This window comes from Armigeres subalbatus, chromosome 2, assembly GCF_024139115.2.
Source record: "Armigeres subalbatus isolate Guangzhou_Male chromosome 2, GZ_Asu_2, whole genome shotgun sequence".
Classification (NCBI taxonomy): Eukaryota; Metazoa; Arthropoda; class Insecta; order Diptera; family Culicidae; genus Armigeres; species Armigeres subalbatus.
In genome coordinates, this window is record NC_085140.1 from 183,281,551 (window position 1) to 183,425,729 (window position 144,179).

The 144,179-nt window shown below is 40.2% G+C and overlaps 6 protein-coding genes across 6 annotated transcripts; 4 read left to right on the plus strand and 2 right to left on the minus strand.

Moving 5' to 3' along the window:
• Positions 1 to 18,321: 18,321 nt before the first annotated feature.
• On the minus strand, positions 18,322 to 48,279 carry LOC134215591 (carboxypeptidase B-like). The gene is made up of 4 exons (XM_062694746.1): positions 48,190 to 48,279; positions 47,920 to 48,129; positions 19,157 to 19,435; positions 18,322 to 19,093 (listed from the first exon to the last, which is right to left on the minus strand). Exons 1-4 carry the CDS (start codon positions 48,261 to 48,263, stop codon positions 18,367 to 18,369), a joined length of 1,290 nt encoding a protein of 429 aa, XP_062550730.1. The 5' UTR covers positions 48,264 to 48,279; the 3' UTR covers positions 18,322 to 18,366.
• A 125-nt stretch (positions 48,280 to 48,404) lies between these two features.
• Positions 48,405 to 50,022, minus strand: LOC134215592 (carboxypeptidase B-like). The gene is made up of 3 exons (XM_062694747.1): positions 49,892 to 50,022; positions 49,090 to 49,831; positions 48,405 to 48,957 (listed from the first exon to the last, which is right to left on the minus strand). The coding sequence occupies exons 1-3, from the start codon at positions 49,969 to 49,971 to the stop codon at positions 48,460 to 48,462; spliced, it is 1,320 nt and encodes a 439-aa protein (XP_062550731.1). The 5' UTR covers positions 49,972 to 50,022; the 3' UTR covers positions 48,405 to 48,459.
• Positions 50,023 to 68,041: 18,019 nt separating this feature from the next.
• On the plus strand, positions 68,042 to 81,063 carry LOC134209422 (uncharacterized). Its single transcript, XM_062685411.1, has 8 exons — positions 68,042 to 68,165; positions 68,227 to 68,965; positions 69,022 to 69,489; positions 79,474 to 79,640; positions 79,697 to 79,894; positions 79,955 to 80,230; positions 80,286 to 80,526; positions 80,586 to 81,063. Exons 1-8 carry the CDS (start codon positions 68,065 to 68,067, stop codon positions 81,033 to 81,035), a joined length of 2,640 nt encoding a protein of 879 aa, XP_062541395.1. The 5' UTR covers positions 68,042 to 68,064; the 3' UTR covers positions 81,036 to 81,063.
• Positions 81,064 to 89,369: 8,306 nt separating this feature from the next.
• On the plus strand, positions 89,370 to 90,944 carry LOC134215594 (carboxypeptidase B-like). The gene is made up of 5 exons (XM_062694748.1): positions 89,370 to 89,496; positions 89,565 to 89,762; positions 89,826 to 90,101; positions 90,157 to 90,397; positions 90,461 to 90,944. Exons 1-5 carry the CDS (start codon positions 89,423 to 89,425, stop codon positions 90,908 to 90,910), a joined length of 1,239 nt encoding a protein of 412 aa, XP_062550732.1. The 5' UTR covers positions 89,370 to 89,422; the 3' UTR covers positions 90,911 to 90,944.
• Positions 90,945 to 118,883: 27,939 nt separating this feature from the next.
• Positions 118,884 to 120,583, plus strand: LOC134215595 (carboxypeptidase B1-like). The gene is made up of 2 exons (XM_062694749.1): positions 118,884 to 119,029; positions 119,131 to 120,583. The coding sequence occupies exons 1-2, from the start codon at positions 118,950 to 118,952 to the stop codon at positions 120,305 to 120,307; spliced, it is 1,257 nt and encodes a 418-aa protein (XP_062550733.1). The 5' UTR covers positions 118,884 to 118,949; the 3' UTR covers positions 120,308 to 120,583.
• A 14,302-nt stretch (positions 120,584 to 134,885) lies between these two features.
• On the plus strand, positions 134,886 to 136,358 carry LOC134211356 (carboxypeptidase B1-like). Its single transcript, XM_062688142.1, has 3 exons — positions 134,886 to 135,042; positions 135,109 to 135,324; positions 135,382 to 136,358. The coding sequence occupies exons 1-3, from the start codon at positions 134,972 to 134,974 to the stop codon at positions 136,331 to 136,333; spliced, it is 1,239 nt and encodes a 412-aa protein (XP_062544126.1). The 5' UTR covers positions 134,886 to 134,971; the 3' UTR covers positions 136,334 to 136,358.
• Positions 136,359 to 144,179: the final 7,821 nt, after the last annotated feature.

Genomic DNA, 144,179 nt, shown 5'->3' on the forward strand with positions numbered 1-144,179 from the left:
CGTCTGGTCTCCCTTAATGTGGGCTGTGCACGTTGATGATGCTATAGTTGAAGAATCGGCCGTTTATCCTCAGCTTGCACATCCTTGCGTTGATTGGCTGCCACCCAGTTACGCGTTGGTGCATCTTTCCCAGCACTATGAAGCCGGTTCCTAGCTCGTTGGTGGTGCCACAGCTTTGGTAGAAGGTAGACGCTCGATACCCGCTTTTGCACACTTTCTGTCCTGTCAAGCAGATTTCCTGCAGCGCTACGACGTCGAAGTGGTGGGGATGTAATTCATCGTAGATTATCCTGTCGTAACCGGTGAAGCCTAGCGACTTTCAGTTCCATGTTCCAAGCTGCCAATCGTGATCCTTTATTCGTCGCCTAGGTCGTTGCCGATTACATCGAGTCGTATTATCTTCTATGTCGTTCGTAATGGTTGTTTTTAAAGGCGACTTATTGGACATGAGCAAACCTACGGTCTCGTCGGAGGGCCGTCGTGTCAGGACTGTTCAGCGTCCCACCTAACACCAGGACTTGGGCTTGTGCGCTTTGAGTGGCACACGGTCGCTTTGGCGGAGCCTACTTGCGGATACATGCAGCTTTTTTATAGAAGTTTAACAGGGCCCACTGCCAGAACCCACGACATCCTAGGCAGGCATCACAACTCGCAGATGGCCTGGGGAGGGATAGTCAAGCCCTTGGACATAATCCCTGCTGCCCGCAAAGGACAAGTACCAAGTTTAAAACAGGCTGATATATCTCTGGTTAAGCATGCAGATCTTAACGCCTTACTTCCGGGTTTTTTTCTTGGATGACCATGAAAATTTGAAATAATGCATTCTATTCTACGTACCATAAAGGGCATGTGTAACTTTTCAAACATGCCGAAAAATCTCTAGTTACGCGTGAAGTTGTTTAGGCCTTTTCATGGGTTCCACGACGCATTCCTTTCTATGTACCACAAAGAGCATTTACCATTTTTGAAACAGGCAGGTCATCCACTTTTTAAACAAGCTGAAAGATTTCTGGTTACGCGTGTTGTTCTTAAGGCCTATCCCAGGGTTTTCTTGGATGACCGTGAACCTATGCAATGGACGCATTCTATTCTTCGAAACACAAAGGGGTTGTACCACTTTTTAAACAAGTCGAAAGATCTCTGGTTACGCGTGTTGATCTTAAGGCCTATTCCAGGGTTTTCTTGGATGACCATGAACCTATGCGATGGACGCATTCTATTCTTCATACCACAAAGAGGTTGTACCACTTTTGAAACAAGGCGAAAGATTTCTGGTTACGCTGTAGATCTTAAGGCCTGTTCTAGGGTTTTCTTGGATGGACATGGACCTATGCAATGGTTGCATTTTATCCAATGTACAGGGGTTAGACAAAAAGGTTGAGATAGGTAAAATTATTTCTAAATTCAAATCAACATCGCGTAGAATAATCCGATTTTGATAAAACTAGGACCATCAGAAGCGAACACTCTTCTAGTATACTGTCCCCTTACAAAACCTGAGATTGGTCCTTGGTCACCGGAGATGTTCCGGGTTTTCCGAGGGTATGTTCAAAATTCATTTTTTTCCACTGCTTGTCATTTTATGTGACGTTCACTTTTATACTGTTTTATGCTCTCTCCAAAAACTAGAACTAATATGCCGACCAATGGTGACTGTATATCGAGAATCCATCAAAACTACGCAGAGATATGACCATTTCCGTAAAAACGGTTCCGGGAACATGATGAAATAATAACAGATCGAAATAATGCAAATATGACAATAAATATGAGTATCTGACTTCATGGCTTTGCGAGACAATCATTTCAGAAACATTTACAGAATGATAGAGTCCACCATCCTGTCACCCTTATAGCAGGTTCCAAGGACCTTCCAGGAGGTGCCGTTTTTGGCACCATCTGGAATTATGCATATGTGGGTGTCAAAATTCATGTTTTCCAAAGACAATGATGATCTTTATTAAAAATACATTATGAAAACTGTAAAACTCTCTGGTCAATTTGTAACTGGTTCCGGGTGTTCTGCGAAAGTGACATTTGTTCAGGGTGTATGGCCCATCCCGTACCGTTTTCACGAAAAAAGCCATATCTCTGCTTATACCTAATGGATTTTCGATCTGCAGCCAGCATTGGTCAGCATATTAGTTCTAGTTTCTGGGGAAAGCATAAAACATGATGCGAGTAAACGTCACATAAAATGACAAGCAGAAGAAAAAATGCATTTTTGACATACCCTCGGAAAACCCGGAACATCTCCGGTGGCCAATGGCCAATCTGAAGTTTTGCATAAGGACAGTATACTAGAAGAGTTTCCGCGTCCGATGGTCCCGGTTTCATCAAAATCGGACTATTCTACGCAAAGTTATGCTGATTTGAACTTCGACAAAATTTTGCCTATCTTAACCTTTTTGTCTAACCCCTGTACCACAGGAGGAAATACTTTAAATACTTGAAAATGATGATGAACGTCTTACTGTGCGTCATCAAGGATCTGCACCACTTATGACTTCTTGATTTCTTGGCGTACCAAGAACATCTTAAGGCCTCAGCACTCAAACAATTGGACGACCATGATAACGAAAACAATTTGGACGACCCTAATACCGAAATTGGTAAAAGACATATCTTAAGACTAAAAGTGAGTTAAATATCAAACTTTGCTTACCTAAAAGATTGCAAACTCTTTTTACGCTCCAAATTCGAAATAACGCTCCCTCTTTTTACGCTCTGATTCAATTTACGCTCCCCCGTTTTGACATTGTGTTCTGAATTGCGCGGCCGGTAATAAACACGCTCGTCCGACTGAACTCAAATTTGGGTCAAAATCGTAAAAACTGCTCAAGACAACATTGAGTTAAGGTTCCCCCAAACACACGCGATGCGACAGTCGCGACGCGATTCTAGCGCTTGGCGACAGCGATTCTGTCGCCGTTGGTATGGAAGCGTAAATAGAACATTGCCTGCAGCGACCCAACGGTAGAATCGCGGCGACTAGTTGTCGCCGTCGCGGCGATAAAATCACTTAGGTCTGGGGGAGCCTTTAAGGCCACCGAACTCAATTTTGAGTAACGGAGGAAGATATTTTATTTTGAGTTGCTTCAACTCAAATTCACAAAATCTGATATATAGGATTTTGAGTTTGTCAAATCGAGAAAATCAATCTTGTTCAGTTAAAAGATAATTACATCGGATACAGAGTAAATACATTTATTATCAAATATGAAATAAAATAAATACAATAGTGAACATGGATCTAATCATGGACCTCTGCCCAAACCTCCTTCATATCTGCTGTTATAGCTGGATGTCGTAATAGCGGTCACTGATGCTGACTTTTGCCAAAGTGTACAAGAGCGACGGCAAAATCCCGGAACTGTTCCATCCATTTTTCAGGCGATCTATGAATGTCCTGAAAATATGAATGAAATTTCTAATTTAATTATGATCTATAGCGTATAGATCTTATTGACATTTTACATCTCCCACTGGGACATTCCTGCCTTTCTGCTTATTGTTTATTAAGCACTTCCACAGCGAGGTTTCTATGCCAAGAATAGAGCATGAGCATGAGCATGAGCATGATTGACCGCCCACGGTTGCTACTCCGTTATTGCCAGGTCAGCTGTAATTAAACAGAGAACCAACAGATGAAGTTTGGGACTAACATCATCTTCAATGTGTAAGAACTGGTGACCCAAAAATAAGCAATACCAGCGCCGGCCGTGTCCGAATGCAGGTCAATTGAGGAATGGGTAGGAGAATGTTGACATGATTCTCGCTTTGATAGAAGCCGACGAGTCATCTGCACTTCCACGAGAAATCACTGGGATGTTGGATATATGGGGTAGGGAGTGTGGCAGGGTTCGTTTTGGTAAACGGTATGCCGTGTATAGCGTGTAGTTTGATCGATAAAAACAAAGCTAGTAATTTTAATTTAAGGCCGCACACAGCAGAACAAAATTTCGGTGACCGGCTGATCGTTCTGCTTACCGCACAAAGCAGAACAAAGTTTCGATGACCGGCCGATCGTTCTGCTTCCTGAAGAAAACATGTCTGGACGCGATCTAAACTTTAACTTTCTAATTAATTTACTCACCCGCACTACGCAGAACAAAATTTCGGTGACCGGCCGATCTTTCTGCTTACCGCACAAAGCAGAACACAATTTTGATGACCGGCTGATCGTTCTGCTTAATGAAGAAAACAAGGACGCGATATACGATCGTTCTACGTCCTACAAAACACGTACAAACCTTATTAATGTATCCACTCCTTTTACAAGAACCGGACATTTAGATAATCGCGCGATCATTTTATGTCCAATACAAAGCACAAAAAACTGATTGTTTCATTTTCTTATAATTTTTCTCACCAGCACTGCAGAATCGGACATTTCGCTTGTTCTGCGTCCAACACGAAAAAGCTTGCACTTGCACTTGTATAGAATTCTTCAAAAACTAATCCAAGATCCAAGAAAAATGCTCAGCACTTAAAGGATATTTCAAGAACTTTTTTTCACCTCGGATTTAGCGATCGAACACTTGTATAAAAAAAAACTTTTCCCTTATGCAAGTATCAAAAATTTGACGCGTGGGAGAAAAAACGTCCGAATCGAATCAAGGCACACTTCAAACTCATTTGTCAGTTTTTTATGTGGAAACTCAAATTTTAGTTAATACACTGCTTCCTCCTGCGTATATCCTTGTGCAATTTATAATGTTCCCCAAAATAAGAGGACAATAATATGAAAACATATATCAATCTAAACTATAGGAGAATAATCATTCTAATGAATGATAATGATAATGAATTTAGAAAATATAATCTGAACAATAATATTATTAATATTATTACTTTCAAACCATACATCTTTAATAATTTACATGAGTAGTCAGCCACCATCCAGACGTAAAAATTGTTATGCATGCGGTTCCACTCTACAGTACTTGTTGGGCACTCCATTTCTTAACCTGTCTAAGGAAGAGCGTGTCAAATTCACTGTTTTTCATTTCTTATATTTGAAAGCTGTAAATTGAAAAGTTTGATTTATATAGAAACTTTCCACCATTTCCAACATTCCTGATAATATAAACCATTGTTTAACACCATAAATACCTTTCACTATCACATTTAAGACAAAAATATCAGAACCAGTGGCGCCGGGGGTGGGTAGGACAAGTATGACATGTCCTACGCACTAAATTTCCTGGGTGGGACAGTCAATGCATTGTCTTACCCATGATTCTGTTAATATATCATCCTCGAAATCATCATTGTTGTTATTTTAGTTTCAATACTGTCAAATAGGTCTGATACGTAGATTTACAAACATATTATCAAATATTAGGCAGCTTAACGTATTATTAGTGCAAACGGATTATTAGAAGTTTACAGAAAAGAAAGTTTCGTTGGAACCTGAAGGATTTAATAAAACCTAAGAAATCACAAACATCCTGAAGCCCGCATGAAATCTGGTAAACAAGAGGCTTTGAGCTCCCCGAAATGAGAAAAGTACGTTACGCAAAAAATGGTAAATTTCTCAGCTTTTTTTCCAGGCCTTTAAAAAAAACGCGAAAAAACCTTGTTGAAAATCCGCATAATAAAACGCGTAAAAATAGTCCCGTATGAAACGATGTGAAAAGTGACCCCAATGTATGTGCTAGTACGTAAAATACGTCTTCCTGTACATTATCTACATTCACTATCGTTTTGATTAAAAGAGCAACTATAAACTACGTAATATTCAATCATGGTAATTGGAAAATCAATATGTTCGGAAAATCGATGAAAATTTCACAATTTGTGGATTTGAGGATTCTGTCCGGAAGGTCCAGAAGTCCACATTTTTTCATATTCAGATTTAATTATGTGTAAAGCGAGCCTCGATTTCTCAACACTAGAACTCGGATTTCCCTCCATTTGTCCTACCCACGACTTGGAACGTGGATGCGCCTCTGATCAGAACAGATAGAATAATAGTAATACTATACAATACAAACTTATAAGCGACAGTCCAACAATCATTGACCAACTCCGCTCGCAGAGCAAGATAAATGTACTATTGCTCTTGGTAACCACTGTTACGACAGGGTGACTTTTTATTTTCGAACTGACACTCTCAAGTTCCATTCGCGTAAGAGACAGAGTCAAAAAAGAATATGATGAGTTTAATCAATGTAACATGATCAGAGGAATTAATGAAATGATCATCTTTATTTCAGCGTTCATGCAACGAATTAATTAAAATATAATATTGGGGTCGCATAATACTGCAGCAATAAATATGTTATAAATAGATAATATGTAGGTATTATTCTCATGTTATAAATACACTTTTCTCACACTTGCGACCATTCATTATCACGTTGTATCAGCCATGAAATAAAATTTCATTTTATTTCATCATGCCTTATTTCTATGAAACCATAGTGTGACCTTTCTGATCACACCAATATGAGGGAGGTTAGTTTTCAATTGAAAAATAATAATAAAAAAAAGTTGAAAACTCTCTTGGTCATACGTTTTCTAATTCATATTCACCAGGTTAAAGTTGTTCCAAACTTTCTTACCCTCCTAATATACCAATAGAGTAGAATCAGTCTATTTCCCGTGAATGTCTCTCTGACACAGCATTCTTCAAGAGCGACATGCGACAGGCTACGGATTCGTTGGAAGTCTTTTACAGCTCCGGGCAGCTAAAGCCTGTCCACGTTAAATTTCGGACACCCATCATCCAAAGCGATTTTTTAAAATTTTCACAAACCACTGAGAAGATCAATTTACATGATAGCTCAATCTCTCCGCTTTATGTGATTCGTTCAGCGTGTTTTTATTCTTGTCCAAAGTGATAAAATTGCTACAAATCAATTGGACATTGTCACAGTGTCCAAAATTTAACGTGGACAGGCTTTATACTAAGATGATACATGGGAAACGATTCCCCATGGGCCAGTACATGGGTTGTTGTATAATTGTACGTCCGGCACCGCCCTGGATGCAATTCGCTTCGGAAATCCGTTTCAAAGCTTCGGTCTTGCTGGTTTGATGGCTTTCAGCCCCAATAATTTCGGCCAAAGTCTATTATTGAAAGTTGATTTTTTTTTTGACGCGATGGAAATTTTGTATCCTAACACAACCACGACTTACTTCGATCTGCCCGAGGTTTCTATGCCAAGAATAGAGGTAATAAACTATAGAGGAAGATTGTCGCTGTCGTCACTGGCGAAACATCTTTTGCTGGCGAAGATAGGGCACTATATGTCAACGAAGGAAAAATCAGTACGTTTTGACAGATAGGTACTCAATATGTTTGGAAACGATAACAAAGGGAACCGCAGTGACAATCGTCCTCTATAGTTTATTACCTCTATTATGCCAAGTTACCATTTTTGTATTCGTGAGGCTAAATAACACGATGGTACTTTTATGCCCAAGGAAGTCGAGAAAATCTCAAACCCGAAAATTTCCTAGACCGGACCGAGAATCGAACCCGGCCACATTCGGCATGGTCTTGCTTTGTGACCTCGTTATAGGCGAGCATCTTAGCGCACGGCTAGTGAAGGCCCCATTGTATAAATCTACAATCTTCAAAATAGTTGATAAAATATATATTTACCTTGTCTAAATAGTTGTGCTTCAGTTGCTTTGGATCTTTGTTTCAAGATGTTAATGCTGCAACGAGAAAGAGCCAAATATTCAAATTGGTTGAGACTTTAGGTTAATAAATCTTACGTGAAATTCTATCAGCGACCGTTGAAGTTCTTGAACTTTTCACTGTGAACTCATTTTCTAGTTCTGCTTCGATTTATTCAGAATGAGTCAAACCAACTCAAAATAATAATTCTCAGTTACTCAGCGTTTGACGTCTCAGAAGAAGTTATTATTTTGAGTTATGGAACGTACACACGGTCAAGCAGTTCGACCAACATTGACTCCACCTCCCGTTTATTCAAACATTCATCAACTTTTATCAACACCGACACGAACAATCAATTTATTCGACCAACAATATCACACACGAACGACCGAAGCACCAACTCGAGCACCAACCATCAAAAAATATATGGGGGTTTGTGCAACTTCACTACAAATGCTCAAACATGTTAGGCGAACCTTGACTCCACCCCCGACAACTCAAACCAAAATCAAACCGTTTTAATTTTTCCCAACCGAGCCGCCAACTGTCAAATGGTTGTTCGAACAACTTACACGTTCCAACAAAGCAGCAACCGAAGCGTTTTCTTGGGGGTGGAGTCAATGTTCGTCGAACTGCTTGACTGGTGTACGTAGCATTAAAGCGACTCAAAATTGAGTTCAGTCGGACAAGCGTGAAGTTAATCAGTTCGATGCGTGATTTCTCTTGTTTCGGACAGCACAATGATCGCACGATCGGCCGTAATATAATGTTCTGCATCGCGCGGCCGGTAATAAGAGTCCTGTTCGGTCGTGTTGCTGCTCAGTAAGCAGACAGTTCGCGCGACCCGATTTTTTTTGTTTTGTGCGATCAAAATGAAATTCAATCAGTGCCTTTTTTCGTGTTTCTGCTCAGTAAGCAGAGAGTTCACGCGTTCGAGTGAGTAAATTAATTTGTGCGCGATCGGACGTGTTTTAAGAAGGACGCTGAATATTCGCGAAATCAGAGTTTGTGGTTCTGCTTTTAGTGTTTGGTGAATAAGTATGCAAATGAACGTATTTTGTATATGTTTCAAAACATTTGAAAGATCTGGATTACTTTGTTCTTCTTTGGACGCTTCGTAAGTAAATTAATTAATATATTTCAATATTTTTTCAGCATGTACTATTATTGACAAACGCTCTATATTGTCGAATAGAGCTTCCTATTATTCACCTTACCCACTAACACAAGTTTTCCTTCCCGAGACATCTATGAAGGTAGTATGGGTTCCCTGCATTTTCACTGGTAGATGTTGAACTAACATTCCTTCCCTTCTTTCTGTGATTGTAAAGGCGTGGTCAGGTATACAACTGCTACTGTATAGGAAAAGGTACTTATCCCAAGTATCAATTTGCGACAATATACAGTAGATTGCTCAGTTGAGCATTGTATAGCCACCCACGATTTGTACAATCACATATGCTATGCTATGTTATGCTATGATTCAATTTACGCTCCCCCGTTTTGGGCGCAAAAAAAAGTTTTGCAGTACAAATTTTATTTGACAAGTGTAAGAATTTATTCAAGATTCAAGTGGGTAGTATTCTGGATTTTAATTGATAAGGGATTACCGTTCGAAAAAGTCCAAACGTGAAAAGATTCTTAGATAAAAAAAATGAATGATGGAAACTATACCAAGCATATCCAAGTTTTAGATAAGACCTCTCGCAAGAAAGTGGATAACACCATAAAACAATCAATTTCTAATTCCTTCGAACAGCTCCCCCAAGAATGATCATCGCCGTTATTTGTTTTGTGTTAAGGCAAACCAAAATCCAGAAAACAAAATGCAAATAGATATAAATTTTTATTAGCCTGTAATTGTTTTCTATCATGACGCCCGGCAACATCTTTTTTCCATTTCCCCCTAGGGAAAAATAGTCACAAAAACTTTTCCAAGCCATTTTTCACCTCCGCCTCCAGCGCTTCATCAACTGCCAGCGACAGTTTCCACTTCCATGATCTTTTATCTTCTCTATAGCCGTTCGCTGTTCGTTTTTTATTGCGTTTGCTGCCCCTTCTAGTCAAAACTTCGTCTGCGTCCTTTTTGGTCGTTTGGAGTCTTCTAGTCAGTTCAGTGTACAACAGTGTCAATGCCATGCTCGGGCCATACTAGTCCGACTGCCAAATGCCTCCTCGAACATTGTTGAACGATATTATAGGCTTAAAAACTTTCTCATTCAACCTCGCAGAGCCAATCGGAATGGCATTGACCACCCCGGCAGCGCATACCCATTTGAGAGTTCAACGCTGTTGAGGTGAGTGCCAACAGCAGCCAGGGAGGTGCTAGGAAACTTTTTCTGTGGCAAAGTAATAGACTCGATAATACTCAATATTGAATTTGACGATAAATTTCTATCAATTATTCAACCGCAGATCGGAAAAGTTTTTTCTTCCGTAATGTACACGGGCGGCAGAGGAAAGTAGAGGCGTATTTGATGGCAGTATGAACAGATTAAAGTATGACCGATGGAGAGCAAAATTTGTTCCCGCTATTCTAGACTCCGGAGGAAAAAAAATCATCCGAAGCTAGCGATTTGATCAGTTCAACGAGAAAAGTTTGTCATATTCTTCCATTAATATTTATAAGACAATCTACAGTTCTGTTATAAATGGTTACAAGTCTTGAAGACAAGTTCATACTTTTTCAATTACAATCACTATTGCCATTTCTAATTTTGAGTCACATTACTAAAAAAGTAGCGTACCGTAATTTACGGATTTGGCTCATATTGTGAAAAACATCGAAAAATCATCATCTTCTCATAAAGCAAAATGCTGATTAATATTTTACATCATATTCATTCTGTAGTAGATACATGAAGGTACCCACATTTGAATTCACTGGTTCTTATCAGCTCAGATTGATAAGGTGCTCCAACGAGCAATATACATTCAGGCGCAGTTATTATTTATGGCGATAAACTTTGCCGCTATGCAGCCGCTACTCGATACTGAATTGTATTCCCATTGCATGAACTCGAAAATTGAGCTTATAGATGTAGTGGGGTTTTAATGAGATTTATCATAATTATACACTTAACGGTGGTTTCTGTTGATGCGTCGTGCTTTAAATATCATGATAAAAACCACTTATCCTAAGTTTTCGCTTGAAATACTATTGAAAACAATGATTTTTCTTAATAAAATTGACTCTTAAAGCTGTAAATTTCCAATAATAATCAATGTTTTAATAATATTTTCTTTTGTGGATCTACTAATACCTCCACTATTGATACCGTTATCCTATAAGAAAGAAACAGGAAGTTTTCGTAGATTGATAATTAGAGGAGTTTACAATTAATACTTCTTCTTCTTCTTCTTCTTATTGACATTACATCCCCCACTGGGACAGGGCCGCCTCACAGCTTAGTATTCATTAAGCACTTCCACAGTTATTAATTGCGAGGTTTCTAAGCCAAGTTACCATTTTTGCATTCGTATATCATGAGGCTAACACGATGATACTTTTATGCCCAGAGAAGTCGAAACAATTTCCAATTTGAAAATTGTCTAGCCCGGCACCGGGAATCGAACCCAGCCACCCTCAGCATGGTCTTGCTTTCTAGCCGCGCGTCTTACCGCACGGCTAAGGAGGGCCCCAATTAATACTTAAATGGTCACTAATGTTTGGGTTCCTGAAAACATAATTTGTGCAATGGGACAAGAGTGCAAGATGGCCATAAAAATAATATCGAAGAATTCATTCAAAAACTGAATATTTTACAAGATATGGCACTGGTACATGCTAAAGGTGTTTACTATCAAATTGACAATGATAACTTATTTATTTATTTCAGGAAATCGTAACATAATTGTAGCCTTTTCAATTGCTACCACAAGTAATGCATATATACGATAATTAGACTTCGTGTTTTTAGTCTTTTCCCTCATCTAACTGATTTACACTGCCAAATGCTGCTTAAGGTCCCTTTTAAAGTTAAACATTGAAACGTTAGACTTTATATTTAGAGGCAACTGATTCCAATATACAAAGCCTCGAGCGAACAGCGATTGACTATAATAAGTAGTTCAATGGTGTGGAATGAGGTAATTTCTATTTCGATCACTTCGCATGGGCTTAGCTTAGAGAATAAATAGTTAGGCTTTTGCGGCAGCATAATTTGAAATAATGTAACGCATGATCCACAGACAAACAGACAAAACACATTGAACATCCACTCATCAAATTAATCGTCGTTTAAACATTAACGACATCTGTTGATTTCAGTTAGTTGGGCAAATCACGAACCAGATGGCGGTAGTGAGCAAACGTCAAAGTCGAGCAAATTCGATGCGCGCGCCGCTAGTGAGTGATTGGCCATCTAATGATTATTTGAATTGATCAATAAATCAGTAAACGATGGAGATTTTATGTCTGTTTGTCTGTACATGATCTATACTTGTAAAAATTCGAAAAATTACATCCGATGAGAACCTTATGAAGATGGGAAACTCTAGAGTATCTAGATAAATTAAAAACGTATCTGATGCAAGCATTCAGAGCACACCTAAAATTATCAATTGAGGAAATCAAAGCATTAGTATAAATGAAATCACCATGAATGATAACTTATGACATATTATAAATATTTTCACATGATATCGACGTAATTAATGGACGTTCACTTCCCACTTCCTCCATGTTCAGCGATTGAATCTGTGAGCCCTGTAAGATTACGGATTCTTAGAAAATTTATGTTGATGTAGGTGATATTAGCAGGTGCAAAAAGATCGTCACCGATCACAAGCCAGTTTCGGCGAATAAATTCCGTCTTAGCGGAAAACGGACAACTGTGCCCATATCCATACTAAATACTCCACTCGGAGGGAACTTATATGGGCTTCCTGTTGCATCAAGGAGATAAAAAAATGTGTTAACAACTCAATTGAATCCGTGCAGTCGAGTAGCTGACGTGGCTTCTGCAATCTTGAGAGAAAGTTTCTTGTGCTTGGTTCGGAAACCGTAAATCCCAACCGGCTAGTTCGGTGTCTTGGTTGGATGGATGTTTTATGTTGTTGCGATCCGTTAGCTCAAAAGCAAGGTTGCATACATCACAAGGACCAATCCCGTTGCATCGTTTTTCAAGCTCCAAAATGTGGTTTACCAATTCCTCCTTCTGCTGCGCATTGAAAACAGGCTCTTAACGATTAAAAAATCATCTCCAAGCGTCAGAAGTATCCTACTTGAGCTTTAGCTAAAGACTAAAGGTTGCTTTTACTTAACAGATGTTTTCCATGGAACTTAGTGTTCTTCAGCGGGTCGCTTTACCGAAATGGCACGGACCGCATTGCCGCTTCAATTCTGGCCAATGGCTGACCTTTTTTGAGACGAGACGCGCTGATATTTACTCACCATTCAGCTTCACGGTGAACGCTATGTTTTCGTTTTTGACAGCTTCACTCTCGAGAAAAATAACGAACACAGCGGTGGCAATTTTGCCCCAATATTAACAAGTTTCATAAGAGTTCGTGATTGAACGTGTTTCGTATCGGACACGGATTCTGGTGTTTTGTTCTGTTTTTGGCGGTTGGAAATCAAACAATTAGTTCGCGATTAAATGTGTTTCTTATCGGACACAGGGTGTTTAGTTCTGTTTTGTCCGGTCGTAAAATGAATTAATTAAATTGCAGTTAAACATGTTTCGTATCGGACGCGGATCTGGGTTTTCAGTTTTGTTTTGTTCGGTAAGAAAGTAAATTAATAAGTAGGGGAGACCCCCAGTTCTGATTTCCGATTTCCACACAGACTCTCGAAAAAATAAAGTATTTATCTTTACTGATGTATGACAGTCCTTAAATTATTGTTGTTATTGATACACATCGATTTTTTGGAGTGCTGTCAAAAATCGACTTTTAATATATTCGGGAGAAATTGATCCCTCTCCAAGAACTTGCTTTGATAAAATTAGAAAGGTGCCCTCAGATTTTTCAAATATTTTTCCTTCAAAATACGCGGAATTTTCGAATTGCTGTGCGTATACATGGACGATTTTTGTCATTGAATTCGACAGCACATGCATTTTTAAAATTTGGAGAGACTTGATCCGCTTTCTATGATATCTGCCAACTCTTCATCAAATCTGTCAGATCTACTAAAAATTAGAAGCCTCAGAACAGATTTATATATTTTTTTAAATTTTGTTCGCATATTGAGACAATAACTTCAAATCCAAATATCCTAAAACTTTGATGGAATGTTGACATTTTCATCAGTACAGATCATAAAGCATATTTATGGCTTTGTGCTGTGAAACACGAAAGCATTTGGTCTCTGTTATGAAAATTTGTTCAAATTTTGCGTGGTTAATAAAAAAAATCTTAAGAAAGGTCAAAACATACAAACCGCCCCACAGTGTTTTCTAACCCAGGAATTCGCGATCGAAAATTATTATTATTATTATCGTCTTTATTTAAGAGGTTTTCAGCCCTTGGCTGGCTCACCTCTGGTATCAGATATTTAGATATTTAATGGCTTTCGGACCGGAGGGGTTTCGATGCAATTTTGTAATATTAAATAAAAAAGGATATCTTCAGTGTTCCATCATGGATGGTGCGTATTCCGGAGGGTGTCCATTGTCGTTGCGGGGTCTATTGGGGTTCCAGGGTTAATTCGATTTGTGTTCCATTTTTTTGAGAGAGTAGTCCAATTTCGTTTCGGTTTATTTTCGAGGGGTTCAGGTCGTGTTCCGTGGTTTCTTGAGAATAGTCCAGTTTCGATGCGGGGGTCTTCATTCGTTGGGTTGTCGTGGTGTGATGCCAGGTTTTCTGTTATATTCTAGTGTAGAGGTAGGCGTCTTTGAGGAAGTTGATTGTGTTCCTCTCGTCCAGCGGGTTGTTTTGCAGGGCCGAGTAGGCATTGGAGATGTTGTTGTTGGTGCGGGCTGTGTGGTAGATCGGGCATGTGCCGAAGATGTGGTTGATGTTCAGAGTGCAATCACACTCCTCGCATCTGTTATGTAAGCTGGTGCCACCCAAGTTATGGGTGACGTTGGTGTGGCCCGTTCTCAGCCTGGAGAGCACCACTTGCTCGCGACGGTTGTCGCTGTCGTTGCCTGGTAGGGTCGAGTTCTTCAGCATGCGACAGAAGTTTCTTTGCCGTCGCCAGTCGTTTGCCCATGCTGTGGCGATTTCTGTTTTACCCACAGTTTGGCGTCCGCTGCCGGGACTTCTCTGCTCATAAAGCCGTCGGTTCTTCCGAGATTGGCCAGTGCGTCTGCATATTCGTTGCCGGGTATTCCTGCGTGGCCGGGTACCCAGAGGAGCGTGGTGTTGCGGTTGGCTACTGATTCGGCGATCGAAAATGGTTTGGCCTTGAAAAGTTGATTTTAGAGGCTCAGTGACTTCGGAGAAAAGTTTCAGTATGTTAGCTCCATATTTCGGGAAAAAAATTTTTTTTTGATTGATCCCCCTAAGAGTGAGATGAAAATTCTCTTTCCTTCAATTATGAAGATACATCATTGGTGTCTTCGAGAAAGTTGTAGAAAAAGTTTCTACGAAAAATTTTGCTATATAAACTTTATTTTTATTTACTATAGAAATCGAGATATGGGTCGTTATTTATGAACGACCACCAAAAATCAGGTTTTTCACGATACTTTCGTCAATATATTTTTTATATTTTTCAAATGTTCTACAAAGATGTCCGTCGCAATAAAAATAATTCAATAATGAGCATTTTGACATCAACTGCATACATTTAGATGCAAAATGGGGCAGAATTTTAATTTTGAGATTGAAAGTATAACTCAAGCACTAATGGTTGCATTGCAACATATATGTGACTGAGCTTGCCATAAGTGCCGTATGGATATACATATTTTTATTCTTGTTGTTGTTATATATAAAAATGAATTTAGACTGTATTCCGCATAACTAAGAAACGACTGGATAGATTTTCTTCATTCCTTCAGCAAATTTTCCAAACCACAATCCATACTCCAGTAGTTTTCCAGACACGGTTTGGGATTTTCCAAGCCACAATCAATTTTCCAACGGTCATCCAGACGCATTTTGTAGCAATGCTTTGGGATTTTTTTAAATCATCAAATATTTTAACACATTAGCACATTAACCACTTTTATTCAACTCACTTTTTGAAATCAGCATCAGGATCCTGGCTGGATCGCCAAAATGTGTGGCCCCAAATGGCCGGAGCGAAATGCAATGACAGCAGCTCTCCGTGGGCGCATGTGCACACCACGAAGATCTGACGAGAAGGGCCAGATGGTAACTTACTCAAACCCCACAGGCCGTGCGATCCTGCACCGTATTGCTTCGTTGAGAACTATCTTTATCAAGGGTTTGATAAGGAACTCACTCGATCGATTTGAAGATAAAACCAACCGAAGCCTGCGCCTTCAAAAACAATCAAAATTTTACGGTCTCGACGATGCAAAAAAAACCCAGATTAATCTAACTAGCAGTGATGATGCCTTTCTCGTGCATTATAAAATATATTGCAAGAATCACATTAGAAAGGTCAAAAAAGCTCTTTAGGAGAATAGATCACATTTTTTCGATCATTTTGCATGTTTTTGCATTAGTTAAAATGTATTGCCACCATCTCCAGAATTTTTTTTTTCGATTTTGAATTTTTTTTCCAATGGGGGACCCTTGGGAAAAAACAATGATTTTTCAATAATTCCAAAATGCAATGTCCGATCGAGCCAATTTTCAATAGCAAACAATGGGACCGCATTCCCCGTCGAATGCAACTTGTTGCGAGTAAATCGGATAATGCTAAGTTCCAAAAAGTGTGTCTACAAAATTTGTACACATACACACATACACACACACACACACATACATACACACACACACATACATACATACACACATACAGACATCACCTCAATTCGTCGAGCTGAGTCGATCGGTATATAAAAATCGGCCCTCCGGGCCTCCTATCAAAGTTTTGTTTTTGAAGCAATATTATAGCCTTTACGTACACTTAGTGTACGAGAAAGGCAAAAATATTTGATTTTATAAAATTCTAATATTTTATTTATTCGATACATGTGAAATGTAATATGTTTCTTAGTGGCATTTATCACTAACTATTAGTATAGAAAATGGTAGGGTAAGACGGTATATAATATTTCCATACGAATCTTATTTTTAGTTTTTCCCGATTTACTCAACCTTACCCATGATTTTGGAATAAGGAAATATTATATAAACCCGTCGGAAACGATAACGAACATATCTGCTGAAGAAATGAAGAAAATCTATCCATCCGATTTCGAGTTATGCGGATACGAACACAGACCATTTCATTTTCATTATATAGGTAGAAAAAGAAGATAGATTAACCACTGAGAATAGTTATTTTGTTGCCCAACTGAATGTTCCAGTGCAAGTTTTGCGGACAGTATGCTAGAGTCGCAGAATGTTAAGCAAACAAACATTAAAAGTTACATCAAAACTATAACTTTTTGTATTTTACTATTATTTTCATTATGTACTGTTATTTTGTACTATTATTATGTACTATTACATTATGTACTATTATTTTCATTATGTCATTATTTCATAATGTAATACAAAAAACATTAATGTAATACAAAAATAACATTATGTACACATTATGTAATTCAAAAATACTCCCACATTCACATAGTATGATGGTTTTACAAATATTAAAAGGTACCAACTGATTTTTACCCTTGGTTAGTTCTAGGGTAAGACGGTATAATGCGCCCCACCTGGCCAAAACGCCCCCCTTTGATTTCTAGAAAACTATAACTAATTAAGGGTCAAAATCAGTTGGTACCTATAAATATTTGTAAAACCATCATACTGTGTGAATGTGGAAGTATTTTTGTATTACATAATGAAAATAATAACAAAATACAAAAAGTTACAGTTTTGGTGTAACTTTTAATGTTTGTTTGCTCGACATTCTGGAGCGACGCTAGCATACTGTTCGCAAAACTTGCACTGGAACACTCAGTTGGGTAACAAAATAACTTTTGTCAGTGGTTATGCTGTTACTCTTAGGGACCGATCTAACGCTGTAAAGGGAGGGGGTCAGGTTACGATTCGTACAAATAAATTAAATCATTCATACAAAAAGTGTTAGGGGAGGGAGGGGGCTATCTATATCTCAGGTGTTTTTAAACCGATTTTTTAAGGTTTTTTAACGTTTGCGTGCGTTTTGACAGTTTTGCTATTGGAAAACTGTTAAAACGCACGCAAACGTGTCCATTCTACTCCGCTCTTTAGGCTTGGTAATATATGACATTATCATGATAGGAGATGATATTGACAAAAACACCAAAAAATATCAGATACAATAAGCGTAGCTACTAATCGAAAGTTTCCGCAAAAGTTTTGCAGAAAATAAGAGATCTCATATCATTATCACTGAGAAAAGAGGTTTACCTGACTGCTTTACCATTCAAGGCTCTAAGACACGATGTCCATTGGATCACATCTGTAAAAGCAGTACGTCAATGCCAGATTATATGTGACGCGGCACCAAACAGAAATAGTCAAAATATGATTCCATCACGATAGGATACGTCTTTGGGTGCCATCTCAATGCTAATGACGTTAACTCACCCATCGCAACAAGTTCACATATCCGAGGGGAGAGATTTTTATGGCATTTCATTCGTAAAATAAGCATAGACATATAAATATGAATTTTGCAATAACCAATGTATCTTACCATGCAAACCATTTTATTATGAATCCAATTCGGGCTCTGGCACTGAAAGTGATAGCTTACCAGCATACTTTCCAAAGGTTTTGTAGATTTCCATAGTCTCGACAGTTACCTTACCCAACTGTGACGCCGGTAGATCAAAACCTTCCACTCCACCTCCAGTAAGCTCAATCGTGTAAGCAAGCTTGGCACCATTGCTGTAAGCGTAATCGTCTGTAGCCCCAGAAGCCTTGTACAAAACTTCCGCCGAATTTCCAACTATCCATTCTTCACCTCCTTTCGCTATGATGGCTTGTTGCGCTTCTCTGCCCAAAGTATCATGCTCCTCCCAGTTACCACAACGTAAGAAGTCATATCCCCATGGCCACAGAATCATCTCACCGTGCGTATGCACTGCAATATAAATCACCATGGCTGATTTGTACTGCTCCATCAGTGACATCATGGCTTGAGTTTCCGATTCCGTGGCAGCTTGCATTCCAGCGAACGTGTTGGTACAGGCATTACTGGTGAAAGCCCACTTGAACGGGAAGTTACGATTCAAGTCAACTCCGGCACATAAGATGTTATTCTGAACACGGTTCTTCCTCCATAATCTGTTAACTTCGTGCGTATATACATACCCATCCGGATTCAGCACAGGAATGATTACGTAATCGGTATTTTCCAGCTGTTCCGTGTACAACTCTGGGTTGTTGACTAGTTGTTCAATCATGTACATGACCGACATAACGCCGGCCCATTCACTAAAGATGACATGCAATATTATAGTTTAATTTTAAATAGAAAGTTACGAAAAGAAAACTCACCGTGCATGAATTCCAGCATCCATGAACACAATCGGGCGCGTTTTAGTCACTTCGCCTAATGTTGATATCGTCAAAGCCTTGATCGGTCTTCCTTCAGGCGTTTTTCCAATTTCGAAAGTTTTTACGTTTGCATTGCTTTCCGCCAGTCCGTCAATATATGCGTAGATCTCATCCAATGTCCAATAGTGATCAAAATCTACGGTGGCTTGCGTAGCGTCGACGTTTCGTTTTGACCGTTTATAGAAATCATCATTATTACGACGTTCTTTATCCAAAATTCTAAAATCCGAAACAAACAACGCATTCAGTTTAAAGTTCCAACATATGTGCAGGAGCGTGTGCGGTCGATAACAATTTTTGGCGTCATACCACCGCCGCTTGTAATAAGTCGCCTGATTATAATAACATCCGAACTCCCCTGTGTCTATCATTTAAATTGTCAACAGTAATGCTGTCCAATGAGCAGCTCGAAGTAGCTCGAAGTTGTTCTCGTCCTGCTTGTTCTTTTTTGTCAACAAATGGGTATGAGCAGGACAGGGAGAAACTTCGAGCTACTTCAAGCTCTCATTGGACAGCACTAGTGTGTCGTTAAGATCATCGAATATCAAGATAATAAAATTATAGTTCTTTCGTTAAATCCGGCATGTTATATGATTCGTAGTATCACAGACCCTCGATTCTCATCAGGTCGAATTGTCTGCAGTGGAAGTTCCGGATGTTGGTGCTCCTCTGGTGGTGAAAGTTAACGACGAACGATCGAAGCAGCATCCTATTTCTCGAATCAGTGGCAATATGTTGGCAATATCCAGGATGAGGGCCGGATTTATCCGGAAGGGGGCCCCAAAATGTACAAAAAAGGTTGGTTTTGGAACATAAGATTTGTGGGGGCCCGGGGCCACTCCCCCTCCCCCGAGCCCCCCTAAATTCGGACCTGTCCAGGATACACAGACTCCACACGCAAAAAAAAGCGTTCATGAATTCCTGCACTAATAAGTTCCCTAGCAGCACAATTCACGTTGATTTGGTTGCAATAACTCATATATGACCAAATTCGGTCATATATGAGTATCATCAACTGATTTACAACATGTGTGTTGCTCGGGTTTACAGTGTATTTTGAGTTACGGTTTCAGGAACAACAGTCACGTTTTCTAGAATGTTCTGGGATACGTTCTGGGACCCATGACTTAAATCGCAGTGTATGTTTGCTGATTCACGAATTCGGGAACGCTTTATTTGCATGCAAGGGCTATTTAACTGGCATCGCTATTCGCCTTCACCTCAAAAAGAAGATCCTCACGTTGCGATGCGATAGCGGTAGTCTGACGGATCATTTCTTGACAGTCGAGCGTATCGTTCAGTAATATAAATCGACTTGTGTAAAGTGTGAGGATATTATGGGATATGGGTGCTATTAACATTCGAACCAAGTTTTCCTACAGTCGTGACGGCCCTCAAATTTTGAGAACTGACGCTTGCCTAATGAATAGATCAAACGAAAAAATGAAGCTGTTTTTTTCCGGCAGAGCGAAAGCAGAAGTAGTCGCTTTAGTGATAGTGACGTATATGCAAAGCACGAGAAGAAGACGAACAATTGTAAGTGTTACGGATATTGTCGCGAAGGACATAAAATCGTAGATAGCCTGGAGAAAAACAGTAAGAAGAAGGACTCTATGAAACTGACCATACTCTCCGATACACATTTGAGTAAACATGACAAATATGAGTGATTATGACAGAGTTCTCTGAAAGATGCGAACATTTGGCGAACAATCGGCAGCTGTTTAAGAATATCTTTCCGATGAAGAAGCCGATGTACATATCCGTGGCCAAGAAAGAAAAACCCATCATTGCTCGAGCGTACAGAGATGCTAAGCTGTCCGCCATTGTGGGTGAAGCTAGGCTGATGCCATACTGGGGCGAATAGAAGAGTTGAGAGAGAAGCGAAGCGTCCGCGTGCAAGCTACCTCAATGAGCGATGTATGGAAATCGCTTATACCTGGCATAGTGGAAGCCAGTGTTGTCCTACACTCAGGGCAAAAAATTCTGCTCTTTGATTTTACTCCATCTAAACGATTTTATAGTCTCAACTAAGTATGTTCAACTAATAGAAGGATATTTGGATTTTCTAAATGTCATGGCAAACTGTCAAAAAACTGCACTCCAGAGCCACAGGAGCGCGCGCACTGAAAATACACTGGAGTGTTTTCACTGGAGTGTATTTTCAGCGCGCGCGCTCCTGTGGCTCTGGAGTGCAGTTTTTTGACAGTTTGCCATGACATTTAGAAAATCCAAATACCCTTCTATTAGTTGAACATACTTAGTTGAGACTATAAAATCGTTTAGATGGAGTAAAATCAAAGAGCAGAATTTTTTGCCTTGAGTGTAGGACAACACTGGTGGAAGCGATGTGAAGAGGCGAGAAGCGGTAGCAGAAGAGGTGAAGCAGTTCTTAGAGTGCTTTGCCGCGCGAGATCGCAAAGGATTACTTCTGTATGTTTGTTGATTTGAGTTTGCCCTCGTTCGCTCTTGTGTAAAATGGCTGTGGGTGAAAAGTATTATGGCAGAGGCAAGCAACATTGTTTAGTTTCACTTGTCATAAGCCGAGTTTGTACAATCCCATTGAATTCCACCACTTAATTGTATCTTGACAGATACGTATTTCGACCTCAACAGTAAGGCCGTATTCAGTGTCTCGTACTTGACTCGACTCGACGAAGTCTCTTGACTCGAAGTATTATGGCAGAGGCAAGCAACATTGTTTATTTTGTTAATGAAAACATTAAAATATGTATGGTTAAAGCTATCTGATGTATTTCATAGTAGCAGTACTCATTAAAATTGAGAATATCCCGGCGCAGTCCATAAGTTTAGAAACATTTTGAAACAAAAAGCACATATTTCGCAAACGGATGTAACACTTGTTATTTTAATATCGTTCTCGTATTTAGGATAAGCTTCAAATGATAGATTTTTCACACATCTGTAATGCGCGTTTGAACCGGAAGAAATTGTTGTGTTCAATCGCTTTGATATTTGATTTTACATTGAAGTTGGTTTTTACGCGGGAGATACGTACCGTGTATCTTGAAATACCCGTAAAACTGCGTAAATCTAGATAACCGCGGAACAAACAACTTCAACGAAAATCGGGTTTGCGCAATTTTTGTTTATGGCCGCGTATTAAAACTTCGGGAACAATCCGATAGATAAGGAAATTGTTGTCCCAATTTTTTACCGGCCATTGGTGGAAAATGGTTTCCCTTTTTTCTGCGGATTTTTGGAATTTGCGTTTGTTTACGCCGTTTTTTAAAAAGGTTGGGAGCCGAGACAAAACGATTTTTGTGGATGCTGTTTTTATGAGGTACGTATCTCTCGAGTACAAATCAACATCAGTGTATAGTAATGTCGTAAGACAAACATCCATTACTTAACGCTTGAAGGGGCAGGATTGTTGTCGGCGAAGTGTGACGATCCATACATAATTTTCAGATGTTTCATACAAAAAGTGTGACGGAGGGGGGAGGGGTGTGTTTTAAAATTTCCCGTTACGTAATTAATGGATCTGATATAGGAGCAAACGTAAAATAGGAATAAAACATGGCCCAAAAAGTTTTACCATAGCTACGCCCTACGTCTGTTTGTATGTGGTGATAATCTATCGCTAACTTCATAAAATCGGTTTTCAATTGCGACATTCTATAAATCTCCCCAACACTCTTCTTCTTTGTGCTAAATGTGCTTGGAGAAGCAAAATATTCTCCATCTGACGAAATCCATGTTTTTACTCGGTTTTTACACTTGTAGGGTAAAGGATGTATTTTGGACCACCCGTAAAAGCGCTCTTATTTTGAACCACCACAGGGAATTTGCACTCAGTGGTTCAAAATATGAGCACTGGATCTGGTGGTCCAAAATACCTCCCTTACCCTATTTGTTGCGAGATCAACACTCTGAAAAACGCTTTCAGAATGTCATGGCTCGCTTTGATCGCCGCTTCACTTCGCTTTGCTTATCTAAAACCTCTTCGCTTCGCTTCTCTTCGCTCCCAGTATGTCATCAGCCTTACACTCAAGAACATTTTTTATAAATCGAAAGCGCGTGTGAGTTCCCTACCAGTTGTTGTGTTGTGACTATATCGAGCGCAGCTCGGACATTGTTGTCAATGGTGAGCGACTCAATAAACTGTACGTGCTTAATTTCTACATTGGGGGATGCAGTGCTTTGTTCTTGTGGTAAAGTTATATTTATTTACACCATCTCCACGTTAAACTGCACTTCCCGTTGACGGGAACGACGTACTACAACAGAGACACTTGCCTGACGCAAAAGATCTGGACAGGCTGCCTGGTTGCCAAGTATATCGAAGGCGAACATCCTTTAGAGGAAAGCTCGGCGTTGGTCTTATTAAGTAAATCTCGTAGGAACCCAATTTGAAAAGGGACTGTGTTATTTGGCATAAAGTCACTTGGCATAACGCCATTTGGCATAAGGTCATTTGGCACAAAGGCCATTTGACATAAGGACATTTGGCATAATTTAAAACTGCAATAAAATAGTGGGTCATTTGGCATAACGGACATTTGGCAGAATTTGGAACTTTAAAGGAGAAAAAGTTATTCGATATATTATTCTCATAAATGAATTAGAACGAGGATATGTTCTGATCAAGGATTTAACTTCTCATTTCATTATCATTTAGTATTTAGCCAAAAACTTATTCCAGAGGGGGATTTCTGTAATGTGTTGTATGATGGGCTTCTGGAGCTATGTTCCCTCTACCACTTGTCTAAAAATACATTGCTCTATGTTTCATATTTGCAGCGTGAAACGCTAGTTTCACTTAATATACTAAATGATAATAGCGTTGATTGTTTTTTCTTGTTAAAAATTTTCTTGTATCATGGCGACAATATTTATTCAATTTGATGTGTAGTATCGAGTGCTCCCTTCCAGATAATAACACTTATTATCATTTAGTATATTTAGCAATACTAGCATTACAAGCTGTAAATATTAAACATAAAGCAATGTACTCTTAGACAAAGTGGTAGAAGGAACATAGCGCCAGAAGTCCACCATAAAACACTTCTTGGAATTCCCCCTCTGGAATGAGTAACTGGCTGACTAAATGATAAGTTCAATCCATGGTTCTGATAAATTTAGACTGATGGTAGACATTTTACCAAAGGACGGACAAATGAAACAGCAGAACTACTTCCGAGGAAAAGATCACATCCATCAATCCAGGCAAACGGTTACTTCCAAAAAAGAAATCTTATGTCTCGTTGATTGATGCCAGACAAACATACTTTTAAAGAAGGTATCGAAACCAATATTGCCACAATCCAGGCAAACGTCTACTTTCAAAGAAGCAATCACATCAACCATTGCCTTATTCCAGGCCAACATCTATTTTGAAAAAAATGGATTAAATTCACCAGTGCTTTATTCCAGGAAAACGCCTACATTCAAAGGATGAATCACATCCACCATTGCCTTATTCTGAGCAAACTCCTACTTTTAAAGAAGAGATCATATCCACTATTGGCTTACACCGAGAAGGCGTCCACGTTTAAGAAGAAATTACATCCACCATTGCCATAATGTGGGGAAAGGCTTATAGGATTCGAAGGGGAAGGAATCGAAGGCTGGATCCAATACTGATGTGTTCTGGAACCCGTTAAAATGAAACAATTTCGAAGACGAGAGTGATGAACATGAGGCAATTACAAGTGATACAAATGGGTAAGAGGAACCAGATAGATTCTAACGATACTTTTGCGGAGGACAATTGTAATTACGATAGCTGAGCTGTCAGAACAATCCGAAATGATCAAACAGAAGAAGAACCAGACGATGTCGACATGTCGTCAACCCCGTGAAACAAGCACTAGTTCTTGAAGCCACCGTTTGTTGGTGTGGCGCAAGTGCTGTTCTTGAAGTTTAAAGCTCCGTTCATATTGCACCGATTACATTTCGCGCGGATATTTAATGATCGCAACATGATTTCGATCGTAAAAATTTAAATTTCAATAACTTATGTTATACCCAAGCAACCAGAAGTTCAGATTTTACTTAAATTTACTCTTAACCGAACTAATTGGTTCACTATGTTTCACATCAAGTTCCAAGCATCCTTAACGGAACTTTAAAGTTCACTTTTACGCTCCCACCATACAGAAAATTACTTAAAATGATAGCTGATTAAGCCAAAATAGCCCTTGTTATCCGAACTTCTGGTTGCTTGGGTATTGCTCTGTTTTCGTCATTTATCCAGCATTTTACGTGCTGTAATAGCCGCCACAATTTAATTATCATCGAAATCATCCGAAATTATCACCGAAAAAAGCCAATAAATTCATTTCGATAGCCGCCGCAACTTAACATGTCCTGGTAAGGTGCAATCTATTTGACAATTGTCTTGAGTCGTTTGACATCGCAGCGACAGCCCTGTCGTCGTAAAATATGAGCTACTTAGTCGCCTATTTTTAAGGGGGCGCTGATACAATGAGGTGGTTAATAGGGCGCATATTCGAAAACTACGGATGTCCGTGGGATTGGGGATTGAAAGTTCGATTCGTGGAACTGCAAATCTCTCAACTTCATCGGGAGCACACGGATGCTCGCGAATGTGTTGGAAGGAATCAATGGTGTGAAAGTTTAGTCCTTTATAATCATACCAGCTACTAGAGATGGCTCGACGAAGAGTGATTCGGGAGAAGAAGGACGCATCGCGGGCGGTCGCGCTGTAGCAAGAATCCCGGAAGAACGTGGAACGCTATAGACGGGAATGGAGACAACAGACCCACCCCTTCCACCTCAAGAAGGCCGCCTGGAAGAAGTCAAGTGCGAGGAGATGGTGCTGTTTCTAAAAACACACCAGTTTTATCAGAAGCTCACCATAGACCGCAAAGGCTCCATGTTGCGGCGAGTTGTGCAGGATTAAGTATGAGAGCATTTTGGCGTATGAAAGGTAGAAGCAACACTTCCAGGAAAAATTAAATGGCGCTGAGAGCACAAGCAGTGAGGGTCAATGCAGCAGAAGAAACGACTACATCAGTTAAGTGGACGATGGAAACCTACCAGCCCACATCTAAAGCACAATACAGCAGCTGGTAAGGATAATATCGGAACTAAACTCATCGAGATGAAAGATGTCCACTTATTTGCAGAGACTGATAGTCTGAATCTAGAATTAAGAACAGTTTCCCTAGGAGTAGAAGGAAGGGGTTAGAACAATCAAGCAATCATGATCTTAAATGCTGCCTATGAAGTGATATCCCAAATCATCTTTCGGCATCTGACACCAATAGTGAATGAGTTCGTAAGAAGTTATCAAGCCGGCTCTTCGAAAATATTGTTAATGGTTATAACCATTTAAATCACTAACATTAAACGTATTTTCGGTTTGTTATTCGGTGTGCAAAAGAACGGTGTGTAGAGGCGAAAAATGAACCACGAGCTCGCCCTAACCAACGGCGCACCCAGTATCCATAAGATAGCAAAAGCTGAAAGAATACGATGGGCAAGGGTTGTTGCAAGAATGCCGGACAGCAACCCTGGAAAGATGGCGAAGACCTTCAATACGACAGGCGGAAAGTGCAGCGAGCTAGATGGGCAAACCTGTTAAAAACAAAGCAACCGAGGATGAAGCTAACTATTGTGAATTTTAAGACTTATATGTACCTATGTTTCTTACCGCACCTCTCCGCAAAACCAAAATTTTAGATATTGATATACTGGAAACGAGGTATGAAGCGTACCTCATTGCCTTCTGCCAAGTCGATCGGGCTTACGTGCCCGGCTTACCACCATCGTCCGATTTGTGCAGTGTGAACATTGAATGGTTCTCCCAACAACTGATGTAATCTGTGGTTCTTTTTCCTTTTACACATACAGTATTCATTTTGCAACCCACCATTCCTGCCCATAAACGCATATTGGAAAAATTTCGAAGAATTCGACTAACAAAATTCTTTGTGCAATTTTTGGCGAATTTTTGGAAAATTATCTAGATTTTAATACTAATACGTTTCACAAGGGCCCCTTCTTAGCCTTAGCCATCGCGCTTCGGAGTTTTTGAAAAACATCGTTTTTTCTCCATTTTTCCAAAGTTCGTTGAAAAAAATTCAAAATCGATTTTTTGTTTTCAAAAACTGCTGTAATGCATTCAAATGAACGCAAATAAATGTGAATTGGTGGAAATAACTGAATCTATCTCCCTAATGTTCAATTTTGACCTCTCTTATTTGCTTTTCTTGTTACATTTTATAATACATGAAAAAGGCACCATAACCTCTAGGTGTGGTAGAAGTGCTGTAAGTGCAGTGAGAACTAGTAATTACGGTTCAATTGAAAATTCTGGAATCACTGTTCAACAAACTATTGTCGCCGCTATGACTGATTGCCGATGTCGATAGCATAGAATAGTGCGAGTGGTTGATTGCCGATGGTCAAAGCTCTAACGAATTTTCCTCTGAAATTATCAAGATATCTCACTTCCGCCTTTTATAATGATTCCTATTCGCATATAACACTAGATACGCACTGGGTTATATAATCCGGAAGTTTGTTTATGGATCCATTGTCCAATTGATAATGGTAGCATTAACAGCCGGGCTTATAGTAAGTGAAAGTGGCCTCGGACTGGCCATAAAATACTAGGCAGTCTGAAATGGGCCCCTGGATCTGCAGTAGAGTTAACACCTTCTAACTCCCGGATTAAATCTATCTGTAAAACAGACAGCTTTCTTCCATGACATCACTGCCAGCCAGTGGGGATTAGAATGGGCAACCACGCAGGAAGGCACCATAACCTCTAGGCACCATAACCTCTAGGTGGATAATTCTGGGTTTTCATAATTCATTATCGCAATCTGGGAAACTGCTACCGGAGGAGTGGAAGGAACGGGTCATTGCGTCGAAGACAAAGTACATGCAAGTGGGCGGAACCGAGCGTGACGAGGTGGTCGATGAATTCGTCTACCTTGGATCCTTGCTAACGGCTGGTAATAAAGTTAGTCGTTAAATGCGAAGGCGCATCATCTGTAGGCCTAGTACGGGCTCCAGAAGAAACTGCAGTCAAAAAAAATTACACCCTCATCAAATGTATCATGTACAAAACGCTCATAAGATCAGAAATCCTCTACGGACATGGAACTTGGACCATGCATGCTTGAGGAGGACTTGCAAGCACTCGGAGTATTTGAGAGACAGGTGCTTTGGACCATCTTTGGCGGTATGCAAGAGGACGATGTGTGGAGGCAATGGATGAACCACGAACTCGTCCAGCTCTACGGCAAACATCGGGTATCATCAGCATGGCATGTTTCAAGAATGCTGGATAGCAACCCTGCAAATATGATGTTCGCTTTCGATACTGCTGATACATGAAGGCGCAGCGAGCGAGGTAGAATACATTCGAGGATGGAGAGATGTGGCTTCAAAACGTGAATTGTTGCGTCAAATTGTTGATTCAGTGTTATCTGTTGAAGTGTTAAAGCTAAATTCAAGAATGAATATCGCGCAGAACAATCTTCAAATTCAATTTTAACCTTGGAATTGCTTTGAACATTATCCTATGAACGGTTTTCGGCAGTGAAGTAATCAATTACGAAAAGAATAGTTTTACAAAATATTTTGAGTTTTAGTGGAATGTCTTTATTTGTCAGTAGCAGACCCGACGAACTTCGTTTCGCCTAAAACCGTTCGTGTTATTTCGAAATTTCTGTTTCATTTGTATGGGAGCCCCCCTTTCCAGAAGAGGGAGGGGTTTCGAACCATCTTAAGAACCTTCCCCGGTCCCAAAAACCTCTGAATACAAATTCACGCCGATCGGTTCAGTAGTTTCCGAGTCTATAAGGTTCAGACAGACAGAAATTCATTTTTATGTATATAGAAGAAGATAAGATGAGTTCATCTTCTTCTTCATTGGCATTACACGGGACATTGCTGCCTTGCAGCTTGGTGTTCATTAAGCACTTTAACAGTTATTAACTGCGAAAGCCAAGCTACCATTTTTGCACCATTTTTGATGATACACGATGATAATTTTATTCCCAGGGAAGTCGAGACAATTTCCAACCCGAAAATTTCCTAGACCGGACCGGCAATACGAACCCAGCCACCCTCAGCATGAAGAAGAATTTGAAAATAAGCTTTCAATATTTTTGCTGCCCACTGCATTGATAAGGTTTCAAAAACTTTCAAATGAAGTGAATACACAGGATTCTGTTTTTACACGATTTTTTTTTCGCTCGTATTTTTGATTGTGTGACTTCAGTCACAGAATCCAGTGTAATTTATATTTAATACGTCTATTATTGACAATGGCGACTCTACCACAGGCGCTGTCAAGACAATCATTATATAGATAACATAAGGATCTCTTCTAACGGAGAGTCCTAAAAACGTTTAAGTTATAAAGGTAATGTGTACATTATGAACTGTTAGAAAGTTGAAAAATTCATCATCCTTACCCATTAAAGAGCGGGCAATTCAGTCAAACACCATTAAAAAACAGATTGATCCGCCTAGCGGCGATGATTGTCGTGCATCGTAAAATGTAATGAAAAAATCATCAGTTTTTATCCAAATAAGCTAAAATTTTCAGAGGGCACGGAAAATATGAGACAGAATCGATTGAGCATGGTGAAGCAAAATCAATTATAGAAACACTTCATACAGATATAGAAGAAGATAGATTTTTTGTATAGCTTAACTTGAACCTGTTACTAATACAGCTATACCTGTACATCGACCCTATTGATTTTAAAATATGTTTCTTTATTTCGGTTAAATGCTCCCCCGAACACACGCTACGCGGCTATCGCATTGATTCTATCACTGGATCGTTGCATTCTATAGGTTAAAATAACGCTTCGGTACCATCGCGACAAATAGTCGCCGCAGTCGTCCAGCGATAGTGACAGTGCGTTGTGTTTGGGGAAATTATAAGCACGTCAGGTAATCACTGATGATTGTAACTAACCAATGAAATAGCAATAGTGATAATAATTTTAAAGATTTCAAAATGATCTTAAGCGTGCAAACTCAAGTGCTGACCGAAATTTTCGTGCGGTTCGTGTGACCGTTACTCTCGGCAGCCGGTAAATCGAATAAAAAACAGTTCAAGTTATTCGTCGCTGGGGCCTTTTGTTTAGCCAGTCAGTTATCGAAATATATTTGTGCCGTGCGGTTCGCGTTGTTGTATTTCGTGATAGTTTTGAAGAAAAAACAAAAAACAACAGTTTCATCAGCAGAATATTGACTGTTTTTTATGTAATTTAACACGCAAGTGACGGTCGTTTCGGTCGTGTGGTGGGCTTTTTTTTTAGTGAATTGGGGCTTTAGTATATAAGAGTTTATAAGTGCACTTCGTTTTGCTGCGGAGTAAATGAATGCGAATATATGGATTTCGCAGAGTGGAAGTGATATATTCTGTGTATGGAAAAAAATGGGGAATTTGTTTTGTAAAATATGTCGGCAGTTGTGAGACGTCGCAACTCATTAAAATTAGTACACATGATAGTGCATCCATGCGTGCACTACTATTGACTATTCTAATTGTCGCGACTCGCGAGTGCTCAATTGCGCGTCTGGTTTGGCCCGATAATATGATCAATTGATCAGTAACGTCGGAAAGTGTTTTTTTTGCAATTCCTCATCATAATATTTGATTTACAGTTCGTCTTTGAGTGATAAAACGGCCTACTTTTCCATACTTACGAAATGGGTGCTTTAATGAACATTATGCAACTCAAATGGGTTGCATAATATTCATTATAACACTCATTTGGATGCTATAATGAAAAGCGAACATCAGAACAGTAGTTACATGACTACATTTTGCTGAATGAGCTTAGGTAAGTGTTCAAATAGTGTATTCTCAGCGTCGCGTAATAAATGAAATAGTTTGATGGACATGACATCAAAATTTCCAAAAGCAAGTACATCTATCACTTCACGGTTTATCGAATTTTGCAATGTGGTACGGTAACATAGAATCTCTGCAGCAACATAATTGATTGGCAAGAATGTTCATGTGTAGTAAATTCTGGAAGGAATTAAACATGTACAAGTCTCGCGCTTAGTTTCATAGGGGCATAGCTGTATTGATCGATTTCTCTTCATCGATGTTTTCTTTTTATTATTGTACCGAAATGCGCTAGTTTTCCGATAATTTAATGATTTGGTGTGATAAAGGATGATTATATCTTGCACCAGAATCAATAATCACGGTTGTAGCTTTTGAAACAATTGAGTTATTAACCAAATATATAATCGATTAATAGAAATCGATCAATACAGTTACGCCCCTATGAAACTAAGCGCGAGAAGTATAATTTTGGTACAGATTTTTCATATTAAAGTCCATTTTTCGTCATTGAAAAAAAGCGTGTGCAGCTCGTTGCAAAACTCGATTTTTTCAGCACTCGTAGTATTTATCCAACTCGGCAAGCCTCGTTAGATAAACGTACGACTCGTGCTGTAAAATCATCTTTTGCAACTTGTTGCATAAACTACTATTTTCGTCATTGCAAAAAATAGAGTGTGTAACTTATTGCAAAACTCGATTTTTTGCAACTTGTCGCACAAATTACTATTAGAACATCTATTTGTGAAGAATAATATGAATTATAATGAAGTTAGCAGCTAAAAATATGTAGAAGATAAGAAAAACGTTATCTAATTGTTGAACTGTAGAAAACGGAGGAGTGTTATTGCTCGGAACGCCAACAATACCCCTCCCCCCAGACCAATTTTCTGGCTACGCCACTGGTGCGAACACATCATTAAATATATTATTTGAGAACTAAGATTTAACTTTCTAACTGCAAGTTGATTGCAGCGCCGCATTCTAGATGGATTTTAATTCAGGCTTGATGGCTTCTTCCACAACACATGAAAACGTTGTACACCCAGTTTTTTTTGCGCGATTGGAGTTCATTAAGTTTCTCAACCGAGAAATTAATTAATTTTCTTTGATTTTTAGTAATTTTTTCGTGGGAATAACTCATTGCTTCATTATTGACGCTGAAGGTCTTAAACGACCAAAACCAAACCGTGTAAAAAACTGGGTGTATTCTGATAATCCTCCAACTTTCCAAGCAAAATTTTACATCTTTTCAAAGATATAAACACAGCAGATCTCAATTGGCGATTTGGCGTTGCAACAAAAAGAAGAAGCAGAATGTCGCGCATTCAAAAAATTAGCACGGGAAAAGATAGGAGGAAAATTTTCAAACCCTTCTCAAAAATTCTAGAAGTATGTAATTTAATTAAAAACGGTTATCTGCGCGATCTTGGAATTCTCTTGCACTGCGTAATAGACAAATAATTTCAAAATTTTGGTTTTGATTTTTCGTTTTATTCACAGTATTAAATATTTCCAACCTCGTACTGACAACCGTTTTTAGATAAATTACCTCTAGAAATGTGGAGGAGTCTTTTATTTTTTTCCATTTCCCGTGCTTATTTTCCGAATTCTGCTTCTTTTTTTTCTTGCAATGCCAAATCGCCAATCCGAACCGATACGTGAGAAGACCATCCGTTCGGGAGTTATATTGCCTCAAAGGAAAGCAAACTCATTTTTATATTTTTAGAACAGAAAAATAGCTTGTACATACAAGCTCTTAATACTTAAACTTTGCATCGCGTGAGTGACGAGCTGTGAACTGCAACATCGTTTTGCGCGAACTCGCTCTCTTTAAACCATTGTAGCTCACTTCCCGAAACAAATAGCACGAATGAGGGTGGAGAGCGCAGAAGTAGTGCTCACCGACTTCTTGACTTTTCAGACAAGAGAGGCATCATTCAATAACAGCAATAATTTACACAGTAACCGTAAAGAGTGGATAGCGTACACGCATCATTCTGGCAGTTTTGTTGGTGCTCTTGGTTCGAATCCAAGAGGCAGCCATGGGAGGGAAGGGGTGGGACATTTAAAACCGATGGGTTTACTATTTTTGTACACACAGTAGATAGTAACTATCATACTGAGATCTATATAGGCGACTCTGAGTTTTAATGAGCTAAAATAGACCAAAACAAATTTTTGCTTTAGGGAAAGCTTCTTAGTGGTCGACTAATCATGACTAAACAGGACGGCGGGGCGGTATGACTCAAGTATCCCAAAATAAAATATGGTTTCAGGGGTTGTTAGAATGCGATTTTAGATGAACAATATGATACTTGCAATGCATACTCAAGGCCCAAATGGGCGCCGGCAATGCGAAGTCGTACTCGAGGATGCACAACATGTTAGCTTTGGGGGAGTTGATAGTAACTATTAGCGCTCAATTGCGACTCATGGGGGCGCCGGCAGTGCGAAGCCGTACTCGCGGATGCACAACATGTTAGCTTTGGGGGAGTTGATAGTAACTATTAGCGCTCAATTGCGACTCATGGGGGCGCCGGCAGTGCGAAGCCGTACTCACGGATGCACAACATGTTAGCTTTGGGGGAGTTGATAGTAACTATCAGCGCTCAACTGCGACTCATGGGGGCGCCGGCAGTGCGAAGCCGTACTCGCGGATGCACAACATGTTAGCTTTGGGGGAGTTGATAGTAACTATTAGCGCTCAACTGCGACTCATGGGGGCGACGGCAGTGCGAAGCCGTACTCGCGGATGCACAACATGTTAGCTTTGGGGGAGTTGATAGTAACTATTAGCGCTCAACTGCGACTCATGGGGGCGCCGGCAGTGCGAAGCCGTACTCGCGGATGCACAACATGTTAGCTTTGGGGAGTTGATAGGAACTATCAGCGCTCAACTGCGACTCATGGGGGCGCCGGCAGTGCGAAGCCGTACTCGCGGATGCACAACATGTTAGCTTTGGGGGAGTTGATAGTAACTATCAGCGCTCAACTGCGACTCATGGGGGCGCCGACGGTGCGAAGCCGTACTCGCGGATGCACAACATGTTAGCTTTGGGGGAGTTGATAGTAACTATCAGCGCTCAACTGCGACTCATGGGGGCGCCGGCAGTGCGAAGCCGTACTCGCGGCTGCACAACATGTTAGCTTTGGGGAGTTGATAGTAACTATTAGCGCTCAACTGCGACTCATGGGGGCGCCGGCAGTGCGAAGCCGTACTCGCGGATGCACAACATGTTAGCTTTGGGGGAGTTAGTAGTAACTATTAGCGCTCAACTGCGACTCATGGGGCGCCGGCAGTGCGAAGCCGTACTCACGGATGCACAACATCGCGGATTTAAAACCGATGGGTTTACTATTTTTTGTACACACAGTAGATAGTAACTATCATACTGAGACCTATATAGGCGACTCTGAGTTTAAATGAGCTAAAATAGACCAAAACAAATTTTTGCTTTAGGGGAAAGCTTCTTAGTTGTCGACTAAGCGTGACTAAACAGGACGGCAGGGCTGCGCAGCGATCATCCTCATGAATTTATCATTATTGACGAATGCAGGTTGCACGAAGAAAAAGAATCCCATAAAAAATCTTCCCGACTTTCCCCCAGACTAAATCGGTTCTCGTCGGTAGCATCGACCGATCTTGGATCCGACGAATTTATAAATTGTTTCACCGAGCATTATGGGATTTTATCAGGGGTGCTAGCCGACGCTAGTGAGATTGAGCTTTTAAGTCGCGTTCGCGGCGCTGAGGCGCGATTTAAATCTTTACACACGATTTCAACGAAATTTTGTTCGAGCATCCACGTCTGTTCTCTGTGAAATAAGTTTATCAGAATCCGAATGAAAACACACATTAAGGTCCGTCTCATTTACCGAATTAAACTTGAAAGTGCCAGTTCGAAGATTTAATAAATACCCAGTGTTAAAAAAGGCTGATGCACCCCCCAAAACCATTAAAACATAAATCTATCAAAAGTAATCTTGCTCTGCAAGCTGGGTTATTCGATAATTATTGAACTGCCACTATGAGATATGAGACAGCACACCTACTTTTCAGTTGACGAAATCAATTCATCTATTTGATCTTGACACATAAACTCTTTGGTTACAAACTTGAGCTCACTATAATGAGGGCATCGGAACTAAGATAAATTAATCTACTTAGCCATTGTACGTGTCATTGACAGGTGTTTTATGGAACACTATTGGAACCTTTTTCCTTTACATTTGATCTGATCCAACTGGAAGTGGATATCGCATTCTGGATAAAATTTTGCTTTACACTAGACAATTGTGTGTTGACAGAATAATAGTTTTTGGAAGCATAATGGACTTAGCGTAAAAGTCAGGAGATTAAAAATAATAACTATCGAACTGCCAATGATCATGCACCGGAAAAGGTTTTAGCTGACGAGAAACCTAAACCTCGCAAATGTGTACCATTTGAATTTTGTCGATTATGAGTTAATCCTAAGAATCCTATAGGTAACCTAAGAATTAAATCAGTTTAGTAGTGATTCAAATTGGGCATTTAATTTTAATATGAATCTAAGACATGCATCTCCCAGCAGCTGCCCTAGATTAGTTGAAGTTCAGATTCAAAAGCTCAAAACTGCTTTGTTCTGCAAAAAACTGCACAGCTTTGTTCTATTGTCTGCAGATTGAATCACTAGATTCAAATATTTCTTTTATGTTTTGGCGATTGAAAACGTTATTTTTACTACGGAATTCGGCACTTTGCAATAACTCGGCATTTCTGATCAGCAAGATAATTATTTTATTTTTTAAACAAAATTCAAACATTATTTTGCTTTAGATTCCAACGAGAATAGTGTTCTAAAATGTGAAGAAAAAATAAATCACTGCTGATTTTTTTTTTTTTTTTTTTTTAACGTTGTAAAATTTTGTTTTTTTGAATATGTTTTTAAAACTAGTTACAAGGCAATTATTTACAATTCAATGCGAAGTTAAAACCTAATTTATTAACGTCTAACTGCATTATCACAATTTATGATAAAGGTGACATAACTTATAAATAGTTTAAGAATTTTCGTTTTGCTTCTATTTGTAATTCCTGCTAGCACTGGATGGATCAAATCTTCGAATGAAAAAATACGATTGTCAATGACCATTGTTAACATCCTTTGAAGGTGTGTCCACGCTGCCGTCACTCGTTGACACTCACTCAGCTTGTGTTTAATCGTCTCAACAGCTATATTGCAGTGTATGCAATTTTCGCTGTCGACTCGTCTGATGGTGTACCAAAGCTGCCTGTGCTCAATCTTTTCGTTGACGAGTAGGTACCAACTGCTGCGTTGGGCGGATGTCATCTTCTTGTTGCAAATATTCAACCACTCGCTTCCAATCCACAGTTGGGTGACGGAGCTCAACCCTTGGTCTATCGGTTTGGTCTATGTGAAAGCGATGGATTTGCTCGGATGAAGGGCTATGTCGGATTTGAGGTGGCAAGCCAGGATATAGTTGCAAGATTTTTTTCAAACAAGGAAGATCTGCAGGTGGAGCAGGAGGATTCGCTTGTGTAATGTAGGACCGATAAAAAGGGGTTGAGTCGATTTCCTGTATTTGGCGGTTAATTAGAAGAGCTGGAGATTTCAAAGCTATAAGCTGGAGCTTTATTCCTCCTTGATCTAGGGGTCTTGCTAGCTGTTGTATCGGTACACGCGCTGGATACCGCCTCCACAGAAAAGATCCCATGGTGGAGGTTATTTTTGCGGTGTGTACATTGTTTGGTGGTAATAATGAAGATAGATACCAGACTTTGGATGTTAGGAACGTATTTAAAAGTATTACCTTCTGGTGAATCGTAAGCGTGCGTGTCGAATGCAGCCAAATTTGTTGTGCTACTTTACCAACCAGCGTGTCCCAATTTAGAGCGATCATACGTCGAATCGAGTTGGTAAATTTCACTCCTAATACTTTAATTTCATTTTCCGTTCTAAGCCAGTCTACGTTTATCGGGTTCCCATTCACATATCCTACATCAATGGACGTTGTTTTACGTAGATTCAGGACCGCTCCTGAAATATGTCCGAATCGAATAAATAAGTCACGCATCGCATGAACTTTGTATTCAGATGTGGCAACAACAGTGATATCATCTGCATATGCGACGACTAAGGCTCTGTCTCAATTGGATAATTAAACTCAAATTAAACTTAAAAGTGACAGTTCAATAATTATCGAATAACCCTGCTGGATGAGCAGGATTACTTTTGACAGATATCGAATCATTCTTGATCGATGTCTTATTGGAATTGCTGGGTAGCACGCAGCCATTATTATGGCCGAGGATTTTTAAATTTTCGAACTGTCGGTTTTAAGTAAAATTAAATTTGATTCGGGAAATGAGACAGAGCCTAAGTCATTACCGCATACACGCTCTAAAGCGATCACCAACGGGTGTAGGTACAACACAAACAAATGCATCGATATCGGGTCGCCTTGACGTACCGATCGCTGGATTGGGAAAGATGTCGTCAGATGTCCGTTTATTAACAGGCGAGAGGCGGAGGTGGACGAAATCCGGGAAAGTAGGGCTATGAGTTGATGGTTGAAACCGAGAGCGCATGGTTTCATAGAGATATGAGTGCCTCACACGGTCGAACGCATGATCGAGATCGAAGCTCACCAATTTGCCTACCTGCTTAAGCGCTGTTAGCTGAGCAATCCTATCCTTCAACGCTAATGTGGCTTGGAAGATGTTTTGTTTGTGTTTGAACATTTCTGTGCATTGCTCAGTATTTGGTGTTCTTTCATCACATTCTCTAAGCGGTACTTCAGTATACGAGACAGCAGCTTGTAGTCGAAGTTGAGAAGGGAGATGGGCCGGTATGAGCCAACCGTGTTGCCAGCTCCTCTTTTCTTAACCAGCACAATTACACCCTCAACAAATTTGGCCGGAATGTTTGATGACAAAGCTTCATTCAACACCAGATTCAGCTCGCGATGGATAATGTCGAATGCACGTAAATAGAACTCCTTCGGTATACCATCGGGCCCTGATGATTTTTTGGATGCACTTGTTCTGATTGCGTTCCAAATGTCTGTTGTGGTGATTGCATTCATACATGCAACATTCGCCGCGTCATTCTCGGGGATAATCTGATCACACTGGAAATCATCATGTTGTTGAGCTCCTCTGCTTCCTTCGGAGTATAGTTCGGAAAAGTATCGGTGGATATGATCTTCTATGGCTCGAGAATCGTCGATGGTTTCGCCTCCTTCATCATCTAGCTGCAGTATCGTTGTGCGTTTTCTTCTCTGATCCCCGAGTTGAAAGATAGATAATGGTTCACCGGCAAGAATTGGCTCATTGATATGCAAGAAGGATTGGGTAAATCTTCGTTGCAATGCCAACATTTTCCCCTTGATGCGGTTTATTGTTGATAGCATGATCGGGTTTTGATAATAACGGTCGTAAGCTTGTCTCAGTTGGCAATAGAGAGTTTGGTGCGCGTGGTGGAATTCATCGAAAATTTGCTTCGAATGCCAGCGGAAGAATCTAACAATTTTCGGTTTACAAAACTGTATCCACCATTCCATCCAACTGCGGTAATTTCGTCGTTGACGAGTCCAAAATTGCCATCGTAACTGCAGTTCTGTTAGGGTTTCTTCGGTGAGCAGGTGCGGACGAAGTGACCAAAAGCCACGGCCAGGTTCTCTACCTAAATCCGGCAAGCAAATACGAGATGTGACAGCCATGTGATCGGTGAATGAACATACATGTTTATCGATGTTTCGCAGCTGTTCGCATAAACCACCAGATACGTAGATTCGATCTAGTCTTGACGAAGAATTGGCAGTGATGTACGTATGACCAGCATCTCTTGAGCGCAGTTTTAGCCAAACGTCATGTAGTCGTAGCTGTTGAATTGCGGTTTGAAGCGATGGACTCATATTGTGTCCCGTCGCATCGCTTTGTCGCAACACGCAATTGAAGTCTCCTGCCAGAATAACGTGCTCGGTACGGTGGCGAAGATAAAACGCTAGAGTATTATTAAAGAAATTCTCTCTTTGGACACGATAGGCTGTGCCGGATGGGGCATAAACGCAACAGAGTGTGGTATCGTGCACGCGCACTGCAACGAGGCGGCCATCCAGACTTTTTTCTACGTGTGAGTATTGGATGTGATCCTTGAGCGCTATGGCGGTTCCTCTCCGTGAGATGTCGACGTTGGCAATGACATTAAAACCCGGTAACAATAATTGCTCATTTTCGATCTCTTGGAAGAAAATAATGTCCAGCTCCAATGTCCGAATAAACGTTCGGAGCGCATTGAGCTTCGTCGTGTTCGTGATCGTGTTTACGTTTATCGTACCGATATTGTAACTGGTGAAGAGGATGGCTTATGGAAGGAGGTCTAGAGTGTTGTCTTCGTCACATCGCATTTTCTTCACCTGCTTATGTGATCGCTTGCTGGAGGTGGATGAGTCGGTTTCGTTGCCGTCGGCTTTTTTCTGCAGTGCCGATCTGCGGGTGATTCTAGTCCATGACTCGTTTTCGTTGCCCTCTTGAGATGCATCTACCAGCGCGGGGTAGTGATCTATTGCCACCGGAGGGCGGAGGGGGCATTGTACCGCTCGTCGATGGCACGGCATCTGCTTGAGTTGGTTGCGGCGAGATGCGATTTACAGCCGGTTTCTTTGCGGTGTGTGACTTCGTACGTGCCGACTGTGGGTTTTTTGCTACGTCTGCATAGGAGATGCTACTCGCCGCCAGTTTTTGTACCAGTAATTTTTTATTCTGTACACACGAGACGCCGTTATGTATAGACTCACTACAGTAGCGACACGTCTGTTGCTGCCCATAGTAAGCCACATGGGTTGTTTCTGAATCTATTGTGACATACGAGGCAATATATTTTTTCACGATCATTCGGGCAGTTCGTACACCGGTCGGCAATCCGGCGAAGTAATGTTTTTCATCCCATGTCTCTTCGCGCATGGAAGAACCTCTCCGTATCCGCTGAGAAATTTAACGATCTTGCCATTCGTTACATCTTCAGAGAGGTTGAAGAGCTTAACTTCCACCGCCCCGTCTTCCATCGCCAAATGCAACTTGTATGGCTTGCCATCTACTGTCATCTCGTGTTTTTTGTCATTCTCCTCGACAATACGTTGTGCCGTTTCTAGGCTTGAGGTTTTAACGAAAGCAATTCCGAGGCTACGGCTGTACTGAATCCGCAATACCTCCTCTCGCTTCAGTCCCAACGTTGCACCAACGAATTGGTGAACCTCCTCGGACAATGGCTTCTTCGGCACATTCGCATAGTCAATGCGGAATGTGTTTTCGCGTCGTTTTATCGCGGACATTTGCACGCGAAGGCGGCAGAACTAAAAACGACTCGAAACTATTTAAAGGGCTTCACTCGCGAAAAAATCACTTCCGAAAATAAAGAAGGAAAACGAATATACGCCAGCGATTGGCTCCCGCGGTTGCAAAAAGCACGAATGCGTCTAATCTGCTCGGGAGTTGAGCGCGAACTGCTGATCAATTAGATAATTAGTTTGCAATCTTATTTTTTCTACTTGCAAAAAAAAAAGATTTTCAAATAGAAATATTCATTAGGAATTAAAGGTCCACTATCACAATGCCAAATGTTATCAAATTATTTCAGACACCTATCAAACTGTTTAGATATCGACATAGGTATAGGCAGACTTGACAAATTTGTTATTATTATTAATTTGGTATTTGTTATTGTGACAAAGACAGTGTTGATAACTTTTGCGTTATACCGAAACATGTGTATCTAAATTGAACGAATCAGCTATAGAGATAATTGCAATGAAGTTTTGAAACATATTTTAGATGGTGCGCTTTTTCTTTTAACAACAGCTTAAAATCGAGCCTAAAATAAAAATACTGTTTATTTTTTATTCGAATTAAATCTGCCCTCGGGCGATATTGTCGCATGCGTCACTGTGTTCCGTGCTTAAAGCCACCGCTTGACAGCTAGCACCAAGTTTTCGGCTTCAATTACATTGTATGCAGATGACAGCCGTTTCAGGGGGCTGCATGTCGTCGATCAAAAGGCAACCGGAATCCATCGGGATGGCATCAGGACTTCGATTTGGACTACACAGGTTTCGCGTTGAGTCCAACTAACTTTGTTTATAATTTGCCAACTTCATTAGCCGAATTAAAGAAAAGGCCTAATAGGAATCTGCAATTCGTGGGAAGATTGATTCTCTTAATGAAGCTTCCCTAATGTCGTGTTCCGATAACGTACAAAAGATCACCAATGAAAAGAACCTCTCTGTGGTCTGAAGCAAGCATCAAGAGCCTGGAATGCAAGATTCTACTCATTCGTTGAGATTGTGGCTTACAACATAACATTTTGTATTTATTTTTGTAATACCTGCAGGTATACATGAATGAGTATCATAGTTCTCCATCGCAAATGGTGCCATCTAACTTCAAGCAAAGATTTTAAAGTACAAGATAGCCCACTCTTCATTATCCCATACAATCCGCTAGCGAACAACTTTTCTGTAGTGCAGCGCCAACTGATGATTAGAAGTCTAACTATTTTAGTAAAAACGATCAAAGTAACCTTGAATTTTCACTGTCCTATTTTGAAGAACAACAACAAACATGTTGATTGTTGACAGAACTCGTCAGAATATTATTTGTGAAAGGTTCTGACTCATGGAAGTATTTCGGTCACGAGCTAATAAATAGAGAAACTGGAACAGATGCCAGGACCTCAGGCGCAATTTGATTGCTTTGGACCCCTTGCAACGATTTCGGCAAGTGCTACCCGAGGAGGATTCCCAGACAAAGATCGGCTCTGAAAACCCCGGAAGGACTAATGGGGAGGCGTCCTTAGAACTAAAGGTCACATGCTTTTCTATTTGTTGAAAAGTACGAATACATTAATATTTAATAAATACTTAATCTTTTTCTGTGTTTGTACTTAGGTTTGTACCGCTTACAGTACTGTATTGTAATAATCCCATTTTTAATTTTTTGGTCCGTTGTGTGTTCACCAGAAGCAAGTGAGAGCTGACCTTCGAGAAGTTGCTGCATGAGCTGACCAAATCTTCATAGCATATTCCGTATGAATTTATGTTCATGAAGGTTATGTAGTACATAATTTTGGTGAAGGGCTGCTGGATGATAATGGAGGCATCTTTTTTGATAGAAAAAGGGGCTAGAGTATACGCTATAGCTCAACGTTTTTGAAAAATAAAGTGTTAAAACTAAGAACAACAACGATCACGACCCAACAAAGTAAATATGAAAAACTTTAGGTTTTTGGGCCCCATACACGCTCCGACATGATGTTGTACAACTTTGACACCCCCAGGAAATTCAGTTCGGTCGGAGTAGAGTCAGACCGTCTAGTCTGTGGGCAAGTTGTATGACTATTGAACAGTACAGCTTGCCCACAGACGGTCCAACTTTACTCGAAACGAACCAAATTTGCTAGGGCGGGGTCAAAGTTGTACAACATGTACAGCTATTTAAGGTTTTCGGGAAGGTAGCCACCAGAACCACTAATTTTTCATAAGTTTTGAATTGTTATATGGGCTGTGCGTAAAAACGAGTATTTCCATCAGAATTTTTATCCCAAATAAAAAACGGCAAAAAAAAAAATTTAGCTCTTTCCAATAAATTGAAAAGATAATGACGTTTAGCATTTAATTTTGTTTTGATAATTTCGGAAGCAACGATGAACTTCGCAACGGTGCGCCTCAAAGCGTCGAATTGAAGGCAACGATGCGCCGCCACGCGTTGCTTTGATGAAATAGTTCGACCGCCATCCGTCGTAGCGCTGGAGTCGTGTTCGCCTGTTTTGAGCAAGAGTGGACTATATTGTTAATATATAATATTTGCTTCAAGGCTCCGTTTTTCGATTTTTCTCCATGCATTTTTTTTTCAAATGGACTTCCAGCACCGTCCAAACGTTGAGCGATTTAGTTGAAAATTTGTACAGATCCCTGATATCAAATAGATCGGAATTAGTGGAAAAATTGTTTTTTAGCCACCCTAATGCTACGTTTTGACAGGGCAAGTGAATTGAACAACTCAGTTGAATTCAATTGACTTGCCAAAGATTGAACATGTTCAAATTTTCCTTTCGTTCAAGTGAATTGAATTAAGGTGTTTACACGTTCAGTTCGCGTTCGATTCAAGCGACTTGCTCAATTCACTTGCCTTGTCTAAACGTAGCACAATGTTGAGCGTTGTCAAGCTGAAGAGTTTGAGATGACAGACGTAGGCGAAGTATAAAATATTCTTGGAATGAGGATTCATTGCGATATGTGGAAAAACAAAATCTTCGGATAAGCCAAAGGAATTTTATGGATGACTAAATTATAAAATTTCTACAAAAAAAAAAACAAAATCTGCACAAACAATTCAGAATTTTCCACAAAACAAAAATTAATTAGAATTTTGAAAAGCAAAATTTGCGGTTATGAATGAAGAATTCTACAATTCTACATAAAGAAATCAAAATGTTCCACAAAAAAATACAAAATTTCCACAAATAAATCAATATTAGCAATAAACAATTACAAAAGCGTTTAAAATTCATAAAAAATTTCATCATATTTATTGTTTTTTGTATTCTGTTATGATTTTTTTTATTTTTTTAGTGCTTGGTGTTTTGTGGAAAAAATTGTAATTGTTAATATTGAGTTCAGTGCGTGTTGGCTCCTGTTTCGGACGGCAGAACGATCGCGCGATTTGCCGAAATTTTGTGTTTTGCATTGCGCGGCCGTCAGTGCCTGTTTTGTCGTGTTTCTGCTCAGTAAGCAGATAGTTCGCGCGGCCGAGTGAGTAAACAATTGGTGCGTGGTCGGACGTGTTTCAGGTAGGATTTAGAACATTCGTAAAATCCGAGTTTTTGGTTCTGATTTTAATGTTCGGTGAATAAGTGTGCGGTTGAACGTGTTTTGTATATAATGCGAAACTTTGTCGTCTTTTGGACGGTTCGTAAGTATGAATATATTGATTGATGAATATATTTTAATATTTTTTCAGCATATACTGTTCACCTTACCCACTAACACAAATTTTCCTTCCCGAGACATCTATAAAGGTAGTGTGGGTTCCCTGCATCTTCAATAGTAGATGTTGAACTAACATTCCTTCCCTTCCTTCCGTGATTGTAAGGACGTGGCCAGGTATACAACTGCTACTGTATAGGAAAAGGTACTAATCCCAAGTACCAATTTGCGACAATATACAGTAGATTGCTCAATTGAGCATTGTATAGCCACCCACGATTTGTACAATCACATATGCTATGCTATGCTATGCTAAAATTGTAATTGTTAATATTGCTAAACTTGATTTATTCAAGAAAATTTTGTATTTTTTTCCATTTTGATTTTTTTATGGAAAATTCTTCTTTTATAATTGCAATTTTTGCATTTAAAAGTGCTATTATTTTTGTTTTGAGGAAAATTCTCAATTTTTTTTCGTTTATTTTGAAAGCTCAATTGCCGTGAAGCATTACGGAGCCGAAATCAAGTTTATCAATTCATTTCTTAATTCTTGTACATAGTGTTAGTTTTGGGGAACCGAAAGACTCGCGGTTTGACCGAGGTTAGGGAATACAATAATACAGTAGGAAAGGGAGGGAATTTAGGGTACTTAAGTAATTACGATGCTTATGTTCTCATAGTTGACATTCTATTACATAAAATTATTTTATAAGCGTACAAAAATAAACAATTAGTCACAAACTTAATAAATTAAAATAACTGACGATCTCTCTGTGCCTCGAGAGGTCCAATGTGTTGTGTTTCCCATTGCAAGATATGACGAGGTTTTATTAAAGGTTTTTGGTCCATCAGTCAAATCCCGCAACTGTGTTTTCATTGCGTTTTGTATTTTGTGTACAACAGCCAAGCCGTTGTATACATAGCTCAAATTTGTTTGGTATTCCGATCCTATTTGGGCACCCTCAATTAATTTGTGCCATGTGGCACCAGCAATATCAGGTCTGTATCAGGGAATTTCTCTTTTTAGTATTTTAATTGCCTATCTTCAGGTAGGGATGCAATATGCTTAGGTGAATAGTGTACAGCTGCTAGCTCAACGGTATACACGGAACTAGGCTCTTTCAGCTTAAAGTAGGCGCTATGAAAAACATTAAAAGCACCGAAACCAGTGGAGTCATCCATTTTTGACCCGTCTGTAAAAAAGCTTCTATTCTCGCTGGCGTGCCCGTATTTGCTTGCAAATAATGGAGGTATGACCACCACACGAAGGAAGTCTGGTATTCCATGAACCTCCTGCTTCATGGACAGATCAAAAGTAACAGGAGGAATTGAAAGAGTCTAAGCAAATAGCACGATTGGTGTCAACCGAATTGCCTCCAGCGTCATATACCAGTGGTAAATACTCATGAATCGAGATTGAAGGTTTTGTTCGGACAGCTTCTCGAAGTTGTCAATGACCAATGAATTGAGAACCTCATAACGGATGAGGAACCGGAGCGATAATTCCGCGAAACGATCTGTCAGAGGCAGTACTCCCGCAAGTATTTCCAGGCTCATCGTATAAGTCGAATTCATACAACCTAACGCGCTACGGAGACCGCGGTACTGAATCCGTTGAAGCTTCAACATGTGTGTTTTAGCCGCGGACTGAAAACAGAAACTACCGTATTCGAGAACCGACCGAATGGTTGTTCGATACAACATGATAAGATCTTTGGGGTGCGCACCCCACCATGTTCCCGTGATTATTCACATGAAATGTATTCGTTTCTGGCATTTTGTGTCAGATACATAATATGCTTCCCAAAGGTGCATTTCAAGTCGAACCAGACCTCGAGGTATTTAGAGGATATGCTATGAGTGATTGTCTTACCCATCAGTTGGAGCGAAAACTTTGCCGGCTTATGTTTTTTTTTAAAGGCAACCATCTCAGATTTCTCCGGAGAGAATTCGATGCCCAGCTTCGTAGCCGTATGTGGACAAATTGTCCAGAGTATCTTGCAATGGTCCTTGCAGATCAACTGCGGTTGGCTCCGAAACGGATACAACGCAATCATCTGCAAGCTGCCTGTCTCTGTCTCTGTCGTAAAAATTGTGAAGAAGGGGGCTCAAACATGAGCCCTGGGGGAGACCCATGTAGCGAATTCGTGAAGTCACCGAGTCACCATGAAAACAAACTCATACGCTTCTCTGACAACAAATTGTACAAATAATTGTTCAAAATTGGTGAAAGACCACAAGAGTGGAGTTTGTCGGATAAGACATCGACGCAAACTGAATCAAAAGCTCCCTTAATGTCCAAAAACAACGAGCCCATTTGCTCTTTTTTAGCGAAAGTAAGCTGAGATTCTGAAGAAAGCAACACAAGACAGTCGTTCACTCCCTTGCCCTGCGGAAACCAAATTGTGTATCTGACAAAAAACTACCCATTTGTCTAGTCGGAAGAGAATCATCTTCTCCAACAGATTCCGAAGACAGGACAAACTTTCTTTGCGAAGTCAAGTATCCACTCCGACGAACTTTCACGATCTTCGTTTACGGACGACAAGTTGCTCATTCTTTTCCCGAGGGTCCACAGAGTTTTCATAGAAGTCTCGCGCGATAAACCGTCAACAAAAGTGCGCCAATATCCGCGTTTCTTCACTTACTTGCAAAAATGGAAAATTTCCCCGAATGCTTCCAAAACTCAGCTTATAATTTTCCCACATAAGCCGAGAGCTTCTTATTTGAAACCTTCTAGCAGACATATCTCGCGCTTAGTTTCATGAGGGCATAACTGTATTGATCGATCTCTTAATCGATTTTATATTTTGTTAATAACTCAATTGTTTCAAAAGCTACAACCGTGATTATTGATTCTGCTGCAAAATAAAATCATCCTTTATCACACCTAACCATAAAATCATCGATAATCTAGCACAATTCGCCACAATAATAAAAAGAAAACATCGACGAAGAGAAATCGATCAATACAGTTACGCCCCTATGAAACTAAGTGCGAGATATTGTCACTATGAATGGGGTTCCAACTAATTGGTCTAGCGAAGCCAAATATTTATGACTTCTGCTAGATCAAAAATTAACCTTTAAACCTTAATGCTGCAATACCAGAAAGAAGGCACTTCAGAGGATTCAAAATAAAATTTTGAAAATGATTCTGAAGCTGTCTCCGTGATATAGTAGCAATGAACTTCATAGAATTTTTAATATTGAGACATTGAAACAATGTCCAATAAAATAATTTCCAATTTTGGACAAAATTCGGTGCAACCTTCTATTGTAACGATTAGCTCCTTGTACCCTTAGTATAGATTAGGTTAGGTTTAGTTAAAGTTTAAAACATTGTAATTTCTGTATGATTAAATTCAACCAGAGGAAAAATCAAAACTGCCAGAGGCAATTGAAATGTATTAATAATAACTAAAAATGTAACATAGCAAATAAGGATGATAGTGTTAAAAAAGCACGGAACACCTAGTCTAAGAGATAAATACATGTATAGATAATTAGCAAATAAAAATTAGTAAAAAAAAAAGACTCGGTGAATTAAGATGGTTTTTAAAATAGTTAGAGACTGCAGAATATGTGTTCAATGAGAAAGTTGCCCATGAATAAGTCAAAGAATCTACTGAGGCAATAGAAGGAGTTAGAATTTTTGACAGGAAAGGTAGATTCTATGCATCTTCATTGTACTTGCAGAAATTTGTTTTAGGAAACTGATATTGAATCTTGAATATGCACTTTTGACTTCCCTAGCATTGTTTTAAAAAATGAAGTGGAAGAAATCCGTGTTTATAATCCTGTGTCCGAAGCAATGATATTCATTCATAATATTTATAATTTTCTAACGATAATTCAGATTATATCAACTACCGATGATGCGACAATCTTTACTTACTGTTGTACATTTCCAATGATAGGATCATACTCTATATCGTGCTCCTCCAAAAGCTGTTCGAACTTCGATTCTTCGTAATGGCTAACCATAACCCGTGTCTTTCGGTTCAAGCGAGGAGCATCCCAAAAGTCGTATTTACCATCCTGTTCTAGCTCTTGCACTAAAGTCAGCTGTTCGCGATTTGCTGGCACAACCACGTAAAGTTGGAATCTACAAGTTGACAGGAAAAGCTATAAATTGATCTTTATGAGCGTTCGTTTGATGTATTACTCCGTGTACACCGTGCACTTCACTCCAGCAAGTGCTAAAAGTATACAACCCAACGCTGGTAACCACAAGTTCATCTTACTCAATAGAAGTTTATGCAACAACTGATTACAATTACGCATACGCTGGTCGAGAGACAACTTGTACAACGTGACTTATCAGCGGAATCGATTATCTTGGAAATAGGATTGACACGGTCAGATAAGAACGCATTGAAATTTATTCATGAAGGTATTTTTTATTACCAAATGGCCAATTCATTACCGATAAGGATTACAAAGATTGACGGGCTCCGCTGGTTGCGCTCAACGGGGTCACTGTTTGTTCCCCAGCAAATGTTCCAAAAACTTTGAACATCTCAAATGCATGCTTGTTGATGGACTGCATCTCTTCTAAACTGACTATGAAGGCATCGCTATTAGCTCCACAGGAAAGTTCTAAAGTGTAAGAATATTCGACATCAGAACTGCCGTAAATGTAGTCATCACTGCCGTTGGCTGGGTACAGCAATACAGAGGCACTTCCTACAGCATATTCGGGTCCACCGATAGCCTTCACTGCCGCAGCAGCTTTATCACCCAATTCCTGCAACTGGGCTTTGTTCGGCGCATCCACATAACCGTAACCGTACGGGTACAGGATGTAGTCTCCGCAAGTATGAACTGCCAGATAGACTTTTGTCACGTGCGCATATTTCGCCATCATCAGCATAATAGCTCGAGTTTCTAATTCCGAAGCAGGGGTTTGCCCGGCGTATCCATTGGAACACTCCTGGAATTTTAGAAATAATATTAATTGACAATGGTTTTCTAATAGTAAGTAACAACTTGAGTAATAACGTGATCTTGCAGTGCAATTTGAATATATCAGAAAGAAATCCTAATTAACAGAAAATACACTTACACCGCCATAAAAAGACCACTGGAATGGAAAGTTTCGATTTAAATCCGTTCCAATGCAAAGCACATTAACCGGGGCCCGATTTTTCCTCCACAACCGGTTGGATTTATGCGTGTACACATATCCATCCGGGTTGGCTACCGGCATGATTACCCAGTTAGTGTTTTTCAACAAGTCCATATTCTCAGCAGAGCGTTCCACTAACTGATGGATTAAGTATAGCACCGACATGTGGCCTGCCCATTCTCTCGCATGTATGCCGCCGTCAATTAGAACCACCGGAGTACGCTGATCGAGTATTCCCTTTGCACTGATGGTAATGACTTTTATCGGGCGACCTTCGTGAGTTACTCCGAAGTCTGCCACTCGCACCAATTTGGGATACTGCTTCTTTAGATCGTCCAAGTACTGATAAATTTCCTCAAGTGTCCAGAAGTGGTCAAACATGGTTTCGGTGTCTTCTTGCTTTGCGCTTTTCGCGCTACGACGCTTACGAGAGTGAATATTTCTTGCAGCGATTTCACGGTCAATCAAATGCTGCACATTGCTCTGTGTGATGCGGTATGTTAAATCATTTTTGCTTAGCATGGTTCTGAAAGCTTCATCGTTCCAAGGGCTGACCATCACGGACGCATTGCGATGCAAAGCTGAGGTGCTTAGAAAATCTAAATCCAGATTATCACCGGCAGCTTTGAGCAACTCCAGGTCAGCTCGTGTGTTCAAATCAACGCCATAGATTTTGAAACTGGAAGAAAACGATCATTCCATAATATCGATAGAAACCATAGAAATTGAAAATAACTACCCTTCATAGGAGTCATCATTGCCGTTTACAGATGAAAGTACTATTAATAGCAACGAAACTGAACCAAATATCTTCATCATCTTTACGATATAAGCTCAAAAGTCGAACTGGCACACCACCAGCATCAAATCGCCTCATATCATAGAAAGCAGAACACAATACGGCTCATTTATTGAGTGTTTTATTGCTAGATCGACACCTCACAGCTTGACATATAGCTTTCCAAGTGACCGAATATATTTTTATTGCTACAGCACACAAGACATATCGAAAGTAGTGTTGAAAAATGTGAGGTTAAGTAATTGGAGGAGAACTTTTTTGCGAGTCATTCAATCAATGATAAATTTATGAACAAGTAACCCTTGTATGATGTTATATATTTATCTATATAACAAATTGCTTCAAAAATGAAATATGATGTGTGAAGAAAAAAATTCATGGCAATCAACATTATGTGATGACATCTTGGAAAAGTCTCCATGATGTCCCATATTAAAAGTACCTGCCAATACCTGTACTTATGACAGTCTTACACTCCGTGTTGTCTGGATCAGCCGTCAGTCGCCCGTCTCCCCGCACGCTGGCATCTCCCTCGATTGCACATAGCCAGTGAGTGCAGGGTCTACCCCGAGGCCGACGACCTCTTCCTGATTCTCTGCTAATCTTGATTTTTGCCGATCTTTCTTCCGGCATACGCACTACATGTCCAGCCCACTGTAATCTGCCGTAATTTCCTATGTCTGCATTTTTGTACACCTGATACGAAACATGATTCAGTCAGTTTTGTCAGTGGGCTGCGAGACTTTAGCTGGCTACGTAAGCTGTAGAAAGTTCTGCTTGCAGCCGCAACAAGTCTTTTCATCTCACGGCTAACGTCATTAGGCTCGTCATTAGGCACGTCATTAGGCATCTCACATGTCTTGTAGGCGGTATTGAAGAGTTTTATATTTCGATAAGTAGCACAATCGAGTCTGTTCTCTTTCTTGGAGATAGGATATATGAAGCCACCAAACCAGCTCGAAGACATTTCAATCACTTGGTGGATTTTTTCGTTCAACCGGTCCCTCCCAACTTTTAGTAACTCGACCGGGATTCCGTCCTTCCCATCCGCCTTACCGTTTTTCAGCTCTCGAACAGCTTTTCTCACTTCTAGTTTAGTCTAGCGTTGGTGGTGTTTATACATCTTCCTAAATCCTGATTCTGTTTGTGCCCTACGGGTACGAGGGTACGACGACCTCGTTTCTTACGCTTGAGGAGTTTATAGTTTATATTATAAGTATAGATCACTATTCTGTTAGACAAAGTTGTAGGATCATTAAAGTGTTCCATGTTCATAAATTATGAATTGAAAATTAGTTCTGAAATACATTCCATGGGAACGACATTCTAAAATTCCTTCAAGCAAACGAATACATTTTTCAACCCTGATCGAGAGCAATGCAATTTTCGCAAACCTCCGATAAGAATGTCAAATAGAGTAAAATAAAATTCAATACATGATGGTGACGTAAAAGCCAATTGAATATTCGGGGTGTTTTCACCTACTTCGGGCATAAGAAGACATCTCATCCTCAGGGCACAATCTTATTTTTCGGATGTTATTATGTTTTCTCCGTGTTTTCTAATACGTATTAAGGGCGTGTAAAGTATTGTTCTTCAACAATCTTTATCGGATAAATGAAAAAATGCAGCTGAAATAGGAACACCTAAGTTGTGTGGTTGTATTAGCCATGCGGTAAGACGCGCGGCTACAAAGCAAAACCATGCTGAGGGTGGCTGTGTTTGATTCCCGGTGCTGTAATCGACTTCCCTGGGCATAAAAGTATCATCGTGTTAGCCTCATGATATACGAATGCAAAAATGGTAACTTGGCTTAGAAACCTTGCAGTTAATAACTTTGGAAGTGCTTAATGAACACTAAGCTGCGAGGCGGCTCTGTCCCAGTGTGGGGATGTAATGCAAATAAGAAGAAGAAGAAAAAGAAGAAGAAGAAAGGAATAGTTCTTGAATTCTATTTACACATTTACAATCTATTTACACATCTGACGATATTTATAAATGTACACAATTCTGCACTTTTACCCATACCAATCCATGGGTACAGGGACATTTGACCGAAAGGGACATTTGGCCAAAAGGGACATTTGGCCGAATAGGACATTTGATCGAAAGGGACATTTGGCAGAATAGGACATTTGGCCGAATAGGACATTTGGCCCAATAGGTTATTTGGCCGCATAGGACACTCACTCCAAATTTCTCATTTCTCAATGTGAAAAGGAGTAGGGAGACGTCTCACTTCTCACTGAAAAAGTGACAAGCACGAAGTGGGCTACGAAATGGTAAGTTGACATCCGGGAAGGAGCGCCTAACATAGCTATGGACTACCGATGACAATTGACCGCCAGCTAAGGGTTGCGTGTGCTGCTCAAAGCGCACTAGCCTAGTCCTGGTGTTGGGTGGGACTTTAAACAAATTTGACCTGACCGATCGAGCGTCTGTTCCCCAAAGAGGTGCGGCTCCAACAGCATCTGTTCCGGCATCCAGCGACTAAGTATGAAATGCTATTCCCCGGAAGCTATACCTAAGATGGCAGCCCTTCCCGGTGGATAGGGAACCTACGGCCAACAACCTACTGTTCCCGAAACATCAATTTGTTCGAAAATCCGATAATGAAAGAATACGGACTGATTTTACGGCGACGACTCTTAGCGCGAAGCAACGGACACGAATAGGAACATGGAACGTTTTAACTCTGGCCCAGCAGGGTAAATTGACACAACTTGCCAGTGAGACACGCCGCATGAAGCTTGAGATCCTGGGACTGAGTGAAGTCCGTTGTCCAAACTTTGGAACGCCGTCGGGACAAGTTCTGCTATACTCTGGTTTACGAGGTGAACACGCTCCCCGGCATCGCGGAGTTGGCTTCCTACTTAGCGCTCAGGCGCACTCTGCGCTTATGAAGTGGAAACCAATAAGTGAAAGGATAATCGTTGCCAGATTTAGAACACGGGTCCGAAACCTGACTATAATCCAATGTTATGCGCCAACCGATGCTGCCGATCTGCAAGACAAAGAGAACTTCTACAGCCAACTCAATGCCGTCATAGATATAATTCCGAAGGGTGATATCAAGATCTGTTTGGGCGACATCAATGCAAAGATCGGATCCGACAACTCGAACCATGAGCGCATTATGGAACGCCATGGTCTCGGAGAGATGAGCGAAAACGGAAAGCTGTTCGCAGAAATTTGTGGTAATAGCGACATGGTCATCGGGGGATCGCTCTTCCCTCATCGACCGGTTCACAAGGTCACGTGGGTCTCCCGTGACGGCTTTACAGAAAATCAAATCGACCACATCTGCATCAGCCGAAAATGGAAACGGAGCCTTCTTGATGTACGGAACAAACGTAGTGCCGATATCGCGTCTGATCATCACCTCCTTATCGGCGAAATACGCCTGCGCATTGCGCGGAATCGTCGGCAGGAGGAGATAGTTGGACGACGGTTCAACACACGCCGACTGGAAGATGCCACGGTGAAATGGTCTTTCGTCGAAGAACTTAAGACGCGTGCTGCAGACATCCCGGAAGGTGGCAGCGTGTAAGACCAATGGACCGCCATCAAGAATGCCTTCATCGCCACCAGTGAGAACAATCTGGGCGAACTGCGCACCCAGAGAAAACAATGGATCGCCGATGAGACCCGGAGGAAGATAAAGGAGCGAAGAGAAGCCAAAGCCGCGATAGAGCGATCAAAACCAGAGGAACCAAAGTCTTAGCCCGTCGACGATACTCGGCTCTTGAGAAGGAAGTAGAACGCTCATGTCGACGGGACAAGCGAGCGTGGGCAGACTCTCTGGCCGAAGAGCCGCAGCAACCGGGGACATTCGGCTCCTCTACGATATCTCATGACTAGGGCTGACAATAGTCATCGTCATAGCACGAAATGCCACAGTAGCGACGAGGTGCAGTGTCTTCATTGCTACTCAACGCATCGTCAATGACGCGTACGACATTAGCTTTCGTCGTGTAACCAAATCGTCATGACGAAATCGAAGAACGAAGACTTCATACCATTATTCTTCAAACGGCAGCTCCCATGCGAAGATTTTTATTAATCCTATGTAATAATGAGTTTGAAGTGACGTATGAAAGCGTTATGAATGTTATCGATACATTTATGTTACCAAAGTTCCTATTATGTGTTTATTTGAGACGCCATTATGTTCTTAACCAGTCCGTCTATAATGACGTACAATCAATTGTGTGAAGAAGTGACGGCGAAAATCGTCATAGCTTTTGGTTGCGCGACTATCGTCGTGGTACGCATGTCGCGCGAAGAAAACGAATAGGTGTTGCGTCGTGCAATGTTATGACGAAGACTAATTTTTTTTCGCTTTCTTCATACGACGAGAATGACTATTGTCAGCCCTGCTCACGACGCTTAAGCGGGCGAAAATGAATGCAACGATGCCTGTGAAAGACGCGAATGATCAGTTATTGACCGACCAACTGAAACTCTGGTTCGAGCACTTCGAAAAACTTTTTCAAGTGCCAGCCAGGCTACCACCACCTCGGCTTGATTTGCCTAGTATATGACGTATAACACGCGTCAATACCGTAGCTTCATTACTGCTAGAGATTCAAACAGTCATTCAAAGCATGAAATCGAATAAAGCCCCAGGGGTCGATCGCATATAAGTCGAGATGCTCAAAGCTGACCTCATGACATCCGCTCAACTATCACATATGCATCGTTTATTTCGTAATATCTGGGACACCGCAACTTTCATCGGCCTCATCGAGGCACAGTACGAGGCCTTCTCGTGTAGAGTACTGCACAATGGGGTCTTGTGTGACCCTATCCGGGTCGTAGCTGGTGTGAGGCAAGGATGTATTCTATCACCGTTACTGTTCCTCATCGTAATCGTAATCTATAACCATGGAGCACCTAAATGACTTCGAAATGGCTGATGACGTTGCACTCCTCGGTCAACGGCGCTCTGATATGCAAAGTAAGCTCAACGACCTTGCGCTCTTCTTCAGCAGGTTTAGTCATCAACGTCAACAAAACCAAATCGTTGGATGTAAACACGGCGAACCCTTCCAGTTTCACAGTAGCCGGGCAATCAGTGGAGAAAGCTTCCAATATCTTGGTAGCCAAATGGCGTCAGACGGTGGTACCAAGATCAACATAGGTGCATGGATCAAGAAAGAAAGAGCTGCCTCGCGAGTTTAAGAAAAAATCTGGAAAAACAGGCAGAAATGAACGCACCAAAATACGTATTTTCAACTCTAATGTGAAATCTGAGTGGTTATACGCTAGCGAAACATGGTGTGTATCATGGAGAATACTCAACGGCTGCAGGTGTTCATCAGCCCCTTCGAACTTTTGCATTAATTGAGGTACCCTTTCATGAAAGTAGGCTTCCGCGCCTCTTGATGAGAGGGTTGAGAGGGAGCCTCTTGTAGAGGTGATGAGAGGGAGCCTCTTGTAGAGAGGTATCTGAGCTTTTTGAATGGCGGCTTTTGAGCCACTCAAAATGAGGTTTTCGTTGCATCTTGAAAGGACGCTTCTGATACTCTTGAAAAAATGCTTCCAGATCTCTTGAAAGAAGAATTCCGACCTTCTTGAAGCGAGGCTTTCAAACCAGTTGAAAGTAGGCTTCCGAGCCTCTTTAAATGAGGCTTAAGAGCTTCTTGGAAGGATCCTTCCTCTTGAAAGCAGATTTCCGAGCTTTTTAAAAGGAACATTTCGAGCCTCTTGAAGGAAAGCTTTCGAGCCTCTTTGAAGGAGGCTTCCCAGCTTCTTAAAAGGAGCTATCCGAACTATTTAAAGTCAGGCTTCCGAGCCCTACAATATTGTCGGCGCGTGGTGTTCAAGTTTATTTTTTCACCAGCTTTGCCCATAAAATCGGACGCGCACTTCCTTTCAATAGTACTTGAATCGAAAAAACAACCTGTAAAAAATAATATTTTGTTGTCATCAAAATAATTTTCATCAACAATCCATTTTGTTATTATTTTTCTGCAAAGTTTTGTTTTTCTAATTTTTCAAAGTAACATTTTGACAGCTGCCCCAGCCAAATTCCATTTTTATTGCGGGTGGTTTAAAAAGGACTTCTAAATGCTCTTATAATAGGTGTTTAGTTGCTATCTGGAGAGGGCCACTTGGCAATATCTTACTCTTATATAGTGGTCATCAGATGTATTATTCGGTTTTATTGTTTGATCCTATAAATTGATCTTAAAAACCATTCTTAGAGCGGAATAAAACTTGAAATGTTACATGGGAATAATCGAACCCAAATTACGAAACGATTGAAACATTTGTTTATTTGTTTAGAGGTAGAAACGTTAGTTTCCAGCTAGTTCCGCAGTTGTTGCTGATAGTTTTCCTAAAGAGCATCGTCAAAGCACCACCGTGGATGCTTGGTAAAAGTGGGAAGAAAGTCACTAGAAGATTACAAGGGTGGGGTAGTGCTTGATCCCGTGAGGGTCGGAATTTGCCTCCCACTTTAAGATTGAAAGCACAAACCTGCTAGCCGGAATGGCGTCAATAGAAGTAGCATAGTGCACGTTGAAGGATGTAGTGGAACCATTGTTGAGAACAGCCAAGTCTCCATGCCGTTGCCGACGGTAACCGGCATGCCACCATGAAGACGAACTGCTACATCTGGTAGGTCCTCGTTGATGCCAATGACCTCGAAAGGGTTCTTAAACAGATTTTGGACGGTTCTTATACACAATTGCAAAAAAAACTGAAAGCTGATGATGACACCAATGTATACTATGGTGGTCCAAAATATCTATATTGCTCCACAGCGCTCATCTGATTCTTTATCATATTCTGAGTGTCCTCTGGAAATTTGAGCTCATTTGGATTAAAACTGATTTAGCACAAGCCGTTTCAAGTTTGCATGCAAATGAGTTTGGGGATATTTATATTTTATCAAACTGTTAATGACGCTTCCCCATTAAGCACAGGTTTGAAGAAAACCTACATAGCTAGAAGGAATACTCAACAGATTTCACCCAACGAAAACCGCATGTTGATTAATCGCCCCAATAATTAGTAATCGATTTTAAGACAGGATGCGAATCTTTAGTCATGATCGTTAAACTTCTTTGAGGGCATCACTGAAATGTGCAGTGCAACATAATAGCCTGAATTTGTGTGTGCTATCTTTCGCGCCACGAGCAGCAATGTTGCCTGTTGATGAGTTACGCAATTAGCTCCAGAAATCCACGGTATAGATTAAATTCGATTACTAATTATTGGAACGATTAATTAAGATGCGGCTTTCGCTGAGTGAAAGCTCTTGAGTATTTCTTCTAGCTATGTAGGTTTTCTTTTAACCTGCGCTTAATGGGGAAGCGTCATTATCACTATAATGAAAAAATAAATTTTCCCATACTAATTTGCATGCAAACTTGAAACTGCTTGTGCTAAATCAGCTTTATTCCAAACGAGCTCAACTTTTCAGAAGACACTCAGAACATGATAAAGAATCAGATGAACGCTGTGGAGCAAAATCATTTTTTTGAACCACCCTAATGTATACACGTGAAATTATTTCGTTTCATATTCAAGGAAAATAATATCATCAACATATTTCTTGGTGCAATAATTTCTTTAATCTGCAAATAGTTAAGGGGTCATTCAAATATGACGTCCAAGATTTTAAGGGTAGAGGGGGAATTAATAAGAATTTGTGACAGAACAGATACTAGGTTAGGGTGGCTCAAATTAGTATGGGAAAAACTTTGTTCAATTTTTTTGATGGGCCGCCCTCTTATTCGGTTCTATTTGATGCCCTGATGCTCTGGACAAAATTTCAGCCAAATCGGTCAACGTTTGGGCAGTGCTAAACTCGTTGGAAGTTTATATGGAAAAATGTATGCAGAAACATCCAAAAACAGTAAATTGCAGCTGGACTATACAACTTACGATGAAGAGCTGTGATACTCATTCAGATCTTGGAGAATTCAATACAGAATGCTATGCAGAAAACCGCGAGAAGATTCGAGTTTGCCCGGCTAAGTTATTAGCATTTCTCTGCAGTGGGGTTTGAGAAAATTTCGTTTCTTTTACCTTTGAAAAGAAATAAATTCACCCCTACAACACTCCAGTAAAATGCTAATATCTTTGCGTAATAAACTCTAATCTTCTCGCGGTTTTCAGCATAACATTCTGTATTTTATTTTACAAGAACTGAATGAGTACCATGGTTCTAGATCTTAAATTGTGCCGTCCAACTGCAAATCACTGTTTTTGGATGTTTCTGCATACATTTTTCCATATAAACTTCCAACGAGTTTAGCACTGCCCAAACGTTGACCGATTTGGCTAAAATTTTGTCCAGAGCATCAAGGCATCAAATAGAACCGAATAAGATTATGCGTAGATTATGCATAAAATCTCATATTTTATTACATTGGATGTGTAGTTCATGCTTGCGTTGCTGTGTGCATTTATGACCATAAAAAACATTGATGATGAAAGGAGAGCATTATTTGTTCATTGTTTGGCTCAATTATTAAACTTGGATGAACAAGACATCATCAAGACTATTCCTGCCTGTAGGCATACATTAACCATGATTAAGAACAATATTGGTAGAATTATACTCAAATCTCAAGGATTCATGAACGAGTCGTAATGATTTTGATCGAAAAAATACGTCAAAACGCAATCGAGCCGTATGTTTTGTTTACATGTGGATTTATTTGCCATTGTTTTAAGCAAAAACAGTTAATTCAATGCACTCAACATTGAAGAACACGTAAAAATCATGCAATGATGCGAATCACGATTCGAATCATGAGCGATTATCTGGGCCATGATTCTGATGGGATTTGACTCACGCATGATTTGAATCGTCGATGATATTTGATAATTTGAGATTTTACCAGCACTGAAAGGATATGATCAATTTTGTCAGTGGTTCTCCAAAACGGGCTCTCAGGGATCAATTTTGCTTTGTCTGGGATTCTGTTTCAGGCTCTCTAATGAAATGATGGCACGGCAAATGCTGGGTAAAGCGTACCATTGGTACTTCGCGTACCTGAAGGAATAAAATAGACCCCATCTCGCGGTCCTTAACCTTTTACCCAGCAACTCCTATCCCTACCTCCCCGCGGTGCTGGCCGGGATACGAGCAACCTTAGGGAAGATCGGGTAACCAACCCCGGTGGAAACTATGGTCGTATGCTGACAGGGAAGGGGGGGTTTGCTCCTCTTCGGAGGTGCAAATCTTTTTGAGCGTCTGTTCTCCATGTCAGGATCGGCTCACAACAGCGTCTGTTCTCCATGTTAGGGGCGGCTGATCATCGTCCGAGTGCCAGCGAGGGACTCTAAGTAAAACTGTGCACCTTGGTCCACCGGAATTAAGGAGGAATGTTCCTCCCAAAATTTAAGGGTTTGGTGTCAGGCCCTGCAAGCCAGCCTTTAAAAATCATAAGCAACGAACAATCAACAAGAGAGTACGGACCGGAACCATCGGCGAAGACCACTGCGACGAAAAGGGACTAGCGATTGGAAACTCGGTTCGTGGAACTGCAAATCTCTCAACTTCATCGGGAGCACACGCATACTCGCCGATATGCTCAAGGACCGTGGATTCGGCATCGTAGCGCTGCAGGAGGTTTGTTGGAAGGGATCAATGGTGCGAACGTTCAGAGGTAATCATACCATCTACCAGAGCTGCGGCAACACACATGAGCTGGGAACAGCTTTCATAGTGATGGGCGATATGCAAAGGCGCGTGATCGGATGATGGCCGATCAATGAGAAAATGTGCAGGTTAAGGATCAAAGGCCGGTTCTTCAACTTCAGCATAATCAACGTCCATAGCCCACACTCCGGAAGCACTGATGATGATAAGGACGCATTCTACGCGCAGCTGGAACGTGAGTAGGACAGCTACCCAAGCCACGACGTCAAAATCATCATAGGAGATTTGAACGCTCAGGTTGGCCAAGAGGAGGAGTTTAGACCGACTATTGGAAAGTTCAGCGCTCACCGGCTGACGAACGAAAACGGCCTACGACTAATTGATTTCGCCGCCTCCAAGAATATGGCCATTCGCAGCACCTACTTCCAACACAGCCTCCCGTATCGGTACACCTGGAGATCACCACTGCAGACAGAATCACAAATCGACCACGTTCTGATTGATGGACGGCACTTCTCCGACATTATCGACGTCAGGACATATCGTGGCGCTAACATCGACTCTGACCACTACCTGGTGATGGTTAAACTGCGCCCAAAACTATCCGTCATCAACAATGTTCGGTACCGACGACCGCCGCGGTACGACCTAGAGCGACTGAAACAACCTGATGTCGCCACTGCATACGCGCAGCATCTCGAGGCAGCGTTGCCGGAAGAGGGTGAGCTCGATGGGGCCCCTCTTGAGGACTGCTGGAGTACAGTCAAAGCAGCCATTAACGACGCAGCGGAGAACAACGTCGGGTATATAGGTCGAAGTCGACGGAACGATTGGTTCGACGAAGAGTGTAGACAGATTCTGGAGGAGAAGGACGCAGCGCGGGGTGGGCGGTCGCGCTGCAGCAAGGTACCCGGCAGAACGTGGAACGTTATAGACGGAAGCGGAGACAGCAGACCCGCCTTTTTCAGGAGAAGAAACGCCGCCTGGAAGAAGCGGAGTGCGAGGAGATGGAACAGCTGTGCCGTTCTCAAGAAACACGCAAGTTCTATCAGAAGCTCAACGCATCCCGCAAAGGCTTCGTGCCGCGAGCCGAAATGTGCCGGGATAAGGATGGGAGCATCTTGACGGAAGAACGTGTGGTGATCGAAAGGTGGAAGCAGCACTACGAGGAACATTTGAATGGCGCTGAGAGTACAGGCAGTGAAAGTCAAGGCAGCAGAGGAGATGACTACGTCAGTTCAGCGGACGATGGAAGCCAACTAGCCCCCACCTTGAGGGAAGTTAAGGATGCCATTCAACAGCTAAAGACCAATAAAGCAGCTGGTAAGGATGGTATCGGAGCTGAGCTCATCAAGATGGGCCCGGAAAAGCTGGCCACTTGCTTGCACAAACTGATAGTCAGAATCTGGGAAACCGAACAGCTACCGGAGGAGTGGAAGGAAGGGGTTATATGCCCCATCTACAAGAAAGGCGACAAACTGGAGTGTGAGAACTTTCGAGCGATCACCATCCTTAATGCCGCCTACAAAGTGATATCCCAGATCATCTTCCGTCGTCTGTCAGCATTAGTGAATGAGTTCGTGGGAAGTTATCAAGCCGGCTTCGTTGACGGCCGCTCGACAACGGACCAGATCTTTACTGTACGGCAAATCCTTCAAAAATGCCGTGAATACCAGGTCCCAACGCATCATCTGTTCGTTGATTTCAAGGCGGCATACGACAGTATAGATCGCGTAGAGCTATGGAAAATTATGGACGAGAACAGCTTCCCTGGGAAGCTTACCAGACTGATCAAAGCAACGGTGGATGGTGTGCAAAACTGTGTGAAGATTTCGGGCGAACACTCCAGTTCGTTCGAATCGCGCCGGGGACTAAGACAAGGTGATGGACTTTCGTGCCTGTTGTTCAACATTGTGCTAGAAGGTGTCATGCGGAGAGCCGGGTGTAACAGCCGGGGTACGATTTTCAATAGATCCAGTCAATTTATTTGCTTCGCGGATGACATGGACATTGTCGGCCGAACATTTGCAAAGGTGGCAGAACTGTACACCCACCTGAAACGTGAAGCAACAAAAGTTGGACTGGTAATGAATGCGTCAAAGACAAAGTACATGCTTGTGGGCGGAACCGAGCGCGACAGGGCCCGCCTGAGAAGCAGTGTTACGATAGACGGGGATACCTTCGAGGTGGTCGAGGAATTCGTCTACCTCGGATCCTTGCTAACGGCTGACAAAACGTTAGTCGTGAAATACGAAGGCACATCATCTGTGGAACTGTGGAAGTCGGGCCTACTACGGGCTCCAGAAGAAACTGCGGTCGAAAAAGATTCGCCACCGCACCTTTACTTAAACTAAACTTAACCTATTTTATACTAAGGGTACAAGGAGTTAATCGTTGCAATAGAAGATTGCAACGATTTTTGTCTAAAATTGGAAATTATTTTGTTGGACATTTGTTGCAATGTCTTAATATTAGAAATTCTATGAAGTTCATTGGTACTATACCACGGAGGCAACTTCAGAATCATTTTCAGAATTTTATTTTGAATCCTCTGAAGTGCCTTCTTTCTGGTATTGCAGCAACTAGACCATATTGGCACAGCATACAACATGGCAGGTCTAAAAATTTGTTTGTAAATCAAAAGTTTGTTCTTAAGACAAAGTTTTGATTTTCTGTTTATAAGTGGATATAGACACTTAATATATTTGTTACATTTGGCTTGAAGGCCTTCAATGTGATTTTTAAAAGTTAATTTTTGATCTAGCAGAAGTCCTAAATATTTAGCTTCGCTAGACCAATTAATTGGAACCCCATTCATAGTGACAATATGTCTGCTAGAAGGTTTCAAATAAGAAGCTCTCGGCTTATGTGGGCAAATTATAAGCTGAGTTTTGGAAGCATTCGGGGAAATTTTCCATTTTTGCAAGTAAGTGGAGAAAATATCCAAACTTTTTTGCAATCTACTACAAATGACACGAAGCCTTCGCCCTTTGGCTGAGAGACCTGTGTCATCTGCAAACAAATATTTTTGACACCCTGATGGTAAATCAGGTAAGTCAGAAGTAAAAATGTTATACAATATGGGCCCCAGTATGCTGCCTTGGGGGACACCAGCCCTTACAGGTAATCTATCAGATTTAGAATTCTGATAGTTTACCTGTAGTGAGCGATTTGATAAATAATTTTGGATCAGTTTAATAATATACAGAGGAAAATTAAAATTCATCAATTTTACAATCAAACCTTCATGCCAAACACTGTCAAATGCTTTCTCTATATCAAGAAGAGCAACTCCAGTCGAATATCCTTCAGATTTGTTGAGCCGAATTAAGTTCGTTACTCTTAATAACTGATGAGTGGTTGAATGCCCATGGCGAAAACCAAATTGCTCATCAGCAAAAATAGAATCTTTTCAAATAGTTTGCTTATAGAAGAAAGCAAACTGATTGGGCGATAACTAGAAGCCTCAGCTGGATTTTTGTCCGGCTTCAAAATTGGAACAACTTTGGCGTTTTTCCATTTATCTGGGAAGTATGCCAATTGAAAACATTTGTTAAATAAATTAACCAAAAAGGATAAAGAGCTCTCAGGAAGTTTTTTGATAAGTATGTAGAAAATACCATCATCACCCGGGGCTTTCATATTTTTAAATTTTCTAGTAATAGACCTCACTTCATCAAATTATTTCCCAACGAAGGGTCAAAAACATTATCTTGGTTGAGAATGTCTTCAAAGCTTCGTGTAACCTGATCCTCAATTGGACTAGTGAGACCTAGACTAAAATTATGGGCACTCTCGAACTGCTGAGCAAGTTTTTGAGCCTTTTCGCCATTTGTTATTAAATTCTTATTTCCCTCCCTAAGCGCTGGAATTAGCTTTTGAGGTTTCTAAAGAATTCAAGTCAATTTCGAATAGGGTTTCAAACTGGGATCCAACTTTGAAACATTATTCTCAAAGTTTGTATTTCTCATTATAGCGAAACGTTTTCTAATTTATTTTGCAAATCTCGCCAAATAACTTTCAAAGCGGGATCGCGAGTTCTTTAGTATTGCCTTCGCCTCACATTTTAAAGACGGGTCAGTAGCTAAAGATCGTCGGCAACAATAATGGAGTTGAATTTAATTTCACATTTATTAGTTGCAATGTCTCTGGCTTCGACAATTAAATTTGTCAAAAATACGAGCGCATTGTCAATATCACTTTTAGTATCGAGAGGAATATCAACATCAAAATTGAAAGTAGAGCTGATTGGATTATAAATGGCTTCTTGTGAGATTTCAAATGTCACAGGAAGGTGATCAGAGTCAAAGTCAGCATGAGTTACCAATTGGCCACACAGCTGACTTGAATCCGTTAAAACCAAATCAATTGTTGAAGGATTTCGAGTGGATGAAAAACAAGTTGGGCCATTGGGATATTGAATAGTATAATATCCCGCAGAACAATCTTCAAATAAAATTTTGCCGTTGGAATTGCTTTGAGCATTATTCCATGAGCGGTGTTTGGCATTGAAATCACCAATTACGAAGAATTTTGATTTGTTGCGAGTCAGAATTTGAAGATCAGCTTTCAACAAAATCTTTTGCTGCCCATTGCATTGAAAAGGCAAATAGGCTTCAATGAAGGAAAATTGACCAAAATTTGTTTCAACAGGAACTCCCAAGGTTTCAAAAACTTTGGTTTCAAACGAAGAAAATAATTTATGTTTCATACGTCTATTAATGACAATGGCGACCCCACCACAGGCGCTGTCAAGACGATCATTTCTGTAGATAAAATAATTTGGATCTCTTTTAATGGAGAGTCCTGGTTTTAAATAAGTTTCTGTTATAATGGCAATATGCACATTATGAACTGTTAGGAAGTTGAATAATTCATCTTCCTTACCCTTTAAAGAGCGGGCATTCCAATTTAGAACTTTCACACAATTATTTAGATCCATTAAAACGGAGTCCGATAACAATTTTTTGTGTGTACTTTATACCAACCTGAACAGCTTCTGGTATGGTATTTGCTTTGAACATTGCATCAATCATGTGATGCAATTGTTCAGTTAAAAAATCAAAATCGGAAGCAGTCATGCTACCTGAATCGGCAACATGAACGTTATTTTCCGTTGGGACATGGGTATAAACCTCATTTTGAGAAGAGAAATTTTGTCTACCAGCAGCGATGTTTGCATACATAGGTACATTCGAGGTACATTCTAAAAATTGGAATTTACTGAAGTGCTTGCTACCCGTTGACGAGCGGCAAAATTTGTTTGTGAATTGTGGTGGGTATGAATTGCTCGACCGGTAACTGGTTTCGAAATTTGAGCGTTTGAAAAATTTCTACCCGCCGAATCTGGGATCCGATTGGAATTTCCGTCATCAATTTTGCACGGGAATTCAAAACTTTTGCGTGAAGGGCATTCCCAGAAATTGGATTTATGATTGCCCCCACAATTTGCACATTTAAATTTATTGGAATCTTCTCTCACAGGACATGCGTCCTTGGCGTGAGAGGTTCCACCACAAATCATGCATTTAGCATCCATGTGACAATGTTTGGTTCCATGACCCCACTTTTGGCACTTACGGCACTGGGTGGGGTTTTGGAAATTTCCCCAGGCCTGCGGAAATGTTCCCATGTAACACGGACATGGGACATAATACAGGCCTTTTCCAAACTTTTCATATTATTTAGTTCACTTTTGTTAAAATGAACTAAATAAAATTCTTGAGAAATGCCCTCTGGGAAGTACCAGAGTGGGATTTCTTTTTCATCTTAATTACTTGGACTGGTGAAAATCCAAGTAATTGAGAAATTTTAATTTTAATCTCATCCAGTGATTTGTCATCACTGGGGAGACCTTTCAAGACGACTTTGAACAATCGCTCAGTTTTGTCGTCGTATGTGAAGAATTTATGGCGCTTCTCAGTTAAATACTGAAGAAGACGTTTGCGATCGTCAAAGGATCCCGGCAAAACGCGGCAGTCACCCTTCCTAGCAATCTGAAATGAAACCTTGATCCCCTGAAGGTTACTCAAAATCTCATTGATTGCTCAGTTCGATTGGAGAAGAATTATTTCCGATATTAGAGTTAGAAGGAATATCTGAATTCTCCAGCTTCCTTCTATTTTTTCCGCGCTTTGGCAGGACGGTCTTGAAACCTTGTTTCTTTGAAGGAAGTGGAGAATTCAGAGATTCCCCCTTCCTCTTGTTTTTATTAATGCTCATGGCTGAGCGTGGAGACGTGACCTTCTAAGAGGTTTTTTCCCAGAACGGTGTCCCTGCAGGATTACCACCGCTTGTCGGAATTTTACTTCCGCAAACGGGTCCAACGTAAAACGAAGGCACGGGTCCTTGCAAAGATCGTAACGGGATCAGTGGGTACAAATAGCGCTAAGAACCACCGTTGAAATTAAAATAGCTTCGGGTAGTATTAAAAACTTCCTTCCGCAAAGAGAGAAAGAACCGCACAGCACGAAAGCACGATGCGGTCTGATTCGCCACCGCACTAAATGTGTCATGTACAAGGCGCTTATAAGACCGGTTGTCCTCTACGGACATGAAACATGGACAATGCTCGAGGAGGACTTGCAAGCACTCGGAGTATTCGAGAGACGGGTGCTTAGGACCATCTTTGGCGGTGTGCAAGAAGACGGTGTGTGGCGGCGAAGAATGAACCATGAGCTCGCCCAGCTCTACGGCGAACCCAGTATCCAGAAGGTAGCTAAAGCCGGAAGGGTACGATGGGCAGGACATGTTGCAAGAATGCCGGACAGCAACCCTGCAAAGATGGTGTTCGCTTCCGATCCGGCAGGTACGAGACGGCGTGGAGCGTAGCGAGCGAGCTGGGCAGACCAGGTGCAGAACGACTTGGCGAGCGTGGGGCGTATCCGAGGATGGAGAGATGCGGCCTCGAACCGTGCATTGTGGCGTCAAATTGTTGATTCAGTGTTATCTGTTTAGATGTTAACTAAATAAATGAAATGAAATGAAATGATACCACCAATCTAGGACCAGTTTACGCAGTAACATTGACTGAAATGTATGTGTAGATGTCGTCTGTCCTGGCGAACTAATCTGGTTTAGTTGAATTTTTCAAAACTTTGTCTTTGTTAAAAATCGATTGAATAGATATTCTAATGTTGTGATTTTTTCATTTACCGAAATGAATAATTTCATACCTCCATGCCCCCCCAATAATTTCATGAAGTTGGCGCTTCTGCTATTGAGGCATGTTCAAATACAACCAGGATTTCACTGAGTAAAGCCATTTATGTTATGCCAATATGTTTCATTTCCATTGAATTGTAGAAGTTTAGCGTGTTAATAAAGGTAAGTTTGCTTCTTTTAAAAATTCTTATAAATCTAATAAATGTTACTTTCAATTCCCACTATTTTTTATTTTATCCTAATTTTTGTTTGTACCTACACCAAAGCTATGAATTAATGCCAAAACTAAACTTTTGATACAGGGCCTTTTGATACGAAAAGAAACAATTGAATTAGACTAAGTTAACAATACTAATGCAAAAATAAAAATTTTCTCACCTGGAAAGTCTAACTATGCGGATCTGAGAGATAGCTGCTCGGATATCATAAGTGGTCTCATATCACAATTATATGTGATATTATAAACGTTATCTAACATATTACTAAAATTTATTATCCCTACATAACCACAAATGGTTTGATCTCATAGAATATTGTTGATTCAACCCTTCAAAACTGAGGTGAAGCACCAACATTTTGAGCAATTTTTGTTCAATCTCCGTTATACGTCATTTGTCGTATGTTTGCTGGGATTTCCTTTGTACATGGGACAATTATGCGTATAAGGGCAGTATAAGTTTTGAAAAAAAAAGCTTTCAACATGGGGACCTTATTTACCAAACAGGTAAAGACATTTCAATACCTTTTTTTTGTTCTACGTAAGAAGCTGAATGACTTCTAGAAGCGTGGTTTCGACTTTGAGAATTGTCCGATATCGGAAGATGCCCGGCGCTAGGGAATCCCCCCATATATAACACTATGGATGGCGACCGATTATTATCTCATTCAATCGATCCGAAAATAGTTAGAACACGACCACAAATTATTTATCAATGTTATGGGTTGACATTAAAAAACGAACTTCTAGATTATAATTGAATGTTGTTTCTTAATAGCACACGCATCTGTTTAATTTACTTTAAACATTATTACATGATTCGACTTTTTTGCTGTGAATGACACCATTGTTTGAAAAAACAAACATTTCTCCAAAACTAATAAAGATCTAAGAAATGTCTCTTCGGAAGTACGATAAAACGTTTGTTAACCGCTTCATAATTTGCATTAAGATAACACTTCACCGCTCTGGTAGTGTCGAGATGACGGCATGATTCATCCAGAGCCGCTGATACGCTGATTAAGTCCAATAAACCGGTTGTTCTGTCTCACATACTATATGCTGTACGGACAACGTGTGTTACTTGCTTTATTTATTTTTTAGTTCGACATGAGTTCTTATACCATTAGGATGACACAAACTATCAGTGCAGTGTTGTTCTTATCGATACTGACCCCACCGATAATCAGTGATCAAGTTTTGTACAAAGGGTAACACTTGTATGTCACGTGTGGAACTAGTTCGCTTCATGTTTTATTTTGTCAGTTACAGAGCATATGAAGCACATACGACCACACCTATCGATGTGGAGTTAGTTCAAAGAACGGGTAAAGATTTGAATTCAGACTTTCGGAGCCAACCCGCCCTTGATAAAATATCATCCGCGATGGTTAACCCATTGGAAAACAAATTATTCGTAGATCTCTTCAAGAAGCGCAATGCCACGCGTCGGCTTCTGTTGTCTGATGTACAAAAAACGATTAATCGTGAAACAATGTTCAATAAAATTCGTTACGTTAAACGTCGAAGCATCGAGGCATTGAATATAGTGAATGCAAACGGTACTAGTTTTGCATACTTCTGGACACTGGATGAGATCTATCAATATTTGAACATGCTGGAGAAAAAGTATCCCGAATTGGTTGAAGTGATGGACTACGGAATGACTCACGAAAATCGTCCAATTAAAGTAATTACCATCAGCTCTAACGGTACGGTGGATAAGTCCCGTCCAGTTGTGTTGATTGATGGAGGAATGCATGCTCGAGAATGGGCCTCACATATGGCAGTTGTATACTTGATACATCAGTTGGTTGAATGTTCCGAAGAGAACATGGATCTTTTGGACAACACCGATTGGGTGATCGTGCCTGTAGCTAATCCAGATGGGTACGAGTACACTCAAATTGAAAGACTGTGGAGGAAGAATAGAGCACCGATCAATGGTTCGTCTTGCATTGGAACTGATTTAAACAGGAACTTTCCATTTCAATGGAAAGACTACGGAAATGTAAGTTCGGTAAAAATCCTTTTAAATATTTGATTAATATACTATTTTGATTTTAGAAATGCTCAATTGGATTTGCTGGCCTAGGCCCTGCTTCAGAATTGGAAACACAAGCTATAATAAATCTAATGACAAACTATGCATCGGCTACGAAGGTGTACTTGGCTGTTCACTCTTGTGGAGACTTCATCTTATACCCTTATGGATACGATCACGTTGATGCGCCAAATAAAGAGAAATTGCATGCTCTAGGGGAAAAGGCAGCAGAGGCTGTTAGGACGGTACATGGTTCAAACTATTCGGTAGGGAGTGCAGCGTCACTACTCTATCCAGCCAATGGAAGCGACGATTACATTTACGGTCAGCTAGGGGTTGAATATGCTTACACGTTGGAACTTTCGTGTAGTGAGTCCAGCAGCGGTAGTATATTTGTCATCAGTGTGGCAGAGATGCAGCGGATCAATAAAGAGGCCTTCGAGATGTTCAAAGTATTTGGTAAATTTGCTGGTGAACAAATGATCAGCAGTGCATAGACACCACAGTTTTAAATATTCAATCATTTGATAACAGAAGAAAACATTCACACCTAAACTGTATTAGTGAAACTAGTTCGTCTAAATCATTTTTTTTTTTTCAAAAATCAACAAAATAAAACCTCAAACAAAAATTCATAAAATCGTTCGAGCCTAATATTTGCATATCTGCATGCTAATTTATATTACTTTTTATTTTATTGTTTCTGCCTTTTTCAAACACCAAGGCATATCGAAAAAGCTATATACACTTTCTCCACAGTTTTTGGAACACTTAATTATTTTCGTAACATTCCATTACATCTATATTGCCACAAAATCAACTAATTGTAAATATTATTACATGAATACCATCATTAGAATCTAAGCTTTTGAATCGCTATGTAATATGTAATTTTAAATATGTTTTTTTGTTTTATAATATTTGATTATAAGAGAAAAAATGGACTTCAGATTGAAGCCAATTAACCATAATATGTACGGAGCACTTCAAGTGTTCAAGATGTCGGCAAATGTAAGCAACGCTGTTTTAATGCAAATATTAGTTCCAATTTACAAATTCGATTATTCTACCAATACAATTGTTACAATATAAATTTAACCTACAGTTATTACTTTTCATCGTGGATGACGTCACAAAAAAATAATTAGGAAGCGAATTATAAAGGAAAGACTTAACTGTTCCATAACTGTGGAGAAATATTGTCATGGTCACAAATATGGAACCCTGATCCAAATCATATTTCTTCAAATAAATCAAATCTAAAGCATTTTAAGCATTTAAAGCAGTCAAAATTGTGTTGGATCGCCAAGTAGATATCTGATATTGCTGATAAACACTTATTTACCATGGGAAATAGTGAATTTGATTGTGAAATTATTACTTTTTGGCAAAAGTGTTCCAAAATTGTGGGTGTTCCATAATTGTTGGGGGAGTGTATTCAAAACATTATTTTTTAAATATAATTATCGCAGACCCTCAATGCTATTTGCATGATTCAAATACGCTTATAAAAATTACCAAATATTTTTACTGTGTAGTCACTGATGACGATTGTCTGATCGCCCAATGAGTATTCATTTCATGGTTTGTAATCTCGTTTCTGATTACTACAAAGGTATATGCAAGCCAACCCGTTGCTATAAATGCCGCTTGATAACAGTCTTCTGACAGCGACTTCGCAGATAATTTGTTGGGTTTTCTCAATTGACTGGATTACTAATAATGGGGTGCAAGTGTCAAAAATGTTGGTTCGAAGAAACGAGTTGCGTTGCAAATCTCTATTCGATTGCGTGAGATAAAATACTCATGGAAGAAGTTATATAATTATCACTGGCAAACAGACGTAACACTTTCAAATATTAAAATATAAATTGTCACTCTACAATGAAATTGCAGCACACTATAAGCGTTGTAACTTTTCTGCCATAAGGTCAAACATTTGAAAATTTGTATGCTCCAACCTCTATGTGCACAGTCCGAGAGCTCTAGTATTTAATGGTCGATAACAGCGCTGGCCACGTCCTTACAGTCTATCGGGGATAGGGAGGAATTGATGATGCAACCACTCCCCCTCTGCAAGCCGAGAAAATTTCTGCTCTAACCACAAGTTTATGCGGAGTTAAATTGGAATCGGGAGGGTAGAGTTTCGTCTTGGTTAACTAATTGGATGCCGGAACGACTTTTTCGCTCATTTCGAATTCTAACATTTACCTGCTAGAATTAGTCAAGTTTTAGATATAGGATAGATGATTTGGAAACGGCATGAAAGCCCATTTCCAGTTCTAGCGATTGCTAGAACATGGGAAATATATAGAAAGATACAAAGTATGAGGAATGGAACGGGCCTGGGATTAAACTCACGACCTCCTGCGTATGATGCAGAAGTGGTAGCCATACACCATTACAGCTCAGCCACACTTCAGCAAATCAACCATATTTCGAATGAAAATAACAGATGCCTGGATTTATGCTTTGCTAGTCTTCGTGACACTGCTCCATCAATTTCATTATCTCCTGCGCCGTTGGTAAAGTGGGTTGTCCATCATCCACCACTACACATTATTATCGAGAAACACAACTTAGTTAAATGCAAAGACGACATTCCACCTGTTATTTACGACTTCTGGAAAGCAGACATCGGCAGCATGAACCATATTCTTTCGACACTGGACTGGGATGACATATTGCATGCTAACAATGTAGATGCTGCAGCTCAAACTTTTTCCCATGTTATGTCGTACGTGATAGATAGACATGTTCCCAAGCGAAGCCTATCTGTTAACCGCACTCCAGACACCTAGACTCCGGCAGTTAAAAAAGCAGAAGAAAGCGATTCTGAGGAAGTACTCCAAGCACAAGAGTCAACCACTTAGAGACCACTACGTGCGACTCAATAATGTCTACAAGAGCGTTAGCCGGAGATGTTTTCTTCGCTATCAGAACAGCATACAACGTTGCCTCAAGTCCCAGCCGAAGTCTTTCTGGAAATACGTTAAAGAACAGCGCAGCGAATATGGGATTCCTTCTTCAATGCAATGGAATGGTGCTGTTTTATCCGACCAACAAGCCATATGTGATCAGTTCGCATCGAAGTTCTTCGGTATTTTTTCGCTAGAAACTCTAACCGCTGAACAGATTAACGCCGCATCATGTATTACTGAGCCTTCAGGATTCATTATGCCTATTATTAACATCAATGACGATTCCATAATGGCAGCCGCAGGTAAACTGAAAACATCGACTTGCGTTGGACCTGATGGCATTCCTTCGGTAATATTGAAGAAGTCGATTGGTAGTTTGTTAACCCCGCTGCTTAAGATCTTCAATATGTCGCTCGCTACTGGAGTGTTCCCTTCCTGCTGGAAAAGTGCATTTATCTGTGCACAAAAAATTTATCCTGTGCACAAAAAGGGTGATAGGAGAGAAATCGATAACTACCGTGGAATATCGTCCTTAAGCGCTGTTTCAAAACTCTTCGAGCTCGTTGTGATGGATCGTCTACTTTTCCACTCAGGCGACATCTAAGCATAGACCAACATGGGTTCATCTCGGGACGCTCAACGACATCAAATCTTTTATGTCTCACCTCCTATGTGACTGACAGTATGCTAGAGCGAGCGCAAACTGATGTGGTGTACCTAGACCTTTCAGCAGCATTCGATAAAGTCAAATCAAATCGCTGTTGCAAAGCTTGAGAGGTTTGGAATACAAGGGACACTTTTGAACTGGTTCCAGTCCTACCTAAGCGACCGTCAGTCGCAAGTAGTCATAGGTAATTCCACTTCGGCATCGTTTCCCATCACCTCTGGCGTACCGCAAGGCAGCCATCTTGGACCCATTATCTTTCTCCTATATTTCAACGATGTAAACGCAGTAATAGAGGGACCTCGGCTATCCTTCGCTGATGATTTCAAAATCTATTCTAATATACGCTCTGAAGTAGATGCACAGTTTCTACAACGGCAATTGGATGCCTTCGCCGATTGGTGCCAGAAGAATCGTATGACTGTTAATCCTGACAAATGTTCAGTTATTCCGTTTTCTTGACTAAAGAATACACAAGTTTATAACTATTTTCTTTCTGGAGTTCAGTTGGAAAGGGTGGACGAAATTAAGGACTTGGGGGTTAACATTTCAGCAATACGTATCTTTTGCAGTAAATAAGGCATCCAAATGTCTGGGATTTATTTTTCGGATAACAAAAACGTTTTCGGATATTTATTGCTTAAAGGCAATTTACTGTGCCTTAGTGCGTTCGATACTGGAGTATGGCTCGACTATTTGGAGCCCATTCTACCACAATGGAGCAGAGAGAATCGAGTCAGTTCAACGGCGCTTCATTAGATTCGCACTCCGTCGACTACCATGGCAAGATCCACTGCATCTACCAAGCTACGAGAACCGTTGCCGACTAATTCGTCTGGATACCCTTGCAAGGCGGAGAGATGTAGCTAGAGCTCTTCTAGTTTCCGACATCCTCCAAAACAGAGTTGATTGCCCGAGCATTCTTGAACGAGTAGACATTTATGTAAGACCTCGAGCAATTCGGAACAATATGATGCTGCGACCACCATCTCATCGTACTAATTATGGAGTGAATAATGCTATTACTGGGTTACAGAGGACAAGAGACGTGCTTCGAGCTAGATTTTTTACGGTGTTAAGATAGTTTTTGTAATATAAGTTTTTTTGTCAATGCACAAACCATCATTGGGGCTACGAAGCCTGTTGATGTAGAACCAAAAATAAATATAGATGTAGAACCCAAATAAATAAATAAATAAATAAATAAAATAAATATGACCACCAAGCCCGTATAGTTTGAAAGTTTCTTTGAATATGGTGAAATACTTTCAAAAATGGAAATAAAAAGCTCACAAAAAAATACACCAATATAAACCAATCTCCCAATTTTTCACATAATTTCAAAACTAAAGCAATTTTCAGGGGGTTTTATTAGTTCTAACAGGACATATATCCCTTATGCTTCTTCGCTGTTGAATCTTAAATTAGGCACTAAGGTGGCCAGAACCGGTACACTTACCCTACTGCATTCTACAGCAGAATGTGAATCGCTAAAATGTGTATAACCAAGCTGTTCGCATAAAAAAAGTTTAAAAGTCACATTTCTGCGTGATGGATGATGAGACAATACTCCAGAGTGGCAATCGAACGAAAAGCACTGGGCTGGGAACATCCTAAAATAGTCAAATCGGACGAAGAACTGAATAAATCGAGAGACAATGTGCAAATCATGTTGTTTCTGATGTTGTAAAAATTGTATGCCAAGTTGTAGAAATTTGACACGCGCCACTCCGATTTGGATGAAATTTTGCAAAGTATTCATTATAAGAGTATAAGTGTTTTGCCATGAGGAAAGATCGTTTGGACTCACGAATATTTTTTGAGAAGGACGTATGTGTTTTTGATGTAAATGTCTTCGAAAAACCGTTACTCGGAGAGTTATGGAGAAAAAGTGTCTGAGAATGAATAGTAGGGAGTCAAATGGGCCTTTTGAAAAAAATACAAACTGAAATTTTTTACGTGATGAAAAAGTAATTAATTCTTAAATTAAAACTAAAATTCCAAAAACAAGCAATTTTTTATATTTTTTATTTTGCGGGTAAAATTGTAATTAAAAGGGAAATGTAGTGAAGGTAGTGACAAACCGGACATTAATGTATTTAAAAAGTTCTTCAAAGAGCGACTTTTGATACATTGTTAAAAATTCATTTTATTTTACAAATTTCTGAAAACTCAGATGTGAATAAGTACCATTATATAGAAAAAAATCATTTGATAAATGTATTGGAGGTAACCACTTTCCTTCGATGGGACTCGAACCCACGGCCCCCAGTACGCTAGACTGGTGCTTCTAACCAACTAAGCTACGAATAACTCCGTCGGCCTTCGCAACTTAGCGGCTACTGAATGAGCCCGAAATTCCCAAATCGGACGCATAGTCGAAGCACTCACAATCCATATTCCAAACCAACGCTCCCACATGTGTGTAGTACACATTCATATTTTAGAGTGAACGTGAGAATTTAAATTGTCAAGCAGCTACACACATTCTTCATCAGCAAATGCACTGATCAAGTAGAGGGTCGTGGGTTCGAGTCCCATTAAAGGTAAATGGTTACCTCCAACACATTTTTAAAATCAAAATCTTCCATATAATGTACATATTAACATCTGAGTTTTCAGAACATTGTAACTTAATATCCCAGTCGGATTGTCCAATACCCGGAAAATAGGCAATTAAGTTTGATCAAATTAAATTCAATTTAAGTTATTCAAAAATACTTTTCAATGCCAGAATATAATTTTGCATAAAATTTTGTATCGTAATGCTCATACTAACAATCTTCTTAAGAGTAGCCATTTTCGATATATATCAAATTTAATTCTATAAATGTCAAAAAAATTATGAAAATACTCCGTTTTTATAAGTAACTTGCATCTAAGCACCTTTACTCAACTCACTTCAACGAAACTTTGAGAGACAGTGAATAATTTTTAGTAGACCTATGCACCGCCACGTCACGCCGCCGCTACCGACAATTTTCTCACGCTGCCGCCTTTAAAAATAAATCGGAAATTAATCAAGCCGCCGAACATTTTTTACCACGCCGATGACATTTTTGCTGTTATGTCTAGATTAATGTAGCTAATGCAGAAAGTACATACTTTTTAATTAAAAATAGACAATTTCAGCAAAAAAAAAATATATTTTGAAATATTTCTGGAAGAGTTCTTGAAGAATTTCTAAAGAAATCTCTGAGGAAAAATCAGAAGTGTTATGTACAAGACACAACCGCCCAACGTAAACTGGTTTCGAACAAAAGTAGCGTATCTTAAGATATGAAAATTGTTGGATACGACAATTGTTTAAAAAATTTACTATGAAAACCCAAATTTAGTCCTCAGTGGTAATGATGCCTTTCTTGGATCAGAATTGCCTACATTTGGGTTTTGAAGCATTTGATGAAATATTTCAATAGAAGAAGCCCTAGAGAAGCATTCTCTTTTCCGTTTGCAACATTTATTATTCAGAAACATTCCAATCATAGGCATATCTTGTTTTTCGTGCATCACTAGAAATCATAAAATGTCAATCATGTACCAAAACCCAATTAATTTGGTTGTGGTGCGCGCGAGTAGTAAACGTTGCGGACGGGAAAAGATAGTGTGTGTGTGTTATTACATTCTAACTCCTACTGTCTGGCAGTGTTGGTAAAATCTCAAAATCTCAAATCTCATCGGCGATTCAAACCATGCGTGAGTCAAATCCCATCAGAATTATGATCGAGAGATTTGCTCATGATTTGAATCGCAATTTGCATCATTGCATGATATTTACGTGTTCTTCGTGAATGCATTGAATTAACTATTTTTCGTCTAAAACAATGGCTAATAATTATATATAAACAAAACATACGTCTCGATTGCGTTTTGACGCTTTTTAGAACGAAATCATTTTTCGGTGAGTGAGCGAAGCGATGCGATTCTGGCCGAGAAACTCAAGCGCGATGCTTCCCCTACAGAATCGCAGGCGAGTTAGCTCGTGCATGAAACTTCGATGATTCAGATTTGAGTATGATTCTACCAACACTGAGTGTCACTATGGGTAAAATATTCGTGCAACCATTTTATTAATATCATTGCAAGACTTTTGAATCAGGGAGCACGAAGGTGATAGCTCTTTTGTATCTCATATAGCCCGTTTCAAGAACGTATGCGTTCCGAAGCTTTTGTCGTGTACAATAAATACCGCATTATTGCACCCACGTATTATAAAAATATCTTAAGTGCATTCACACTTCCTGAATCAAAGTTCAATCCTTCTGATTCAGGAGCGCATTTAATTGGACAAAATATTATTAGGCCGATATAAATATTTTTTTAACTATGTCTCACCCACATTGTTATTTTGCTCAAAAAATAACAACTTGAGCGGCAACAAAAAAAATTTCCGGTAAATTTTGAGAACTTTCAAAACATTTTTTAACAAATCCGAGGAGTTTTTTTTTTATTTTTTTTTTCCATTTTAATATTTATTTTTTACTAGCAGACCCGTCGAACTTTGCTTCGCCTAAAATTGATTTATTCTCTGATTAATTCTCGAGTTATGCAGAAATTTTTGGTTCATTTGTATGGGAGCCCCCCTTTCCAGAGGGGGGGAGGACGTTGCAAACCACCACAGAAACATGTCTTCTCTTCCAAAACCTCCACACGCCAGATTTGTTTCCATTTGCTTGATCTCGAGTTATGATGAAATTGGTGTTTCATTTGTATATGAGCCAGGTTTCAAAGAGGAGAAGGGTCTCTAACCATCTTAAGAACCTTCCTCGGCCTCAAAAACCTCTGCATTCAAATTTTCATGCCGCTCGATTCAGTAGAAGAAGAAGAAGATTACCTCCTCCCCATTGACTTTGCGGAGACCATAATTTTTAATAAATATGTGTAACGGCCTTATTAGTTTTCAGTTTGCAAAAAAATGCATTTTTCAAAGTTGTTTTTTAATATAAATTGATTGCATTACTAGCAAGGGCATTGGCATTGATAACAATTGATCGTCTCATGCCTGCACAAACATGCCCTTATCTGGATCACTTTTTATACACCATGCACTACATTACGCATTTTTGTTACATTTGTTTCGACCGCGGTCGCGCTGGTCCGGCTCCATTGTTTTACTTTTTGTGCGAAACACCGCACAAAAAGGAGAGTCCAAAAGCCAACCGCACTGAACGGCGACGGCCGAAACGAGACTCTTGCGGACAAGAAAAGAGGATGCTGCCAAAATGATCCGATACCCTATTTTAACATTCATAACCCAAAGTTTCAATATAATTGACAAATTGGTAGAGAATTTCCGAATCGATTGATATATAAATCTCAAAAATCCATCGGAAGATAAAGGCGCTATTAAAGTTCAAAATCTTACATAATTTCGTGACGGTCTCGAATTTGGAAATTTTCATTTGTCACCCTGTATCCGAGTCTTCCCCTTAGACGTAGTTTACGTCAAAATCGGGAGCGTATTTTTATATGTTTCGGAGGAACTTTCAAGGGAATTGAATTTCCCGGATAAATGCTGTAAGGTTTTATGGGCGAGTTCTTGGAGAAATTCTGGAGAAGTTTTCGTTTCTGGGGAGATTCTTGGAGGAATTTGTGAAGGAGTTCCTAAGAATTGTTAAACAAATATCCGGAGAAATAATCTCCAGAATTTTTTTTGTAAATTACTTTCCGGGAGAATCCTTGGTTCCTCCAAGAAGCTAGGAAATCCTGGAAAAAATCCCAGAGAAATGCGCCTGAGATTTTCTTGATCTAGATTATGCAGTTATATTTTCATGAGAAGTTCTTCAAGAATTCCTGGACAATTTTCAGGAATCCCGGGAGGAGGGTTTAGTGGAATTCCATGTGAATTCAGGAGGACCGAAGAAATATATGAAGAGTCCTCGTTATTTAAGTTATTTAAGAAGTGACAGGACTTCTCGGAGATTTCCTGAGCAAACATCTTGAATCATTCATATTGAAAATTTCGGAGAAATTCCTGAAGATTTTTTTAAGGAATCACCCGAAGAATTCCTGGAAGAACTTCCAAACGAATTCCTGGAAAAATTTTCGGAGGAATTCCTGGAAGAACTTCCAAACGAATTCCTGGCAAAACTTTCGGAGGAATTCCCGGAGGAACATCCGGAGGAACTCCTGGAGAAACTTCCGGAGGAATTCCTGGAGGATCTTCCGGATGAATCTCTGGAGGAACATCCGGAGGAGTTCCTGGAGGAACTTCCGGAGGAACTTCCGGAGGAATTCCTAGAGGAACTTCCTGGAGGAATTCCTAGAGGAACTTCCGGATGAATTCCTAGAGGAACATCCGGAGGAATTCCTAGACGAACTTTCTGGAGGAACTTCCGGATGAATTCCTGGAGGAACTTCCGGAGGAATTCTTGAAGGAACATCCGGACAAATTCCTGAAGGATCTTTGGAGCAATTCCTGGAGCAACGAATTACTCGCGAAGCTTCACGAAGATTTTTGGGGATTCGATGTTCTTCTCTGTGAGTAGTAGATAGGCAAGAGAAAGGAGAAAAAATGTTGGCGAGTATTTAGCATCGCCTAGGCTTACAGATTTCCACTAATGCAGATGAGTTTCTGCGTCCAATAGCTCGATTCCCGTTTTCAAATAATTTTGATTTGAATGTCGATAAAATGTTGTCTGTATCAAACTCTTTGTCCAACCACTGTATACATTTTTGAAAAAAAAATGATTGTAACCCTTTGATATTAAATTGAACAGTGGCCCTATTTTATTTGATTGAAAAGCCATATACAATCTATATGCAAAATCAATTAATTTGCCTAATACATTCCATGCGTAATCAAAGCTGCACAAAAAGAAACAATTATGTTTACCAATCAATCATTTTTCGCGGGAGTTACCAATATCAATCTTTTATCAACAGACTAGATGCCCAAGATAACAGCTATAAAACAGCTGAGGTTATTCATAACAGTAGCCATTACGTGGGCTGAATTAGACTTGGAAGCGCGTGGTACAAGCATGAAGTTCACGGTATCCCTCGCTTTGTCCGTTTTGGCCGTGCTGGTCAGCACAGAGCAGGTGTCATACAGAAAGTATTATTCTTAGTTAGTTTCTAGTGTGAACCACATAACGAAATCTGTTGTTTTAGTTACAAAGTGTATAAGATCGAGCTAGAATCCAGAGAGCAGCACACACAATTACGACGTTGGGAGGATGTGGATGGTGTAGACTTTTGGGATCGCGCTGGCCGACGTGTCATGATTAGTCCCGAATTGCAAAATCATTTCGAAAAATTCCTAGAAGCGAACAAAATTACGCACGAGCTTATCATCGATGATGTGGAAGCGTAAGACATTGATTCAGATGTGATTCAGAACTATAGAAGTCAATAAAATTTGTCTTCCAGTACCATTGATGCGGAACGAAAATATGATCAGGAATATAGAAAGACCAAATCAGCATCCGGTCGTAGCACCGTGGATTTCGACCACTACTGGAGAACCCAGGAAATCTACGACTATTTAGATGAGCTGGCAGCATCTTATCCAAGTCTGGTTTCGGTGGAAGTTATTGGCCATTCATATGAAAATCGTGAGATCAAGTCCATTACCATCGCATCCACTAATGGACAAGTAAGTGGCTCAAAACCAGTTATCTTCATCGACGGTGGAGTACATGCACGGTAAGATCTCGTTCATGAAAAAAATCTTTGTAATGCCTTACTGTAATACTTTTAGAGAGTGGGCTGCCATCATGTCTGTTGTATACCTGATCCACGAGCTGGTAGAACACAGCTCTGAATACCCCGACATGTTGACAAATGATTGGGTCATCATTCCAGTGGCAAATCCAGATGGTTATGAGTTTTCTCATACATCAAACCGTATGTGGCGTAAGAATCGTTTCCCAGGATCCATCCTTTGCACAGGTGTTGACCTGAACCGTAATTTCGCGTACCAGTGGGCCTCTGGAAGCAATGTGAGTAATATAGATCAAAAACCTTGAGCAACCCTCAACTGACTGAGTAAAATTTTTAGCTATGCTCTGATACCTACCCCGGTACTGGTCCAACATCAGAAAGCGAAACTCAAGCCCTGGTATCGCTGATGGAGCGCTACAGAAGCAGTCTGACACTCTATCTTGCAGTTCACACCTATGGTGATATGATTCTGTACCCATACGGATATGCATGGCCATTCATCCCGGTTGACAATGCGGCTGCACATATCACTTTGGGACAAAATGCTAGAGCTGCTGTGTTAGCCGTTGGTGGACCCACCTATGTCGTGGGCAACAGCGCCGAAATATTGTACACAGCATTCGGTGCAAGTGATGATTACGCATTGGGACTGGCTGGATTCACGTATGGATTCACACTTGAGCTGACTGGCGGTGGCAGCCAGGGATTCGATTTGCCTGCAACTCAGCTTCAAAGCGTGGCGCACGCTACTTTCCAAATATTCCGATCAATGGCTAACGACATTTAGAAAGTCTAATAAATAAAAGTAAGATCAACTTTGAGTTTTTATTATTTCTCTAGTTTTTAAAATCTACGGAATTCTACAAATCTACCTACTTTATATTGCAATCAATAGTAATAACAAGATGTAATAACATTATTGTACTTTGCAGTTATGATAATCGAAAAGCGTTACGAAAACATGATAGATTTTGAACGTGAATACCTATCTCAGCCATTTCTTGATGGATTTTTAATTTTCTTTGGACCATCCGATGGACGCTTTCATTACGATATATGGCCGGGGTTCTGCCAGAATTCACCAAACGGCGTTTAAACTAACTTGTGATATTTTGTTCATATCGGGGTTCTGCCAGATCGTACCAAGCGGCTTTTTGACTGACTTGTGATATGTTGTTCGGAAAAGGAAAAAGGAAGTCATTTTACATCAATTCATATGCACAATTATGGAGTTGATCTGTAATCAATTAAATCTGCTGAACGAAAGGTTGGGCTTAAAAAAGGGTAATTTTTTAATAGCGCTTGGTGTGAATTGGCTGAACCCCGACCAAATGGAACACGGAAATTTATTTATTTTACCTCAAGCAAATGCATGTTTTATGATTATGGGATTATGAGATATCGGATAAGGCATTGAACATTTTGAATCCGTTATACGAAATCTTGGGCAAAAATGTGAGTACATATTTTTTATTTATTAGCGCTTGGTGCGATATGGCAGATCCCCGGCCATATTGAAACGTTGAATTGTAATTATTTACCGTTGCGGACAACCTCATTGTAGTGCATCATTCGGTACCCTGCAAGCCGCCGTGCTCTCACCCGTAATTTATATGTGATTGTCGTTGTATTTGTTTGTATATACATGTTCATTTCATTTGTATGACGCTAGATATTTTTTGTTGAGGGCTACGAAATGGTGAGTTGACATCCTGGAAAAAGCACCTAGCACAGATCTGGTCCTCTCAAGTTCCACTACTTACGCTTCCACTGGTCGGATGACAATTGACCGCCACCTAAGGGTTGCCTACTTAGCTGGTAGTTTAGCCTGGGCACGGTTGTCCTTCTGACATTAGCTAGAGTGATGGTCCTGTGGGCTCTGCCTAGGATGTGGTGGGGCTCGACAGTGGGCTCTGTTGAACTTCTATAAAAAGCTGCATGCGACCGTGTGCTGCTCAAAGCACACTAGCATAGTTCTGGTGTTGGGTGGGACTTTGAACTAATTTGACTTTACTGATCGAGCGTCTGTTCACCAAGGAGGAGGCGCGGCTCCAACAGCGTCTGTTCTGGCATCAACTTCTTCTTCTTCTTATTGGCATTACCTCCCCACACTGGGACAAAGCCGCCTCGCAGCTTAGTGTTCATTAAGCACTTACACAGTTATTATCTGCGAGGTTTCTAAGCCAGGTTACCATTTTTGCATTCGTAATCATGAGGTTAACAAGATGATACTTTATGCCCAGGAAGTCGAGACAATATCCTATCAGAAAATTGCCTAGACCGGCATCGAGAATTGAACCCAGCCACCGCACTGCTAGGGAGGGCCCCATGGCATAAACCACTGCTCCCGAACATCAATTTGTTCGAGAATCGATAATGAAAGAATACGGACTGATTTTACGGCAATGACTCTCAGCGCGAAACAACGGACACGAATAGGAGCATGGATCGTTTTCAACCCAGCCCGGTGTGATAAATTGGCATAACTTGCCAATGAGACACGCCGCATGAAGTTTGAGATCCTGGAACTAAGTGAAGCCCGCTGGCCAAACTTTGGAGAACACAGAATACCGTCGGGGCAAATTCTGCTATACTCTGGTTTACGAGGTGAATACGCTCCCCTGCATCGCAGAGTTGGCTTCCTACAAAGCATCCAGGCACACTCTGCGCTTATGAAGTGGGAACCTATAAGTGAAAGGATAATCGTTGCCAGATTTAGAACACGGGTCCGAAAGCTTACAATAATCCCATATTACGCGCCAACCGATACTGCCGATTTGCAAGACAAAGAGAACTTCTACACCCAACTCAATACCGTCGTAAATAGAATTCCGAAGGGTGATATCAAGATCTGTATCTGGGACTTCAATGCGAAGATCGCATCTGACTACTCGAACCATGAGCGCATTATGGGACGCCATGGTCTCAGAGAAATAAGCGAAAACGGAAAGCTGTTCGCAGAATTCTATGGTAATAATGACATGGTGATCGGAGGATCGCTCTTCCCTCATTGACCGGGTCACAAGGTCACATGGCTCTCCCGTGACGGCTTTACATCAGCCAAAAAAGGAAAACGGGGCCTACTTGAAGTACGGAATAAACGTAGTGCCCTCATCATTGACGAAATACGCCTGCACATTGCGCGGATTCATCGGCAGGAGAAGAGAGTTGAACGACGGTTCAACACACGCCGACTGGAAGATGCCACGGTGAAACGGTCCTTAGTTGAAGAACTGGAAACGCGTGCTGCAGATATTCCGGGAGGTGGCTTCCATGCTGCCACCAAGAAGGCCATCAAGAATGCCTTCATCGCTACCAGTAGTGATAATAATCTTGGCGAACTGCGCACCCAGAGAAAACAATGGATCACCGATGAGACCTTGAGGAAGATAGAGGAGTGAAGAGAAACCAAAGCGGCGATGGAGTGATAAAAAACCAGAGGAGCCAAAGTCTTAGTCCGTCAACGATACTCGGCTTTGGAGAAGAAAGTGACACGCTCATGTCGACGGGACAAGCGAGCGTGGGCGGACTCTCTAGCCGGCGAAGGAGAGAGCTGCAGCAACCGGGGACATTCGCATCCTCTACGATATCTCACGACGGTTAAGCGGGGCGAAGATGAATGCAACGATGCCTGAAAGACGCGAATGGTCAGTTATTGACTGACCCAACTGACCAGTTGAACTGCTGGTTCGAGCGATTCGAACAACTTTTCAAGTGGCAGCCAGGCTACCACCACCTCAACATGATTTGCCTAGGGTCCGACAGATAACACGCTCCATCACTGCTAGAGATTCAAACAGCCATCCAAAGCTTGAAATCGAATAAAGTCCCGGGGTCGATCACATATCAGCCGAGATGCTCAAAGCTGACCCCATGACATCCGCTCAACTACTGTATCGTTTATTTCGTAATATCCGGGACACCGCAACTTTCCCAATCGATTGGATGCAAGGTACCTTAGTGAAGGTGCCCAAAAAGGTGGCCGGACTGTATGCGATAACTGGCGAGGCATTATGTTGCTGTGTATCGTTCTCAAAGTTCTTTGCAAAGTTATCCTAGCCCAGATTCAGGAGAAGATCGTTGTGTCTCTCCGGCGGCAGCAGATCCGATTCCGTGCCGGAAGATCCTGTGTGGACCTTATTGTCTCGCTCCGTATCATTCTGGAGCAGTTCAACGAATTCCAAGAGTCCCTTTACTTGATATTCATTGACTACTTTTCGAGAGTACGCATGGATCAAGAAAGCATGAGCTGCCTTTGCGCACCAAAATAAGAATTTTAAACATTAACGTGAAATCTGTGCTGTTATACGCTAGAAACATGGTGTATATCAGTGCAGAACACTCAACGGCTGCAAGTGTTCATCAACAGATGCCTGCGGTATATAATTCGGACCTGGTGGTCTTACAACTGGATCTCAAACAACGAGCTCTAGCGTCGTTGTCACCAGAGCCGATAGCAATATAAATTCGGGATCGGAAATGGGGCTGGGTCGGCCGATGCTGGGTCATTAGGCCGAATGGTCATTAGGAAAAAGGAGGAAGAAGTATTAAGGAAAACGGAAGAAAGAAGAAGGAAAAAGAAAGGAGGAAGGAGGAAAAAGAAAGAAATAAGTAAGAAGAAGGAAGAAGAAAAAAGAATGAAGAAGGGAGAAAGTAGGAAAGAAACGGAAGAAAAAAGAGGGAAGAAGGAAGAGGGAAGAGGGAAAAGAAAGAAGGGAAGAAGGAAGAAGGAAGAAGAAGAAAGGAAGAAGGAAGAAGAAAGAAGAAAAAAGGAAGAAGGAAGAAGTGAAAAGGAAGAAGGAAAAATAAAAGATGGAAGAGGGAAGAAGGAAGAGGGGAGAAGGAAGAAAGAAGAAGAAAGAAATAAGAAGGAAGACAGAAAAAGGAAGGAGGACAAAGGAAGAAGGAAGAAGGAAGTAGGAAGAAGGAAGTAAGAAGAAGAAAGAAGGAAGTAGGGGCCCTCCTTAGCCGTGCGGTAAGACGCGCGGCTACAAAGCAAGACCATGCTGAGGGTGGCTGGGTTCGATTCCCGGTGCCGGTCTGGGTACTTTTCGGATTGGAAATTGTCTGACTTCCCTGGGCATAGAAGTATCATTGTGCTGGGCATAGAAGTATCATTGTATACCTCATGCTATATGAATGCAAAAATGGTCACCTGGCTTAGAAACCTCGCAATTAATAACTGTGGAAGTGCTTAATGAACACTGAGCTGCGAGGCGGCTCTGTCCCAGTGTGGGGATGTAATGTCAATAAGAAGAAGAAGAAGAAGGAAAAGAAAGAAAGAAGAAGGAAGAAGGAAGAATGGAGTAGGAAGTAGAAAGAAGGAATAAGGAAGAAAGAAGAAAGAAGAAGGAAGAATGAAGAAGGAAAAAGAAGAAGGGGGCCGTGTCCCCGGGCCCCCACTAATATTATGTACCAAAACCAACCTTTTTTGAACATTTTGGGGCCCCCACAAGCTGTCGGCCACGGGGCCTCCTTTCGTCTAAATCCGGCCCTGACAGGACCAATAAGTAAAAAGTAAGTAGATATTTTGACAGTTTTTGCCTTCCTTTTATCGTTGGTCGTTATATATTGAGAGCGATTTCTGCAAACCCTGGCTTTAACCAAACTAGTACCCACTTCCCATTCCGGACGATATTTTTACCAAACTAGTTAATTGTGAGGTTACAGCCATCGGACAGCCTTTTTGAAAGTGGAGATTGCCGAGCAGCACACGCGTGGCCTCAATCCTTCAATCGCCTGGGGCATTTCAGCAAGTCATCAACACGATACTAGGCTCAAAGTGCACTTCTGGTTATTTGGATGATGTCTTCATCGGTGGAAGCACGGAGCTTTTCCTCTCAGAGTTGTCGCTCTGCCGATTTCTAATACCCGCTTCCCATTCCTTCGTCGCACGATGCCGAAGTCCGGGATGTTGACGTTCACCTCCGGTTTTAGGTGCGTTTCGGTGATGAACGCCACGTCTATTTCCTTCTCCTCAAGGAAATCCTTCAGCTCGATTGATTTGCTCTTTAGCGAGCAAGCGTTCCAGTTGACCAGGCCCACCCTAGCAGCCATTTTCAATGATGAACATGCCAAGTGTGAAGACCTGGTCGAATCGGGTTTTGCAGCCGCGCAGTCGAGTGGCGAGCTGCGCGAATATCGGCATCAGTTGCTCCGGAGTGTACAGCGGGGCAGATTCTTCCGGTGGGACGGCTTCGTTCTCCGACTGCCGATGGAACCCAGGAGGAGGAAGCGGGGGCCATTCGCTGGTGGATGGTGCCGACGATGTTGGAGCTTGGACCGATGGAGCTGCCGCTGCCAGTCGCTTGTGCGGCTGTAGCGGTGGGAGTATTGGAATCACACGACGGGGGATGGGATGGCTGGAAAGTTCACCTCGTTGATTACAGGAACGCGGTTCTTCTTCGGCACGGTTCTGGTGGAAGCCTTCTTCCGGATTTCCAGGAACTCCGCTCGCTTTGGGCAGCCCTTAGTGGTGGCCCGATTTTTGTCGCCACAGTTGGCGCACTTGGACTCGGCCACCCCCACCTTATCGCACTCATCGGTCGGATGGGGTTTGCCACACTTGTTGCAGCGCGGCTTCATGCGGCAGTTCCTGGTGCCGTGCCCGAAATTGAAGCAGTTGGTGCACTGCGTGACGTCGCGGTGCACTGGCCGATATCGCTCCCAGTCAACGACGGTGTAATTTATAACGCCGACCAGCTTCAGGTCCTTCCACGTGGTGGAGCAGCCGTGTTCCAGGTGGACCAGGTAAAGCTGGTCACGATATCTCCTCGTCTTGTCGTGACGAGCGATCTTGTGCACGGCCACCGGTTTCAATCCGCAACTTTCGAGCTCAGCTTTTAACTCCTCTTCCTTCATGTCCTGGAGTCCTTGTAGCAAAGCCTTTAGCGGCTTCGTGCCGGGGTGGTCATGAGTGTAGAACTCATACTTGTGGACCTCGAGGAACTTTACGACGGATTGATGATGGTCCTTGTTTGCCGGCATTACTTTCACGTCCTCGCTGCAGAGCCGGAAAGTACATTTCAGCCCCTTAGCGATCAGCTGGCGAATTTTCGGGCGCAAATCCGGTGGATCGCCCTTGACAAACACGGGCGGGCATTTCTCCTTCCGCTCCGGTTGCACCTGCGGCAGCTGTGATTGCTGCTTCTTCCTCTTTTTCGGCGGATTGCCGGCGTCATCAAGCGGCAACGGCGAGAACACGCTCTGCAAAAGCTGCTTGGAGGGGTTACCCGCGCCTCCAAGAGCAGTGTGATTAGGCACTTTTCCAGCGACCGAATCGGCCACCGAGTCTCCCATGACGGGTCCGGGAGAAAATAACGCCAACGCGACAAGCGAAAACGTAAACAGCGAACGAACGAGAAAAACACTTGGGAAAAATGCGAGAGCAAAAAACACGTCCGTACGTGTTGCTGTCTCGAACTGGAATGATGCTGAGTCCGCTTCGCTGCGATCGCTTAGATGCGTCCGCTCTGCGTGGAATCTTGTTCAAACTGAGTGATTGATTTTTGATGTCTGTGCTAGTGATGCATGTACGTGATTGGTTAGTTTACCTATTTCTAAACTTTATATCAATTATCGATAATAAATAGTTAAAAAATAGTATTTTCTTATAAATACAAAGAAGCGTTGACTCTTCCTTGATCGAATAGTCCAAAAAAATCGAAAATGCATCAAGAAACGGCTGATATATTAACGTTCAAAGCTTATCATATTTTCGTGACGGTCTCCGATTTTCACAATCGTAAAGTGTACCTTAATATAGAAAAGACAGACGTAGTCATATGTCAAAAAAACTTCTTCTTCTTGACTTCAGTACTTCTCTATCATAATAATAATGCTTTTACAGAAATATGGCTTTATATGAATGAATCCTTAGAATTGTCGCTCACACACTTTCACTCCAACATTGCATTGCTTACAACATGCTGTTGAAACAAGAAGTACTGCGGCATTGTAATTTTTTCAAGCAAACAAAGATCATGGGAAAAGTACACGGTCGAACATTTTAGGCGTGATAATGTGTCGAGAACTGTCATAGAATTGTTTGGTCTACTAAGCTCCATTAATATACAAAGGTGATTATAAGGCCAAAGACACGAAGCAACTCATAAGCAGGATAAGAAGCAGCATTCTGGAAATCGATGTGGCAGATCCGTACAGCGGTCATGTCATACCAGCAAGACTAAGCTGCGCCGCACTGCGAACCACCAACCATATGCTAATATTCATTAGTCTAAGTTTGAAGACTAAGGACAACTCTTTGTATAACATACATCAGATTGAACTGTACTTCTTTGTAGTTTTTCTCCCAAGCCATTCTTTCAATCCAGTTTTATAGTTGCCACCCGTTAGATTGGCAACCATATTACGCAACACACAAATCGAAAGCATACAGAAATTTGTGCGCTTCGCGCTTCGAAATCTAAGTTGTAGGGATCCTTTACCCAACTATAACTTATTATGTATGCTGGAGGGACTCAATGCATTCAAATCTCGCAGAAACGTATCTGACGCTCTATTTTTAAAAGCCAGTATTGTCGGAAATATGTTTCCCATAACTTGTTCGGACAAGTTACATTTCGAGAAGGAAGAGAAGGTCTGAAATTATCTCAACAATTTGCAATTCCAAATAGATTTCAAAACTATGCTAGAAATTACCCGAAGTATCGTATAATACGAACTCTCTGTATATTATGAACTGTGAACGTTTAAATGTAATAATGTCTAGAGAACAAATTAGACATGTGTTTAGTCATAGTTTTAGTTGAATGACCAATGAATGTATGTATTATTTTAGATAATGGGCATGCTGCCTAGCTTCAAATAAATCAATACAAATTATTTTTAACGTTGTCACACAATTCCCTCTCAACTGCTATTCCTATCGTTATCGTTTCGTAATTTTTACTACTATTACAGCTGGGGAAGCCATATAACAGTTGGAATGTAATGTAATAATCATAATTGAATCTGATAATCCAATCAGGAAGGAAATAAAACATTTGATAAAGCATAGTGAGAAAAACCGACTGTATATAAATTAATCTTAATTGAAGGAATCATATCAAAGTTTTATCAGCTAGACGACCGTTATTACAGCTATAAAGTTGCAGACATTGCGCGCTCCCGTAACCATTAATCGATTTGAACTAACAAGTGCACGGCCTAAAAATGAAGTTCTCAGCAACCGCCGTGTTGCTTACTCTGGCGTTGCTGATTAACGCAGAACAGGTTTCTTACAGAAAGTAAACTTCGAAATCTTGTTTCAGATATAATTCTAGTGAAATACGGCTAAAGTTGTGTATCGTTTCAGTTACAAAGTGTACAAAATTGAGTTCGCCACCAGAGATCAACAAGTTCAACTGAAGCAATGGGAGGAAAAAGACGGTGTAGACTTTTGGGATCGCGCAGGGCATCGAGTAATGATCCATCCTGAATTGCAACAAGAGTTCGAAAGCTTTCTGGTGTCGAATCAAATTTCTCATGAGCTTATCATCGGTGATGTGGAAGCGTGAGTAGTTGATCGTTCTATGATGTAGTGCAACAGAAGAGTAACATATGGATTGTCTTACAGAACCATTGAAGCTGAGCGAAAATATGATCAGGAATACAGAAAAGCAAAATTAGCTTCCGGACGTAGCACCATTGATTTCGAACACTTTTGGAATACCCAAGAGATCTATGACTATATTGATGAGTTGGCGATTGAATATCCGAATTTAGTTTCGGTTGAAGTAATTGGTAGCACCCACGAGAACCGTGAAATCAAGTCCATCACCATCACCAGCACTAGTGGCCAAGTCAACGGCACGAAACCAGTTATCTTTATCGACGGTGGAGTACATGCTCGGTAAAAGCTCTTTGTGAAAAGGAATATGCTTCGTAATCTAATTTGAATTTTCCAGCGAATGGGCCGGAGTCATGTCTGTTGTGTATCTGATCCACGAACTGGTGGAACACAGCTATGAATATGAGGATATGTTCGAGAATGATTGGGTCATCGTTCCAGTGGCGAATCCGGATGGTTATGAGTTTTCACATACAACTAACCGCATGTGGCGTAAGAATCGTTTCCCATCCTCAATCCAGTGCACGGGAATTGACCTGAATCGTAATTTCGCGTTCCAGTGGAGGCTTGGCACCAACGTAAGTTAATTCAGTGTGGAAATTATGCAACTAACACTATTCTAACTACATCATTATTTTTAGCGTTGCTCTGACACTTTTGGGGGTAGAATACCGACATCAGAAAGGGAAACCCAAGCCTTGGTAGCGCTTATGGAGCGTTATAGAGAACATCTGGTGCTTTACTTAGCAGTTCATACGTACGGAAACATGATTCTGTACCCTTACGGATATGCATGGCCGTTCGTCCCGGTTGATAACGCTGCGGAACATATCACCATCGGTGAAAATGCAAGAGAAGCCGTCTTGGCTGTTGGTGGGCCCAACTATGTCGTAGGTAACAGCGCCGAAGTATTGTACATCGCTTACGGTACGAGCGATGACTACGCAATAGCACTCGGTGGATTCCAGTATGGCTACACATTAGAGTTGACCGGTGGCGGTAATACAGGATTCGATTTGCCTGCAAGTGAGCTTCAAAGTGTTGCACAGGCTACTTTCGAAATTTTCCGATCAATGTCGGAGGATATTTAGAAAAATAAAGATCTCTCTTATATATCAACCTTGATTACTGTTGAATTCTAAATAGGGCTTAAAATCCCTCATCATTATTTTTTCAGTTCTCAGGGATTCTCTCTCAATTGACAAACAAATGAACACACAATATCAAATCATTGGATGGTGGCCCACCCTTTACTGCTTCTTACATGGATCTGATTTCGATGCCAAAAACCATCGTGAGAAAATGTCATTGGGTCCTCCTTAGCCGTGCGGTAAGACCATGCTGAGGGTGGCTGGGTTCTATTGCCGGTGCCGGTCTATGCAATTTTCGGTTTGAAAATTGTCTCGATTTCTCTGGACATAAAAGTATCATCGTGTTAGCCTCATGATATAAGAATGCAAAAATGGTAACTTGAGTTAGAAACCTCGCAGTTAATAACTGTGAAAGTGTTGAATGAACACTGCGAGGCAGCAATGTCCCAGTGGGGGACGTAATGCCAAAAAGCAGAAGAGGAAGATGGTAAACTTAGCCAAGATGTCTTGGTGTATAAAGTATGGCTCCTAGAATGCGGAAATTGCTACTATAATTATTTTAGATTCTCGGTTTGCAATTATTTCATAATTTAATTTAAAGTTCATTTGGATAATTAATAATGTTTATTAAAGATATTCAATTTTCAAAAAAGAGCCAACCGCGGTGGAGGTTGGTACTCGGATTCTGATGACTTTTTCGCAAACGTGACCTTTAAGTGGTCTTGTTGTGTAGGGGTTATCGCCTATCTAGAGAGTAGGATGTTGAGGGTTCGAGTCCCTCCAAGACACGTGGATTCTAATTCGCAAATTTCTTATCAATTTGTCCATTTCGAAACATGTGCTGTGCATATGCACAGCCAAGATATATAACAAAAAAAATATTTCTTGTTATTTTCTCATAAACTTTCCGAGACAATATTTCTATTCAAGAAGTTCATCTGAAATTATTTCAGCAATTTTTTTCAAACCAATCGAAAGGAACTTCCGGAGGAACTTCCGTAGGAACTTCCGGAGGAATTCCCGGAGGAACTTCCGGAGGAATTCCCGGAGGAACTTCCGGAGGAATTCCCGGAGGAACTTACGGAGGAATTCCCGGAGGAACTTCCGGAGGAATTCCCGGAGGAACTTCCGGAGGAATTCCCGGAGGAACTTCCGGAGGAATTCCCGGAGGAACTTCCGGAGGAATTCCCTGAGGAACTTCCGGAGGAATTCCCGGAGGAACTTCCGGAGGAATTCCCTGAGGAACTTCCGGAGGAATTCCCGGAGGAACTTCCGGAGGAATTCCCGGAGGAACTTCCGGAGGAATTCCCTGAGGAACTTCCGGAGGAATTTCCGTTGTAACTTCCGGAGGAATTCCCGGAGGAACTTCCGGAGGAATTCCCGGAAAAACTTCCGGAGGAATTCCCGGAGGAACTTCCGGAGGAATTCCCGGAGGAACTTCCGGAGGAATTCCCGGAGGAACTTCCGGAGGAATTCCCGGAGGAACTTCCGGAGGAATTCCCGGAGGAATTCCCGGAGGAACTTCCGGAGGAATTCCCGGAGGAACTTCCGGAGGAATTCCCGGAGGAACTAAATTAATTTTTGAAAAAAATTCCTTGATATTCGGGTCCTGTCTGATCCTTTCGGTGGCTAGTATAGTAGATTCCCGGATCTCCTCCGGGAATTCCCTGCAGAACTTCTAGTGGATCTTCCGGATGAACTTCTGAAATTCCTGAGAATTTTTAATACATGAAAAAAGTTGACGCTGACCTACGCCGTCACGCTGCCACCGCTGGCTGAAAATTATCTATCACGCCACCGCCGACTAACTTTTAATCAGCGCAAGGGTTAATATCAATGTTATCAGCAAAGCCCATGGCTGGACAAATCGTGTAAAAGTCATACCCTTCATATAACCCCTTCCAAAGTTTTTTATTATATCTTTATGAGACTTGAGTAGCCCTTGGATGGGTCGCGTCGTCTCTGGCAGGCACGAAACATCAGCTTGCTGTAACCTTCTGTGCGTATTAACCTTTTCGTCCCTGACGTCTGTTTTGACCAATTCCTTCGCATCAAGTTGCATTCGATCCGGATGGATCCCAATTTTTGATTCATGCTGGATTTGGGTCAATCCTCAGTACGGTTCTAGAATCCGTTGGGGTCAGTTGTCCCCGGAAAAAGTGGCCATTTACAAATTTAATCACAAAACAATAATCGGAATGATATTTTCAAGGTTCCTGGGCCACTTGGGTTCAATCCGTCCACAATCCCGGGGAGCATTTCCTACATTGAGTCAAAATAAGTATTGTTAGCCGTTATAAGATTGTTCATATACCATCATTATAATGTGTGGTATTTTTTATTATTGCTCTTCGAAGTGAGGCATAACAAAATAAAACTAGCACCACGCACGGTGCCCCCAGACGCGAATATTATCGCACTTTCATGAACCTCCGTGGTTTTCTCACGAAAGAAAGCTTAGAGCACCAGGAATGGGATACGGGGTGTTTTAAAATCTTTCATCGGTGAAATTTTGAAACGCCCTATTTTAAAATTGTATGTTTTTTCCCATATACATACATGTTTGCTGCAAAATAGAAATATATAGTGCTTTCCTTTTCAATAGTAATTGAATCAAATATTGTTAAAATGCCAGTAGCAATACGAAATCTTCCGAATAGATGAGTGTTCTTCGACATTCGGGTAATGTGTCCAGCCCACGTAGGTCTGTCATACATTAAGATGGGTCGAACTATGAATTTGATGGAACAACAGTGCTGAACGCGTAAGTTTTCGCTCTTAATTGAGTCCTATAGCCCTACCTCGATTATGGTTGGAAACGATAGTGCATCGGTCAAGAATACTTGAACCAATGTTATAAAAATTCTGGTAAAAGTCTAAATCAGTAAAATTTATATTTTAGTGTTTAAGACATTTTTAAGCAAATTTTTGGGCTGTGCAACATTTCAGAACGAATCAACCATCAGCCCAAAACGTCAGGCCCATATATTAACTGTCAAAGGTTGAGTCAAGTGCCCTGTGGTGTTTTGCTAGAGCGTTTGAATCATATTATTCCGAACAAGACCGGAAATGTCGAGGAAGCATTTTGCATCTATTTTCAAATTTCAAATTAAACAAGGTTCCTTTCGATTTTTGAGTCAAAAGAAAAACTGACACGTTCAGATTGATTAACTTCATCGTTCCCTGATGGAAAATCGAATATCGAATCTTCATTTTAGGACCCAATTGCACAGTTTACTCTCCAGATTAGACAATCCAATCCAACTAGAGGTAAGGCGTCCAGCCCTATCGCAGTTAAATCTGTACGCACCTGAAAGACCTTTTCGCCAACGCCTATTTTTGTATCTAGAATCACAGACTAGCAACTATGCACTATACGAGCCAATTCGATCTATCAGCAGACACTTCAACGAATTTTTCGACAAGTTTGACTTTGACTTATCAGTTGATGTGTTTCTTCATCGGTTACTAGACTTTTTCCGTACCGCTGGCTGCAACCAATTAGTTTAAGTTATATTCATTTAGACATTTGTTGTCAGTTGGATAATTTTTAATAAATAAACAAATAATCAAATATCACTTACTCAATATTATAACATGTCTTGACATATGGGTTTATTACCATGAAAACATTGGATTGTCTAATCTGGAGAGTAAACTGTGCAATTGAGAGCGAAAACTTACGCGTTCAGCACTGTTGTTCCATCAAATTCATAGTTCGACCCATCTTAATGTATGACAGACCAACGTGGGCTGGACACTCATCTATTCGGAAGATTTCGTATTGCTACTGGCATTTTAACAATATTTGATTCAATGAAAAGGAAAGCACTATATATTTCTATTTTGCAACAAACATGTATGTACAGAGATGGGAAAAAACATACAATTTTAAAAAAGGGCGCATTCAAAATTTCAAGATTTTAGAACACCCCGTATCCCATTCCTGGTGCTCTAAGCTTTCTTTTCGTGAGAAAACCACGGAGGTTCATGAAAGTGCGATAATATTCGCGTCTGGGGGCACCGTGCCACGTTCCTAGTTTTGAGAAAACTTCTACTCAGTGAATCCAGCAGTCGATTCCCTACGAATGTCTTGAATACTTTGTTTTTCAGTAAATGCCTAGCTAGCTAAATGTAAGCGTGGCTACGACTCAGCGTCACAGGGAACGCATCAGAAAAGTATTGCCGAAAATAAGAGAACTCACATCATTATCACTGATGAAAAAGGCCTCTGCCTGACTGCACTACCATTCAAGGCTCCAAAACACGATGTCCGTTGGATCACATGTCCATGCGGTAAATCAGTGCGCCAATGCCAGATATGTGACGCGGAACCAAACAAAAATAGTCAACATGTGATACCACCAAGACATGATATGTCTTTGGTTGCCATATCAGTGCAAACTTCATAATTTCACAAAACAATGATAGTAATAATATTTGAAGTGGTTCCTAGGCCACTTGGGTTTAATCTGGTCAAATCGGTCAAAATCCGAGGGGGCTTACGAAATCGCCATTTTCCAAATTTTGCAAAATGTCGTGTGACATCTCAAACAACATGATTTTACAAACTAATGCTGGACATTATATTTTTGGGTCTACTGGGTAACTTGGGCTCAATCCGGTCATATTCCGAAGTATCTGTGGAATGGCCATTTTCTAAATTGAGACAAAGTAAGTCGTGATTTCACAATGCTGAGCCTGAGTGGCCCAGGAACACTGAAAATGTCATTCCCATCATTGTTTTGTGAAATCATGAAGTTTCAGGTGTCACACTGTTTTTACTTAAATTTGTAAATGGCCACTTTTTCGGGGACAACCGACTCCAACGGATTCTGGAATAATTCTGGAACCGTACTGAGGATGGACATGAAATTTAGTACGAATAGAAAACTGAGATCCATCCCAGCATTTGGTCAAAGTTAAGGGAAGTTATTCAAATTTTGCGGGCCCACGGGCCCCAGGAGGCGGGTAAAAACACAGAAACCGTCCTGTGAAACTAGTAGAAATGTAAATACAGAAACTGAGTCACAAAAAATGATCATTTGTGCAAATGATCTATAATAGAAAGTATGTTATACTGAACCACTTTGATTCTGGGTAAAACATGATTAAGGATTAAGTCTCCTAAGGAATCTTTTCTCCATCTTCTTCTTCTTACTGACATTACATCCCCCACTGGGACATTACCGCCTCGCAGCTTAGTGTTCATTCAGCACTTATTAACTGCAAGGTTTCTAAGCCAAGGTACCATTTTTGCATTCGTATATCATGAGGCTAACACGATCACACTATTATGCCAAGCGAGATAATTTCCAATCTAAAAATTATCTAGAACGGCACCGGGAATCGAACCCAGCCACCCTCAGCATGGTCTTGCTTTGTAGCCGCGCGTTTTAGCACTAGGCTGAGGAGGGCCCCTATCTATTCTCCTTACCTTTCCCTAATTGATTGCGGGAAAAAATAATTAAGCAAAAGCCTATCTCCTGTTTGTTTGTTTTCGTGTTGAAATACAACTATAAATGATTGTTTTTTGAATACGAAATACAGATCGTTGACTCACTGCAAAAAAAATTAAAAACCATATTCCTATGACATCTGCAGCAGAATTGATTTATTTGCAAATATTAAAAAAACAGTACAAATCAATTGTTTATTTTTGCAAATGACTTCTACACTATGTAGTAGGATCCTTTAACCATCTCAAATAATAAGTATAGTTGTAATTTAGCGGATTGTTTTGAAGAATTTTACGATTTAAAAAAAGTTGTGACATCACACCTATACACCTAAATACTCTATGGGAATCCGAGTCTTCTGTCTAAACTTTGGTTTTGGAACGATAGATATAAGTTGTATCGAGTACAAATAGCTCAAACATCCTTAAGCATTGTTTGTAGTCACGGAGTTTACCGTCGAGTATCGGAAGGCCCCAAAGATTAGAACAATTTCAGGGAAAAAAATCCACTTATGATTTATGAATAAGAATCAGATTTGCTGCAATTGGTTTATTATCGGCTTACATTTGTTGCTGCCACTTCTATCATGAAATAATAACAGCATTGCCATATCTTTATTTATGGGATAATCGTTTTACACCTTAACGCGAACACGCGAAAATATTGCCAATACTCTGATTAAAAATGTCCAAAAGTATGGTCGTCTGAGTTTGACGTCATGTTAATGGTAGCGGATTTTGATGGAGCATATGATTTCATTTGCTTTTATTGCACAATAATGTGTCCCCATTTTATCTCACAACTAATGTCGGTAGCAGTCTTGTGGATTATATTTTAGTTCAATTTCGCAGTAAAGCATGTCATTTTTTGTGCTCAATCAAATACATGATACAAATATTGAAATCATATTGATGGGATATATTGAAGGAAAATATTGAAGAAAATTTGTTTGTTTACGGAGTGCTTTAGATTTCATTTTTTTTATTTCCATTTGATTTCTGCCGCGTCGGGCGCCATTATTGCTTTGAACCAATAAGTAGGTAATCAACAAAGATTTACTAAAGAGCATCATTCAAATATCATATAGCATATCGGAGGAACTTTTTCGCTCGTTATCAAGTTGATGAGATAAATTTTTTAAACAAAATGGGAATTGAAGAAGTTATATAATACTTATTAGAAACTAAAGAAGTGTTATATAGAACATATATTTATAATGTTTCACTGAATTCGAGTTGTTGTTCCCGAGTAAAACCTTATTCAATTATAAATTCAGTCGAGATGACTTATTTTCAATTCATCGTTTGCCAAAGTTAACCATATCTACACAATCGTTCCAACGGGCGATTTCATTCTGTTACCCCATCCCAGTAAAAAGCGTTGCGATATTCACAGTAGCCACTCACCGCACTTATTAGCTATTCCGCGACAGCACGATCATTCGATGCCTATTTCGAGAGCTTTTGCCAATAAATCTATTCATACCGCAAATTACTACCGTCAGTCGACCATTCACGCTGCACGAGAAGGCGATGATTATGCGAGTAATACTAAATAAAGTTCAGCACTGCAAGATAGTGCAAAGCTGAATGAATTTTGGTTAAACCAACTGTAAGTTTGATTGAATTATGTTTTCGGACTTCAAATTTGAGCCGAAAATAAGTTTATATTACTAAATATCTGTGGTTAGAGAAATGGTGACACAATACTGTTCACCGTTAATGTCTAAAAAAGTAATAAGTAAGTCGTAAAATTTCTGTCGGCGTAGTCGAAAATTATTTAGTTCGGTACAGTCAACTTTTGCTCGTTGAGCTTAGCTTTCATTTGTCAAATCGGCGAGTACAACCGGAATTCGGAGAATAATTTGATGTTTGCTTTCATTTTTTATGAGACTATAAACCAAATAGCGGGCGTTCTATTGAACCGTAGCCAAACTGTACCGTAATACGTGGACAATTTTTTTTTTCTGTATGCGGCATAATTTCCGTCGATGATTTAGGGCATTAACAGGCTAATGCACTTCGGCACACGTCACTAAAGCCGAAATTGCATTTTTTAAGTTCAATTTCAAATAGCTGCATCGTTAATTCTGGAGTGAGCACGCACGATTTCGGATAAAATTTGGTAAAACAATGTTTTCATCTTTGGTTGTTGGGCCCGTGCTGGGAATACCATCTCTGTTTAAGCTCTGTGTAAGCACAGAGAACAGACATGGAGGCTCGAACAAAATTTCTTGCAAAACATGTGTAAACAAACACACCTAACCTCAACGCCATCGACGTCGACATTGCAACTCACAATCTTATTTTCACAACACGATGGCGCTGGCATGCTCTTGCATGCATAACGACACTAGCGCACAGTGGCATTTTTTGATGACGCTAGCGCTGATTATGCACGAGATAACGGCGACATTACAAAGTAATTTCAAAATGAACAGTAAAAAGTTATCACAACATGGCGAGTGGAGCTTCAACGTCTGTTCTCTGTGGTGTAAGATACCAAACGCAATTAAATCAGATCTTTGAACAATGGGAACTAACTCTAATCTTTATGCTAGTACCACAGAGAACAGACGTTGAAGCTGCACTCGCCATGTTGTGATAACTTTTTACTGTTCATTTTGAAATAACTTTGAAATGTCGCCGTATCTCGTGCATATTCAGCGCTAGCGTCATCAAAAAATGCCACTGTGCGCGAGTATCGTTATGCATGTAAGAGCATGCCAGCGCCATCGCGTTGTCAAAATGAGATTATGAGTTGGAATGTCGACGTCGATGGCGTTGCGGTTCGGTGTGTTTGTTTACACATGTTTTGTAAGAAATTTTGTTCGAGCCTCCATGTCTGTTCTCTGTGCTAGTACCTATTACCACAGAGAACAGACGTTGAAGCTGCACTCGCCATGTTGTGATAACTTTTTACTGATAATTTTGAATAACTTTGGAATGTGGCCGTTATCCCGTGCATAATCAGCGCTAGCGTCATCAAAAAATGCCACTGTGCGCTAGTGTCGTTATGCACGCAAAAGCATACCAGCGCCATCGTGTTGTCAAAATGAGATTGTGAGTTGCAATGTCGACGTCGATGGCGTTGAGGTTCGGTGTGTTTGTTTACACATGTTTTGCAAGAAATTTTGTTCGAGCCTCCATGTCTGTTCTCTGTGCTATTACTCATTTTCCCACAATAGAGCACTACGGGAACGAATATCTTTCTGTTTCGTTCTTCGTGAAAGATAAGAAACAACAAGACCAGTATCTCAGGCTGACCATACGTACAGTATTTAACGGGACAGTACCGTTTTTCAGGTCATATTGTACTGTCCCGTCGTAATCTAAAAATCCTCAATTTGTCCCGTTTTTTCATTGAGCTCAAAATGCTCCGATGGTTTAGGCTGGTTTGAATAGGGGCTTACCGTTCACAGGTCGTTTCAGGTTTGTTTAAGGATTGGTATGGAGAGGCTGTATTTTACATTACATTGATTGTGGCGCATCGCCATTGGGCGCTGGCGGGGGGAGGCTATATGTCTGGAGCTTTCACTCAACAAACAATGCATATTGAATGGTCGATTTTAAACAGTTGGTGGTCGATTTTAAACGAGGTTTCGAGTCTTTAGTCATGATCTGAGATGTAATGATAATTAAGCTTCTCAGAAGGCATCAGTCAAACGTGCAATTCAACAAAGTAGCCTGAATTTGTCACTGATATATTTCGCACCTGGAGCAGCAATGTTGCATTTTGAGTAGGTAGTTATGCGAAATCTACGACAAGGAACAGAGCCCTTTTAAGGCCAACTTTTATTGTAGAACATTCTAAACAAAAACAATAAGCAAAATGTAACGTAGGAATACTAAAGATGGAGGGCCTTGAAGGCCAAACATTTAAAATGTAAATGAATTGTAAAACAAAAAAATATCAAATAAAATTAATTGAAGTCAAGTGCGACAAGGTTGGAATCGATTACCGATTTTGGAATAATTGCATTGGCGTAAATAAGAGGGAGCTAGGGGGCTTAGCCCTCCCTAGAAAAAAATAGCCCCCCTAGGATTTGAAAAGTTAGTTAGCAGTGATATCAATTTTCAACATATAACATGATGAATTACTGTAAAAGAAAAAGTAATGAAATGAGTGGAAAACAAATAAGCTTGTTCCTCATTTCTGAGAAAGATTCCTGTGTGGTAGTGAAATTGCACTTGGTGTTAATTATGAAAAGGCAATATCTAATTGATTTGAAAACATCAAAGTAAACTTGATGTGAACAACAACGGAGAGCCACCAACATATCAATCAAAGCAATCGTGGTCAGGGTGGCCAGACCTACCGATTTCTCGGTAGTCCTACCGATGTTTGACTTGCTTATCGATTCACAGACAAAAGATCGAAAACTACAAATTTTTCAAAATTCCTACCAAGAACTACCGATTTCCAACCCGCCAAATAAAACTCAGGTCAACATAGTAATCTTTCTTATAAACGATGGTTTTAGTTGATTCCCAGACAATTGATTATCAGAATAGCTGTCATGATGACATTTTGTATCAAATGCATAGTCATATCCACATAAACAGATTAATGACTTGATCAGAGTGTTCAATAATTACCTTTCGTGTCACTTGCGATATTATTACTGTATCTTTGATAAAGATGATTTGAGGATCATTCTCATCTATTACTTTAGAATTTCTTCAATAGATTTGCTCAATAATTACCAGTAACACAGAGAACAGACATGGAGGCTCGAACAAAATTTCTTGCAAAACATGTGTAAACAAACACACCGAACCTCAACGCCATCGACGTCGACATTGCAACTCACAATCTCATTTTGACAACGCGATGGCGCTGGTATGCTCTTACATGCATAACGATACTAGCGCACAGTGGCATTTTTTGATGACGCTAGCGCTGAATATGCACGAGATACGGCGACATTCCAAAGTTATTTCAAAATGAACAGTAAAAAGTTATCACAACATGGCGAGTGCAGCTTCAACGTCTGTTCTCTGTGCCAGTAATGACATGGACATTTTTCTACGTGTGTGTGTGTGTGTGTGTCATCCTCTATCCCTCACCCAACTGGGGGTGTTGGTCAAGTAGTACTACGAATAATTTGATCAGATCTCATGCTCCGTAATGGTGCCCTTTTTGTTACAAAGACTAGTACTACAAAAAGGATTCACTTCTGAAGTAAGAAAGTGTAGGGAATGGGATGTACTAGTTGTTCGTAACAGGTACAGCAAAACTTCACAAGGACGCCCTTATTCGTACTAACTTCTCAGGGAGTAGAAGGTCGAGAAGAGCCACCGCTGCCAACTAAAGCGTGAACCGAATACCTAGGACTCCCACAATATCCGCGGCAATAGTAGCAAATGACGCCCTGTACCACAGAGAACAGACATGGAGGCTCGAACAAAATTTCTTACAAAACATGTGTAAACAAACACACCGAACCTCAACGCCATCGACGTCGACATTGCAACTCACAATCTCATTTTGACAACGCGATGGCGCTGGTATGCTCTTACATGCATAACGATACTAGCGCACAGTGGCATTTTTTGATGACGCTAGCGCTGAATATGCACGAGATACGGCGACATTTCAAAGTTATTTCAAAATGAACAGTAAAAAGTTATCACAACATGGCGAGTGCAGCTTCAACGTCTGTTCTCTGTGCCTGTACGTATTTAGTGGTATATTTTATAAGTTTATAAAGCAATTAAACAATTATAGTAAAAAGTTACTAATTGGAACGTGCTCACCGGTTTATTTCCTCCACTATCGACATAACTTCTGTTTTGAACAAGCGAAAATCCCAATCGAGTCTATCAATATTAATTCGCTCTTTGGTAAAAAATCACCATCTTGAATAACGCTTCCTACAAGTAAATAAAAATTGAGTTTATCTGTGATTTTGAATAATTTACGAACGATCATGTTACACTTTTTTGGCAGCAAAAGCAAAATTGAAAATAGAGCTTGGTATCAGTCTCGATTATGGAGCTCAACAGGAAATGCTACTAAAGTCTAATTATACGATGCATGCAACGAAATCAGATTAAAGCGTATTAGATTTATATGAAAATTTATTAAGTTATAGGAAGAAATCGCGTCGTTTTCTCAGACCTCTATTATTGCAGAAATAACAATACAAACGGCAAAATGGTATGATATCTGGCAATTTTGTTCTATTGCAGAAAATCTCATCGATACTTCTTCTGAATATATATATACAACAGCCAAAAAAGGGGGGGGGCAAATAAAACTGTCGCATGTTGGAATTAATTTCATATCAATATGGGAGAAGTAGGCTGACGGATGCAGAACCAGTGATAATAGAACTTTACTAATAACTCGAATTCCATGAAGATAGAGAGTATGTAGGTAGTTTGGGAAAGATTGCTAAGAAATAACGATTGGAAACATCTCACGAAATTCTGGATCTGTCGTCTCAGGCTCTGTTGCTTTAATACATCGTTTGGTTGTCGTAAATTATTTGGAAAAATATACATTGAAGTTTTCTATCAACAGATTTTACTATTATTTGCTACTGTATTGTTTTCATACGGAATATTTTTTATGTCTTTATTATCGAGACTTTCAGCCCAAGGCTGACTCGTCTCGATTATGCGGAATCTATTTCTAACCTAGAATTCAAAAGTTAGTTTATACTAGATTTACCCATGTGTGGATCTGTTTCATAATATTCCTTAAAATATAATAGATTGATCAAAATAAATAATAGTTTATACAAACGAAAGAAAGAATAGATTAAATATAACAACAATAATAATAATCAATAATATAAAATGTCGATGTTCCAACTATGAAAGTAGAAGTTCCATGAGATGAACCGCTATTTTTTGGAACTGGAGTATATTCACACACTGACGTGTCTGATACACGATGAACTTCCTTCAAAAGTAATATAAAATAATTTAAAATAAAAGAAATATAATACAATCCATAAAACAAATAATAAGCAATACAAGGCAGAATAAATTCTATAAAAAAATGACATATTAAAGTTTTTCATAAATCGACTCAACTACTATTTGCTACTTTTTATTGTTTCCATGTGGAATTTAATTCAAACCTGGAATTTAAAAGTTAGTTTTATAATTAGATTTCCTCATGTGTGTATTTAATCATAATATTCCTGAAAATATAATAGATTGATAAAAATTCCGAGAATCTAAAAATATCCATGAAATTATGATATATTATTTTGATTATAATGGAAGTAAATGGAAGAATTGTAAAGCTTCATAACTGTATAACTGCATCATATTATATAACAATAATAATAATAGTTAAGATCAACTTACTTAAAACTGAGAATCGCAATATTTGTTGGGCTTCCAAGGGATAAAAATTATATATTAAATATATAGTTTCATTGGAGAAGGGTGCGAAAAACCCAATTAGTGGGTTTAATTAAATAGAATGAAGGTCCATATATGTTTCTGAAATAATTAAAGTCAATATCATTCTTTGATGTAGAACCAACTTCATGACATGGGCATTTTTCTACGTACCTTTAAACTAACTTTCATAAATTAGAATTTCTTTTAGGAAGCAACGGCTGCGAACCATTCCACTGATTCGTTTAACGTTAGTTTAAATTTGACAGTTCGATGGTTATTTTCAAATCGTGGTTACAATTTTATCCCGAAGCTGCCCCTTTTGAGTTTTGACAGATTGATAGCTATATGGAACAAAATGGAATTGGCGCCAATTTTCTCACGAACAAAGTTTAACTATCGAACTGTGAAGTCTAACCATGCTCCGGAGCAGGGTTATTTTTAACCACAGGGAAATAACCATCGGACAAATGTTAACTAAAAGTTAAACGAATCGGTGGAATGGTTCACAGTCCAAGGAAGCTTTGCCTTGAGTTTGCATTTCCTTTGAGGCAATATAACTCACAAACGGTTGGACCTATTTGCAAGATTTCCTCACTAACAGATTCGTCTTGGGCTCAGCATATATAAAAATGTTTGCAAATTTGACGGGGAAAGTTAGAAAATTGTCAAAATACAATATTAGGGCAAGTTGGGAGAAACCAGATGCGATCGCACGAAAAATGATCTAGAGTGCGGCGCTGCAGTATACTCAACAATTGACAGTTCTTAAGAGGTGAGACAGTCTAGTGCTGAAAACCTCTCAAATAAAGACAAAACACCCCGAGAAAGGTCAGGTACGCTCAACTAGTAGGTAATAATTATAATAAAATGGATTTTAAATATAAAAAGAACACTGCTGGACAACGAACTTTGTTCTTTTATTTAGTTTCAGATTTTAACCAGAAAAATAATAGTGAAAGTACATATGAACAATAAACCATGGCTCTCAAGAATCAACTTCTCAATTGTGAGATTTCCAAATTTTGAAAAAGGAACGTGTGTCTTAATATACTTATAGGATTTGATACTTTATTCCGGCCTACCGATAACTACCGATTTTTCTACAGTCCAGCTACCGATTTATCAAAATATAATCTGGCCACCCTGATCGTGGTACTTCGCCAGCAGTCAAAGACATGTAGTCAACCATCACGGACTGGAATGACAGTTTATCAGCAGACTTCCGTATGCCTAGCAGCATAATAATCTCGAGATCCACAATTTCCATCAGCATTCGAGAAATATTCTCATCAGAATCCGAGAAGAATTCTCATTGGAATCTCAGAAAAATTTCTTTTAGAACCATCGAAGTATTCCAACCAGAATCCAGAAGAATTCACACGAATCTGTGAGGGATACCCTTCAAAATCCATGGAGCATTTGCTTCAGAATCTCGCTTCGGAATCTCTTGAATATTTTATTCGGAGTCTCTCGACGTCTCGGAATCCGGTATCCCTCTGACGATTTGCTTCAAAATCCATCGACGAATTGCTTCGGAATCAATCGACGATTCGCTCCAGAATACATAGACGGTTTGTTTCATATTCCATCGACGATTTACTTTGGAATCCCTCGACGAATTGCCTTGGAATCATTCGACGATTTGCTTTGAAATCCTTCGATGATTTGTTTCAGAATCCCTCGATAATTTGATTCGGAATCCCTCAGCGATTTGCTTCAACATCCCTGGACTATTCCCTTTGGAATCACTGGAGGAATAATTTTGGAGTCCCTCGACGATTTGCTTCGGTATCCCTCGACAGATTGCTTCGGAATCCTTCGACGATTTGCTTCTACATCCCTGCCTACGAAATCCCTAAAACATTCAAGTTGGAATTCCTGGAGGATTTCCGACGTAATCTCGTGAACATTCCCGTTGGAACTCCTGGAACATTCCCGTCGGAGTTCCTGGAGGATTCCATTCAGAATCTAAAAAAGATTCTCATTGGAATCCATGAAATATTTCCGTCGGATTCTATGGAACATTCCCGTCCAAATCTCTAGAGGATTGACATTCCCTTCGAACTCTCTGGAACATTGCTGTTGGAATCCCTGGTGGATTTCCTTCAGAATCTCTGGGGGTTCGCTTCGGTATGCTTGGAGGATTCCCATTGAAATCTCTGGAGATTCCTGTCGGAACCTTTGGATCATTCCCGTCAAAATCACTAAAGGATTCTCATCGGAATCGTTGGAGGATTCTCGTTGGAATACCTGGAGGAATGTTGCATTTTTTACATGTGCGATAGATATAATATTTATAGAAATATGCAAATATATTCATTGCCACGGTGGGAACCTGACGGCGATACATAATATTGTCAGAGCTATGGGCCGAGAACTACTGCACTTAGATGCAATAGCCATACGGTATCAATTTGAGTTGTTGTAGCAATCATCGGCTGGTAAACAAACACACTGTCGGGCTACAACAGCACTCCCGTGCTAGAGAAAAGAGAATATGGACACATATGGATGAGTGTGATTGATCCGCAGTTGCGGTTGTTGGACCGTATTTATCACATACAGTAATATCCCGATTTTATCGCCCCCCTGGTGAATTTTGGGGTGATAAAACAGGGTATGTGACAAAACTGAAAAAAAAATGTTTTTTAATTCATTCCACAAATGGTCGGGGTTCAGCCAAACCGAACCAAGCGGCTTTTTGACTGACTTTTAATATTTTGTTTGTAAAAAGGAAACGGAAATCATTTCATAACAATTCATATGTACATTTGCTGTAGGATATCCTCAGTTTTGGGGTTGAGGGATATCCGTCACGATTTGTGATCAATTAATTCTGCTAAACGAAAGCTTGGGCAGAAAAATGAAAAATTTTTCGTTGGCGCTTGGTGTGATTTGGCTGAACCCCGACCAAATATGAATCATTTTATGCCTTGGAAAGGCCAAATGCGTGAACGGTACCCGTTATTTCTTGTCGAAATTGCTTACAGAATATTTCCCAGGTACTCAGAAGTCGTTCCGTTCGTAATAAACTACAGGCGGTGAAAGTTATTTCATGAAAATCAATGTTGTTTGTGGTATTATTCACAAAAATAAAAAGAATGACAATTTTTTTAGGGTGACAAAATCGGGGAGTGACAAAATTGGGTCAACACTGTATTAGCTCTAAGATACCTTAATGAGGTGGCAAAATGTTCGAAAGTTTTTGAAAAAAGCTCAAGGGAAAGAAAATAGATATAGCGGCTATAGACCCCCCCTCAAATCATATCCCGTTTTGCAAGTTCGTTTGTCCCGTTTTTCCATCGAAATGTTCTGGTTGTTGAAACACAGTGCTCCTCGGTTTTGGATTTCTACCTTGTACATAACCTAGAAAACTTTCAAAATAAGTGTTTTACTTCTGCGTGAACTTAAATGCATTTTTCAATTATATGGAAATGCAAATATAATCTTCCCATAGGGGTAATATGCGGTGCATCGCGCCAAAAGATATTTTAGTTACTAGATAAATATTGTCGCTTCGGTTCCCTTTGTTCTGCTGTCCGGAACATGTTGGGTACCAAGCTGTCAAATCGTATGGATTTTCCTTCTTCGACATTTAGCTCCCCTATCCTCGCCAGCAAAAGATGTTCCGGACAGCGACGACAGCGACAATCTTTATCTAGTAACTAAAACATCTTTTATCGCGCCTGCATCCTCTGCATGCAGTATGAAGCAAATGTAAACAAACAATCCCACATTTTTTCGTTATTTATTTATTTATTTATTTATTTATTCCAAATACTTGTAGAGTAAGGGTTAATCCTTATAATATTCTACAATCGGGTTTCTTGTTGCTCGGGCCACTTATTAAAATATTAATCGAATTCAATACTAATAAACATTATTTCAACATAATACTTATAAACACTATTGATTAAATTATAATATCCATTATCTATCGCTCATTCCATTCAATAATTCTCTCCATTCAACCAGTTCAAGCATAGTCTATGGACTATGTTATGTCTATATTAGTCAGCAGTAGTGTAGGTTAATCAATATGCTACAAGATTCCAGATTGAAAAATGTTACACTTGCCCAGCGGGATGGTCCGTCTTTCCCAAGCGGCAAGGCCCGGATAATAAATATACCTTAGGTAGGCTAGATTTGTTCGTGGATGACAAACTTCGCCGTACATTTTCATGTTAGAATTAGAGGTAAAAGTATGGAGCTGATAATTGCGTTAGAATACAGCACGCATAAAGTTTTTTTTTTTGTAAACTGCAGTGTTGAAGTGTTCCACGTTAATCAAAATGATGTAAATCACAAAACCGCGAAAAAACATCTTCATCCAGAACTTCCTTTTCCCGACATTTACGTGTTTCCCAACCATTTAAAAAAACGCCTTCAACCCTCTAAGAAAAATGTCGGACTCATAAGTCGGATTAGAAGGCTGACGATCTGTCCGACTAAGCCCGATATGGGACTTCCAAGGGTTGGATGATCCGCCTCATATCTAACGATTTTGCACCGTTTGCGTCGACAAAACAAATGAGTCTCGACGTGGAAGCCCGATGTCGAGCTACGTAAAATCAAGCCTTATGAGCCTCACGTACACCTGTGTTCAGAATAATAGCAGCGGAAGCCGTTTTTCATACAAAATGGTCAACTTTGATAAGCTGTAACTTTGCACCTCGATGACCGATTGAGCTGAAATTTTGACAGTGAACTACAAATATGATGAATTTTACACATAGTAAGTATCAATTTTTTCGAACGACGCGTTGGAACATTACACCCTAGGTCAAATTGTTCAAAATAATAGCAGTTTTGTTTTCGAAATATCAATAAAACAATTGATTGGAATGTTATCATTTTAAATTCAGGTGCTGCGAGACACTAAGTTTAAAATTTGAAAAATATAAATTGTTGAGTTTGACATTTGAATTGGCCAATATAACAAAAATAAAACTGCTATTTTTGAACAATTTGACCTAGTGCGTAATTTTTGAACGCGTCATTCGAAAAAATTGTAACGTAGTATGTGTAAAATTCATCATATTTGTAGTTCACTGCCAAAATTTCAGCTCAATCGGTCATCGGGGTACAAAGTTGCAGCTTGTCAAAGTTGACCATTTTGTATGAAAAACGGCTTCCGCTGCTATTAATCTGAACACAGGTGTATAAGTCCGATATGGAGCTATGAAAAATCAAGCCCTTGATCAATTTAATTTTTTCATTTTTGCCTTTCTCGTATACTAAAGAATATGTAAAGGCTGCGTAGGATCACTCCTAAACCGAACTTTTGATAGAAGGCTCGGAGATCCATAGTGTTATATACCAATCGACTCAGCTCGACGCATTGAGGTGATGTCTGTGTGTTCAAAAAAAATGTGGGACACACTTTGTTGCACTTAGCCTTATACGATTTGCTTGCAATAGATTGCATTCGACGCAGAATCCTGCCTAATTTTTCGAAATTGAAAATTGGTCATTGCGTTCCGAAGTTATTCACAAAACATAGTTGATATCTCCAAATTTTCCGGGGACCCTTTTTTCAAAAACTGCTGCAACGGATTCAAATGAATGCAAATAAATGCAGAATAGATGGAAATAACTGAATTTTGGCGTGGTTTGGCAGTGTTTCTGCAGGACGTTTAGCAGCATGAATTCATTGGAAGTGGCCATTTTTCGTAATTCCTGTTTAAATAAATGAATCAGCGCATGAATAGCAAACTTCATTTCACTCATCAAAACTCAATAAAATACTTACCATTAATTTAACTGAAAAGCAAGCACGGTCGAACAACTATGCCAGGCGTTGTACCCGGAATCTTAAAAATAAAATAAAATGTGGACACCACACATGCGCAATACGTTTCCATTATTATTGTTCAATAAATAACTTAAAATCAAATTGAAACCAAATTAAAATAAATCAGTATAAATTAAAACAAAAGTTAAATTAAATTAAAATTGAATTGGAATAAAATACAATTAAATTAAAAATAAATAAAAATTTTGGATAAATCAAATAAAACTTAAATCAAAACTAAATTATAATTAAATTAAAATTAAACTAAAACTAAGTAAGATCTAAATAAATTAAACTTATACTATACTATATAACTATTTGTGTTAAACTTCCAGAGTTGAGGTATTGTTCGATTGGTGTGATTGCCACTGCAGCTAAACGTCGAGCAAAAGATGAAAATGAGACAAGACATGTCGATAAAGCGCGTGCAATGGTCCCTTTCATTTATGCACACGGTTCAAATGTGAACGTCAGATTATGTCGCTCAACGCGCTTGTTTCTGAGATTTATTTTTTTCACAGAGAATCCGCGTAAAAAACCGAAATAATCCACCTAGAAGGGATTATGGCTTTCTTGCGCATTATTAAACAACGCAATTCATCAATTAAATACGAAGAATTAGTTGAAATGCTGAATTATTTACAAAATGTATTTACAAAAATACTAAGTAAAGTATTATTAGCGTGCGCGTTTCATTCGAGCTTTTTTATACCTGTAGAAGCGTTACGGCGTTATGCGTCTTAACTTGCATGCATCCAAAGCTAGTTTTCCACGTGTTGTACTAAATCGAGTAGAAGAGCTTGCATGGGTTTATTCTAGGGCATTTTATAGTATGTTTTGACTTAATCACTATATTCTATAACTATTTTAGATTCTAGATTTTTTTATATGCACAATTCAATCGTCACCAATTCAATAGTGATCAACTACGCTTTATTCTCTGTCGAATGCAACTTGTTGCGAGAGAATCGGTTGAGAATTACTATGTGAAAAATTGGCTAATGTTTTTATGGCAATTGTGCACACACATACATACATACATACACACGGACAGACAAACATTTGCTCAGTTCTTCGAGCTGAGTCGATTGATCACACCATGGGCCTCTGAGCCTTCTCCAAAAAGTTTGTTTTTGGAGTGAAATGATAGTCTTTTGGTAAAACTTTGATGTACGAGAAAGGCAAAAACGTTGAAAGTCTCGAAAACCGTGTAAAAACCTCGTTAGTTCCAAAATCCACGTAAAAACGCATATATTCCATAATCCGAGTAAAAGCGAACCTTGTTAAACGCGACCCCAGTGCATAGTTAAGTGGATTTTAAAAGGGAGGGCAATTTTTGTGACGATAACAATCCTTTTTTTTTACAAGAATGCATTTACGCACAACCCAGCTTAGGAGTTGCAAAGCTACCAGACGGGAATGTACGAGAGTATCGGACTCGACCAGTGACAGGTTCTACAGACGGAACTTGCCTTCCCCCAGGAAATGCCTCCCAGAATTACTTCTGGGGTATAGGCAATACCAACTGTACTCGCTCATCCACGCTCACCTTAACACACACACCCTGACGCCAGCTCTGACACTCAATATGAGACTAACTTGGATGCACCTGCCAAAACCTGTGGTTAATCTTGGTGAGGGGAGAACCTCCTATTCATCAAATCTATATATAGATGTGTACGTTATGTCGGTTCCGGTCACCATCCAACGCCAACACATTCACCTGGCCATAGCAACAGCGAACACCCAGAACCAGCCCATAGCAAGCGCGGAGCCGTAAACGATGAGCCACGCAAAATTCCACAAGCCGTGGGAACAAAGGTTGCATCGGAATCACGCCACCCGGAGGATTGCGGAATCAGCAGATTTAATTAATAAAAGTGATCGATAAACGAGTGACAAGTTTAGTTTTTAGTGTGACATTGTAGAATTCAGTTTAATTTAGTGAATAAATTATTTTTTATAAAGTCTCGGCGAATCAACGCTTAGCTGGCGCAGTCTACGGAAAAAAAAGTGGAAATTAAGTGCATCGAAAAGTGTTCGGAGTAACGAAACCCAACTTAGCAAAGTTCAGTGCGAACAACTGGTACATCGGGAAACCATCGGCCAGGGCATATCGTTGAGTTGCATGTATCCAGAGCGAAGGCGGATCCACTTATAGAACCAACCCCAGGAAGATCTACACTCACCTAAAACTCCAGGAGGATGCTGATTATCCTACTGTAAGTAATCATTAAAACATTTTTACAAGTGCTTATTATAAAGTGATCTATTAGTGAGATTATTTGAGCGAAAGGGCATATTGAGCTCGAATACAATCTTCCCTAATTTACCTCGACAAGTGCACAAATTGAACACGCTCATAAGTGAAATAACGGTGCGCGGGGAAACAAACTAACAGGTATCATATCATTCGTGTGTGCATTATTCGTTGCTCAGTGAAAGCTTAGGAAATACAACACCATGACAGACACCCAGGGCAATCAAAATTCAATCACCCCAGAACAGCTGATTGCGCAAGTGCAACAGCTAACCAACATCCAAGCAGAACTCGTTTCAACAATTAATGATTTGAAAAGAAGGCAAATAATCCTTTCACAAACTTCCACATACCCGACCAAATTAAAATTATTTCCGAATTCAATGGAAATAGAAAAGAAGCCATCGCGTGGATTAAGGACACGCAAGAGGCACTAGATCAATTTGAAGAGTTCGAACTAGAACCTTCATACAAGCACATAATCCGTGCAGTAAAATCTAAAATAGTGGGAGAAGCAAGAGAAGTGCTGATAGCTTCGGGAAACCCTCAGAATGGGAGGAGATCAAAGAAATTCTTCTAAACGCATTCGGCGATAAAAGGGACATCACGTCCCATTTGCAATCATTATTTTACGTAAAACAAGGAAAAAAATCACTTAGTGAATATTTCCAAAAAGTCAAAGCCATTGATACGGCAATTAAAACCACAGCCGTCCAGATGGACGACTATAAAGGCTCAATCGAAGCGGTGAACAAGCTTATTAGCTTAATCACCTTAACTAGGTACATTGACGGACTCAATGGGGAAAACCTAGCTATGTATGTCAGAAGCTACCGACCAAAATCCTTGGAGGAAGCTCATGACATAACCGTGCAACATTCGAATGCCTCACATAGGCAGAAAATGGAAACTCGGCAAGTCTCATCTAGCTCATCGGGATTTAACACAAACACAAAATACCAGAACAGAAATGAGAACTCAAAAATCAGAATACCTATAACCATAATACTCAGAATCCAAACCAACAGAAACCAAATTCTGGGAAATTCAGGAAATTCAATAATCATGATGAAGATGTTTCGATGAAATCCCACATTTCAAAATGCAAGTCAATAATCATGAAATAAAACATAGTAAACATCTAGATGAGCATGACGAAGAACCGGATGCAGTCGAAAACGAAGCCAACACATCTAAAATCGAATCGGATGATGATGACTATTTCGTTGGAGACGAGATAAATTTTCAGATAGCCGGTTGCAGAAAAACAAAGGGATGAATAACTTCATTCCATATATTACAATACAAACTACGAAGGGCGAAATGAAATTTCTGATAGATACTGGTGCTAACAAAAATTACATATCCCCTGAACATGTAAACTTGGAAAACGCAAAGAACGAAGAATGTCTCAAAGTGGTAAATATTAACGGTACTTTCAAAATCAATAAATCTGTCTCGTTTGACCCATTCTCAACAAAGAAAAAGTTGAAATTTTACGTATTTAAATTCCATCAGTTCTTCGACGGACTGATTGGATATGAATCCCTGCGCGATTTAACCGCACAGCTCGACATTGGAGAATCCAAACTAAACACTGGCAGGAAAACTCTCGAATTGACAAAGAGGTCCCCTGAAACACATTAAATTAATCTTAATGAACAAGAAGTCCCGTTCATTAAAATTAAAACAGAAAATGATGGGGATTTTATTATAGGAGAGGAAAGGAACATGGGAAATTTTTCTATCTTGCCAGGTATTTACAATATAGGTATATTACAATATAGGAATTCCGCTTTCGTAGCCGTAAAGAACCCCAACAAGACAAACTTAGAAATCAACATCAATGAAATCAGTTTCAATAATAATGACTTCACAGAAATTGAACAGCCGGAAAACACAAAGAGAAACAAATTTAAAATACAAGATGACTCATTAAACAAACCAGAGAAAGAGGCTTTAGAAAAAATCATTTCGGATAACTCAGAGATCTTATACTTTGAAGATGAGAAACTGTCATTCACTCATCAGATTAAACATAAGATCAGAACAGTCGATAACATTCCGATTCATACCAAATCGTACCGCTATCCACAAGTATTTGAAACTGAAGTGCAAAACAGGTACAACAGATGTTGAGGGACGGGATTATTAAGGAATCTATATCGCCCTATACATCACCTGTTTGGGTAGTCCCTAAAAAGCTGACGCATCAGGGGTCAAAAAGTTTAGATTAGTCATCGACTATCGCAAACTTAATGATAAAACAATTTCCGATATATATCCAATACCGGACACATCGCCAATATTAGACAAGCTTGGTAGAGCAACATATTTCTCTACCATTGATCCAGTATCTGGATTCCATCAAATTCAACTAGATAAAAAGACTTCGAAAAAACGGCTTTTCTGTGAATTCGGGAAAATACGAATTCACCAGAATGCCTTCGGCCTAAAAAACGCCCCAGCGACGTTTCAAAGGGTCATGGACTCCGTTCTTAGGGAATTTATTGGGGTATGTTGTCTCGTTTACATGGACGACATAATAATTTTCTCAAGTTCGTTCGAAGAGCACGTGAAGGATATTCGAAAGATACTTCAAAAATTAAAGGAAGCATGTTTGAAAATACAGTTGGACAAGTGTTACTTCTTTAGACCAGAAGTCCAATTTTTGGGTCATACCGTTACAAAAAAGTCAAACCGAACAGTGATAAAATCGAGGTGATAAAAAATTAGCCCATTCCGAAAACTGAAAAGGAATTAAAACAATTTCTTGGAACCATTGGTTACTATCGCCGCTTTATTAAAGACTTCGCGAAGATGGTAAAACCTCTCACACAACTACTGCGGAACGATACAGACTTCAAGTTCACTGCAAAAGAAACCCAATGCTTCGAAAAATGTAAATCCCTTCTGATTATGGACCCTATTTTGGCCTACCCCGATTTTGAGAAGGAATTTATTTTGACGACAGATGCAAGCGATTTTGCGATCGGAGCAGTCCTATCACAAGGACAAATTGGCAAAGACCGCCCTATTGCCTATGCATCTAGAACACTTAGCAAAGCCGAAGAAAATTATTGTACCACGGAGAAGGAACTCTTAGCCATCATATGGGCGGTAAAACATTTCCGGCCCTATCTTTACGGGCGACGTTTTAAGTTAATTACCGATCATCAGCCATTAATATATTCCATGACAAGTGCTAACCAAAAAATTATACGTTGGAAAATAGACCTCAGTGAATTCGACTTCGAAACAATTTACAAACCTGGACGAGAGAACGTCGTAGCAGACGCCCTTTCAAGAATTAAGCAGACCGACCTCAACGCCAACAACCAGAGTACTACAGAGGACGAACACGACGAAAACAACAGTGACGGAGAGACTGTACACTCAGCAGATACTAGCGACGACCATTACATTTGGACGACAGAGAAACCGACTAACATGTTTAGAACACAACTGATATTCAAAATCCATTCACAAGAACTCGACTTTCACGAACAGATTTTTCCCAAATACCACAGATTCACAATCTCAAGACCAGACTTCAACGAAGAAAACATTGTCGAAATTCTCAAAGAAAAACTTAACCCAAACGGAACTAATTGCATTTACTGTCCCATACCATTAACCCAGATCATCCAAGAAACATACCGAAAACACTTTTCTCACAGCAAAATTTTCAAGATCTATATTTCACAGGTACTCTTACAAGATGTTAGACTCCCGGAGGAGCAGGACGAAATTGTGCGGAAAGTCCACGAGTACGCACATAGAGGAACAAAAGAAAATAAACAACAAATCCTTTTGAACTATTTCTTTCCGGAAATCGACAAAAAGCTCAAAATTTACATTAGCAACTGTCCTATCTGCAAGAAATGCAAGTACGACAGAAAGCCCCCAAAATTAATTCAAAGAACCAACAACACGATTCGACCATTTCAAAAAATACATATCGACATATTTTTCATAAAAGGCAAAAAAATGTTAACAGTAGTGGACGCTTTTTCAAAATTCGCAAATGTGATCGCTCTGGAAACCAGAACAATTATTGATCTGAAAAGGGCAATCACAGAGCATATTCGGGTTTTCAGTAGACCAGATGTTATAGTTTGCGACCAAGAACCTGGTTTTACTTCTATCGATTTCATAGGCTTCTTACAAGACTTAAATATAGAGATACACCACGCAAGTTGCAGTAACTCGAACGGAATAGTGGAGCGTTTTCACTCCACGTTAATAGAACTTTTTCGGACATTAAACCACAGACACAAAGATTTGGAACTACATGACAGAATGAATATCTTGGTAGACATCTATAATAATACAGTCCATTCAGCTACAGGGTACAAACCAAGACAAGTTATCTTTAACCACCAAAACCAGACTAACGCTGACGATATTTTTCAAAACTACAAGAAGACACAATCAGCTATTTTGGTAATGATGGAAAAAGGAAAAGACAAGTAGAGGAAGAAAATAAAGGAAAATCATTACCAGAACAGTTGGTAAACGGTAAAGACGTATACATCAAGGTTACACAACGTATCACAAAAGACAAAGAACCTTTTAAGACCTCACGAGTGCAAGAAAATAACGATCTCACTTATAAAGATTCACTTGGAATAAAAATACACAAAAAACGAATTAAGAGATAAATTTTCTTGAACTCCTTTCAGACTTATACCACTGACTACAGCGACGACCTTTCACGATGTATCAACAAGAAATGGACTACTGACAATCAAATTAGACACTGCCAGAATACGAGTAGGCTATGAGAGACTTATCCACAAAGTTGATTTAGAACACATCAGGCAAAACATCGAATATATAGAGAATCTTGCCACTAAACTTAATATCACAGACCACTTAGAACAAACCTTTCAATTCAAGATTAGGAAAGCATATGAGAAAATGAATAGTTTTACCCTAGAAGACACAAAAGAGGACTTGTAAACGCTCTAGGAAAAGTAGTTAAATTCGTAGCCGGTAACCCGGATCAGGACGATTTAGATTTAATCAACCAAAACTTTGAAATTCAGGATCAAGTCAACAACAAAATTATAGAAAACCAAGCGAAACAAATCAGAATAAATAACTTGCTTCAATCAACAGTTAACAAGGTTTCCAAAACACTAAGGTCAATTTCTATCAAAATAGATGAAGATAATTCAAGAGTTAGCAGAGATTTAGAACAGATCAACCTTATTTTAAATCTAGATATTTTGATTAAGACATTAGAAGATCTGGAGGAACAGTTAGTTTTTTCGAAATCCAATCACTTGAACAAAAACATTCTTAGTCCAAAAGATAAAGAGTATATTTGGAAGTTCTTAGAAAATCAACAAATCAACATGAAATTCGAAGACGAAATGTATAGGCTTGTTTTATCGATCGCCTCTTTACAAAACAACCATATAATCATAATCATCAAAATTCCTATCATCGAGCAGAAGCAGTACAGACTGATGCAACTGGAACCCATCAACACAAACGGAACACGAATCGATACAAACATCCGCTATGTGGCCTATCATCAACACACATTTTACGAGCAGAAGGAAAAGTGCTTCATCTGCGACAATACTAATCCAGTAAACGACGATTGCGTATTCAACATACTCACTAACCGGAAAGCCAAATGTTCAACATACAATCAACCGGAGCAACCAATCATCAAAGAAATCAGCCTAGGAACCATACTGATCGACACAGACACAACAATATACATAGAAGATTCATGCGGGGATTCACGTCTAGTATCAACACCAACAATCATCGAAACAGGTAACTGCACAGTTACAGTGCAGAACTTCACATTTAAAAGCAACCCCAAACCTACCGACCAACAAGAATTTTTTACACCAATTTTTGGAAAAGAGATATTATTAACCAAGCAAAATACGGACGTAAAAGAACTGCATCTGATGAATCTCAACAGTTTGGAAGAGATCAGAAGGCTTAAATTTCACATAATTAGCTCACAGACAATTGGAGGAGTGCTCATTGTCCTCCTCGTTTCGATAACCCTAATCATTTTCTGCATTCGCAGATACAGAAGTCAACCTTGTACCAAAGATGAGGATACAACCACTTTACACATATCTTGTAGCAATTCAGGTTCGGCGAACGGAAAATTAACAGACAAAACGGTTAATCAACAAAAGGACAACCCATCTAGTTTGGCCAACCTATTCTTTCCGGCCAAATTCACATTCACCGATGACTCTTTGAGGTCAACCGAGGACGCCTGACACTTGGGGGAGACGTTATGTCGGTTCCGGTCACCATCCAACGCCAACACATTCACCTGGCCATAGCAACAGCGAACACCCAGAACCAGCCCATAGCAAGCGCGGAGCCGTAAACGATGAGCCACGCAAAATTCCACAAGCCGTGGGAACAAAGGTTGCATCGGAATCACGCCACCCGGAGGATTGCGGAATCAGCAGATTTAATTAATAAAAGTGATCGATAAACGAGTGACAAGTTTAGTTTTTAGTGTGACATTGTAGAATTCAGTTTAATTTAGTGAATAAATTATTTTTTTTATAAAGTCTCGGCGAATCAACGCTTAGCTTGTATACACATAAAAATCAATTTCTGTCTGTCTAACTCTTGTAGACTGGGAAACTACTGAACCGATCCGCTTGAAAATTTGCATTTGCATTTTTGGTGCCGGGAAGATTCTTAAGATGGTTCGAGACCCTCCTCCTTCTGGAAGGGGCTCCCGTACAAATGAAGCATACATTTCTGCATAACAAATAAGAGAATAAATCAAACGAAGCGAAACGAAGTTTGTCGGGTCTGCTAGTAGTAATAAGTAGTAATAATGTTTCATATTGTATCAACATCGACGAAAAAAAATCTGGCAAGGTCTGGAATTTACAGATAATATGTAATTATATTTCCAACGCAAATAAATCCGAGAAAAATCAAACTCGCATAATAACCGCCTACCGGCATGGCGTGCAGCTCCGACAACGGTTGATAAGCAACGAGACGTACACCTACTCTACAATCTGCATAAAATCCACGATCATCGCCCAGCACCAGATATATACTGCCATAACAATTGACAGTTTCGAAAGCTCATATATGATAGCACATGGGTCGGTTCTAACTCAGTACGAATGACACCCGCCGCGGAAAAATGTTTCGGTTTGCCTTTCTGCTGTTTTATGCCACTATCAGCATCGATATGGCAACCACGATCAGTGCAGCGTGCGACAGGTAAGGTAATAGTTTGAATTTGTCGAATCCGGTGTTTACCGTTTAAATTTTATTGCTTTGGTGACATGTGATAAACTAATCCCACTCGTTCTGTTCTGTAGGGCACTGAAACTTTACGGTGTTGTGCCGAAATCCGAAGGCCAACTGCAATATTTAGCATCGCTTAGTGCGTACAACGAATCGCTAGATTTCTGGTTACTCACGACAAATTTGAATGAAGAAGCACACGTCCTAGTTCCTGCTGAACACGATACACAATTTCGGAATGATTTAGTGAAATATCACTTTAAATATTTTGTTAAAAATCCAAACATCAGTGGATGCGCAGACATAAATCAGAGGTCAGAGCGTAAAGCGCAGTATCGAGCACAAGAGTCGTTGGATTTCACCAAAAGATATTTGAGCTACTCTGACATTAACAGATATATCGAATATCTTGGACGGAAATACGCGGACTTGGTCACCGTAACCAACGTGGGGAAGTCGTACGAAGGAAGGACGCTCAAGACAGTCACCATTGCCAAGGGTCAGCCATCCACAGCAATACTCATAGATGCCGGCATCCATGCCAGAGAGTGGATTGCCCCTGCCACTGCCCTTTACGTAATTAATCGGTTGGTACAACACGCGAATGAAAATCGTGACTTGCTGAATAATCTCACGTGGATTATTCTGCCACTAGTGAATCCAGATGGCTACGAATACTCACTCAAAACTAATAAACTTTGGCGCAAAACGAGACAGCCATTTAGACGCTGCGTTGGGACAGATGGTAATCGGAACTTCAACTTTCACTGGGGTGAGAAAGGTGCTTCTAAATACGAGTGCGTCAATACCTTTGCCGGGTCGAGACCTTTTTCTGAACCCGAAACACAAGTTGTTCGAGATCTGCTGCTAACCAATAATGAGTCAGTTAAATTCTACCTTTCGTTGCACTCTTACGGTCGAATGCTGCTCTATCCGTGGGGTTACAAGAAAGATCTTCCCCGGCAGTGGAGGAATATGGATAATGTAGCACGAGCCGGGGCGTCTGCCATGCAGCGTGTACACAGGGTGGATTATCGAATAGGTGGAGCAGCAACAGTTCTGTACGAGGCGGCCGGTGCCAGTGATGATTACGCACTAGCCGTGGCACGAATTCCGATCGCTATCACAATGGAACTGCCGGGCGATGAGAATGGGTTTCATCCGGCAGAGTCGAAGATTGGCAGATTCGTTGAAGAGGCTTTCACGGGAATACGAGCAATGGCACTCAAGATGGTACAAATGCAGGTGTGACGAAGTGTTGCATAGAAGCAACGTCAGTGGTACTTCAAAAGGATTAGTTTTACCGAATACATAAGTGTTCATTCAACTGCCGAGTGAGTGGTACAACACAATGGGAAAACACGCGCTTCTCAAACAAATAAGCAACTATATTTGTGGTATACCCATGATGACGTCGGAAAATCGGACAATGCTTCGAATATCATGATATGATACAAATCAACGAAACGTTTGCTGTGAAGAATAAATATTATTAGAAGGTACATATATAGTATATACATATCTCGTGTGTTCCGTATAATGCTTGATAATATCAAATATTTTGAGGGCTATGAATTTTAAATTTTCCGAAAGCAGTTATAAAAATGTTTCATAGCAAAAACAGTTTGGCATATTGGTTGATACTTGTCATAAGACGAGTTTGTACAATTCCATTTAATTTCACCACTTGATTGTACCTTTGACAGATACGTATTTCGACCTCAACAGTAAGGCCATCTTCAGTGTTTCGTACTTGATTCGACTTAGTACGGTCAAAATATGTATTTGTCAAAGGATACAATCAAGTGGTGGAATAAAATGGAATTGTACAAACTCGTCTTATGACAAGTAAAAACATTCCACTAAAAGCTCAAAATAATTTTCTTATCATATTGGAAGATGTTAACAATCGTATTATTCGCTGCAATAACCCCCCTTTTTTCTTCATATACTCATTTGAAGTAAATCGATTTAAACTAATGATAACAACTCGTTTTTTCGCAACTCATTGCATAATAACTAAATATTTTTAATTTCATTCAATAAATTCTTTCCCAATCTTTCCCAACCGTGTGGGTAGTGCTAGAATGGCTCGAAATCAAGTATTCGGATTGCAGACGAAGTGTCAAGCTCGTTTATAATCTTAGATGGATTGACATAGAGGTAGTCCGAATGGTATTGGTGCTGAGGTAGCGCTTGATGGGGATGTGTTGGAATTGTTTTTACCTTGATTGCAATGGAAGTTCGACAGATCGGGGTAATTATGCTACGTTTCGGCTATGCAGTCTTGGTAATCAAACGTTTGTGATAATTTTGATTTTACCCCAATGTTTCGACCACTTTTCGGGTCTTCTTCAGGGGAAAGACCTAAAAAGTGGTCGAAACGTTATGATAAAATCAAAATTATCGCTTGCTGACCAAGACTGCATAGCCGAAACGTAACATAATTCGTTACCTTAGAACACTTGTGAATGTGACAATGACGTTTCCCGTGAAGTAAAAAGATGAATTCCTGCTGCGTATAAGGCCCTCTACGGCTTACGAAACCAGCTCAGGTCCCGGAATAGGCAGATGGAAACGAAATTGTCTCTGCATAAAACTCTGATTCTACCAATGGCCCTTTACGGACATGAAGAATGAACGGTATAAGAGGTGGATCGAAAAGCTTTCGAGGTTTTCGAACGAAAAGTGCTATGTACGATAACCGGTGTGTAACTAGAAAATGATGTGTGGCGCAGACGCATGAATCACGAGCTGTAGGGTTATTATTATTATTTATTCAGACTAAGGCCGAAGTGGCCTGTGCGGTATATAAGAGTCTTCTCCATTCGGCTCGGTCCATGGCTACACGTCGCCAACCACGCAGTCTACGGAGGGTCCGCAAGTCATCTTCCACCTGATCGATCCACCTTGCCCGCTACGCACCTCGCCTTCTTGTGCCCGTCGGATCGTTGTTGAGAACCATTTTCACCGGGTTACTGTCCGACATTCTGGCTACGTGCCCGGCCCACCGCAGTCGTCCGATTTTCGCGGTGTGAACGATGGATGGTTCTCCCAGCAGCTGATGCAACTCGTGGTTCATTCGCCTCCTCCACGTACCGTCCGCCATCTGCACCCTGCCATAGATGGTACGCAGCACTTTCCTTTCGAAAACTCCAAGTGCGCGTTGGTCCTCCACGAGCATCGTCCAGGTCTCGTGTCCGTAGAGGACTACCGGTATAATGAGTGTTTTGTAGATTGTCAGTTTGGTACGGTGGCGAACTCTATTCGATCGGAGTGTCTTGCGTCTCCGAATTTCTCTGCTGGTATCATTTTCGGCAGTCACCAGTGAGCCCAAGTACACAAATTCTTCTACCACCTCGATTTCGTCACCACCGATGCAAACTCGCGGTGGGTGGCTCACATCGTCTTCTCTTGAACCTCTACCTATCATATACTTCGTCTTCGACGTGTTGATGACTAGTCCGATCCGCTTGGCTTCCCTTTTCAGTCTGATGCAAGCTTCCTCCATCTTCTCAAAGTTACGTGCCATAATATATATGTTGCCGGCGAAGCCAAAAAGCTGGACGGACTTATTGAAAATTGTACCACTTGTGTTAATCCCTGCTCTTCGTATTACCCCTTCCAAAGCGATGTTGAATAGCAGACACGAAAGACCATCACCTTGCCGTAACCCTCTGCGGGTTTCGAAGGGACTCGAGAACAGGGTTGGGAAAAATCAAATTTTCGAAAAATCGAGGATGACCAAACTCACCCGCGATTTTACTTTTAAATTATCAAGTGATTAAAACTCGCCAGCGATTAAGAATCGTTTGAAAATCGTATCTTGATTTGAAGCACTTACCGTTACATTTTTAACACTTTTTCCTTACTACCATGAAACCATAACGCCAAATAGAAGATATAACGGGACTGTTGACAATTAGCTGATCATAGTAAAGATTAATGTTTGAATGAAAATTCTGTGTTTATTATCGTTTGAGTACATAATTTGAGAAGCTGTCGCCGGCGACAACTCGCCTACTGTTTTTACGTGAAAAGTTTTCACATGAAAATTGCAATCATTATCGTCTAAAAATAATTCAGCACAACACTGCTCGAGAATGCCCCAGAAACTCGAACTACGCACATCACCCGATCCATCGTCGCTTTGATCAACCGTGTCAGTTTATCCGGAAATCCGTGTTCGTGCATTAGCTGCCATAGCTGGTCCTGATCGATTGTATCATATGCGGCTTTGAAGTCGATGAATAGCTGATGTGTGGGCACGTTGTATTCGCGGCATTTCTGCAGTACTTGGCTAATGGCGAACACCTGGTCCGTGGTGGAGCGTTCGCCCATAAAACCCGCCTAGTACTGCCCCACGAACTCCCTTGCAATTGGTGCTAGTCGACGGCATAAAATTTGGGAAAGTACCTTGTAGGCGGCGTTCAGCATTGTGATTGCGCGGTAGTTGCTACAATCCAGCGTATCACCCTTTTTGTAGATGGGACACACGACACCTTCCATCCACTCCTGCGGCAAAACTTCCTCCTCCCAAATCTTGTGGAGTGTTGTAGGGGTGAATTTACTTCTTTTCAAAGGTAAAAGAAACGAAATTTGCTCAAACCCCACTTCAGAGAAATGCTAATAACTTAGCCGGGAAAACTTTAATCTTCTCGCGGTTTTCTGCATAACATTCTGTATTAAATTCTTTAAGATCTGAATGAGTATCATAGTTCTGCATCGTAAGTTGTGCCGTCCAACTTCAATTCACTGTTTCTGCATACATTTTTGCATATAAACTTCCAACGAGTTTAGTACCGCCCAAACGTTGACCGATTTGGCTGAAATTTTGTCCAGAGCATCAGGGCATCAAACAGAGCCGAATAGGCCCCTCAAAAAAATTGAAAAAAGTTTTTCCCATACTAATTTGAGCCACCTTAAGCTAGGTACATGCAGCGGGGTGTAAGTTACAAAAACTTAGTTTTGAGATAAAAGACTCGACTCGAGTCAAGTACGAGACACTGAAGACGACCACACAGTTGTGGTCGAAAAACGTCTCTGCAAAGATATCGAAAATTAATTGGTGGAATTGAATGGAGAGTACTTAATTAGTCTTAGACGGTTGAATACATTCCACTAAAAGAGCTAAATATATTTTTCTATTTAAAAATTGTTTTTCGATTGTATCTATCGTCAATCGATTCTAAGTAAAAATAGCTCTCTTTTGATATATTGATCTAACTCAGCCTATGACGTGAAATGCGTCCTTCACAAGCTTTTTCAAATTGTGGTGGTGGTAAATTGGACGTTTTTAATTCGCTGAATTTTGCTACTCAATCAATCTGAACGAATGTTTAAATGAACTCTGTCACTTCCAGTATACCAAAAATATGCCATTCCTACTGTATTGGGTTCATTTCCTGCCAATGGGATGGTAATTTCGACTGATTTCAAAATGGTTCAAGCCATGCTACGTTTTTGCGCTAGTTCAAATCATGATTGGATACCCTATAACAAAAAAAAAATTGTACGATAGTAAACCCCTAAAAGAGTGAATTTGTGAAAAGGTCTAACGGCCAAACACTGAGTCAGCCCTTGTCAAAACATGGAAAAACCTCTCAGTCATTGAAATGATGAAATGGACCATGGGTGTCTTCAGCGACATTTCAGTATATGTACATTAATGCCAACATTTTAGTCAATATTCACAATTTTTTGCGATATTCGCATAAAAGTCCCAAACGCCAAATAGCGTTTTCGAAGTCCCGCGTTTAGAATCGTAGGGGCGTAAATGCTTTGATAGATTTCTCTTCGTCGATGTTTTCTTTTTATTAATGTAGCAAATTGCAGTAGTTTTTCGAAGATGGTTTTTATTATCATTTGAAATGGTCTTAAGAAAAATTCAATTTTGAAAAAATCATCGAAAATCATGTATTTGGAATAGTATTTGTATGAAAGGGCATGAGTTTTCCTGTTCATAGCCCCGACTAAAACGCCTGCCCGACTCTGTCCAGTCGCATAAAGATCATATGCATAAATTCTATAAAACTGCTTTTTTCCGCGATTAGGTGCCAGAAATTATGTTTTCTAACTAGATCAACACCACGAATCGTGTATTTTGTCATTATTCTTGTTTTTGATCAATATTAAATAGTAAAAGTGTTAAGTACGATTTCTGATCAAATTTTCTTTTTTGGTATTCCTTTTCTAAAAAAAAACAAATAAATCATCATAGCAGGCTCTGGAATTTCGAAATTTTTAACAAGGTTCATCGAAATTAAGCAACTTCTCTGAAGAAATCACACTTGTTTGGTCGTTTATTGTTTATGACGTATGGGACTTTTATGCGAATATCGCTATAAATTGTGAATATTGAACAAAATGTCGGCATTAATGTATATCGAAATTTCGCTGAAGACACTCCATGGTCCATTTAATAATTTCAATTTCTGAGAGGTTTAATCATATTTGAACAAGGGCTGCCCCAGCGTGGGCCTCCTTGGTATGGTCTAGCGCCCCCATGGGGTCGTGAAACACCGGTTGGGAAACATTGCACCAGACGTTTGGAAAAACTGGAGAAACACGATTCTAGAGCTCTATAATACGCCAGGCTGTTTATTGTTTATTGTTTATTGTTTATTGTTTATTGTTTATTGTTTATTGTTTATTGTTTATTGTTTAATGTTTATTGTTTATTGTTTATTGTTTATTGTTTATTGTTTATTGTTTATTGTTTATTGTTTATTGTTTATTGTTTATTGTTTATTGTTTATTGTTTATTGTTTATTGTTTATTGTTTATTGTTTATTGTTTATTGTTTATTGTTTATTGTTTATTGTTTATTGTTTATTGTTTATTGTTTATTGTTTATTGTTTATTGTTTATTGTTTATTGTTTATTGTTTATTGTTTATTGTTTATTGTTTATTGTTTATTGTTTATTGTTTATTGTTTATTGTTTATTGTTTATTGTTTATTGTTTATTGTTTATTGTTTATTGTTTATTGTTTATTGTTTATTGTTTATTGTTTATTATTTATTGTTTATTGTTTATTGTTTATTGTTTATTGTTTATTGTTTATTGTTTATTGTTTATTGTTTATTGTTTATTGTTTATTGTTTATTGTTTATTGTTTATTTATTGTTTATTGTTTATTGTTTATTGTTTATTGTTTATTGTTTATTGTTTATTGTTTATTGTTTATTGTTTATTGTTTATTGTTTATTGTTTATTGTTTATTGTTTATTGTTTATTGTTTATTGTTTATTGTTTATTGTTTATTGTTTATTGTTTATTGTTTATTGTTTATTGTTTATTGTTTATTGTTTATTGTTTATTGTTTATTGTTTATTGTTTATTGTTTATTGTTTATTGTTTATTGTTTATTGTTTATTGTTTATTGTTTATTGTTTATTGTTTATTGTTTATTGTTTATTGTTTATTGTTTATTGTTTATTGTTTATTGTTTATTGTTTTTTTTTTCAATTTCGTTTATTTGGTAGGCTCAGGCGTGTATAACACTTTACGGAGCCATTGTTCTTTGTGATATATACAATCAATATCATTTTATTATAGTTTTCCCGGTTCGCTGGTATATGGATACGCTGAGGTAGTGCATAACGGCGTAAATCCAGTCATATCACTAGGCTCGGTTCAACACTGAAGCTGACAATATGACGTTTCTAACCCCGAATCCCAAGGTGTCAGGCAACCTGTGCCGAGCCGAGGGGATGAAAGACCTGGGGGTGAAACAATTAGCCAGGCAGTTAACGAACCCTATAATGCTGGGTAGACACTCTTCGTGGTGCATTACGGAGTAAGATCTACCATACTGTGCTCTAGTTTTTACTATTCTTGTTAATACTTATGAGTGATGGTCGGAAGAGTATGGAACGACTATAATTTGCTTTTAGATGACCCATTTTTTGCTCCTTTTGGATGGAGTCAATGGAGTAAATTGTAAAAACGTAACTCAACCTTAGGCTGGTTTTCGAAGCCGACGACATGAATCTCCAAGCTCCAGAGCGCTGATTAATTAGGAAAGAAGCGGATACGAATTTGGTGGATCTGCTGAACCCTCTGACTGATTAGAGCTCTGTGTAAAGGTGAGATTCGCAAATGCCAAACGCAATGAAATCAGATCTCTATACAAAAACGAATTCGGATCTCATAAGAAGAAGCAAAAATATGTTTGAACTTCAGTACCGATGCATGGCCAAAATCAGTATTATCCCACTTATTGTTGAGCCGAAACTGATTGAGGGGCGCGCCTTTGAGAGTTAGTATAAGCCATTTCTCGAAGGGTATAAATAGCGGTACCATAATCTAAAGAGGCCTTACTTTAAGCTTGAGAAATATATGAATAAAAAACGACTACGTCCTTTCTTCTCAATAGAAATGGAGCAGAAAGACATACACTAAACAAATGACACGGGTATACTAAAAAAGTTTAATGAAATGGACGCAGTGGTTTATCCCGAACAAAAAAAAATTATTATACGGTTAGTAAGAGAGAGGGTAGAAGCCAGCGTACTCGTGGTGACTCGAGGTTAGTTTACAATGTTTAAGGATGGACGGGGCTTATGATTTGGGATCAGGAAATTTCAGCTTCTCATCCAGGCATTTGGCGTCAGTGACGATGTGGCGTGTCGTCGTGCTCGAGGAATGGTTCGACTGGGAGCATCTTCCGGATGGCAAGAGCTATGGAGCTCTACGGAACAAAAAGGCAGAGACAGAATAAAAAAAAAACTTTAAAGAAAGAGAAAAAAACAAACAAAATATTAGATTTTGATGTCAGAAGCACAAAGAAAACTATAAATGGCCTGCATATAGACAACATCACGATCTCTCGAAACACCTCGAACTTCCCTGAAGGGTTGTTTACCTCGGGCCACAAGAGTATCCAATAATTGCTCTCTGGAGGCGTCATTTTCCGAGCAGGACCAAACTACGTGATCGATGTCATCATAATCGGCTCCGCACCTACATAAGTTGCTATCGACGTGGTTTATTCTGTACAGATGTGCGTTTAGTGAATAGTGATTAGACATAAGTCTCGACATTACGCGAATGAAGCCTCTACTTAAGTCCTCACCTCTGAACCACGCTCGCCCAGAAACTTTTGGAACTATGGAAAATAGCCACCGTCCAAGTTCGTTGTGTGTCCAATTTTTTTGCCAACTTTGAAGAGTACTCTGACGGACTAATGGGAAAAACTCGTTGCTCGAGAATTGTCTATCATAAACCTCACCTTCCTGTGCGCCCACCTTTGCCAGCGAGTCTGCCTTCTCATTGCCGTAGATTGAGCAGTGAGAACAAATCCAAACAAAGGTAATCTTGAATGATCTTTCGACCAAAACACGCATCTGCTCTCTTATGTTTGTAAGAAAGTAAGATGCGTGCTTAACAGGTTTCATCGACCGGAGTGCCTCGATAGAACTAAGACTATCCGAGAAGATGAAATTAATGGTCTACGGGCAATTGTTTATTGTTTATTGTTTACTGACGTTCAAGCAGAGATACAGTATTCAAACCGTATTCGCTGGAATTTACATTGTAGGACACGCTCTCTAGCAACTACTGAAATCATGAGTATTTCTGAGAAATACCAAATAAAATTCCAAATCATTCAAAACTCATAAAATCAAGAGTTTGGTTTAGTCAAATATACTATATTAACAATATGATTCACTCTCACGAAATTTTGGCGACTCCGCATGTGGCGCCATCCGTGCCCAAAAGGATCGATACACGCTGAAACTAAACTACCCTAAATATGAGGATCGTTAAACACACACACTTCAAAATGTCATCACAAAAAAACTAGGGATGCCTGATGTTTTTGTGGGCACATAATCGATTAAAGTTAATCGAATGCCAAAGGAAAATTGAATGTTGTAGCAGAATTGTGGTAGACATGTTTTTGCCAATACGTATAAACAATTTGATGTTGTTTCTCGTTGAACTGTATCCAACGGAATGGTACCGCTGGTGCACCATATTGAAAATGACACGATGAAACATTGGGAAAGCTAAGAGGTTGCAGTTGAAGGAAATATTCTTTATTCTCATCTCGCAGTATACTGTAACACATTTATTGATTTTTTTAGTTTTAATTCAAAAATATTTTGAGGCGTTTTGGGAAGTAACAATTTGAAATCTACACTTATATATACATATCGTACTGGAGTTCATTCAAGCATTTTTGCTATTTATATTGACCTTACGAACATTTAGTTCCGATTACGAGCTTGTTGCCAGCCTAGGGCTGCAAATCTCTCTAATAAAGATAAAAAAAAGCTTGTTGCGACAAAATACAACAGCCGAGAAAAAAACAGCACAATCGCAATAAAATTTATGTAGAATGTGACAGTAATCCAGCTGAAATTTGACAGTAATCACACGGTTTAAACATATACGAACGAAGCACAAAAATTCGTCGTGCTTCTGGGTGAATTCGTGAATGAATCAAATTGATTATGATATGCAGCAGTGTAGGATACAACCAGTACTGTAATATGTCGTGATCGTCATAAGATAGAGAGCAAAGTGCTATTTTCTATATCAAGCGACCAAATGAAAGAATCGTGGGTTCTTTGATCAATTTCGCATGAAAGGCAGTCATGAAAGGATGTTGTGCTTTATTTTTAAATTAAAATTTCTAAATTATTTTAATAGATATATGCGAAGAATAGTGACTAGTCGATAAATTAATCATATTCCTTTAATTCACCGAGTTGAAAATGGTAATAAACACAAAAATAAAGCAGATATTGCACACTTTCATGCCCTGTCACGGGACAAGTATTTGTTGAGATTTTTGTAGCATGCCATTCATCCTTCGCGTTTCTATAGATATTGAAAGGGGCAGGTATGTAAACATCGCGTGACATCTCTAATTGAAAAAGAGAAATTCCAGTACTGGATACAACACTATTATTGGCCCTATTAAAACAATTTTCAAGGAATATCAAACTAAAATGTATTTCCACAATGCATGAAAGGCTACAAGAAGTGCTTTTGTATAATGAATAAGGCAAACTGGTTTGGTCTGTGGTTTTGCTAATGTTCATGCAATTTGAATATGAGTATTCTGCTTCGTCGAAAATTTTTACAACAGAAGTTTCATTCTTCAGTAAATAATGCATTAAATGAGAATAATTTTGGCTCTTGAATTCATATGTTTTATTTTTATTTGATTAGTACGTGAAACATCGTCACACGCTCGAAATAATAGAATTGGAAATTATATTTTAAATTGTTTTTATTCAATTATAGTTTGGCCCGTGGGGCTGGGGATGTAATTTTAGGAACAACCGTAAGACCTAACTGTATCGACACTATTCAATGTGAATATACACCAAAGCCAAAAATCGTCCATCTTGGAAACCATGTGCTTTTCCAATATTTTTTTCAAGAGCACGAGCTGAACGCATAAAATGAAACAATGACAGATTTCTATTTACTTTTCATGCTGGATTAATCAAACTTTAATTGCAGCACTGCACAAATATTATTATGTCAGGTTTCGACTTTTGGAAATAGGAGTAAAAAGCAAGTTGTGAATTTGAAATCCACAATGGGCTTCATTGTATAATCACTCACTAAAAAGCCTTGTTTTCCATTAATTTGCGTAATTTCTGTTGAGTTTCAAATGCCATTCTTCTGAGAGCTAAGCACCCAGTGTTGGGAAAGCTCAAAATCCCAAAACTCATGTACGATTCAAATCACGAGTTAGTTGAAACGCACCAAAATCAGTACCTTAAAACTCATAGCTGAGTTGAATCATCCATTCTAATCATAGGAGGTTTTCTTTTGTTCTCCTTCGTTAAAAACAGTGAATTGACGTTCTGACATAGAACAATGCTAGGATTTTTTTTTCAAATGGGTGTATTTTATTCTGCCATTGATTCTTGGAACGGCGATTGTTGTCTTCATTCAAACTATTTTAGTGAACTTATTTGCCTATCAAAGAGAATAAAAAGAAAATGAGTGAAATGATGCGATTTAGCATGAAAAACTCATGCATTCTTTTAAAATCGATCGATGATTGAGATTTGTGAATAATTTTACCAACACTGAGCACCATAAACTTGGTGTTCGGAAGATTGTTGCTTACTTTTTTTCTGCTGCTACCAGCTGGGACGTCACTCCGTTCGTAACTCCGACAACAATCGCTGCTGAATAAGCGTTATATTAGGAGAAAGATTAGGTCGGTTGTCGGCACCCTTTTGTCCTTGGTTCATAACTTTCGCCCAAATGAATAAAGGTGTTATTTTTGCATACTAATGGAAGCCTATATGTATAAGCTAATAACAGGTGAAAAAATTTGATTTATTTTATCTTTCTGAAAAAATTAAAATTAGTTTTGTTGAGTGTTGATATTATGCCGTTTATAAAAAGGTAGTCGGTTGTCGGCACCAAAAAAAAACGACTGTAAACGAAAAAATTTAACTGTTGGCGTTGAATCTATGACAAAAAGTCGAAAGACAAAAGGTCGAAACGACAAAAGGTCGAAAGACAAAAAATCGAAAAGAAAAAAAGCCGAAAGGACAAAAGGTCGATAGGGACAGAAGGTGGAAAGAAACAAAAGGTCAAAAGGGACAAAAAGTGAATAAAGAACAAGTTGATCAATTCCCAAAGAATTTGACAGAATGATGATTCAATAGGAATAAATATTGTCTGTTATCTTGAAAATCTTATTGTTAAAAAAAAGTTAAATTCTGAGCAACTTTTTGAATAACAAACTCTGGATAAAGTTTCGAAGGTGAACTAGGATAACGGTACCAATAGTGGAGGTATTAGTAGATCCACAAAAGAAAATTTTTTAAAAAATATATAATTAGGGGAAATTTACAGCTTTAATATCTCAGCCAATAGAATTTGCTAACAAAAGTGAGATTGATGTTATTTATCAACATCAACTTCTAAAACCCGCATGTGATGCTTTCATTTCTGGCGGTTACTAAATGTTGCTTTCAGCGCATATACGTTTGCACTTGGATGCTGGAAACTGTGGATAAACAAACTTGTTGAATACTAGCTCTGGTAATGTGTTTATTTATTATGAGTGTCATTCTCGAGTACGTCATCTGCATTGTTGTTGTCTATGGTATAAAATCAACAGTCATAACAAAGTGGAGTATCAAAGAATACAAACGTGTAGTGTTATTCACGGAATGGAAATACCACACTAGCTAATGCCTTCAAATAATTTTTAATCTGAATGAAATTGAATCAATATTTTCTAACGCGCAGCAAGCATTTCCTCGTATGCGGAACAGCTTCTACTGTTGGAGCAGTTGGAGCACAATTTATTTTTCTCTATATAATGAATGAAAAAAAATCGATCATCAAATTTTATGATCGATTTATTCAGAAAAGTATGGGCATCCCTTCACTGTCCAATGTCATCTTTTCAACTGCATGACTGTCACTGTAAGAATCTGTTCAACTGCATGACTGTCACTGTAAGATGGAAGGAAGATTTGCTAGAATAAACAAGAAGAAAACATGTTTAGATTCCTCTTTGCTCGCTAGGTGATGTTGTTATCACCGGCAAATGGTTCGCCATTTCGTTGTATGGAAAAGCTCGAAGTGAACCATATTGTTAATATAATATATTTGGTTTAGTTTTTCCTGCAGATTTAGAATGTTTAAACACACTGAAGTCGGTTTTTATGCAGGAGATACGTACCGAGTAAATTGGAAAAAAATCCATGAAAAACCGCGTTAAAAACAAAACCTGGTTCTTCAATTAAACCCCATCCCAAAATTCACGCAAATTGTTAAAAGTAATTACAGTTTGCGCAGATTTTTCCTCGACTTTTTCAAGTTGGGCTGGTGTGATAAACATTTGACACATTAGTGAACACTTTGTGCAAAGCATGTTGGCTACAAGACTATTAGTGCCATAGGCGAACTTACACATTTTCATTTACTTTATTAGAGTGATTTATAATTCTTTTTTAAGCTTATCAAACTTATTAAATCAAGCTTATTAAACTGCCGCTAATCGCAAGTTGAGCACATCTGTATATGGGCCTCCATATACAGATGTGCTCGACTTGCGGTTATCGGCAGTAAAGTTCTACTACATTTAATTAGATCATGCTCAAGAACTGCCGTTTTCGTTGTGTATTTACATCTATTTCATCCATCATCAATTTTGAAACATATGCTGTGCATATGCACAGCCAAGATCTTTAACAAAAACATGATTTCGTATGCAAACAGTACTTTTTTAAATTACAGAACAGTGAAAGTCAAAGTAGTCAACCTTTGTCATAAAAAAGGGACGTTAAATCACATTGATCATTTTTTTCTAAGCAGATTTTTTAGCTGTGCTTGATTGACTGGTACACATCGTAGTTGCTAGGGTGGGTGTAAAAATCATCGCCATAGAACAACTATTTGTTAAAAATATAAATAAAAGGCATGAATGTGATGTTGATATGTCAAGCGAAAGGTTTCCCTTCCTGCTCCTTAGAGCAAATCTGATAACCGCATTGAAATTCTTCATAGTACCCATATTGGCTTAATCCATAATAGAAACGCATGTACCAGTTGTGGCACTATTATTAATTTTGGTTCCGTATTTTGGCAAATCCCATTGTTTTCTTATTTATCGTGTCATATGAATATGGTTTACTGATCAGAAAACATTTTGAGGTGATATGATGTGCCACTTGGTGTATAAGGCACTAGTTTTAGAAATTTTAAATACATTTATCTAATCCAAGGTGTGTACTCAATTTTGCGACTGACTGTACATGGATACTAAAATCCGGTAGAGTTTTTTTCCGAGGTATAAGGGTACTTTAGAAGGAGCTGTTTATGAAAGAAAAAAATGGTTCAAGCATTTTTACATTGCTACGTGTAAAAAATCCATTTGAGTATTTTTTTAAACGAGAACAATTTTATTTAGGAAAAAAAAACTACTATTTATTGTAAATTTCCAACCCTTTTGATAAAAAAAAATCGTAGTTTAGTTTAACAATTTGCATTTTCAAATTCAATATCATTGAGAAAACTATAATGCTAACTTGTTGTTCGCGTATGAAAAACTCATGATTTCTTTACTAGCAGTTTCTACATTTTCTATGAAATGTTTTTATAGTCAATCTTTCCCTTCCACTTGGAAAAAATCGAATCAGCGGAATTCGGAGTAAAAGTGGATTAGTGAGAACTATTTGTTTTAGAGTACGCTCTAAAACAAATGTAGCGAATATGGCGTCATATGCGTTATCGAAGTAATCACAAACGTGACATCATGCTTGTTGTGTTCAAGAAAAGAGAAAACATCTTCACCAAGTTATGGATTCTACAAACTTTAGCCGTTATTTCTTAAATTTTACTTACAATTTTGTCCCGATACAATAAGCTGTAAAAAAGCAATTTATTAGCACGTTGACATTAATGACTTAGTTTCAACTTTAATTTCTTCCAAGTACTCTATTGAAATAACATCTACGCCTTTGTTTTGCAGTTCACAATACTTTATATTTTGCTTTGAACTTGTAATGCATATGTTGTTAGACCATCTCAAACGTCGATTATCATCGCAATGGTCTTCCGACTACATTTAGAACTTACATATAAACAATGACTAAGGCTATAAAAATAACTCAACATAGAAAGCATATGGAAGAAATATTTAATTCCCCAAATCCCATACTATCCAACTTTCATACAGAGCTGGGCTCCCGTACACGCGAGACCCAGATTGAAGTGCACTCAATAGTCTGATCCCTTTGTAAACACGACTATCGTCGAATAGTTGCCTTATCGCTAATCACTCAGTAATTGCACATACTGTATATAAAAGAGCATCCACCCTTGCAATATTATCGCTAGTCTTATTTCGTGCACCGATTGCATCGCTTGTCGTGTGCAATTTTCGTAATCACTCGCAGCAGATCAGATTGGAAAATGATTCCAAGGATAATTGTGCCTTTGTTAGCAGTGCTGGCCGTCGTAGCTGCCCGGCGATCGTATGAAGGGTAAGATCGGATAAAGCTTTCGAAAGTAGTTCAAACGTGAGGGAAATTATCGGAAAATTCTTACAGGTACAAGGTGTACGGAGTGGTACAAGAAACAGCAGAAGAAGCAGAAATTCTTCATCAGATCCAGCTGGCGAACCCGGATTTGGACTTCTGGCACCTGAGTAAGCAACTAGGTGATGAAGCAAAGGTTCTTGTCGCTCCCAAAGACCAGCGATCGTTCCTCATCAAACTCGTTAAAAATGGATTACACTATCAAGAAATCATTCCAAATGTGGAGAGGTAAACTGCAGCAACTTGAATAAATATAAATGATCTAACGATTTTTCATAATTTCAGTACTATTGCTCCCTACAGCGAACCGCTGCAACGTGGCATTCACAAGGACGGCAATATTTTGAACAGTTATCTTCGACACGATGAAATCAATGCTTATTTGCAAGCCCTAGCACTGAAACACTCTTCTCTGGTTAAGGTCCAAGAAGCGGGAACATCACATGAAGGTCGTTCAATCAAGACAATCACGATCAACGACAAACCTGGCAATGCGGTAGTTTTCCTGGACGCCGGAATCCATGCTCGCGAGTGGATCGCACCATCCACTGCGTTGTACGCAATCCAGCAGCTCGTGGAGAATGCCAATGAAAACCAAGACGTTCTTTCGAACCTAACCTGGGTTATTATGCCCGTTGTGAATCCCGATGGGTACGAGTTTTCACATGAGTCAGACCGCTTCTGGCGTAAGACACGGAAACCGGTTGGCAGAGCCTGCAAGGGCACTGACGGAAATCGCAATTTTGATTTCCATTGGGGAGAAGTTGGAGCATCCAATCAAGGTTGTGCCGATACTTATCGTGGGGAAACGGCATTTTCCGAGCCGGAAACCCAAGCTGTCCGGGATGCTGTGCTTAAGCTGAAGGGAAGTTGCAAGTTCTATCTGTCATTGCACTCGTACGGAAACTACATACTCTATCCGTGGGGGTGGACCAGTGAGCTTCCAGAAACCTGGCAGGATATTGATGAGGTAGCACAAGCTGGAGCAGCCGCCATCAAACAAGCCACCGGAGCAAGATACACGGTCGGTAGCTCAACCAATGTCCTGTACGCTGCAGCAGGTGGAAGTGATGACTGGGCGTTTGCTGTTGCAGAAGTACCTATTTCGATCACCATGGAGCTGCCCGGTGGAGGAAATGGTGGATTTAATCCTCCTGCCTCTTCGATTAAGAAAATTGTTAAGGAAAGCTGGGTGGGCATCAAAGCAATGGCTCAGAAGGTAGCCCAGAAGTTCTGAATAAATGAATCGAAACTAGTATAAACTAAGTCCTTTATTTGTTGTGCCCTGGCCAGTGAAACTCCGGTAATGCAATATTCGAAAACAATGGGTGATGCAATGCGATGGGACGTTATCACCACGCATTTAGGAACACTAACAATTACCTTGTTATAGCTGCGCCTAACATTGAATACATTGATCAGCGCTGGAGTCGTTCACAGTCCTCAATCGAATAAAATACAGCTTCAAGTTATCAACATATAGGGGAACGGTTCGGCACTTCATCTCATAGCTCCTATTTCCATCCCATCAAAAACAAAGCACTGGAAAAGAATTTGATTTGTTCTTTATTTTAGTGATTTTTTCCAGCAGTGAGCACGCATGTTAGCAAAAAGAAATGACATGATTGATATATGTTCAGTGAGATGGAAAATGGAACAGTTCCCCTATGTAAAAGCTTACAAGCACCTCGAAGTAGCAACGCAACGTGACGTCGTTGAAGAACAATGCAAACAAGAGAGGGCCGAGATTACTACCTTGCAGGACCCCAGAAGTTTTAGAAAAAGTAGTAGTAATAGTGAAAAAGTAAACGAAACAACAACAAAAAAATGGTAAAGTAGAAAAATAGGACATACGGAGAATCCAAGTCGTGATAACTTACAAAGAAGTATACGGTGGTAAATTTTATCAAAAGCAGCCTTCAGGTCTGTGTAGACGACTTCGATCTGTGATCAATGTGAATTCCATGAAATTATCAATAATTTCTAACGTTACGACGGTCACCAGTTTTGTATACCGGCATCACTACAGATTGTTTCAATTCAATACGTAAAGAAACTTTTCCCTAAATGAAAGTTCAGAAGAGTAGCAGTTCTTCATCTTCAATGCTACCACTATGACCATTTTTCTTCAACGGAGGAGGCTTCTGAGCCTCTAAAAAGGAGGCTTCTGAGCCTGTTAAAAACTTCCGAGCCTCTTGAAAGGAGGCTTCTGTGTCTCTTGAAAGGAGGCTTCCAGCCTCTTGAAATGAGGCTTGAGCCTCTTGAAAGGAGGCTTCCGAGCCTCTTGAAAGGAGGCTTCTGAGCCTCTTGAAAGGAGGCTTGAGCCTCTTGAAAGGAGGCTTCGAGCCTCTTGAAAGGAGGCTTCTGGAGCCTCTTGAAAGGAGGCTTCTGAGCCTCTTGAAAGGAGGCTTCCAGAGCCTCTTGAAAGGAGGCTTCCTGAGCCTCTTGAAAGGAGGCTTCCAGAGCCTCTTGAAAGGAGGCTTGAGGCCTCTTGAAAGGAGGCTTCTGAGCCTCTTGAAAGGAGGCTTCCGAGCCTCTTGAAAGGAGGCTTGAGCCTCTTGAAAGGAGGCTTCTGAGCCTCTTGAAAGGAGGCTTCTGAGCCTCTTGAAAGGAGGCTTCCTGAGCCTCTTGAAAGGAGGCTTCTGAGCCTCTTGAAAGGAGGCTTCTGAGCCTCTTGAAAGGAGGCTTCTGGAGCCTCTTGAAAGGAGGCTTCCTGAGCCTCTTGAAAGGAGGCTTCCGAGCCTCTTGAAAGGAGGCTTCTGAGCCTCTTGAAAGGAGGCTTCTGGAGCCTCTTGAAAGGAGTCTTCTGAGCCTCTTGAAAGGAGGCTTCTGAGCCTCTTGAAAGGAGGCTTCTGAGCCTCTTGAAAGGAGGCTCTGAGCCTCTTGAAAGGAGGCTTCTGAGCCTCTTGAAAGGAGGCTTCTGAGCCTCTTGAAAGGAGGCTTCTGAGCCTCTTGAAAGGAGGCTTCCTGAGCCTCTTGAAAGGAGGCTTCTGAGCCTCTTGAAGGAGGCTCTGAGCCTCTTGAAAGGAGGCTTCTGAGCCTCTTGAAAGGAGGCTTCTGAGCCTCTTGAAAGGAGGCTTCCTGAGCCTCTTGAAAGGAGGCTTCTGAGCCTCTTGAAAGGAGGCTTCGAGCCTCTTGAAAGGAGGCTTCTGAGCCTCTTGAAAGGAGGCTTCCTGAGCCTCTTGAAAGGAGGCTTCTGAGCCTCTTGAAAGGAGGCTTGAGGCCTCTTGAAAGGAGGCTTCTGAGCCTCTTGAAAGGAGGCTTCTGAGCCTCTTGAAAGGAGGCTCTGAGCCTCTTGAAAGGAGGCTTCTGAGCCTCTTGAAAGGAGGCTTCTGAGCTCTTGAAAGGAGGCTTGAGCCTCTTGAAAGGAGGCTCTGAGCCTCTTGAAAGGAGGCTTCTGAGCCTCTTGAAGGAGGCTTCTGAGCCTCTTGAAAGGAGGCTTCTGAGCCTCTTGAAAGGAGGCTCTGAGCCTCTTGAAAGGAGGCTTCCGAGCCTCTTGAAAGGAGGCCTGAGCCTCTTGAAAGGAGGCTTCCTGAGCCTCTTGAAAGGAGGCTTCCTGAGCCTCTTGAAGGAGGCCTGAGCCTCTTGAAGGAGGCTTCTGAGCTCTTGAAAGGAGGCTCTGAGCCTCTTGAAAGGAGGCTTCCTGAGCCTCTTGAAAGGAGGCTTCCAGGCCTCTTGAAAGGAGGCCTGGAGCCTCTTGAAAGGAGGCTCTGAGCCTCTTGAAAGGAGGCTTCTGAGCCTCTTGAAAGGAGGCTCTGAGCCTCTTGAAAGGAGGCTTCTGAGCCTCTTGAAAGGAGGCTTGAGCCTCTTGAAAGGAGGCTTCTGAGCCTCTTGAAAGGAGGCTTGAGCCTCTTGAAAGGAGGCTTCCTGAGCCTCTTGAAAGGAGGCTTCTGAGCCTCTTGAAAGGAGGCTTCCTGAGCCTCTTGAAAGGAGGGCTTCCTGAGCCTCTTGAAGGAGGCTTCTGAGGCCTCTTGAAAGGAGGCTTCTGAGCCTCTTGAAAGGAGGCTCTGAGCCTCTTGAAAGGAGGCTTCCAGAGCCTCTTGAAAGGAGGCTCTGAGCCTCTTGAAAGGAGGCTTCTGAGCCTCTTGAAAGGAGGCTTCCTGAGCCTCTTGAAAGGAGGCCTGAGCCTCTTGAAAGGAGGCTTCTGAGCCTCTTGAAAGGAGGCTTCTGAGCCTCTTGAAAGGAAGGCTGAGCCTTGAAAGGAGGCTTCCGAGCCTCTTGAAAGGAGGCTTCTGAGCCTCTTGAAGGAGGCTTCCTGAGCCTCTTGAAAGGAGGCCTGAGCCTCTTGAAAGGAGGCTTCTGAGCCTCTTGAAAGGAGGCTTTGAGCCTCTTGAAAGGAGGCTTGAGCCTCTTGAAAGGAGGCTTGAGCCTCTTGAAAGGAGGCTTCTGAGCCTCTTGAAAGGAGGCTTCTGAGGCCTCTTGAAAGGAGGCTTCTGAGCCTCTTGAAAGGAGGCTGGAGCCTCTTGAAAGGAGGCTTCCTGAGCCTCTTGAAAGGAGGCTTCTGAGCCTCTTGAAAGGAGGCTTCTGAGCCTCTTGAAAGGAGGCTTCTGAGCCTCTTGAAAGGAGGCTCTGAGCCTCTTGAAAGGAGGCCTGAGCCTCTTGAAAGGAGGCTTGAGCCTCTTGAAAGGAGGCCTGAGCCTCTTGAAAGGAGGCTTCTGAGCCTCTTGAAAGGAGGCTCTGAGCCTCTTGAAAGGAGGCTTCTGAGCCTCTTGAAAGGAGGCTCTGAGCCTCTTAAAGGAGGCTTCGAGCCTCTTGAAAGGAGGCTTCTGAGCCTCTTGAAAGGAGGCTGAGCCTCTTGAAAGGAGGCTCTGAGCTCTTGAAAGGAGGCTCTGAGCCTCTTGAAAGGAGGCTTCTGAGCCTCTTGAAAGGAGGCCTGAGCCTCTTGAAAGGAGGCTTCTGAGCCTCTTGAAAGGAGGCCTGAGCCTCTTGAAAGGAGGCTTCTGAGCCTCTTGAAAGGAGGATTTGAGCCTCTTGAAAGGAGGATTTGAGGCCTCTTGAAAGGAGGATTTGAGCCTCTTGAAAGGAGGATTTCAGGCCTCTTGAAAGGAGGATTTGAGCCTCTTGAAAGGAGGATTTGAGCCTCTTGAAAGGAGGCTCTGAGCCTCTTGAAAGGAGGCTTCCAGGCCTCTTGAAAGGAGGCTTCCTGAGCCTCTTGAAAGGAGGCTTCTGAGACTCTTGAAAGGAGGCTTCCAGAGCCTCTTGAAAGGAGGCTTCCTGAGCCTCTTGAAAGGAGGCTTCTGAGCCTCTTGAAAGGAGGCTTCCAGGCCTCTTGAAAGGCGGTTTCAGAGCCTCTTGAAAGGAGGCTTTTGAGCCTCTTGAAAGCAGGCTTCTGCGCCTCTTGAAAGGAGGCTTCTGAGCCTCTTCAAAGGAGGCTTCTGAGCCTCTTGAAAGGAGGCTTCCGAGCCTCTTGAAAGGAGGCTTCTGAGCCTCTTGAAAGGAGGCTTCTGAGCCTCTTGAAAGGAGGCTTCTGAGCTCTCTTGAAAGGGAGGCTTCCTGAGCCTCTTGAAAGGAGGCTTCTGAGCCTCTTGAAAGGAGGCTCTGAGCCTCTTGAAAGGAGGCTTCCGAGCCTCTTGAAAGGAGGCTTCTGAGCCTCTTGAAAGGAGGCTTCTGAGCCTCTTGAAAGGAGGCTCTGAGCCTCTGAAAGGAGGCCTCTGAGCCTCTTGAAAGGAGGCTCCTGAGCCTCTTGAAAGGAGGCTCCTCAGCCTCTTCAAAGGAGTCCCCTGAGCCTCTTGAAAGGAGGCTCCCAAGCCTCTTGAAAGGAGGTTCCCGAGTCTCTTGAAAGGAGGTTCCAGAGCCTCTTGAAAAGATGCTCCCGAACCTCTTGAAAGGAGGCTCCCGAGCCCCTTAAAAGGAGGCTCCCGAGCCCCTTGAAAGGAGGCCAGGCCTCTTGAAAGGAGGCTTCTGAGCCTCTTGAAAGGAGGCTCCTGAGCCTCTTGAAAGGAGGCTCCTGAGCCTCTTGAAAGGAGGCTCCTGAGCCTCTTGGAATAAGGCTTCCTAGCCTCTTGAAAGGATCTTGAAAGGAGGCTTCCGAACCTCTTGAAAGGAGGCTTCCGAGCCTCTTGAAAGAAGGATTCCGAGCCTCTTGAAAGGAGGCTTTCGAGCCTCTTGAAAGGAGGCTTTCGAGCCTCTTGAAAGGAAGTCTCCAAGGCAAAAGTAAGGTCGTCTGCAGTGTTTCGTACTTGACTCGACTTTCTACTAAATAAAAAGCTCAAAATAGTTTTCTTTAAAAAAAAATAAGAACTGGTTTAGTGGGATATTTAACATGTCACGAAACAAATTTGTTCTTTCTTGTCCATTATATTCCACCTCTTTATTGTAGCTGACCATGACCAATTTGTGTAACTCCCCAAACAATATATGTCACGTATAACTGCAATAAACAAACTCCTAGAAAACAAAAGTAAATATGTAGATGACCTCAACCATCTCAACTATATTTTTGTTGCATAACATGTTCCAATTTTTCTTGCTGGTAATCTAAAAGTTAAAAATAAATTATTACGGGAAACTTTATCTTCGTCAGTTATCAACTTTTATGGCAACGATTAAAACTTTAGCAAGCGGATGCGCCACGTGAGCAACCCAATTCCCGCCAACGATATACCTACCCGGCTACCCGCCAATCTTTCATTTTGTTGAATCAATTTTTATAAAAGCTCATAACGCCCTTCCAGGTTTGGCTTATCTCCGGCTTCCGATGACTAGGTTGAGCCACTCCGCACCCCACACAGAAAAACGAACCTCATGCCTGCAGAGGTTTGGCTAACTAGTCAACCAGTTAAAACATTAAATTATTATGGGAAAATTACAGTACTTTACGGCATTTGCATATCCCGTTCCAGCGGATTCTCCTCCATTCGTTCCGAAGGAGTTTACATTTCGTGCAGCCAGAGGATTCATAATTTCATTCATTCATCCGTTCAAGCGTGATGCAGTTGTGTATGGGCTGGGAAAACCTTGCTAACCGCTTTATTTTTCCTTTTCCTACGCCTTGGTCTTAGGTTCTGCTTCAATTTGCGAATAAAGACCAAATATTCAATCATTCATAACCGCAATATAACTCGCATTCGCGTACCTATTAGTTATTTATGCGACGAGTTGCAAAACGATAATTTTTCAAAAAATAGTTGTACGTTTATCCAACATCCAAATATCAAAGCAAACAATACGATGAAAATGTGGTTAAGTACAATCAGCATCAAAAATCAAAAACTATTTGAGAAGTTTCTCCTTACGGTTCACATATTACAAATAGTTAACCCGGTTCCTGTCTAGGATATATCACATCGAATTGTTTTTGACGGATGTCTTCGAAAGCAAACAAATTTACCCAAAAGAGTTTATTGTATATCTTAATCTGTCACTTTTGGTTTCATATTTAATCCAAGAACTGAAACAGATCCTTAATGCTAATATATCAATGGAACAGTTTGGCTACTATCATGTTGAACATTTATTTCCTCCAACTCCTTTGGGTCTGCTCTGCATACCGCTATAGTGAAAGCTTGTAGGCATGCGGAAAACATGCCAATGAAGCGTAAGGTTTTTTTTGCAGCAGTTAGTAGGAGTTTGTGGTGGTGTGGAGATATTTGGTAGCTTTCGCATGGTGGCCCATGCAATAGTTGACGATGAGTCGCGTCTAGCCTCAATCCTATACAGAATAGGTAATGACTTTTACACGATACCCTTACGGAGAGGAAGTGTGTAGGATAATACGGGGGAAGAGGTTGCGGTTTGTAGTTAACCCTTTTCCAAATTTTCCTATTCTATTTCATAAATCTGTTTTTCGCAAGCTAGACAAGTAGCGGTGCGCTGGAAAAGATGGTTAGAGAAAAACTACATATATAATTCTACTGATCAGAACTTGAAAATTAAAATATGTGTATAAATCAGCTCACTTCTAGACTACTCAAATCTTAGTCCGATCTGTACAGTCAATTTTTATTTTGAAAGCTGAACAAATTTCAAATGAAAATGCTAATTAAACACTAAGGCCAATGTTTCAATTTGAGGTATTTGGATAAAAAGTGGATTAGCACAATCCGTTTCATGTTCGCATGGAAATTAGTATGTGGAAATTATGTTTTTCATTGTCCTGATCATAGCACAGTTGAATAATTCATCTTCCTTGCACTTTAAAGAGCGGGCATTTCAATTTAAAATTTAAAAAAAAAATTTTGGATCCATTAAAACGAAGCTCAATAAAAACTCAAAGGTGCAGCCCAATCGGGTTGTACGCAAAGGTGACGTAAGACTACGCTGCTATTCGAAATTGATGGTATTTGCCATAATAATTTGTCGTTTTATTACCATTGAGCAAACTGCTCGGAGGCCAACTGAATCAAGAAGTCGAATAGTTGCTCCCAGTTGGATGGACTTTGAGTCTCTAACCGTGGAATTAACATGACTCATCGGCCGCTGAAGCCACTCAGGCTTTCAGTTGAGGACATCACAATCCTTACTTTATTACGTACGCTTACATCGCGGGCGAAAACCAAACGTTGCAAACCTTGCATTGAAATTGTCCGACCGCCACTTGATGGTTTTTCGCCTTAATTGACTTGACAACGGACCGTTCGGAGGATGACAAATTTTAAGAATCCTATGAAATTTTCTCGCAAGATTCTGATTTTGGTTATAAGATGTTGTTTATCTAAAATGCGTATTGTTGCGAGAAATAACAGCAGAAATTTGACTCAAGACAAAGTTTCTTCATCTTACCAAACATTATCTCTTGGCATCTGTCTGTCCGAACCACGTTCACCGATGGATGGTTGCTGTAGAAAGTTTCCACTGAGGTGGCGTCTCCATTGATTTTATACAAAAGCCACTATTTTATACAAAAGAAAGTTGATCCGTTTATCCGAAATAAACTTTCTTCAAAGTTGCAAAACTCAATCGTAAATATCGAATTTGATAGCACGTGGGAGGGAGATGATGCAGTAAATTTTAATGGATGGAATCACTAACAGCAACCAAGCTACCACGCCAAACACGATGCCACCGAAACAGTCCGTTTTCGCAATTAACTCTTTCTTTTCATAAAATGTTGATCCTGAGAAGAAACAAATTTCTTTTCTCAA

What these genes read in the sequence shown, in the direction of transcription:
- LOC134215591 (XM_062694746.1), bottom strand. Translation starts at nt 48,263, where the DNA reads ATGAACTTGTGGTTACCAGCGTTGGGTTGTATACTTTTAGCACTTGCT. An exon ending in AAGTGCACGGTGTACACGGA is followed by an intron (nt 48,130 to 48,189) that starts GTAATACATCAA and finishes GTCAACTTGTAG; the next exon opens with ATTCCAACTTTACGTGGTTG. An exon ending in GATGCTGGAATTCATGCACG is followed by an intron (nt 19,094 to 19,156) that starts GTGAGTTTTCTT and finishes TGTCATCTTTAG; the next exon opens with TGAATGGGCCGGCGTTATGT.
- LOC134215592 (XM_062694747.1), bottom strand. Translation starts at nt 49,971, where the DNA reads ATGATGAAGATATTTGGTTCAGTTTCGTTGCTATTAATAGTACTTTCA. An exon ending in AATGATGACTCCTATGAAGG is followed by an intron (nt 49,832 to 49,891) that starts GTAGTTATTTTC and finishes GTTTTCTTCCAG; the next exon opens with TTTCAAAATCTATGGCGTTG. An exon ending in AGTGGTCTTTTTATGGCGGT is followed by an intron (nt 48,958 to 49,089) that starts GTAAGTGTATTT and finishes CTAAAATTCCAG; the next exon opens with GAGTGTTCCAATGGATACGC.
- LOC134209422 (XM_062685411.1), top strand. Translation starts at nt 68,065, where the DNA reads ATGAGTTCTTATACCATTAGGATGACACAAACTATCAGTGCAGTGTTG. An exon ending in GATCAAGTTTTGTACAAAGG is followed by an intron (nt 68,166 to 68,226) that starts GTAACACTTGTA and finishes TGTCAGTTACAG; the next exon opens with AGCATATGAAGCACATACGA. An exon ending in GAGCAGGTGTCATACAGAAA is followed by an intron (nt 79,641 to 79,696) that starts GTATTATTCTTA and finishes CTGTTGTTTTAG; the next exon opens with TTACAAAGTGTATAAGATCG.
- LOC134215594 (XM_062694748.1), top strand. Translation starts at nt 89,423, where the DNA reads ATGAAGTTCTCAGCAACCGCCGTGTTGCTTACTCTGGCGTTGCTGATT. An exon ending in GACGGTGGAGTACATGCTCG is followed by an intron (nt 90,102 to 90,156) that starts GTAAAAGCTCTT and finishes TGAATTTTCCAG; the next exon opens with CGAATGGGCCGGAGTCATGT. An exon ending in AGTGGAGGCTTGGCACCAAC is followed by an intron (nt 90,398 to 90,460) that starts GTAAGTTAATTC and finishes CATTATTTTTAG; the next exon opens with CGTTGCTCTGACACTTTTGG.
- LOC134215595 (XM_062694749.1), top strand. Translation starts at nt 118,950, where the DNA reads ATGTTTCGGTTTGCCTTTCTGCTGTTTTATGCCACTATCAGCATCGAT. An exon ending in ATCAGTGCAGCGTGCGACAG is followed by an intron (nt 119,030 to 119,130) that starts GTAAGGTAATAG and finishes TCTGTTCTGTAG; the next exon opens with GGCACTGAAACTTTACGGTG.
- LOC134211356 (XM_062688142.1), top strand. Translation starts at nt 134,972, where the DNA reads ATGATTCCAAGGATAATTGTGCCTTTGTTAGCAGTGCTGGCCGTCGTA. An exon ending in GCCCGGCGATCGTATGAAGG is followed by an intron (nt 135,043 to 135,108) that starts GTAAGATCGGAT and finishes AAATTCTTACAG; the next exon opens with GTACAAGGTGTACGGAGTGG. An exon ending in ATCATTCCAAATGTGGAGAG is followed by an intron (nt 135,325 to 135,381) that starts GTAAACTGCAGC and finishes TCATAATTTCAG; the next exon opens with TACTATTGCTCCCTACAGCG.